This window comes from Pelodiscus sinensis, chromosome 1, assembly GCF_052426305.1.
Source record: "Pelodiscus sinensis isolate ZL-2025 chromosome 1, ASM5242630v1, whole genome shotgun sequence".
Taxonomy (NCBI): Eukaryota; Metazoa; Chordata; order Testudines; family Trionychidae; genus Pelodiscus; species Pelodiscus sinensis.
This window is the reverse complement of record NC_143052.1, coordinates 91636635-91780185: the sequence shown is the minus strand read 5'-3', so window position 1 is coordinate 91780185 and position 143551 is coordinate 91636635. Positions and strand designations below refer to the sequence as shown.

General features: G+C 45.5%; 3 protein-coding genes and 2 long non-coding RNA genes across 8 annotated transcripts in view; 1 reads left to right on the top strand and 4 right to left on the bottom strand.

Annotated features, from left to right (window-relative positions):
* SLC25A17 (solute carrier family 25 member 17) overlaps positions 1–54867 on the bottom strand; it is a 66858-nt gene extending 11991 nt beyond the window's left edge. Inside the window, exons 1-6 of one of the 2 annotated variants that reach the window (XM_075913586.2) lie at positions 54774–54867; positions 30314–30374; positions 26970–27036; positions 14478–14629; positions 13293–13409; positions 11227–11372 (exon numbers count right to left, since the gene is read on the bottom strand). In XM_075913586.2, the coding sequence (XP_075769701.1) occupies positions 11227–11372; positions 13293–13409; positions 14478–14629; positions 26970–27036; positions 30314–30368 (537 nt within the window). In that variant the 5' untranslated portion in view covers positions 30369–30374; positions 54774–54867. Of the gene's footprint in view, positions 1–11226; positions 11373–13292; positions 13410–14477; positions 14630–26969; positions 27037–30313; positions 30375–54507; positions 54716–54773 lie in introns of those variants that run through there. The other variant, XM_075913509.2, reaches the window with a different exon arrangement.
* Positions 54868–65545: 10678 nt separating this feature from the next.
* ST13 (ST13 Hsp70 interacting protein) lies at positions 65546–109051 on the bottom strand. The gene is made up of 12 exons (XM_075936355.2): positions 108792–109051; positions 101943–101997; positions 97121–97190; positions 96917–96987; positions 95904–95970; positions 93000–93084; positions 85701–85811; positions 82666–82768; positions 74238–74354; positions 70905–70956; positions 69344–69444; positions 65546–67366 (listed from the first exon to the last, which is right to left on the bottom strand). Exons 1-12 carry the CDS (start codon positions 108899–108901, stop codon positions 67238–67240), a joined length of 1071 nt encoding a protein of 356 aa, XP_075792470.2. The 5' UTR covers positions 108902–109051; the 3' UTR covers positions 65546–67237.
* Positions 109052–109266: 215 nt separating this feature from the next.
* On the top strand, positions 109267–139883 carry XPNPEP3 (X-prolyl aminopeptidase 3). 3 transcript variants are annotated; one of them, XM_006123949.4, is made up of 10 exons: positions 109267–109519; positions 115755–115871; positions 119598–120005; positions 124900–125102; positions 125882–125944; positions 128983–129096; positions 133392–133477; positions 134139–134316; positions 135513–135633; positions 136277–139883. In XM_006123949.4, the coding sequence occupies exons 1-10, from the start codon at positions 109459–109461 to the stop codon at positions 136441–136443; spliced, it is 1518 nt and encodes a 505-aa protein (XP_006124011.1). In that variant the 5' UTR covers positions 109267–109458; the 3' UTR covers positions 136444–139883. The 3 variants fall into 3 exon arrangements, with proteins under 3 accessions (XP_006124011.1, XP_075792466.1, XP_006124013.2); XM_006123951.5 differs by lacking the exon at positions 109267–109519 and adding an exon at positions 109853–109991 and having other exon boundaries at positions 115755–115891; XM_075936351.2 differs by lacking the exon at positions 125882–125944.
* Positions 109907–118110, bottom strand: LOC142830573 (uncharacterized). Its single transcript, XR_012905942.1, has 3 exons — positions 117977–118110; positions 115710–115922; positions 109907–110013 (listed from the first exon to the last, which is right to left on the bottom strand). It is a non-coding gene; the product is annotated as an uncharacterized LOC142830573 (long non-coding RNA).
* On the bottom strand, positions 123394–130286 carry LOC149525605 (uncharacterized). Its single transcript, XR_016350422.1, has 2 exons — positions 130180–130286; positions 123394–123558 (listed from the first exon to the last, which is right to left on the bottom strand). It is a non-coding gene; the product is annotated as an uncharacterized LOC149525605 (long non-coding RNA).
* Positions 139884–143551: the final 3668 nt, after the last annotated feature.

The following is a 143551-nucleotide window of genomic DNA, read 5'->3' as shown; positions in this document are numbered from 1 at the left end:
TGAGAGGGGCAGATGAAGTACCAGCATTTGACAGCCTCCTGGCCAAACCTATCAGGATCACCTGTCAAAGGCTCCAAGATTTAGCAGTAGATCTCTATCTACTGGTTGGTGAGCACTGATGTAGAACATACAAGCAGTGTTGTCTATGTATATTCTCACTGCCTTGCCCTGAATTAAGAGAAGAAAATGTTTGCAAGCTCTTCTTAATTCCTGGAGCTTGGGCACATTGATGTGTAGGTTTGCCTCCATTGGCAACCATCTTCCCTGCGTGCTGTGTCCATAGGTGTGTACCCTCAGCCCTCCAGGGAAGGCTATGTGAATAGACAGAGTTGGCTGTTGAAAAGGAACTCCTAAGCAGAGATTGTTGACCTGCAGCCACCTTATGAGGGATTGTAGTGGAAATGAAGACGACAATTGTGGTATCAGGAGATTAGGTGGTGTACAACAATCGTTCCCTTTTATGCCTGAATTTCCTTTTAGGCCTGAATGGTTTAGGCAGCTATTTATGCTGTTTCCTTCTCATTATTTTCTTATTCTCAAGGGGTGCATCTAGACTGGCAAGATTTTGCGCAAAAGTGGCCGCTTTTGTGCAAAAACTTGCCAGCTGTCTACACTGGCCACTTGAATTTGCACAAGAGCACTGACTTTGTAATGTACAAAATCAGTGCTTCTTGCGAAATACTTTCACACTCCCACTCGGGAAAAAGCCCTCTTGCGCAAGAATACTTGCTCAAGAAGGCCAATGTAGACAGGAAAGAATTGTTTTGCGCAAAAAAGCCCCAATGGCTAAAATGGCGATTGGGGCTTTCTTGCGCAAAATCGCGTCTAGACTGGCCACGGATGCTTTTGCGCAAAAGCATCCTTGCCAATCTAGACGCGCTTTTGCAGAAATACTTTTAATGGAAAAACTTTTCCGTTAAAAGTATTTCCGCAAAATCATGCCAGTCTAGACGCAGCCAAGGAGTTAACTGCTTGCTTACGGTGGTACAGCTTAGGAATGCACTGTTTACTGTTAACAAGCTCTGAGACCTGTTTCAAGGCTATCCACCTGGTCCAGGAGTATCTGGAAAGATCACAGATAGCTATCTATGTTGAATGTTTACCACTTGCTAAAGCTAATTATTTGGCCTAGGAAAATATTCAATGTACAGTAATTCCTCATTTAACATGTGCCCGCTTAACATGTTTTCACGATAGCACGATTTTTTTTTTAGGGAACGATTTTTGAATTACACGACCGTCCCCAGAATAACATGATTTCCCAGCCGGCCTGTTGCCGGCGGCTGTGCAGGGCTTTCCCCACCTCCCTGCAAAGTGACGGAGGGTTTGCCGCTGGCCGTGCCATTCCCCACTGACTCTTCCTCACCGGACACCTTGCCCGCTCTCCTCCACCCCCACTTGCAGGCTGGTGGCTGGGTTTCTCCAGCCAGCCCATTGCCGGCGGCTGCACGGGGCTTCCTCTACCGCTTTGCCGCTCGCCCCACCATTCCCCGGCAATCCCCCCTCGCCAGACACAGTGCGGGTCCCGGTAGACCCGTCACAGGAGCATACTCCCACCCCAATCCCCCTCTCCTCTCCTCTCCTTCCCTTTCCCAGAGCCAAACACCTCCCCTCCCTGCTGTAACCCAGACCCATTTTTCCCCCAACCTTATTTCCCGGTCCCAACAGACATCACCACTTGAAACGAAACCCCCACCTTTTCCATTATTTTCAGTGGGAAAGTTGACCCCGCATAACACGTATTCACTTAACATGATCATTTTCTGAAACATATCTATAGTGTTAAATGAGGAATTACTGTATTAACAATTCTGCCAGGTTCTCAAAACAATTGGTAAGAGTAATGTAGATCCAATAGCATATAAGTGCTGGGGATATTCCTAACATTGGAACCTCAGCGTAGACCAAGGCCGCAGAAGGTGCTATGCACCGGCCTTAGAGTCCATCCACTGTCCTTCTTCGGGGAGTTCCCGGCCGCAGAAGGGACGTAAGTATTGTATCCTATCCTAAGACTTTCTTAATAAGCACTGCATTTTATTTGGAGATTTGTTTAGGCTTAATAAGCATTGTACTTTACCTTGCTAGTTGCTTAGTAAAATCTTTAAACCTTCACCCAATTTGTGTGCTTATTGCCTCCGAATCCTTTAAGGAAAGAACCATTGCCTCTTGGCAACACAGGGATCCCCTAACCTTGTTTGTGGGACTCAGTCTCTTGTGTAAAAAGCCAAAAGCATGGGTGTAGCCATGCCTGCAGTCTTTGCATGTGTAGCCTGGCATGGGGAACTACAGATGTGGTTGCAGACATATGACCAAGGAGTTGTAGGCATTGTCTGGCAGACACTGTGGGGCTGTTCATAATGGTTCTGACTACTGTGGCCAATGTGCAGAACCTTTGCAGTGGCAATCGTGCCTGTAGATGTATGCAGTCCAGAGGGGCGCCTATGAACACCTGAGAGGGGGCGAGGTGTGACTTTTGGGTGTTTATTTGAAACCCCAGCATTGTGAGGAGTTGGATTGTGTCCATGGTGTTTTGCCTGGCCTGTTGCTCTGCTGGAGCCACTATCAGGCAATCGTCTAAGTAAGGGAAGATAGCTATTCCTGATTTTCTTATATGGGCAACTGCTATGGCAGAATCTTGGAGAAGACTCTGGATGCCGCAGATAGGCCAAAGGGTAAGACTCAATACTGGTAATATTGATCTTATAGGCTGAACCTCAGGAACTTTATATGAGATGATCATATTGCTATGTGAAAATATACATTTTGCAGGTTAAGGGATGAATTGGTTTCCTTTTTCCAGTGCAGGAATTATCTTTGCCAGCATTACCATGGTGAATTGGGTTTTTTCCAGAATTTGTTGAGTCTGTGCAGACTCAATATGGGTCCTGTCTTCCCAATTTTTTTGGCATGAGGAAGTATCTGGAGTAGAACCCCTTTCCCCTGTGATGTGTTAGTACAATCTCTATTGCCTCCATCTAGAGCAAAGTCTTCTTCATCTTCAGTACCGACACCGCAGAGCATTTGTCCTTAGCTGGCACTGCTCCTTGGGGATTGTCCATACCAGACTTTCACAGTGCCTGCGCATCCCCAGAAGCCCTTTGCCTGGAGGAGGGAGGCTTGTGCTGAGGGGATAGTCTTTTCAGTTACCTCTCCACTGGTGATGATGTAGGGATAACATATTAAAGTATTAAAAATGATTCCCCCAAGTGGAAGTGACTCCCCATAATTTGTTCCCCACAACTAAAAGTCTATAGTATAAGTTTAAGTAGAAAAAGCATATAAGTGTTTAGATTTATTCTTAAGATTGTTAAATGTTTAGATTTATAATTATTGCCCCTCTAGAATATAATTTGTTAGGAATGTAATATTAGGTCATGTAACTTAAAACTGTTAAAAATATAATACTATGTAGCCAGAAACAGCTCCCCTCTCTGTGTCCCAGGACACGCTCAAACTTTTGCAAGTGGCTGCTTGTCAAGCCACTAACACGCTGCTCTGGGAGCCAAGCCCTGTAATTGACTAAGGGCATTGTTACACAATTGACGCCTGTTCTCTTCAAAGCATTGTGAAGCAATTAACTCTAATTGCAAAGTGAAACATTGTAACTATAACAGTAACTAACTCAAACAAAATACAGGACTATGTAGCACTTTAAAGACTAACAAGATGGTTTATTAGATGATGAGCTTTCGTGGGCCAGACCCACTTCCTCAGATCAAGGGTCTGGCCCACGAAAGCTCATCATCTAATAAACCATCTTGTTAGTCTTTAAAGTGCTACATAGTCCTGTATTTTGTTTCAGCTACACCAGACTAACACGGCTACATGTCTATCACTAGTAACTACCTCAGCACTCAGAAAGAGAATATTTTAAGAAATGCCACCCAGAAACTTTCGTAACTACAACTCTTGTACATTTAAAATTATTATTATACAAAATACTGTATGTGAAACATTAATTAGGGAATGTGTGTAAGAGAGAGAGTGTGCTTGGACAATGAATGAATGGTTTGAGAGGTGCCAGCCTGAGAATGCAGCATTAAAGGGCTAAAGAAGACATCAGGTGCCAGTGCAACCAAAAGGTGTCAAGTGGAGAAAAACTGGAGACTGGAGGTCCACCCTATGAGATCACTGACAAGCACCTGGCAGCCACCCTGAAGATATGCAGCAATTCCCATAGACTGGCATAGGAAGAAATTCCTATAAAGATTGGACCAAAAGACTATGGAGTCAGTCCAAAATTCTGCTGCCAGCCCACCAGGAGCTTCAGATGCGTATCTGATCAGGACTTCGCTCCTCACTACCATCACTTGTGTACAGAATACCTGGCCAGTATTCTGTCATAAGCAACTTCCAGGCTGGTAACTATAACCTGAATGAATGGATGAATGATTGAATGAATGTTTTTATATTTATATATTATCATCTTTACAATAAATGTGGCTTTTTGCCTATCCCCCCTCATAAGATCCTGCTTGCTTTTATTGGTACAACAATGAGGAGTGCTTTCTCTTAGTTGTCTTCTTGGCAGACTCGTCTCTTGGGGTGCGTCTACACTGCAGGGCTTAACTCAAAATAAGCTATGTAAATTGAGCTACGTCAATTGCGTGGCTTATTTTGAAACAGCGTATTTTGAAATAGGGAGCTGTAGTGGGTTGAAGTGGTCACCCACTGACCCCAAAGGGAAGGCCCCTCCCCGCCCCCGAGCCTTGGTGGGCTGCACCTGGCCTTAATGATCCACCTGGCCAGAAGCCAGGGGGTTGGGTCAGCGAGATAAGAAGCCTGCCAGCAAGGCCAGTAAAAGCTCAGCCACTGAAGGAGCCAGAAGTCTCCCCTGCATACCAAGGAGACGAGCTAAGGCCCAGAGAGGTGGACAACTGGCGTGGACCACCGGGGTCCATGCTGAACAGCGACCTGGAGGGACTGTGGACCATCCTGGACTTCTCAGAGACCCTGCAAGCCGCTGAGGAGTGGCAGCAGGACCTGGACCCCTTTGACGGCCCTGAGACGCCTATCAGACATCCAGGTACGTACTGAGGGGGAGAAGGGAAGTGACCCAGAGAATAGCACAAACGCATAAACACCCGGGTCAGCATGTTTCGGGCTGGAGCCCCTACTGACCTGGCAGCAGTCTATACTGCTGTTTCTAGGGCCCTGAGCTGGGGTACAGTGGAGTGGGCAGGCCTGCACCTGCCCCCGCCACCCACCGCTCAGGTGGTAGTCTCTCCCTCTCCGCCATTGCGGGCAAACTGCCTGCAACACTCCTGAGCAAGGAGACCCCAAGGCTATGTCTACACTCGCAGTTTCTTGCGCAAGTATGGCCGTTCTTCGCAAGAATCCACAGAGCGTCTACACTGCCCGCCTGCTCTTGCGCAAGGAAATTTACAGTACGGCGTGGTAAGAGGGCTTCTTGCGCAAGAGCTACGCTTTTTAACAGGTGTAAGCCCTCTTGTGCAGGAGCTCTTGCGCAAGAGGGCAGTGTGGATGCTTAGCAGGGATTTCTTGTGCAAGAAAGCCCTACAGCTAAAATGGCCATCAGAGCTTTCTTGCGCAAGAAAGCATCCACACTGGCATGGGCGCTCTTGCGCAAAAGAACCCTTGCGCAAGATGTTCTTGCACAGGAAGTCATCAGTATAGACATAGCCCAATTGTGTAAATTGTTATAAACTGTTTTCCTGCTGCCCCGCCCTGACCAAGGGCTGGGTTTTTAAACTGTTGTCTGCTGCCCTGCCCTGACCTGACCAAGGGCTGGGCCTATAAACTGCTTTGCCTGCCGCCCACGGGCTGGGCTTACAAACTGCTTCCCTGATGCCTGCCCTGAGCTAGGGCCAGGCCTGTACAAACAGTGTGCCTGCCACATTGCCCTGACCAAAGGCCAGGCTCTGAACTATTTGCCTGCTGCCCTGCCCTGTACTGGGGTTGGGGCCTTTGAAGGCTGTTGCCTGCCACTCTGCCCTGACCAAGGACTGGGCTTTGAACTATTTGTTTGCCGCCCACCCTGAACTAAGGCCGAGCCTCTGACTGTCATTGGCTGGCCTACCCCCAAACCCAGGCCGCTTGTTATTGTTTATTTTGTCGCCCCGCCCTGAGGTAAGAGAAGGGGACTCCGGACTGGTTATTTGGATTACTAATTCCCCCCAGAGACTGATCCAAGTGTAGTGGGTTGGAGCAGCCACCCACTGACCCTGAAGGGGAGGCGCCCCTTCCAGAGCTGACCAGCTTACAGGAGCGTCTACACATCATTTATTTTGAAAGAGAGCACTCTTCCTCAGACTTCCCTTATTCCTAGTACAATGAGGGTTACAGGAGTCGGAGTAAGAAGTTCTCCATCTTGACAGTCTTTTGACACTATTTCGAAATAACTGCCTGCTGTGTAGATGCAGACTAAGTTATTTCAGAATAACACTAGTTATTTCGAAATAATGTTGCAATGTAGACGTACCCTCGGTGTGGATGGTCCCGACTGGAGATTGCTGTTGGTGAGGTACGGGGTGGAAATGTGCTTGATGCCAGTTCCAAGGCTGGTCTCTCTACCTTCTCCATGGTGAGGAGCTTTAACTGATGCTCCCTTGCCTTTGTGACGTCAACATTTCCTTTTATTCCTTAAGACATACTTAAATCTTTGGTTAAAAAATGCATTAAATGGGCACTGCAGCCAGATGTTATCAAGGAGAATCATTCCATTTTGTCTTCTAAATACTCTCTCATCTCTGCCTGTCTCATCTTTGAATGTGAAAAAACTGCATGTGACAGCTGAATTTTTGTTCACAGTTTATTACCACTTTCTCTGCCATTTCTTTTAACTATTCTGTGGTGTGGGCATTTCCCTTTTTTTTTTTTTTTTTGGTAAACGTGTAAACACTGAAATGTTTCCATGCGGGTGGGAGGGAAGGTGGATCCTCAGGAGTCAATGCTCGCAAGAAGCCTGTTTAAAAGCTGGATCCCCACAAGCACTGACTCCCACCTGCTTCCTCCCTGCTGCCTCCGATACAGAGGCAGATACAGATACAGAGGCAGTAGCATGGAGGGGGAAGGCTTGTGTGTAACTGTGAATGATAACCAATGAGTCCAGGCTCATGAGTTAACCATTTAAATGTGTATGTCGTCACATCCCTAAAAAAGCTCTATCACCTCTGGGCAAACATTTTTCATAAATCAGTCACTCCATATTTAACCTATCAGTCCTCGTCCTCAAAGAAGCCTGCACAACACCTTTAAAAGACAAGCACAGGAATTTAAATTCATAACTCTGCCAGGCACTAAAACTCCTAGTTTCAGCAGAGACTTGTTTTATAGCTCAGTACAATTTGTAATCTACTAACTCTCCTCTATTCTTTGACTGTAGAGGTGTTAATTGCCCACTTTGTTTTGTGTTTTCTTGCAACTTGTTAACCTCTTATACTTCATCTGTCCCATTTTATATTTTTCTGCGACAATCCTATCTTTTCCAGACCTAAAGAAGAGCCTTAGAAAGTTTAAATATTTGCAATTTATGTTAGTGAAAGAGACTCATATATGTGTCTTAACAATTCTGGTTTTTACTATAGTTTCAACCAATTTGCCTGATACTGAAGTTAGTCTCAGTAACCAGTAAATCTGCCTTTTTTTTTTAAAAGGCATTAACATTAGTTACCCAGTTCAGAGGCTGATTTAAGTGACAGGCTAGATATCACAGTTAGTAGTTCTGCAATTTCATATTTGAGTTCCTTCAGAACTTTTGGATGAATACAATCTGGTCCTGGTGACTTATTACTGTTTAATTTATCAATCTGTTCCAAAACCACCTCTACTGACATCTCAATAAGAGACAATTTCCTTAGATATGTCACCTAAAATGAATGGCTCAGGTGTGTGGACCTCTCCCACATCTTCTGGTGCAAAGACGGATGCAAAGATTTATTTAGTTTTTCCAAATAGCCTTCTCTTCCATGAGTGCTCCTTTATCTCCACAAACATCCATGGCCCTACTGACTGTCTGGCAGACTTTCTGCTTCTTAACAAAATTATTTGACAAAATTTTTGCTGTTAGTTTGTCTCATGAGCTAATTATTCTTCAAATTCTTTCTTGGCCTAGCTTATTATACTTTTTCATTTGATTGGTCAGAATTTGTGCTCTTCAAATTCCCTCAAAGGTGGATCCCTAGGAGTCGGTGCAAGCAAGAAGCCCGTTTAAAAGCTGGATCCCCACAAGCACTGACTCCCGCCTGCTTCCTCCCTGCTGCCTCCGATACAGAGGCAGATACAGATACAGAGGCAGGGGATTGGACTGGATTATCTCGAGGTCCCTTCCAGTTCTAGTATTCTATGATTCTATACTGTGGGTGACGCCCACTGCTAACACTTGAGGTACAATACCCGACAAGGCTGATGGCCATAATCTAGGACAGCGGTTGCCAACCTGTGGTGTCTGGACCCCAATGGTACTGTAGGGGGTCCGTGGAATGTCAGGACCTGAGAGGCTCCGTGCCAGCAGCCAGCAAGTCCCTCAGCCCATGCTGCTTTCTGAGCTGTGGGAAGCAACATGGAATGAAGCTGCTAGCACGGAGCCGCTCAGCTGAGGGATGAGGCTCGGGAAGCAGAGTGGGCTGAGGGACACGCAGGCTGCAGGCACAGCTATATTGTTGGGGGGAGGGGTCCGTAAAATTTTAATAGATTGAAAAAGGGTCCATATGCTATAAAAAGGTTGGGAGCCACTGATCCAGGACAATGGAATGTGAAACAGCTCCGCCTTATTGCGGATGCTCCAGACTGTCTCTGACTCATGGATGCTGTGATAGTACAGAGTCAGGTAACCTTCTCCACTGGGAAGTGCAGGAATCAAATAATTTCCATTTTATGGAAATCCTATACAAGGTGAGAGGGGAAAATAATCAGGGTCTTCAGTTAATTTCTCCTCTGCCTCCCCCGCAAAGAGACACTGAAAAACACCTGGAAATAAAGGAAACTGAAGGGATAGGAAGGACTGCCTAAATCACATTGGAAAGATATCTGGCCTGTGAAGGAATGTAACTAGGACAATATCTAAGATGAGGAATTACTATTTGTAACCAATTTCTTTAGTGAATCGAGCTTAGTTTGCATACTTTGTTGCTTAGTAGTCACGTAAAAGCCACCTTTTTTAGTTAATAAACGTATTTCTTGTGTATAATATAACCCAATTTCTGTAATTTCTAACTTGGAGGGAAGGGAGGGAGAAGTTGTGCATATCTTCCTCCACAGTGAGGGAGGGGGCAAATCTCTCATAATTTTGGGTTTGCACTTCAAGGGAATTGGGCACCCTGGTGCTGTTGCAAGTCCCTTAAGCTGTGCCTTTCCAGCACTCATCTCAGTGTCTATACTGTTGTTCCTCCCACTCTTTTTAACAGGGGTGGGGAAGAGGCGCCTCTAAGTCACTGGTAGCCCTCAGGGCATGCTGGCAACAGGCCAGACACCAAGTTCAGTCTCTTTCCTCCTCTTTGCCTATATACCTGTGAAGTTTCCCTCCTCATGTTTCAGCCAGCTCTTCAGTAGTGCATCTTCTTCCCACAGTTCCTAAAGCATCCCTATCTGCTGGAGGAGAGGCTTTAAATAGGTTCTAGCAGGCTCCTTTACTGGTCTCAAATGTCATAATTAACCTGGAGTAATCTTTGTTACATGGGGGAAAGGGACCTTCTTATCCTGGAGCTAATATACCTGTCTTCCACCACTTTCCTGTCTCCATCTGGCCTGACCGCATCACAACACACACAAACATACACAGACTATGTAAGAACTCATCCTTCTGAAGTTTCACCAGGAGGAAGGACCATTATCTATTGATTACCTGTTATACCTGAGGACAAAATCAGAGCCCCAAACTATATAAAGGAATGACTCAAATATACATGGGGATTCTTGGTCTGAACGAACAGCTGTTATGAATACATGTGATGAATGGAAGAGGTACAATCCTCTTCTGGACATCCAAGCCATTCAGTTAACTAAGCTGCCTATAAGAATTAATCCCAAACACAGTGGGTCCTTGAGAGTTTCCATGAAGTGTTGGCAGGGAGCCAGGAGAACCAATAAGAAGAGAGTGAGAGTTTTGAATTGCGGGATCCACAGTCTTTTGTGTGATCAGAACAAGAGCTGGAAGAGACGAGTTAAGCCAGGACAAGATACGGAATTTCCAGCGATAACCATAGCTAGGAAAGGTCTAAACCTTAGAACAACAGAGATTTAATTAGAACAGGGAGTATTTAGTTAGATGTGATCAGGTTATTTTCTTTATTTTGGGATTTGTGACCTACTCTGTGCTGAGTCCATGCACCCCTCCCCTGTACACTAACTTTTAAACTGAATCCCTGGAAGCAATTCTCTGTGGTTTTGATCTGTCTTTTTTTAGTTGCTCTGTAACACCTATCCACCAAGTATGCTTTATCGAGTCTGTCTTCTTTGTTTTGGTAATAAAATAATCTTTTAAGACTATAATCTGATTCTTGTGCCCTAGAAGGAAGGAGTTTCTGTGTGCACGTGCCTGAGACTGAAAGATCAGCTATTAAGAAATTACAAGTTGTTGTTTTCTTCAAGCACTCTCCTGAGGGAAAATTAAAGAGCTTAGGAGTACCCCACTGGAAGAAACCTCTCAGTGCTTCTTCCTGGGTTTTCAAAAGGGTTTTTGCATTTGGATGATGTCAATATACCACCCAAGGTCAGGAAATCTGTGACTTTGGAGGTTTTTAAAGCAGAAGCCCTTAATGGCAGGGTATTTTAAAGTCTCTTGCAGGCCCCCCACCTTCTGGTGATGGCTGGGGAGCTGGGACCTGAATAGAGGGTACCCTTGGTGGACCACAGAGGGGGAAATACAAGGTTCTTGCCCTGAAATGTGACAAAAGTAATAGGTGACTTGATTATGGTCTACAAGCACCCACGTACGGAAAATATTTCTAATAATAGACAGAACTTCAATCCAGCAGAGAAAGACATAAGATCACCAACTGGAAGCTAAAGCAAGACAATTTCAGACTACAAATAAGAAGCAATGTATTTTTTTAACTGAGGTAATGAATCACTAGAACAACTTCCTTAGGGACACAGTTGATTTTTCCACCATTTTAAATCAGGAATGAAGATCTTTCTAAAAGATCAAACAGAAGTTATGAGTTTCATCAGTAAGCTAGTAATTGAGGTTGTATGATCTGTTCTATGCAGGAGTTCACACTAGATAATCATAACAATTTTTTCTGATCTCAAATCTATTAATCTCACCTGCAGTCGAGTCTTCAAAAGCTTTCGTTTAAAACCTTCATAGAACATGAACTGTATGGCAGGATTGAAGACCAGAAGCAAGGAGGGGAAAGTACCATTCCATAAAGCCAAGACTCCTTCATCCCGTATTATCTGATGAAAGGCATCTGATGCGGAAAAGAGCAATAGGAATTCTTAACATACAGAGTTATAGCAGGGACGGATGAGAGTTTTGCGGGGCCCAGGGCAACACAATTTTGCGGGGCCCCTCTTTGGAGAAAAAATAGAAAAAAGGCATCAAATGCGCAAATTGAAGGCTATTTTCATAGTAAATGTGAATTGGGTAAATCTGATAAAAATTATTCAGCTAAATTAAGTTTAATTAATTATATTGTAAGTCATTCTTAAACAAAATTCTGCATTAACAATTAAAAATTTTCATGTGTATTTAAGTCTCCTCCCCCTCCTGTCTCACTCTCTCTTTCTTTTCTCCTTAGTCTTCCCCCTCCTGCCTTTCACTCGCAGAGCCCAAACGGCTGTTTGGGCCTCGCGCAGCGTCCCGGCTGAGTGGCGCAGAACCCAACCAAGCACCACGGCAGAAGGTAAAGGTGGGCAGGGCAATGATGTACACAGCCAGGGGGCGGGACCTGGAGCCTCTGTCATGCCCTTCACCTCCCACCGTGGCACTTGGCTGAGTTCTGCGCTGCTCAGCCAGGTGGGAGCAAGCGGCTCAAGCAGCCATTTGGGCGCCACGTGGTGGCTCGGTGTGGGGCCAATTGCAGCGCGAGCCAGCCACCCCGCTCGCCCTGCCCTATATCTGCCACTGCGTGATAAAGAGACTCTTTGCAATCAGACTAATTCTACATTTTTAATATCATCCTCCACTCTGTATCGTTGTCTCAGGAGGCTTGTCCCGCTGCTTATTTTGATATATTTATTTTGTCTTTTAAACTAATGATCAAATTCAGAGACTACGATTCACAGAATAGGGACACAGGTATTTTTTGATGAAACTGGGGCACCTCATGTATATGTTCCCCTCTGTTAGAGGCCCAATGTCACCATGAGATATCTAGCTAAAATGGCCCTATTCGGAGCTTTATTTGGTTGTGTTTCATTTTAGCAAAAAGCAGCATAGCTGTTAATCAAAAAGTTAACCTCCCTCTGCCTCAGTTCCTTTTAACTAGAAGCTGCCTTAGAATGTCATCTACCAGTCACCACTTACTAACACTAACATCAAAAGACTGAAGTGGAACTTGAACACCTTTTCTTTTTATTGGTTTGGTTTTCATAAACATGAGCCAATTTTCACTTACAAAAACAAGGTAAACAGCATCTAAATTAATACCCTATGTTTCAAATGGCTTAAGTTTGAAATGCCTGAAATAAAAAATTGTGTTTAGACAAATCAAAGTTTAAATATTTGACCATCTCTAACTTAAAAGCATGGATCGGGGCAATGAGATAAACATACTAGCTTCTCATGGAGACTTACTAGTCAGTCAGCACCACTGGGTCATGATCATACATCACTCTCTGGAGTTTTCAAGCAGCAAGGAAAAAAAAACCCAGGAATTAGGGAATGTATATCCTATCTCCAGCAACAGAAATTTACTATATAGGAGCTATACAGGAAGAGAGAACTAAGGCATATTTAAAAAAATTCAGACAGTATGGAATACTGGCTGGCTCCAGAGCTTAATGATGGTAAATAAAGTCTTATATTTCTAGATTTAAGTTCAAACTTTAGTTCAGTTCAGTGATGACTAGAAGCCCCTATTATCTCCTTGGTTGTTCAATAACTTATGTAAAATCAGTTTGCGGACACAGTAGAATAAGTGTCCACAGCCCTAACAGCTACAACCACAACTGCCAAAAAATGTCAACTGAATGGGTCAGGAAGACTGTATAGGCTTCCTCCCTTAGGTGGGGCCCTTTCCAGGATCAACTGTGAGCACTGTGCCCACATACAGGGAAGGTGACACACTTGTGCTATCATGGACACGGGATGTTGGTTTTCAGAGCCAATCCAATATCTTTCATCTACATGAAATTCACGAAGAAAAATGACTGTAGCAGGTGCTTACCCATAATGCCTTTGTAGTTGGTTGGTACAATGTCTTCGTTTCTAAACTTCGCTCCCTGCAGTTTCAGCCGTGTGTTCACCACCCAGAGTGGAGTGGTCAAGAGCACATTCACTACACCTAACACAAAAGTCCCCCACCCCCGCCCGAGAAGAAAATAAATCTTAAAATAAAACTCAAAAAATGCATAGTTCTACATTTTTTCCTCCTTTAATGTCAATGTACAAAATAATTATATAATAATTCACACAGTATATAAAGCTATACAGCAGGAATTTTAAAAAAGCCCAACACCCAGCAAGGATAACTACACAACTTCTAATTAAAATTATTTCTGTAGTTTTTCCAGTGAGGCCACAGAAGTTAAAACAATGAATTTTTCAACAGCCGATTAAAAGTTCCTTAGGTCAAGCAAATTCCCAGAGTCTTCAATGAAATTACTTCAGCGATTAATGTGGCACAACATGTTGAAAAGCATATCTATTAGTCACCACCCACATGGACTCAGTTATAGGAGAAGTCATGTTGTTCACTTTTGTTTGGGAATTTTTAAAAACCAGACAAGAAGTTCTGTTAAAATTCTTCCAATTTAGTTTTGTTGCCTGCAGAGGAAGGCAAAATTGGTGGGAAATAGAGCTCTGACCAATTAGATAACTGCTGGAAGTTCCACTCTGCATGATTCAATGACAGTTGTAAAAGCTACTGGTTCAACACCTACCTAGTTAAAGAAGATTTATTCATTCAAATTATCGCAAAGTTGCCAAAATCTTTCTTAATACAGACCCCTAATATCAGTAGGAACTCTATTCCCACTATGAATTATCCTGGAAGATAATGGCATTTATATACCATGGTAATGGGCACACTACATAGAGAAAACAGTTCAATATCTGTTACTTTTTGTCAGCAAAATCAAAAGAAATAATTTTATAAGTTTATACAGACACACAGACACAAATAATGGAGAGGTAGAAGATCTACAGTAAATACATAAGATAAATAAGAGACATAATATGAAGCAGTCCTCTATATTTATAAGATACAAAAAACAAAACAGTCAGCCAGCATGATCTCCAATGGGCTTCACAAAACAAGGTGGTCATTATGTAATATTTGGTTAAAAATCTCAGTTTCATAGAATCTCATGTTATAACATTCTATTTCATAATGCCTTATAGGTTCCATTACCTGCAACAAAACCGAGGACTAAATCTTTTCCTGTGGTTGAATGTTGGCCTTTGACCCAGAGGGCTTTGAGACTGTTAAACGTATAAAAATAAACAAAATTGGAGCAGCAGAGGCTGGAAATAACAGGGAACCACCCTCGATATGGTGCCAGGCTGAGGGGAAAAAAAAACAGGCAAAGTGAGGGTCAGAAAAGTACAATCATAAATTGAAAGCATCTCAGGTCTGATCCAAAGCCCACTGAAGAAATTTTCCATTGGTTTCAACATATTTTGGATCAGGCCTCTGAAGAAAAAAAAAATGCACTGGAAGCCAGATCCACAGAAAACACAGTTGTGGACCCAAGAAGGAATTATACTATGCCTTTCATCCAACAAGGATACTGAAGTATTTTTCAGATCCATCAACAGAGGAATCTTTCATATATTACTCGTAATACTGTACCTTTGGGATGGAAAACATCTATTCTTCAACAGGAACAACAAGCAAGCTTTAAAAATGGTGTTTATTGAATTTTCTTGTGTGTGGGGAGGAGGAGATTCACACAGCTCATACTATGTAGATACTGACTAAACTGTTTCAATATAATGGTAACAATCACACAATATAATTTAACTGTCACTGATTAAAATCACTCATTTGCTTATCCTAACAACAACACTCATGAATAACTCCATTGAAGTAAGTGGAGTTACAAAGGCAAGCATAAACAAAAGAAAATTATGTATTAACCCCATTTAGTTGGGAAAGCACAAAGTTAAATTTCTAAAGTTGTAGGTTTCCATGATTAAGTGTCAGTACAGTTACTGGTAGGAAGAAAGAAAGATGGAGCAAGAAACACCAATTCTTTCGCATGTTTCTGGTCCCTTCTATCTCAGGAAAAATATACATACACCTTAGATGAACCATTTACTCTATTTAAAAACAAAATAAACATGTAAAGACTTCATAAAAATCAGAGATACTTCTATTGATCTGTTTACAATATTGTTTCAGAAGAAACCTCCCAAAGTGCAAAACAGCAAAGATAAGAAAAATGTGTATTTTAGTGGCTCAGGTTACTAGTACCATCAATTAAATTTGTTCTGGTGATGGGAGTAAAGTACAAGTTATTGTCCTGAATTTTATCCAGGTGTTGAACTTGTCTAATATAATTCACATCAGGAAGATTAACTAAACCAGACCAGCAAAAAACTGTTTTCAACATTATTCAAGAAAGATGAGAATGAGGGGAAACGGATAAAGCAGGGAGGTTTTTTTTATAAGAACTGTCTGTTTTCCGTTGCAGACAAGGACCTAAGAAAAAAAATCTGTATTAGCTAAACCTGTTTTTAAAAAAGTCAGTTCACTACCACAAATATTTGTATAGTATGAAATGAGCCAACTAACACCCACTGTATGCTTGGGATCTTGCATTTTTTATTATTTTTCCAGGTGTCCAACCCACTTCTCCAAAACTAGGTTAGCTTTATCTAGGGCTCTTGTGTCCTGAGGGGAATCAATAGCTTTCCTGTTGCCAGGAAAAAAGAGTGGTGACTGTTGCTCGTCAACATGTGAAGCACACAGCTAGTCCACTTCAGGTGGTATATGCCAAAACCACAGCTCCCCCCTCCCCACAGCAGTACCCAGGAGAACAAAGTATCTGTCCTCCAGATGCTTGTGGTGCCAGCTAAAGGCAGAAAGGGCAGAACCCACCCCAACCCCCTTCACATCAGCAGCTCATATTTTTTACTTCAGCATGGGAGAAAAGGAGGCTGGGTCCCAGAATGGATATATGCAACCTCTCTCAAAGAATGGTTTACCAAACAGGTACATAATTTTTTCATCAAGTCTCTGCATGTGTCCATTCCATTTCAGGTAACTTATAAACAGTATAAGATTGAGGAAGGTGTCAAACTTTAGCAGAATAGGGAATGCAAAACAACTCACAAATTGAGCATCATCTTTTGAGGTTTTGGAGACAGCATTAAGGATTGGTGAAAATATAAACAGATGCTCTAGTCACAGCTCTGCAAATGTCACATAGCTAGAAAGCAGTTCATGCTGCTTGCACTCTTGTACAGTAGGCTGAAACTCCCTCAGGTGTAAAAACCTTAGCAGTATCATACCACAGCAGAATGCAGGAAAAAATCCAAAAGGAAATTATCAAAGGAGAAATGAGTTGACCCTTCATTCTGCCAGAAAAAAAAGATTTGAGGGGACAATCTAAACTGCTCAGTCTTGTTGGAAGAACAAGCTAATGTCCTGTGGATGTCCAAAAGATGGAGTTTGTCTTAATCTTTAAGAGTGAGTCTTTGAAAAAAAGGTTGATAAGTATATAGACTTATTTAGGTGAAAATCTGAAACCACGCGTGTTAGAAATGTAGAATGTGGATGTAAGCAGATCTTACCTTTATAGAAAACCATACAGGGGCTGGGAGATCAGCAACTAAAGTCTGAAATTCTACTATGCTATTAGCCAACCTAATACAGTAGGCTTCTGATAATCTGGCACCTTTTGGACCTAGGTGGTGCTGGATTATCAGATTTGCCAGAGAATTGGGAGGTCCAGTACAGCTGCACGGCTTAACAGCTGGCCAGGATACAATCTCCCTCCCTCTCCCCTCCCCTTTCCGTCTCCTCCCTGCTGTAACCTGATCCTCCTCTCCCTCCCCTCCCCTTTCCCCTTCCCTGAAGGGAAACACTCTTCTCCATACTGTAACACGATCCCACTCCCTCCCCCTTCCCCCACCTTATGGTCCCTCTGGTTACAGCCAGCAGTGTGCTGAGCGGCAGGCTTTTTAATCAGCTGGTCAGGAGCGCTTGGCATTTTGATGCCGGAGTATCAGGAGTGCCGAACAGTTGGATGCCGGACTATCAGAGTTTTACTGTAGCCACTAGGAACACTACGTACACGGAGAGATGAGAAAAAGAGCAACTAGTCATAAGGCTAAACAGGGATCCCAGTAAAGCTGACAAAACCAATTTTAGATCCCAGGATCTCTTACAGATGGGAAAAGCCTGTCCAACTCTTCCAAGAATCTAACAGTAGTAAGATTAGAAAAAACAGATCTTGTGGAAATAGCCATCAAGTGAACTCCCATGGAACCGAGAAGAGTTTTTGGCCTGGTCTACACTAGGAATGATAAAATGTGTTTAAGTAAACGTGTAACTGCTGACATTTCAGTGGTTACATGATTACGGGGGGGGGGGGGGGGCAGAGAAGTGCACCGGCTTTTAAGCCAACTCTTCATGCATACAGGAAGCATGTGTGTAACCATGAAGGATAACCAATGAGCCGAAGCTCATACTTTCACATCCTTACTCTACACTGGGCGTTTTCTCTTAGGTGAAGCAGATAAACCAGAAGAAAAATATATGGAATCCTGTAAGGTAGGCGTACTCTTCTTCATTTCACAAGCAGAGGCCTGTGAAAATTCCAACTTCATCCTAAATTGGACCAATACCACTATTTTTCCAACTGCAGAGATGTAGAAGTGGGCATCCATGAAAACCACTTGTGACTGATGTAGCTCACAGCACATTCTGGGTGGCAGCAGCACTGGCTATTGTGTAGCACATGAATCAGCCACCTCTGGCTCCACTTGTGGGAAGGTGGCTTCACTGCCACAGCAAGCCTCCTCCCTAGGAGCAGAGCCAGCAGCCCTTGCTTGCCCAGCTCACAGGGAGGAGGCTTCGCTGTCCTGCCACATTGAAGCCGCCTCCCTGAGCGCCGGCCGAGCGTAACCAACATCATTAACCAATAAGCCTCACCGTATTGGTTAAATGGTTAGTCAGTTACACTCTAACGCCCCTACTACTACACAGCGCAGCACAGCTTTTGGCTACCATCAGTATTGTCTGGAAGACAGAAGTTTGCTATGAATTTGGGAGAAGAGAGATAAAAGGGGAAGCAAGGAGAGTTACTTAGATTCAGAGGAAGGAGGTATCCAGATCCAGGATGGGAAAGGGCATCCCAGCAATTCCTACTTCCATTCCTATGGCAGTTTCTCTGTGGCTGGTACAAATACCCTTGCCCCTCTCTAGGCTGGGTATCTCTATTAGGACCCACAATGACTGGAAGGAAAGACTGGGCTGGATTAGGAAGTGGCATAAGTGACCATCTCTCACATCCAGCTCTGTGTGGCTCACCAACCATAAAAAAGGGGAGGAGAAGAAAGCTGTTGATACCTGATCACGAGAGGCAAATTTGACCCCATGCACCAACAAAACTACCCCAAGATCCTCCTCTAGGTACCACTCTGGCCTCTGCATGATAATGTGGGGGCGGAACACACTGAGAGGCCAGAAACATGCCTCAGCCTTTCAATATTTCTATTGTGTGGGTGTTAGCTCTTACTATCTCCCAATTCCACCACATGGTATCAAAAACTGCAGAGTCCCTCATTTGTCAAGGATGAAAGAGGTACTAAAACTTAAATTGCATAAATGGGCAGAGCTAGTACCTTCATGTCTTGCAGCAAAGATGAGTCTGGAACCAAGAAACAAAAGAGGTCTCTAGCTACCACGTATACCTCAGATATCATCTGCACCAAGGAGAGATGCCCCAAAGTGTTCACTGAAAATTAAGTCGATGCTGCAGAAGATCCTGATAATACAATTGGTCTCCATGGTGCCAAAGTTGGTGCTGTAGACAACAAAGCGAAGTTACTCACCTCTGGTGCAGTAACTCGTTCTTCGAGGTGCTGTCCCCGCAGGTGCTTCACTATGGGTGCTGGGCTTGCCCCAGCGCTGCAGACGGAAGCTTGTCATGAGCAGTGTTCGGCTGGCCCGCACATGTGCTGCGGGCTCGCGGCTTTCGCGCTCTTTTCTGTCTCGTGCGGTCCGGCCCCCCGCCAGTTCCTCGAGACCGCCTCGGAGTCTGTAAGAGACAAGAGCAGAGAGAGAGAGGACTCCTAAGCGGGGAGGAAGGCGGGTAGTGGAGCACCCGCGGGGACACCACCTTGAAGAAAGACAGTTACTGCACCGGTGGTGAGTAACTTTGCTTTCTTCTTCGGGGATGTCCTCGCGGGTGCTCCACTATGGGTGACTGCGTAGCAGTAATCGCCAAAACGGAACAAGGGCAAGGAGTCCCTATTTATCTGCTGTGGAGAGTACTGCAGTCGCCACTTCCCCATCTGGAAATCCTCTGGGAAGATAGACGTTGACCCTTTGACTTGTGTGCCAAGGAGACGAATAAGTGGTCCGTAAGCCTGAAAGGTTTAGTGCGATCTAGGTAGAATGCTAAGGCCCTGCGGGTGTCCAAGGAGTGTAGGGCTGCTTCTTGTGGTGAGGCATGGGGCTTCGGGAAAAAAAGTGGGCAGGATCACTGATTCGTTGACATGGAAATGAGAGACAATTTTGGGTATGAATCTTGGGTGTAGTCTCAAGACTACTCCATCTGAAAATTGTATATGGTGGTGTGGCCATCATGGCGGAAAGCTCGCTCACTCTGCGTGCTGATGTTATGGCAAGCAGGTAAACGGTTTTCAAAGTGAGGAAATGCAAGGATATAGTCGCTAGAGGCTCGAATGGCGGCCTCATTAGGGCATCAAGAACTACATCCAGGCTCCACACTGTTGGGACTGGGTCGTGCGGAGGGGCCATGTTGGTAAGGCCCTTGAAAAATCTCTTAGTAGTAGGATGGGCGAAAACAGAAACGCCATCTATCGGTGATGTGAATGCTGAAATTGCCGCGAGGTGCACCCTGATGGAGGCTAACGTGAGGCCTTTGTTCTTTAGGTGCAACGCATAGTCCAGGATGGAGGGAATCGATGGATGTATCGGATCGTGGTGGTTCGAGGTACACCAAGAGGAGTATCTGCGCCACTTGTGAAGGTAAGTTTTTCTCATGGTTTGTTGCCTACTGTTTACTAGGACGTATTGGACTGGAACGGAGCAGAGAGATTCGAATGGAGTCAGCCAGTTAGGAACCATGCTGTTAGGTTCAGCATTTGTATCTGGGGGTGTTTCAGGCGTCCTCGGTCTTGCGTGAGGAGATCGTGGAGAGGCAGAAGGTGGATCGGTGTCCGCACGGAGAGACGGTGCAGGAAGGGAAACCAGTGCTGGCGAGGCCAGTCCGGGGCTATGAGTATCAGCGCTGCCTTCAGCTTCTGAAGGACTTTGGGGATCAGAGGTATGGGGAGGAATGCATAGAAGAGGGGTCCGCGCCAAGTCGTAAGGAAGGCGTCCCCCAGGGATGCACGGCCTAGGCCCGCCCTGGTGTGGTACTTGCGGCATTTTGTATTGGCGGGAGTTGCAAAGTGGTCCACTCGGGGAGTATCCCAACGTTGGAAGATCTCGCATAGGACGCCATCGTGCATTTCCCATTCGTGCTTCACATGGAAGTGTCTGTTCAGGAAATCTGCCATCACGTTTGTGGTGCCAGGTAAGTAGGATGCCGTAGGTGTTATTCCGTGGCGAATGCACCAGTTCCAAAAGCGGATGGCTTCCGTGCATAGAGAACAGGAGCGAGCGCCACCTTGGCGATTCACGTAATACATGGCTGTGATGTTGTCCGTGAGTATCCTCACCGTGGTGTTTCGAATGTAGATGAGGAAGGATTGGCATGCATTGAAAATGGCATGTAGCTCTAGAAGGTTTGTGTGTAGCCATGCTTCTTGTGGGGACCATCGGCCTTGGACTGAGAGAGAACCCATGTGAGCCCCCCAGCCTAGTAGGGAGGCATTTGTTGTGATTTGGTGAAGTGGCTCCTGCCGATGGAAAGATATACCTGACAGTAGGTTTGTGTGGCTGGTCCACCATAGGAGTGATTGGAGAACGCCAGGTGGCGGCGTTACTGGCCTGTGGAGATCGTATCTGGTGTGATCATATACGAGAGACAGCCAGCACTGAAGGGCGCGCAGATGTAGTCTGGCGTATTTCACCACGTATGTTGTGGCTGCCATATGACCCATCAGTCTGAGGCATGTAATGAGTGGAACAGTAGGGCTGACAGTGATAGTGTGGATGGCTTGAAACCTTTGTAAGGGTAGGAACATTCTGCTGGCAAGTGAGTCCAGGCGGGCCCCAATGAACTCGATGTTCTGAGTGGGGCGCAAAATGGACTTTTGCTCATTGAGGAGGAGTCCGAGCGATTGAAAGACTTGCCTCGTGAGGTGAACCATCTGGGAGACCTCGTGTGCAGAAGGGCCCTTGAGTAGGCAATCATCCAGGTAAGGGAAGAAGAGTACCCCTTGACGTTGGAAGAAGGCCGTGACCACAGATAGAACTTTTGAAAACACCCTGGGGGCTGACGATAGCCTAAAGGGGAGGACCTTGTATTGAAAGTGGTCCTTTGCTACGACGAAGCGCAAGAACCTCCGGTGAGCTGGATGGATAGGAACGTGAAAATAGGCGTCCTGGAGGTCGAGGGCGGCAAACCAGTCCTGTGGATCTAACGCAGGGATTATGGCAGCTAAAGTCGTCATTTTGAATCATTGTTTTTTGAGATATTTGTTCAAACAGCGTAGACCTTTCTGCCCAGGAGGTCAAATCTTTTTATGTCCTTATCAGAGCCTTGTTGTTTGAGGTGTGGGGCTCTAGCCCTCTGTTGAGCTGTGTCGACTGCTAGGGAGTTAGGTTGTGGATGGGCAAAGAGGAATTCCATGCCCTTCAGTGGTATGAAATATTTCCTGTCGGCCCGTTTGTTGGTCGGAAGAGCCGATGCTGGAGCACGCCACACTTCATCAGCTAGTTCCAGAATGCCTTCGTCAAGAGGGATGGCCAGGCATGAGCTATGCTGTGGTTGGAGATTCCTGAAAAGCTTGTGTTGCTTGTCTTTGAATTCCTGTAGCAGGATCTCGTGTGATAGCCACCCGCTTAAACAACTCTTGGAACTAACGGAGGTCATCTGGTGGAGAGCTGTCGCCCGATGTGACTGCCTCATCTGGTGGGGATGAGTCTGGGATGGAAGACCCCAGTAGGTGGTCCCTGAAGGCAGTGAGATCCATCTCTGATGGAGGATGAGGTGGTGATGCTGAATCGTGCGGCGGGGTAAGAGGAGCTGGAGTTGGAGATCATCTGTGTGGTACATAATCGTAAGCAGAACATGTTTGATAGGAACAGCCACTGCGGGAGTCTCGAGAGTGGCGGTCGATGTGATGACCTTTGTCATGCCGCAGTGAGCAGTCGTGGTGATAGTTGGAATGGGAGTAACATCGGTATCGGTACAGAGAACAGGAACGGATGTCTGATGCCCTGGAAGAAGCAGGAGACAGAGAGCTGCCTGTAGTGGTGTCTGCGGTGGGAAGGTGTAGCAGCCAGGAATGGCGAAGGCAGTGTGGAGGAAGCATGGAGGGATCCATGCCAATGGCTATAGCGGCGTGGAGAGCGAGGTACCGGGAGAGGCGAGGACAGTGCCGGCGATAGAAGGTGTGAGCAAGAAGAGCTCCGGCGCAGGGAGATCAAAGGAGCAGGACTCGGAGCTCCTGACCTGCCGGCGTTTATTGCAGAGACAGTTGGCGCGGTGTTAATCGGTGCCAGGGGCTCAGAGGCAGCCGCAGCAGCCGGCGCCGTGCCAGCAGGGAGGCAGGTCGGCGCTGCATAGTCAGGCACTGCACAGAGGCTTGGAAGCGGTGCGGGTGCCGGTACCGTGATGGTCAGCTCCGGGTCTGCTCTCGAAGCCGACTCAGCTCTCTGCAAGGGAGGCAGAGGCGGTAGCTGAGGCAATGCTGCCTGGGGAGCCTGCACATGCAAAGGCTCCCGTGGTCGTTTCGGCTTTGGAGCTGTTGAGACAGAGGGACCTGGCTTAGCCGTGCCAGAAGTCCCCGGTCTTTCAGGCTGGCTTCCTTTGGTGTTCAGGGCAGCTGGTAAGGATCTTGTGGGAGAGATCCTGGGCTTTTTCTGAACGCCCGTAATCAGGGAAGAAGCCCTGTGCTTGTAAGGCTGTTGGTCCGGATCAATTTGCTGGGGCTGCAGGGCTCTATCAAAGAGAAGCATCCAGAGACATCTCTCTCTGTCCTTCCTGGCCCTGGAGGTAAGTCTGGTGCAGTGGGTACATTTTTGGGGGACATGGGATTCCCCCAGACACCGGATACATTCAGAATGACCATCGGAGGCTGGCATTGCCTCCCAGCAAGAGCTGCATTTCTTAAAGCCGGCAGCTGACATTTTGCCGGTTCCCCTGAGGTCCTCCTAGCTGAGTCTTATCTCTAGGTACAGATAATGTAGTGATAATGTCTCTATTATGTTGTCTTTATCTCCTGTTGCTTCTTTCTTTCTCTGTTTATGGTTTTTTTTTTTTTTTTTAAACTATGTACAAAGGAGCGGAAGGGAAAACAGCTGAGAAGCGGGAGATAAGAACAAGCAGCTTTTAATCTTACTCTGGTTCAGGTTTTGTTATTCTATGGTTTTTCTTTTTTTTTTTTTTTTTTTAAGAAATGATGGAAATAAAGGAGGAAGAGAAGTAAGGTATATATACAAGGGGAAAAAACTAGAAATAGTCTAATTTGGTGAAAAGCGCGGTTCCAAGCGTCTTCAGCCTGAGGCGGTGAAGAGGATCTGGCGGGGGGCCGGATCGCACGAGACAGAAAAGAGCGCGAAAACCACAAGCCCGCAGCACATGCGCAGTCCGGCCAAACACTGCTCATGACAAGCTTCCGTCTGCGGCTCCGGGGCAAGCCCAGCACCCATAGTGGAGCACCCGCGGGAACATCCCCAAAGAACTACTCTATATTGTTAGTCAAGTATGTGATAGGAGGGAGTTGCTCTAACTTCAGTGCCCACCTTTTTCCTGTGTGTTGTTGTTACGGTCCAAACCTTCTTGAACGAAGAGAGCTTCTTCTGGCTAGAAGAATGCATATGGTCAGATTTCTTCTGTCATTTGTGTGGTACCAGAGAAGAAGAGTGGCTTCTTTTCTCTGACTTCTTCTAGTGAGGGGATCCTGCCAATCTAGCAGTGCAGTCCTGGGTGGATTAAGTCTGAACCCCGTGTACTGCGTGGAAGCATAAAGCAGTTTCTATGAGGTGGTATTGAAATCTGAACCTCCCTAGATTTAAATCCCCTGCAGATAGGACATCTTTACTTAATATGTCTTCCCCTCAAACTCTAAAGAATGGGAGTAAGAATTGCTGACCAGCATAGACTTGTTATACCCAGAAAAGCACAAACACTGGGGACTTAGGCATGCCACAACACAGAACTTGAAAAGCTCCAAAAAAAAAAAAAAAAAAGCAAAGATTTGCCAAAGCAAGAACACTAACTAAAATTTTGAACAATAATTTATTTTGAAAACATGTAGTAAGAGAAAAAAAATGGTGAGTACACACACTCCAACTATCATGGTTAAAAGGAACAGAGAAGGATTGAGGCAGCTTTCTGCCCTTTGTACCTCAGGCTAACAGTGAAGCTTGCTGAGAGCACATGCACCACCCTGACAGGCAGCAAGATGGGAGGAAAAAAAAAAATACTACTTTGGGTGTACCAGTGCACACACTTGAAATGAAATGAATATGTGCAAGCACTCAAAGAAGAACTTGGATTTTCAATTCTGCTGTAAGAGTACAAAGTTTAATTTACAGTCTTTCAAATCCCACTATTACCTCTTCAAATCTCTCTCTTAGGGTATGTCTACACTACCACCCTAGTTCGAACTAGGGTGGTAATGTAGGCAACCGGAGTTGCAAATGAAGCCCGGGATTTGAATTTCCCGGGCTTTATTTGCATCTTGCCGGGCTCCGCCATTTTTAAATGTCCGCTAGTGCAGACTCCGTGCCGCGCGGCTACACGTGGCACGGACTAGGTAGTTCGGACTAGGCTTCCTATTCCAAACTACCGTTACTCCTCGTTTCACTCCTCGGAATAGGAAGCCTAGTCCGAACTACCTAGTCCGTGCTGCGTATAGCCGCGCGGCACGGTGTCCGCACTAGTGGACATTTAAAAATGGCGGCGCCCGGCAAGATGCAAATGAAGCCTGGGAAATTCAAATCCCAGGCTTCATTTGCAACTCCGGTTGCCTACATTACCACCCTAGTTCAAACTAGGGTGGTAGTGTAGACATACCCTTACAGTGGACTCCTTGATTTTTGTAGCCGTTTACACTTTCTATACATTCCTCAGAGTAGATAATGGAAATGCAGAACTGTGAATCAAAGATGGTATAGGTTGGACCTCTGGTCCAACATCCTTGGAACCTGAGTGATTCTGAAGGAGGGGATTTGATGGAACAGGGAGGCCAGGTCTTGGGCTATCCTGGGGCTCCCCTCTTAGCCACCGATCTGGCCAATTCACTGCTACTGTCAGGGCTCCACCCTGGGCTCTACTCCGGGTGGCAGGACTCCCTGACTCCAACCTCTGACAGCTCCACACCCCCAGCCACAGGGGTTCCTTGCTCCTGGCTGCTCCACACTCCCAGCAGCTCCCTGCCCCCCAGTGGCTCCTGCCTCTGGTGGCATCATGCCCCCAGCCACTAGCAGCTCCACATCCCCACCTGAGGGACTCCCAGCAGCCAGGGCTCCTTGCCTCCAGCCTGTGGGACTCATCTCCTAGCTAGCAGGGCTCCCAGCCGCCAAACTGGCTGAGCTCCCAGCCACTGGCAACTTCTGTGGCTAGGGCTCTCTGTTCCAACAACATCCATTGTTATGCTGGACTATGGATGTTGCCAGACCGGAGAGTCCCAGACCACATAGGTTCAACCTGTACTAACTAGTTTACAAGACGCACACACTCACTCATTTGTTGGCATTTGCTTTCCCAAAGCTTTACACACATTTTATTGATGATTCTGCATGATTTTCCATTCACAAAAATCATGACATCTATGTCAGTGGATTCCTCTTTCACACCTTGTCTATTTTTAGAGGAGAGAGGAAAATGTTTAACATAGGCCTGATCTACACTGTCAGGGATGTGAAAAATCCACACTTCTAAGCAGTGTAGACAGAGCAACGTATACAGAATTCTTCTATCAACCGAACTACTGCTTCTTAGGCAGATAGATAATCTATGTCGAAGGACATTTGAAGTGTAGATTAAATGCTTAGTTTCACCAATTGTAACTGCATGGGTAAAGTCTGAAAAAGGCAAAATGTTCTTAGGTGAACTGAAATTTGGCTAGGATGCTAGGATTGGCAATTCTACTTTAGTATTAAGAACCAGGAATTCTTGGAGGAAGAACTCCAAGAAAAGGTTACATACACACCTACTGCTCAGTCAATACTTTTCAACAAGGTTCAGTAGTCAGGCATTCACTTCTACAGCATAGCTCTGTGGAAGCAAGGCCAGCCTAATTCTTCATCCTGGGTCCAAACAGCCATTTGTGGGGTTCTCCAGGTAGTGGGGGAAAAGAAAGAATTAACTTTTGACTGGAAAGCCTATCCCAAAACAGACTGTTATTCAATGTGGCTAGATTACCTTAAAGAATACTACATTTGTATGATTAGAAACTGATGCCCAAAAAAAACCCAGAAAAATGAAGAGACTGGAATATCCAGATATATGGAAGCTCACTGGATGCACATACAAAGCACTTTGGGAGGTTTACTTTTATTAAGAGAACTGTGAATATCTGTACTTACAGGCCTTCTTCTTTGATTATCTCTAGTAGCACTGTGTGTGTTGTCTTGGACTTGCGTTTCTCATCAACTATAAGATAAAATACAGAGGTAGCCAACCATTAGTGGGGCTTTGTTACTCAAGAAGGGGAATGAACATAAGAGGTGATCTGGCTGGACAGCTGAGGCAGTAAAAACACATCAAAGAGTCTCAAAGGAGAAAGCCCTTGCTCAACAACAGGGCAAGATAGACTTAAAGATAGCAGAGCAGGGGATGAGAACTTAGCAAAGAGGCAAGGCTAACGGAACTAACAAGGGCACTGTGATATGTTCTGGTGAACATCTGATAACTGAGAAGATGTTCAGCCATTTTAGACTGTGATATGCTCAGAGGTCTGAAGACCTGCCCAGCAAACAGATGACCGTGCACAAGGAGCATAAAAACAGTGCAGAATCACACCCAGATGAAAGTGCACCCCATTTCAAGTCCCATGCAGCTACTCCCAAATGCAGCCTGATTTAAGGATAGTAAATATTATTAATTTGGATAATATGGGTTATAGGCTTGCCAATTGAACTAATCAGAAGATAATAAGGTTCTTGTCCCTGAATCAGGCTGAACTGAATATACCAGGGACCTTCGGGGGTTTAACAGGATTTTAACACGGAGACAAAATAACTTTAAACTTTATTAAAATGTATGGAATTTAATTCAAATAGCAATTTGAGCAGCAAAATAAAACAGGGTTACAAATTGAGTAACTAACAAGGGCATATCTTAGATATGTAATCTAAGATACATATGGTATTATTTCTGTAAGCGGTGGTTAATATACTCAGACCCAATCTTGATAACCTAGTGATAAAAGATGAAAGGTGAGCCTTGCCTCTGATACAGCAGTTCAAGTACAGGTTTCTCAATTCTCAGCTGAGAGGTGGCAAAGGCTAATGCTAAAAGCTGATTAAAGCTAACTTTATTTTTCTAACAGTCAGGAAAACTAAGTTTAAAGACAAAGTTTAGAGACTAATTTCAACTCCTAACTACTCCTGTCCTCCTCCTTTCTCTCTCTTTCTCCTTCTCCTAACAAAAACTCCGGGCACCCTGTTTTATAAGCGTAGCAGCCTGGGACCTCCTTCTCTGCCCAAATTTAAATTCCTCACCCACAAACTATTGAGATACACTTATTCCATAGGCTGGGCACATGTAACATGTCTGCACATAGTGATGACATGTACATACATATTCATGATTGTAGATCATTCTAATATAGAAATAATGTATGTTATTTTCATTCTTCTTATGGTATGCATGTTAAATTTGAGGGTATTCTTGGACACCCCATACCATGAAAAGTCATTCCATTTTATCACCATCTATCCAGGTGAAAGGTCCGGAACATAAGCAAATAGTCTTTTGCTGTCTTGGTGAAAGGTCCCAGACAAAAATACTAACTTGCTTTAGCTTAAGATACAGCATACAGCATGTAGTTTCTTGTGTTACATCCAAATTCCTTTGCTGTAAACCAAGGGTCAGCAACCTTTCCGAAGTGGCGTGCCAAGATTTAACTCTCCTCCCTGGGCCAGGCTGCTCTCCGGGGGAGGGGCTCTCTCCACCACGTGCTCTGTGGACCACTTGGATCAATGCAGACCTTTCTACAGACCACCAGTTTCTGATGAAAGCTCACCATTAATTACATAATTACGCCCAAGCCATTTTGCTAGTGCTTCAGCTGAGGAGAATGGTTTAATTTAAATTATTAAACAGATTAAACGTTTTAACTGTCTCATGTTAGTTTATCAAACTTCATTTTAAATAAAGTAAAATATAATGTCCAACAGAAAATGTTTCAATGTTTTCTTTATTTATGACAGGGATGGGGAACCTTTTTTGGGTCGGGGGTCCTGACCCACAGAAAAAAAATCTGTTGGGGACCACACAAGTGAGAAGCAAAAAAACTCTTCCCAAAACCCCCAACCCTCACTTATGTGGTCCCCAAACTGAGACACCTCACTTTTCTGGCACTCCAGCCCCCACAGGGCGAGGGGGAAGAGACAGGGAGGACTGATGTTCAGAGCTTCCTACAGGCCAGATTTACTTTTCTGGAATTCCAGAGTTGGTGGATTTTGTGGACCCCCTTAGGCTCTGGGGTGGGAACAAAAATGAGGAATTCAATGGGCGCGGACATGGCTGCCAGCGAGTGGGATAAGGATGCAGCATCTGGGGTGAAGGATGAAGTGAGGAGGGCAGAATCTGGAAGGGAGTTTGGTGGCAGGAAAGACTGTGGAGTGGGGATACAAGAGGGAGTTCAGGGGCAGGAGGGGGTTGGTGGAGTAATGCATGGTGGAGAGAATGAGAATGCAACCTAGCTAGATGGGGAAAGAAGCAAAGAAGTGGGGAGTAAAGGAAAGTGCAGCTTCTACGAAGTAAAATTGAATTCTCCCTCACATCTTCTCTCTGTTGCAGCCTAGCTCCCCTCAGCCCCATGATCCCCACCCCAGCCTGATCCCCTGCCCCTTCCCATCCTGCCCCGCATCCTCCTTCACCCACCCTCCTGCCTTCACATCCCTTGGGGAGCAGCACTGGGGCCAGGAGTGGGGGAGAGAGACAGTCTCTTCCCTTCCCAGCCCAGTCCTTTGCCTGCAGGCTGAGGCTCCCGGGCTGGGGCAGGCACAGCTTGAGGCTGTCCAGGCCTGGCTCCAGCTCAGATGGCACAACAGGGTGCTGGAGACTTGGTTCCCCATCCCCCCACACAGCCTGCAGGGAGCAGCATGGCGCAGCCCAGGTCCCAGCACACCACATGTGCGGGCCGCCCAGCCCCACCCCCTCCTGAAGCAGGAGACAGCACCAGGGACACCTGCGTGTACCTCTCCCTGGCTCCACAACAGGTAGCCAGAGCTGGTGCTCCAGCCTGTAGCTGCACGGCTGAGGCTCAAGCCACAGCATGGGCTCCGCACTGCGTGGGGGGGGAAGAGGCAGGGCTGAAATCGCGCTTTGTGTGCCAGTAAAAAAAAAAATCCGTTCCTATGCCAGGGACCAGTGTTCCTTCTAAAATGTGGGACAACACAGCTTCCCAGGTGATTAATCAGCCCCGCCCAGTCAGAAACTCAAGGCTCAGCGCAGGGAGCTGACTGACTTGGCAGAGTTGATTATTTACCTGGGAAGCTATAGTGCCACGCAGCTTAGAGGGAACACTGTTTCTAGCCCCTGCTATAAACTATAATAAAACAAATCATTAGACCATAAGAAAGTATATAGATGTCTATAGGCAAGCAAGCAAGCTTGCCCTATAGGCTACATAAAAGCCCCCAGGACATGGAATCAGAAAGACATGAGCCAGAGTCTAGGATGCTGGTGTTTAGACACTTACCCTGTAGTCGAAGTCTAGCTGTATCCAAAGGAAAAAACACTGTCATTGCAGTCATGCTGCCCTGAAAAATGTTAAACATTTAAAATTATTAGCAAATCTTCATATATCTGTCTGTAATGAGTTACATACACAATTACAAGTTTCTTAGAAAAAAAAATACTCCTCAGAATTAAGAATTCCACTATATACTTTGTTAAAATCTGCTTTCCAATCCCTGTTTGTTAACCCCTGTAAATTTGCACTCAACATCAAACATTTTCTGAATAAGGTAAAGAGTAATATGCACATAAAAATTAAACAGATATCAATGACAACTTGAAACTTTTGGTCACAGGATTAGAGAAAAGGCTTTCAAATGTGATTAAACAAACTGAAAATAAATTGAAATGATTGCAAAGCTCTCCTTTAGCATAAATCTTTAGAAGTCTGATATCATTAAGCAGATAGAAGAGCACTAGTTTGCTTTTCCATTCTCACTTCTACCCCAACTATATCAATCTAATAAAGGTTATGCTGGGAGAAAGGATGTCAGAATGACATGGCTTTCATCCCTCTAAATTAGAATCAGTATCGTGTCCTAGAGCACAATACAAAGGGGCATTGTATTATAGGAGTTGCTGCCTCCTAAGAGAGACAAAACAGAGACAGCAGCATGGGGTGGGGCAAATGGGAGCTTATACACATGGGAAGCCAGCTTTTAAGATGGCTCTCCACACATGCTGGCTCTGTAGAGCCACCTCCCCTTCCCTTTCAGCCTCCCACAGAGGCAGCATGGGAGGGAGGACAGGCAGGAGCTGGTATCTGGGGGGAGCCAGCTTAAAAGACAGCTCTCCACAAGTACCAGCTTCACAGAGCTGCGCTCTCCCCACCCCATTGCTGCCTCTGTATCAGAGATAGCAGTGCGGGGGCGGGAAGGGCAGGAGGGATGAGGGAGCATCGGGGAGCCCAAGCCCACTTCTGACAGGGGCTGCTGTTGCGAAGCAGTCTGTCTGCAACAGGCCCAAGCTCCCTGCTGTATGAGCCGATACATGTGAGGGGCCAGCTTGAAAGCTAGTTTTCTGCATGTACCGACTCCTGCCTATCCCACACCCTGTGCGGTGTGGAAGTGGGAAGAGGGTAGGCAGATGCAGTGCTTGTGAAGAACCAGCGTTTAAGTCAGCTCCTGATGGGCACAGGCTCCCACCTCCCCCCACTTGCTGCCTTTGATAAAGTGGCAGAGGGGATCGCGGTGGGGGGGGGGGGGGAGAAGCAGGGGAGAGAGTGCATGTAGTTAGGATTAGCCAATATACCCAGGTGTAAACAAGTCCGCCACAGTGCGCCACCAACACGGCCGATGGCCCCCCGGTTTATTAGACGTGCGGGCCAGTCCCGCCGTAACCGGTGCAAACCGCCACCGGAGGCCCGCCCTGTGTCTCTCTATTCCGTTCTCTTGAGTATGCACCCCGAGATGGATTCATTGGCCAGCGGAGTAGGGGGGTTCGGGCCCGCCCCCTCTCCGAACCCCGGCCCAGGGCCCTGAAGGCAGGGACTCACGGTCCCTCCCTAGCGGATGGGGGAAGTGCCCCAAAACACACCCGCTCACGGGCTCCACGACCCTGCCCTGGGCCTCTTCCTACTCCGCCAGACCTTAAAGGCTCGCCGCTGCCGCCATACCCGGCCTCACCTCTCCCTTCCCATTCCTCCCTGCCGCTCCGTTCTCCTCCCACTCTCTCGCCGTGCCGGCCCCAGGTTTAAATCCCCCGCTGGCTCCGCTCTCCCCGTGCGTCACTTCCCCCGCGTCGCCCTGGAGCCTCCCTTCCCCCATGACCTCATGGGCCGGCGCCCCCCTGACCCCTCCCTTCTGGGCCTTGTCTATCGGTGCCCTTTGCCTCCCAGCGCTCCCTGCGCCGGGTCCTGGCGCGTCAGCGCAGCCCGCCGTGTTGGGGCCATACGGGCTCCCCGCCACCCGGCGTGTCCGCCCAGCGTACCCCTGAGCATCCTGAGTGCGGGGCGGGAGCGCCCCGTCACACCAGGCTTACTGGTTAATTATTTACCCGACTATACACTAACATCCCTAGTAACTAACCTTGCCCATGGCAAGGTTATTTATTCCAGTCAGCTATCCTGCCCAAAAAAGGTTCTTGACATTTAGCTGACAGACTTCCATCAATGTTAAATTGTCTCTCAACTGCTAACCCAACTATGTAGTACAGATTATCTACGTCAGTGGTCAACAACCTTTTTTATACTGTAGAACAGCAAACCCATTCACAATCTTTTGGCAGACAGGTAACATTTTATTTGCATATTCATTATACAAATAACATATATGCAAATAAAATGTTAGTGGTCCGCCAAAATATGTACCCAAATCCCGGCCCCCAGAGCAGCCGCAAACAGTTGGCTTCAGCTGCAGTAACCACCCACCACTTGGTGGCATAGAGCCACTGTGAACAACCGGCTTGAGCTCCAGCAGCCGCCGGCCATGCACCCAGGGTATACACCAGCCCCATGTGCATGGCCTGGCAGCATGCTGTGACCCAGTAGCCAGCGGTTCATGTCCCAGCACTGGTCCGTGGACTGGTGGTTGGGAACCGCAAATCTACAGTCACCAGGATTGGTAGATATGCAGCTTTCCAGGGGAGGTCTACACAAGTGCTATAGCAACACAGCTGCAGCACTGCTGCTAAGCTGTAGTAATATAGACAGTTAATACAGCAACAGGAGGAATTTCTCTGTTACTATAGTAAATCCACCCCCTCAAGAGGCTGAAGAATTAGTCTGTCAACCTAACTGCATCCACAGTGGGAGTTATGTAAACCTAATTATGTTGCATTGGGCATGAATTATTTCACAGCCCTGAGCAACAAAGCTCGGTCAACTTACCTTTTAGGTGTAGGCCAAGCCTTACCCCTGGGCATAATGGCAAAAGTAGAGGCAAACTGTATTTTTAAGGGGTTCATTCTGTGAGCAAGGGGGCATATCACTGTCACATGTAATCTGGAGGTGCAAAGGGGAGGGAGAGAGAGAACAGGAGGGACTCGACCCAGCCCGAACACTAGCAGACCTCACATCTCAAAAAGGGTGAGATTAGACTAGGATGGGGGTGACTCAAGACTTTTGTTATATCATAAGTTTCTGTGACTATAATTTCTTAAGAATAAAGTAACTATGGTTAAGAAATTACACGATTAAAAGTCTGATTCCTCGCTTTCACACCATATTGTCCAAAAAGGGGTTAAACAAAAAGCTACAATTATTATGTCTTTGCACGTATAAGCATTTAGGGGTGAGAGATACTTATGAGGTCTGAGACCCTGATTTGGGAATTTAAAACAGCCAGTAGAGTGCAAGTTCCAAGGGAGCATTCAGATCTTGAGAGTGTAGCCTAGAAACCCAATGCTAGACTTTGTGACTAGATTCTACACAGATTCAGTTGGCTTAGAAGCACATGGGGCCCAGCAGGTGGGTCTACTAACAATAAACTGGTGACTGTGTAGAGAGGAACCACTGAGCCTGTTGCAACACTTTCCATCACAGCAACTGCAACATCTTGAGTAGCAAATCTGTTTCTGTAGATGAACAACTTGGTCAATTTAAGTTGCTTCCAGTCAGTTGCTGAGTTGAGTGCCTCCTGATGTGAGGAAGATTTTTTTTATTTGTGACAACAACAATTAAATAAGAACACAAGAACAGCCATACTGGGTCAGACCAAAGGCCCATTTAGCTCAGTATCCTGTCTGCTCACAGTGGCCAATGCCAGATGTCCCAGCAGGAGTGAACACAACAGGTAATCATCACATGATCCCTCTCCTATCATCCATTTCCAGACAAAGGCTAGGGATACCATTCCTACCATCAGAGTTAATAGCCATTGATGGACCTAACCTCCATGAATTCATTTAGCTCTTTTTTGAACCCTGCTAAAGTCCTAGTCTTTACCACGTCCTCGGGCAAGGAGTTCCACAGGTTGACTGAGCGCTGCATGAAGAAAAACTTCCTTTTGTTTGTTTTAAACCTGCTGCCCATTCATTTAATTTGGTGACCCCCCTAGTTTTTTATATTAGGGGAACAAGTAACTTTTCCTTATTCACTTTTTCCACACCAGTCATGATTTTACAGACCTCTATCCTATTCCCCCTTAGTCTCCTCTTTTCTAAGTTGAAAAGTCCCAGTCTTTTTAATCTCTATTCACACAGGACCCATTCCAAACCCCATATCATTTCTGTTGACCTTTTCTGAACCTTTTCCAATGCCAATATATCTTTTTTTGAGAGGAGGCGACCACATATGTACGCAGTTGAGTAAATTCAGTTGGAGTTGTTTAATTCCATGGAACAGAGTAGGTTATTAAAGGGGATAAATGCCGTACCTTCTCCATTCAAATTCCAGCTGATGTAACATGCCCTCTGTGGGTATGTCTACACTACAAAGGTATTTCTAATAAGTTATTTCAGAATAGTAACTGCTGAAATAACTATTTCAAAATAGCACATCCACAGTACCGAGAAGACTTGAAATTAGTCCAAGGCAGGTTCCCCTGATGAGTGGACATTCTACCTCAATTTAGAGCCCCAGGAAGCACTGGAGAGTAATTACTTTGAATGACACTGGGGAGGAACTATTTCAAAATAGCAACAATGGAGAGTCCATACTACAGATATTTCAAAATAACTATTTTGAAATAGGAGCTTCAGGGGGTAGCAGAGTTAGTCTGTTACAGAAAAAAAAATGGTCTGGTAGCACTTTATAGACTAACAAAACATGTAGATGGTATCATGAGCTTTTGTGGGCACAGCCCACTTCTTCAGATGACCGGAGTTATTAGTATGGGATATGAAAACTCGAAATAAGAGGGGAAGGGAAGGGGGGAGAAAAAGGGAAGGGGTGATAGAGAGAGCATCATTAAGTATCTGGAGAATGGGTACTTAAACCTAAGCAGATAAAAATCAAAGTCAACAGATTCCCAAGACAGGAAGGATACCGCTCAGAGAGCTGTTAGCACCTTCAGTGGTTAAGTAGGTAGTGTTCCAACCTATTTTGAAATAGGTGATATTCCTCATGAAATGACGGTTTATTATTCCAGAATAAGAAGCCTGTTGTTTCGAAATAATTTTGAAATAATGGGCTTGCTATGTGAACCACCTGAAGAGGTGAAAGAGGGCAGCTAGCAGAGAGATAACTTACTGTGGGGCAGTGGGCAGAACTGGGGAAGACCCAGCTGGTGACCCCCTACCATGCACTGGGTTCAGCTGCTAGTCTTGACTGGACTAGGAAGTATGGAACTTCCTCTTTCTCTGCATGGCATCTGGGGGGAAAGAGTTGGATCCACCCCCAGATTTCATCATTAGGTGCAGGAAGCTCTGCAAATTTTCCACACACGCCCCAACTTCTGCACCCATCAATTCTCAGCTGCTGGGGAAGGAGCCCTGTACAGGCAACTGCTCTCACATCCACCGAACTCCCATGTATCCAGACCCTCCACCAAGCCTCACCCATGCACATTCAGAATGCCCTCTAAGGAAGCCCACTTCCCCATATCATCCTGAGGAGTCACTCACACTCAGAACCCTACCTGACCAACCCCTAAGCAGCTCCTGAATCCACACCCCACATCTGGACTAGGGATGCCAATGTGTAGACTACTACTCAATTAGCCAAGATTATCATTTAATCCTGTCAACCTCGTGCATATCCCCCCACCTTGCTGCCTTTGTATCAAAGGCAGCGGGGGGGGGGGGGGTTGGCGGCAGCCAGTGCCCCTGGAGTACTGGATCTGCCGGCCGCCTCTGACAGAGGGTGAGGGAGGCAGGCAGGAGCCAATACATTCAAGGAGCCAGCTTTTAATGCAACTCTCTGCATTTTCCAGCTCTTTGGACCCAACTGTCCCCCCCTTGTTGCCTCCTATCAAAGGCAGCATCACGAGTGGGGGTAAAGGAGGCTGCTCCACGGCAGTAGCCCCTGTCCACTCGGGGGCCGAGCTCCCCACGGACAGGGGCTGCTGCCATCCCACACTGCTGCCTCTGTATCATAAAGCAGCGCAGGGCAGCAGGAGCTGATCTGTGTGGGGAGTCAACTGGCTCCCCTTGTGGACCAGTTAACCCTTGTTGATAGAGAGGCAACAATGCGGGGTGGCAGGAAGCTCCCTGGAGTGGGGCAGGTACAGGAGCAGGAGAGTGAGGGCCAGCCGGGTGCCCCAGCGGAGGAAGAGGACACCAGTGATACCGTCATCTTGTCCCTGGAGCGGATACCTGCCAGCTACGACATCTCCCAGGCCTCTTCAGAAGCCGGGGGAGGGATCCTCAGGTGAGTGGTGTTTTTCCTCACTCAGAGGGAGGGAGGGCTAGTTGCACAGGAGATGAGGGGGCAACTGTATACCATGTGTCATGCTTGCTGCTCTGGCTGGGCACCGCGCACATGCAACTTCGTGCCACATTACATGGAGGCAGCAGACAGCCCCTGAGCATGCCTGGGATCCTGCTGGACACACACATCATTCCGGGGGTGCGTGTGTATGAGCGCGCAGGCTGGGAGCAGGCTAGCCACAAGGGTGCAGGCCAGGGCCCACACTCCCAAAGGAGTGTCTCACACACTATGGGGCCATGCCTGCCAGTGCAAGACAGCAGCTGCGTCTGTACACATCGCTCTGAGCCATCAGAGAGTGCGGCCCCCAGGGGCCCCCGGCTGCTCCCAGCTCCTCTGCCACCCTTAAGGGAATCCCCGAGGCCACATTTCCCTGGGCTGCTTGGCTGTGGGTGGAGGGGGAGGAAGCAAGCAGCCCATTCCTCTGAGCCGCAGATTATTGGTCTCAGCTCACAGAAGAGGACACGGCCTCAGAGACAGTGTCTGCAGGGATGACTAACCGCCTCTCCCTCTTGCGTGTTCTCCACAACCGGGAGTGAGGGGCCAGTCAACCTGTGGTACAGGCTGGAGTTTCTGAAGATGTGGGTGTCATGTGCTCTGCCCGACCACCCCACAAAAACGTCTGTGAAGTGTCCATGGTGGTCGACTGGGGCCTGCAGCATGATGGAAAAGTAGCCTGAAAATAAGTAGAAGAATGGCTCTTGCGCAAGAGAGGGGTTTTGCATAAGAAGGAACAGTATAGACTGTTCCTTGCACAAAAGCCCTTTGCACAAAAATGACAGCTCATTAAGTATGCAAATGAGGTGTGGCGATATTCACCACGGCGCCTCATTTGCATATGTTCTTACATAAGAAAGCACAACGTAGACGTAGCCCCAGAACGATTTAAACCCAGGCAAGACTACCATGCCTCCAAGGAATTCAGGACATGGAAGTAGACTGAACCAAGAAGGGATGGTGAGTAAATAAAAGAAGAAAAGTGAATCTAGTCACAATCAGGGTATTTGTCTTTATTTTGTGGTTTAAACTTGTGTGAATCTATGCCTTCCTGACCCCATTTACTATCTAAGAATTGTTCCCAGAGATTCTTGGTTTTAATTTGTTTGCCTTAGTTGCTCTGTAACACCTAGCAATCAAGTATATCTTCTGTTTTGCAATTAAAAAAAAAAAATCACTTTAAGTGATTTGATTCTTGTGTCCTGAAAAGTAACAGGAGGTGTCTAGCTGGCTGGCTCAGACTACGAGGTCAGCTACCAGAGACTGTAGCTTCTCTTCCCTTTGCTGTCTCAAGTGGTCTTGTGGTAAAAGGCCTTGAGGGTACCCCTGGGGGAGAATTCAAGCATTCCCCCCTGATTTTAGGGATAAATCACTTGATAGGGACAGCTTTTATTTATTTCTCAGAGCCACTGTATCTGACTCTCAGGAGGTGGGTGTGTACTTTTTTTTTTTTTTTTAAAGCAAAGCCTCCTGGCCAAATTATGTAAGGTCTTTGCGGGCCCCCCACCTTCTTCATTCAGAGTGCCAGAGTGGGGATCAGTTCTGATAGGGTTAAGAGCCACTGACCAACAGAAAATCCATTGGGGACCACACATGAGATGCAACTCCCCCCCCCCCCCAAAAAAAAACCCCACACTTCTCCAAAAAAAAAAAAAAAACCCTCACTGATGTGGCCCTCAACTGAAACACACCTCACTCCTCTGGAGCCCCAGCACCATGGAGTAGGGGAAAAGGATAGGGAGGACTGAGTTTCAGGGCTTCCCGTAGACCATATTTACTTTTCCGGGGTTCCAGAATTACTGGATTATTGGATCCCCTTATGCTCTAGGGTGGGGACAAAAATGAGGGCTTCAGGATGTGGGAGAGGGCTGCCAGTGAGTGGGATGGGGTGCAGGATCTGGGAGGCAGGAGGGGTACAGAGGGGAGTTTGTGAGGTCTGGGTGGGAGGAAGAGTTCAGAAGCAGGCTGGGAGTAGGGCGTCTAGGCAGGGGGGAAGTGAAGGAGCAAGGGAAGGTGTCAGAGCAAGCTGGAGATATGGGGTCTTGGAGGAGGAAGGGAAGTGAGAGAGGGATTGGGGTGCAGGGATCTGGGCATGAGGGGGGAATACTTACCTGGCATTGTGCCCCCTTGCAGTGGGGAAAGCTTCCAGACAGTGTGTTGCCGCTGCCTCAGCAGGCTAGGAAGGGAGAGTGAGTTAACCCCCCCCCCCCCCCCACACACACACACACACACAGCAGGGAGACCACGCAGCCCTGAGGCTCCAGCTCCGGCTTCCTGCTTAGAGGGAGCAGGGGGAGGCGAAGAAAGCCCCGACCTTCCCCACCAGACCTGACTCTCAGAGAGCAGTAGAGCGCAGGGTGGGGGGTAGGGGGGAGAGAGCGTGGCACTGCACAGAGCGCGGCACTGCACAGAGCGCACCTGCCAAGCCTGAGCATGCCTATGCCCCACACTGCAGTGTCCCGCCAGGATCCATGAGGCCCCTGCCAGGGCTGAGGCAGAAGTTCTAAGATGCCAAGGTCCAGGAGCAGCTCCACCAGGTTTTTCCTCTGACCCACCTCACCCGCCATGCCTTCCACTGCCCCATCCTCAGCCCGTCTCCCAAAGGCCCATGACCCTGCTGCTCTTTGCAGTTTCCTCAGAGGGCCCAAGGGGGGGTGGAAACTCTGTCCCTTGCCCATGTTGCATAGGCCAGGGGTTGGAGCTCATTTCAAGCCAAGCCCCTGGTTTAGCTTCACTCCTTGGCTGCTGTTGGGGGGCTGCCCTTCTCAGCAGTGGCAACCACTGTGGCTAGCAGCCTGGAGATGGAGGCGGCAGTGGCGGCTAGACAGAGGCAGTCCCACAGGGGGAGAGAAGGGGCCATGCAGCACACACACTGGGGAGGGTACAGAGAGTGGCAGGCACTTGCCAGTGGCAGTGCACACAGCACTGGAACTCAAGGAATGCTGTAGCATGAGCCACAACCAGCATGGGGGCACCTCCGAGTACCCCATTGCTGTGCGCGCAGCCTAATCTGCTCTGCTAGGGAAGGGCGTCAGCCACTCACACACCATGAGAGCTTGGGCTCCCTCCATGTGAGGGAGGAAGGGGGACTGAGCAGAGCTCCCACCATGGCCTGTGCGTGCCACTCAAAATTGGCTCATGTGCCACTCATGGCACATGTGCTATATGTTGCCAACCCCTGGCTCTAGGCTATGAAACAAGACTCTCGAAAAGCACCAGCGGAAACTGAACTTTTACAGCTGTCATATTCCCGTGCAATGTTAATTTTCATTAAGACTTTTACTGACTATACTGCCTTTTAAATAGCTGAATTACACTACACATATGCAGGCCAGTGAGTTTTGTATTAGTAAATATGCATATGACAGAGCAAAGAGGCCCAAGGGGAATAGGGTCCCCTTGTAGAGGATAATGTAAAACAAAAAAGACTGTCATGGGAAGGGTCTAACCTAACCATGGCTAATTATAAATAATTTTGTTGAGTAGTCTATTACGGAATATTTTTAACCCATGAAGTTTACATGGATTAAGCCTATTTAATCCATATCAGTGTAAAGTACAGTAATTCCTCATTTAACACAGTAGATACATTTCAGAAAATGATTGCGTTAAGTGAAAACGTGTTATGCAGGGTCAATTTTCCCATTGAAAATAATGGAAAAGGTGGGGGTTGCATTTCAAGTGGTGGTGTCTAAGTCAATTTTCTGTTGGTGCTGAGTCATCAACATTAGACGATGTAGATAGAACAGGGCTATCTTGTTCATCAGATGATCTTTTTTAGGTTGAACATGAAAAAAAACCTTTTGATAGAGAGCTGCTTTGCTGCTTTTTGTTTTTCATTGTAAAGCTGCTGGTAGCAAGATATAGCACTTTCCACTACTTTTGAGCTCCATTCATGACCAGGATCAGTCTCAACAAAAATGTTTATTGCATCACTTATAAGCTTAAATGCTTCAGCCATAACTTTCATTGATAATGTTCAAATAACTGGCTCAGCATGTTCAGGCTCATTTTCCAACCACTGCTCATCTGGAAGCTTCAACTCGTCGATAGACAACTACTCTCCATGAGAGTTGAGCAACTCTTGCACATCAGTAGCATCCACCTCCTTTAATCCTGCTTCATGGGCTAGGGCTACAATCTGCATTTTAGCTTCAGCTATTTCAGTGTCAAACTACCTAAACTCATGAACACATGCAGGCCATATACAGCGCCAAACTACGTTAAGGCAACTCTATTTAACTTCTGCCCAAGCCTCTGCTATAATATCTATAGCATCTTTAATGTTAAATTTTCTCCAGAATTCCTTGATTGTAGGCTTATTCTTGCCATCTGTCCCCCTTATGAGCCTAGCAAACGTACGGCACAAGTAATAGGCCTTTAAAGCAGCCTATTACTTGATCCCTTCCTTGATCAAAAGGTTGAATTAACAAGGTTGTATTGGGGGTAAAAATAACACACAAATGTTTTCTGAGAGATCAGTAAAGCAAGAAGGATGCCCTGGTGCATTATCTAGAAGTAAAATTTTGAAAGCAACATTTTCTTGCAAACAATAGTCTTTCAACTCAGTCGATTGCAGGAGTATTCTGTGAAGATGCTTGCAGTTACCCATGCTTTCGCATTGGATCTCCAAACCACAGGAAGATGATCCTTTGAATACCCAGCTAAAGCTCTAGGGTTGGCAGAACGGTAAACTATCATCGGTTTGAGCTTGCAATCCCCGTTGGTATTGATACATAGCATCACAGTGATAAGATCCTTTGCAGCCTTAAAACCAGGTGCATAAGCCTTATTACGAGAGATATATGTGCGTGCTGGCATGCGCTTCCAGAAGAGTCCTGTTTTGTCCAGGTTAAACACCTATTTAGACAAATAGCCACCTTCCTTTATAATAGCTTCAAATATTGCTGGGAATGATTCAGCAGCCTCCGTGTCAGCAGCAGCAGCAGCCTTTCCTGTTATTTTTATATTATGTAAATTTGAACGCTTTTTAAAGCATTCAAACCAACCATAACTTGCATTAAATGGCTTGGCATCAGTTTCATTCAATTCTATTTTAACAGCATCATAGAAACCTTTGGCTTTTTCCTAAATAACAGCCAAACTCACTGGCATCTTTCGTTGTGTTTGGTCTTCAATCCACATAGACAATCGCCTCTCCATATTTTCCATTAGGTTAGATCGTGTACGAACAACCTTTTTCACACTTACTGGTGTTGCATTTTTGCAACTTTCCTTAATTTTCTCAGCTTGGGTACGGATTGTGTGCACGCTAGACTCATGCATATTCAAAGCGTGAGAGAGGTCACAATTGAGTTCACCTTTTTCAATTCACTTTTCACTTCAAGTTTCTCTTCTAATGTAAACTATTTTCTATGCTTCTTGCTTGCAGAAGCAGATGTATCACTTTCCTTACGCTTTCCACTCATAAGGGATACAGGAATATACAGCAAGATACAGTACAGTATCTAGTAATATACAGCAAGATACAGTACAGTATCTAACTATTCAGTACAAGAGTACAGCAGGAGACAGATATTCCTGTAAAAGTAGGAAAACAGAATTCAGTGTCCATCAACCCACCTTTCCCCCTCCCCTCTGTTTTCATTAAACCAATGCTTTCTATCAGTTGAAGAAAGATAATTTCTTCAGAGCTCATCAAAACTGCTTAGTTTTTAAAAAGTAAAAGGATAGCCTTAAACTTTATTGTGAAGGCCCAACAATGAAACTGAAAATTTTGTTTACTTTGAGCTGCAAAACAAATACTTGTTACTGTAGCCAGAGATAATTTGGCATTGGTGACTTAAATGATACATACCAAACACCCCCGCCCCCAGCCACACACACACATACACACACACACACGCACAAAATCCTTGGTGTTCCTCAAAAAAAATAGTTTGGTGTTCCTCGGTCTTAAAAGTTTAAGTAACACTGATCCAGGAGAAGGCTCAAACAATGTTTATATTTGGAGTACTTACAGGTATACTATACTAACAAAAGTACTCCTAGAGTAGATGCAGCCATACTGTCAAAACTGTGCTTTTTATCAGTACATTAAAAAGTGCAGTTTTGCTAGTACATAAGAGCCATACTGGATCAGACCAAAAGTACATCTATCCCAAACTCCTGTCTTCCCTTCCGACAGAGGCCAATGACAGGTGTCCAAAAGGGAATGAACAGTTAATCAAGTTATCGATCCTCTGTCACCCATTTCTAGCACCTGACAAACAGAGGTGAGGGACACCAATCCTGCCTGTCCTGGCAAATAACCATTGATAGATTTATATTCCAGGAATCTTATCTAGCTCTTTTTGGAACTCTGCTAAAGTTCTGGCCTTCACAATATCCTCTAGCAAAGAATTCCACAGATTGACTGTGTTGTGTGAAATAGTATTTCCTTTTGTTTCAAACATGCTACCTATTAATTTCATTTGGTGGCCCCCAGTTCTTGTGCTTTGGAAAGGAGTAAATAAAAGGGAATTACTCACTTTATGCAGTAACGTCTGTTCTTTGAGATGTGTATCCCTGTGGGTGCTCCACTGCTGGTGATGGGTTGTCCCAAAGCCACAAATCAGAGCCTTGCAAAACAGTTTGCCCATTGGGCTGCGCATGCACAAAAAGACGCCTCATGACATTCACGTGTTGCGTGCATAACCTTCCATTCCTCATCTACGCCCAAGAAGCTAAGACGCCAAGTAGAGGGGACGAAGGGTGAATTATGGAGCATCCAAGGGGGGACACATCTCGAAGAACAGTCATTGATGCACGAAGTAACTTTTTTCTTCAAGTGATGTCCTCGGGGGTACTCCACTGTTGGTGACTATCCAGTGGAAAATAGAGTCACTGTTTGGTGGTGGAGGACAAGACTGCTGTAGCCACTGCTGTGTCTGATTCTAGCTAAGGAAGAATTGCGGTGTCCAGCGAAAGTGTGGTCAGATGACCATGTGGCAGCACGGTAAATGTCTCTGAGGGGGACATTGTTTAAAAAGATTGTGGAAGCCATGGTAGTATAGGTGGAATGTGCTCATGGTGGATTCGGTAAGGGTCTGTTGCAAATAGCATGCCATTTCACTACGCAGGTAGATAACTGTCAGTCCCTGTAATACACGAGGTTCGAAGGGATGCCGGAAAGGATGAGACCACAACTGGGGGCTTTAAAAAGCACAAACTGATTTTATTTTGATGACGCCAGACAATCATCAGAACAAAAATTAAACACAAAACAATTCTCTGAGGCTTTTCTAAATCACAATAATTCCCAATAACTGCCCAGGGGTTAGGAACAGTTGAATTAACACTGGTATTGTCCATAGGGCTGATTATTTACACAACTTTATACAAGGAAACAGGAAAAACCCTAAACCACAACTATTTATAAACTAACTTAGTAACTTTTTAACCACTTTTTAATCAATTAGGATAGGGATGATGGCGGGGGGGGGTATACCAGTTCTGGAGACAGCAGGAACACAAGTACCGGTCGCATGCTCATAAACTGTCTCCACTCGGGTCGACCAACTCGGAGTACGCTCAGTAAGACTCGAGAGCGGAGGGGTGCAAGGCGTCTGGGTGATCAGGCCAGGCGTTCACTCGATGCGAATCCTCAGTGAGAGAGGGGCTGCCTGCCTGTTTTATTGCCTGTGAACTTATCACCCCATAGGTTGGTTTTTGCTGCAGTGGGTGGAGTAGCAGGCCTGAGCACAAGTCAGCCCATTGGCTGATCTTTCACTGCAATGGGTGGAGCGAGCAGGGGAAGATTATTAATTTACATGCCCTTATATGGAAAACACTCCACCTCACAGACAGAGCCCCCTATACCAGCCTTAGAGGTATTACAGGCTATGGCTCCCTGCGACGGGCAGCCATTGTTGTAGTTCTGATTCGGACAATAACCACTTAGAATGCACTGGGTTTAAATTGGCATACCCATGGAGCATTCTGCAATTGATATTAAAAGGCACTAAGATTTGCAGAAAGCTCTCATGTTCTCTCTAAGGCGGCGGCAAGTGCACATCAAATGTCCAACGTGTGCAGTATCACATCCCAGGGGAACGCATGGGGCTTCTGGTAGAAGGTAGGTAACACAAAGGGTTCATTAACATGAAACGAAGTACAAATCTTTGGCAGCAGGGAGAGATACAATCTCATAGTAACTGTCTTTGGTTAAGACTCTATGTTGGGGTCCACCATTAGGGCCCCAAGCTCACTGACTCTCCTAACTGAAGTGATAGCGATTAGAAAGGAGATCTTCATAAAAACGAAGGGAAATGAAACAGTGGCCATAGGTTCAAAGGGAAGTCTGATCACGCAGTCTAGAACCAGGTTCAAGCCCCACGACTGCAGTGGAACCCTACGAGGCAGATGAAGATTCTGTAAGTCTTCTGAAGCTTTTTGTGACCAGGTGTGAAAACTGAAAGTCCATCAATGAGATCATGAAATGCTGTTATTGCTAGTAAGTGGAATCTTCAAGAGGAAACAGTCAACCTGGTTGTCTTGAGCTCCAAAATATAGTCCAGGATGGTATGGAGTGGGGACATGTGAGGATCAATCCGTTCCCACTAACACATGACAGAAAAACATGTCCAATTTTTGTAGGCAGATCTTTCATGTGGAGAGTCTCCTGATGTGGAAGACATCCTTCACCTGCCCAGAACATCGGGCCTCTAGTCTCAGAACCAGATAGGAGCCATGCGTGGAGATGAAGAGTGTGCAGCTGAGGGTGCAGCAGCGCCCCACGATTCTGGGAGAGACGGTCATGCCGACATGGCAGTGGGTATGGAGACTATCGATAAGTGGTGAAGGTATGGAAATCAGGTTTGTCTTGATCAGGAAGGAGCTATTAGACTGATTCATGCATGGTCTGTACAGATCTTGTGGAGAACTCTAGGAATGAGATGAATCAAAGGAAATGCATAATGTATTGGGGCTCTCCACTGAATTGGGAAGATGTTTGATAGAGCCTTTGCAAGAACTGCTTGGGAGCAGATTTGGGGGCATTTGGCATTCTGGTGGGAGGCAAAGAGGTCTATGGAACGGGCAGCCTCATCGGGAGAAGACTGAAGCTAGGACTACTGAATGCAACTCCCACTCACGGTCCGTAGAAAATGTGTGACTCAGAGTCCTCAGTGGTATTGGTCACACTAGGTAAGTATGATGCTATGAGTGTCACCCAGTTGCAGATGTACCAATACCACAAGCGGATGGCTTCATTGTATAAGGAACGACAGCATTCCCTTGTTTGTTTATATAAACATTATTGAAAAATTGTCCATAAGTATTCTGACTCTGTCGTTGATAACTTTGAGAGCCAAGTATGCACTGGCGTTTCTCTCAGCTCTAAGCCCCAGGAGGCTGACATGCAATGAGGTGCCTCAGCCCAATAAAGATGCATCCATTGTGAGCCACACCATAGGCTGGGGTTGACAAAAGGAGACCCCCTATGAGGAGACTGTCAAGGGACGTCCACCAGCCTAGAGAGAGAACATCTGGAGGTACAGTAACTCTCTTGTGCAGCAGATGGTGCAACAGAGTTTAGACAGACGCCATCCAATGCTGTAGGAACCAGAAATGCAGTCAGGCATGTTGGACAACATAGTTAGCTGTGGCCACATGGCCCGTAAGCTGTAGACAGCTAAGTGTCATAGTGAAAGGGCTCATGGACAGAATAGCTATGAGATCATAATTGAGCACAAAATGCTGTTGAGGTAAGTAGACCCAGCCTGAAATTGAGTCTATGCGAGTGCCAATAAACTCTTTGTCCTTCATTGGTTCTAGGGTAGACTTTTGTTTGTTGATAAGACAACCAAGATGACTGAATAGGTGCTTGGTCTTCTGTATCATGGAGGTGGTTTCCTTTCGAGACCATCCTTCTATAAGGCAATTGTTGAGGTACAAAAAGATGACCACATGCTCATGTAGATACCCTGTCACTATGGCTAGAACCTTTGAGAAGATTTGAAGAGCAGAGGAAAGGGCGAAAGGCAGGACCTTGTATTGATAGTGGTCTGCTCCTAGTGCAAAATGGAGGTAATGCCTGTGTGCTGGGCATATGGCAATGTGGAAATACACAACTTGTAGGTTGAGGGCTGCAAACCAGTCCCCTTGGTCCAGTGCTGGAATAATTGTTTTTAGCGTGACTATCTTGAAGCACTGTTTGTGGAGAAATTTTTTTCAATTTGTGATCAAGGATCAGTTTCCAACCCCCTGTTCTTTTCTCAGTGAGAAAGTACTTTGGATGAACCCCCTTCCCTGGAATCATTCAGGTACCCTCTCTACTGCTCCCAACAGCATGAGTTGATCAATCTCCTGTCTTAACAGGCTCGCGTGGGAGGGATGCCTGAAGAGGAATGAGGTGGGGGAAGGGAAGTAAAGGGGGATGATGTATCCAGAACGATTATCTCCAGCACCCAGATGTTATGGACTCCCAGTGTTGTAAAAAGTGGGTAAAAAGATGGCATGGTTGTGAAGGCACTGGATTCTCGAGGAGGTTGTGCAGACCCTTGACCACTGTCTCAAACCTGTTGTTTTGTGGTCTAAGTAGCAGAAGAGTGTCCCTAGGTTGAATGTCTCTTCTGTAGTTGCTTTTGAGACTGGTTGTAGTCCTAAGATCTCTGTGGTGGGAGGTTGTACTGCCCCATCCCTGTTTCTACTGTACAGGGTGTACCGCTTGCAACAACAGGGAGGGGCATATATGCCAAGAGTACGAAGGGTGGTACACGAATCTTTGCTGCTATGTAACACCTCATCAGTTTTGGCAGTAAACAATGTCTGTTTGTCTAAAGGGAAATTTTCTACTTCAGACAAGCTCCCAGGGAAACCCAGAAGCCAGTAGCCAAGATGCTCTACACATGACTATGGCAGTAGCAGCCACTCTAGCAGCAGTGTCTGCAACATCTAGAGATGTCTGAAGGGCTGTGTGGGCGATAGTGTGGCCCTCATGAACTACGGCCTTTAGGATGGATCTTTCTGAATTGGGAAGATTTTCCATGAGCTCCCCCAATTTTGAGTAGTTATTGAAATCATGATTTGGTAAAAGGGCCAAATAATTAGCCACTCAGCTGTAATATGGAGAATGAGTATATTTTTCTGTCAGAAAGGTCCAACTTCCTGTGGTCTTTGTCATGATTTCCTGCTCTCTATTGTAGCAGCTTAGATCTGTTCTGCGCCGACTTCACAACTAAAGAATTTTCTGGGGATGCATGAATAAAAAGTCCATGTCCTTGGCAGAAATAAAGTACTTCCTGTCAGCCCTTTTACACATAGGTTGAATTGAAGCTAGAGTTTGCCACAGCTCATCTGATGTCTCCATAATTGCCCTGTCAATGGGCAGAGCAATTTTGCCATGCAGTGTGGGCTGTAAGTTTTTCAGGTGCTTTTTTTCTTGCACCTCTTGAAATGCAACCTCCTGGCTCGTTGTCCCCTTTTAAAATGTTCTTGGAATTAAGATCGTTACATGGGTATGTGTCGGATGGGATGACTGTTTCATCAGGCGATGAAGAAGAAGAATTGTCTGCTGGAAATGTGTCCAGGGCATGAGGGTCAGGATTCCTGTCATGGATCTGTCCCGCCTCCTCTTCCGAGTCTTCGGGTGGAGGGAGGGTACGAGTTGGGGATGTGCATTTTTTAACTGGTGTTGAAGATGCCGTTGATCAGTGTCTATGGGCCCCAGTGCTCCCAGGGTTGGCCACTGGGGTAGATAATGTGGTGGAGGGTATGACCAATGTGCATACCAGGAAGGATGATGAGGTCTGTCCTGATAGTAATATGTCCATGAGCTCATTGGGGAGGAGTCCTGCAATGAAAAACACACTCCTGTAGTCATCATCCTTTCAGGATACTACTGAGACAGCACCGGAGATCTAATAAAATTTGGAGAGCTGTGGGTTGAAGATGGTGCTGGGGATGAATCTCTGGTGGCAGGACGCAAATGGTAGCCTCTGCCATGACCTCCCAGTGTCAATGATGTTTGGTCAGGCGCTGGCTAGGCCGGGTGGTGAGATGGTTCCATCACCAGTGCAGTAGGGGGTGAAGGTGGTAGCATGGGGCTCGGTGCCACGCTCATCAGTACCGGTCGAGTTGACTTCGGTGGCGCCAGCTTAGTAGGTGGTGCTGAAGTTTTTGGTAGTGCCAGGTCACGGTGCGGTGCCGGAGCCGAAGACTGTCTGTGGACTCTTGATGGCATTGAAGAGGCACAGGTCTCTGCCAGGGCCAGTTCCAGCAGTGTGGGACCTGGACCAGAAGGTGCCACAGTACCGGACATACCCAGTCTATCTCCCCTGTTAACTATAGCGGAAGAGGAAGGAAGGAGAGAGCACGCTGGGGAAGATCTCTTAGCAGCCTTCCTAGGCAGTGGTCAGGCAGCTCTTTCCTCGGTGGACTCCTCCTGTGGCTGGGAGGTATGCTGGTCCTCAGCAGGCTGCATGGCCTTCTCAAATAGAATTATTCTAAGGCAAATCTCTCTATCTTTTCTAGCTCTCATGGTCAAACTACGGCAGTGCTCACACTTTTGTGGGATATGGACTTCTCCCAGGAGCAAACACACAGTGAATGTCCATCTGAGGCTGGTATGAGGTCATGACAGGCAACACATTTCTTAAAGCCCAGCAAGCCTGGCATGTTTCTCCATCTGCGGCTTTTCTCTCTCTCTCTCTTTTTTTTTTAAAGAAACAAAGTAAAAAGGAGGGGAGAACAGGGAGAAACAAGTTCTTGAAGCCTCCTGAGTGACTGGGGTTTCATCAAGCTTTCCTGAGGGGAAGAAATTTGCTATAAAAAAAAAATTAAGCAGAACGAAGGGAAAGTATTTACACAGATAATATCCACAACTAACTATAAAAACTAAGAACTAAGCACTGACATAAGTATGCCCGAGGTTGAAGCTCCATCTGTGACTGAGGAACTGAAAGGGGGTGTCATGGGCTGCGCGCGAGGAGCTAAGGCATGAATGCCACAAGGAGTCTTTTTGTGCATGCACAGCCTAACGAGGAAACTGCTTTGCAAGGCTCCAATCTGCAGCTCCAGGATGATCTATCAGCAACAATGGAGTACCCACGGGGACATCACTCAAAAAAGAACTCTTCCTTATTCACTTTTTCCACACCAATCATAAAAAGTCCCAAGTCTTAATCTCTCCTCAGGCCACAAACCACTGCTTTCCAGGCCATTGCACACTGCCAGGCCATACCTCCAGCTGCTAATTGAGCCATGCTCACTGGGGAGCAGAGTTCCCTGTAAAAGGTGTATGCCTGTTCATGCACAAACAATTCTCCACTTGCCCACTTCCTCGTGCAGCAGCACAGTGAGTGATGCAGCGTGCATCTGCCCCGGTGTACTAGAGCTGGAGCCGGGGCCATGATGAAGCTATTCCTAATGGGGCAGCCTTACCCTGGCCTTGGTGTTCCAGCTCCAGCAGAGCCGCGTGGAGGGCGGCTGCGGCAGAGAAGCTCCTAGGCTAGGCTCCCACCCCATTTCTCATGCAGGAAGTGAGACCAAGGAACCAGCTGCCCGCAAGCCTATTCTCCCACTGCACTGGCACTGTCGGACAGCTCCCTCTTCCCTTCCTACTCAGCAGGAGCCTCCCTCCGCCTCCAGCTATTCCCAGTGCAGCCGATATGCACACACAGGGACCTGCCGCCACCCAACTGTGCTGAGCCCTAGGGGCTGGCTCAAGGGTACCCCCTGGTGGGGCAGCTGAGGATAAACAGGGGCTGCCACTACCCAGGTGGCTGGGCTGGGGTGAGGGAACCAGGCGGGAGAAGCCATCTGAGCCAGAGTCAGCACCTTACTGCTTTCAGCCCAGCCTCTTCCCGGCTTGGTCCACTCTTTCACTCATACCTCTTGTCCCCTTCATCCCTTTTCCTTCCCTCTCCCCCCGCCCCCATCTATCCCCCAGTTCCCTTATGCGTGTGTACAGATGCAATGTAAAATAGCACATGACCATTTAAAATTAATTACCATAATGAACATGTAGATATGTGAATAAGTTACCATAATGCACATGCAAATATTTCTATACCAATCGGCCAAAAACTTTTGAATGAGTTTGCCCATCCATAGTATTAAAAAGGTTGGGAACCACTCACTACATGAGGACTGTCCCTCTTTTTCAATGACAGCTTACTGTAGAAGCTGTAGAAACCATTTTCATATTTAGCTAGAAGCCATCTTGTATATCAGAAACCATTTCAGCTTTTCTCTCAAGCACGTAGACCAGAGTGAATGTTCTGTCACCCCGTGAGAAGAGGCCTACAAGATGGGCTATTGGTATGTGTTAATTGGGCTGGTTGGGACAGGAGATGTACTCCCTCGTACCTGTCCACCATCTTGTTGATAAGGCTTTGTTTTTCCAAATTTAATTGAGGATTTCTGTAATTGGATGCCCTGACGTCAGACTGTTTGGCTAAGGGTATAAAGATACTAGGATTGATTGTATTAGCAGCCTTACTGGGCCCGGCTCTGCTGTGACCACGTTTGGCTCATGCTGTGCTTTATTAATTAATAAAGCTGTTTGTTAGCTGCCTAAACACAGAGGAGCGGAGGACTGTCCCTCTTTTTCAATGACAGCTTACTTTGCTTAAGAGCCTTCGGTAAGGGACATTGTCAAAAGCTTTCTGGAAATTTAAGTACATTATATCCATTGGATCCCTCTTGCCCGCAGGATTGTTGACCCCCTCAAAGAATTTTAATAGATTGGTAAACCATGATTTCTCTTTGCAAAACCATGTTTACTTCCTCCCAACCCCCAAGCAAATTTTATTTATATAAATAAATAAATAATTTTCTGCGGGATGACAGTTACATCATCATGTTGCGGCCTGCCTCTGTCACTGCCCTCAGCAACTTGCTGTGGCCAGTCTCAGCACCGTCCCTCTCCAGTAATATGCTGCTCCAGCTTCACACCCCAGAGGGCTGCACTACCAGGAAGGAGATACTGGGGCTAGGTCCTCTCGGTCATCTGAGCCTGCACCCTGATGCCGGGCCACATCAGGTCCCTTCCACCATCCAAGCCTGACCTTCCCCATATCCCCTCATCTCTTCCACTGAGACTCTACACCTCCAGCCAGCTCCTGCCCACCTCCCAGACACCTACTCCAAGAGACAGGGGGTTGGCAAGCATAGCAAGCAGGGGGTACAGCCCCCTCTATTTATCTGATCAGTCTGTTCTTTAGTGCCAACTGTCTATATCAGGAGTTTCTGCCAGTACTGCTGTGTTAGTCAAGGATTACATAACTTCACACACCTGAAGACACACTGTGCTGGAAGAAGCATGTAGTGGAGACAACCTTAGACCTTTTCCAAATCCCACAGAGTTTTACTATGGAAGTACTGATCCAATATAGTTTATTCTAGGTTGTGTGGGAGGAGGAGGAAAGCTAAGCTATATCAGTATAACAATGTCTTGTACCGCTAATTTAATCTACTCTAGACCTTCTGGCATAACTATGTTAGGGGGAAAAATAAACCTCTTACTGACAGTTATTACTAACACTTGTGAAGAGAAGGTGTCAGAGTTCTCTTTAAATAGCATGCATGACAACTCTTTCTAAACCGTGTTTAATATTTGTTGCAACAATTTTTCAGGAGAGATGTAAAAGGAAAGAGTTTGCCTCTAGTATATCCTAAATACACATCAGAAAATACTTACACTATGTAAGTCCCTCTCTACACTATTAATGTGAGAACTACTTTTAAAACTTATGAACACATTAGTCACTCTAGGGATGCATTAATTAGTCTATAAAATTTTACCAGAATGTAAGAGCAGAGTAGGTTACTAATACAGCTATTGCACATGTATGAGAATCTGGTTTTGCTCCCAGGGACTGACAGGTAACTCCCACACCTTGAGCAACTTCAAAGAAAACCTAAGGGGAACATTAACTTGCTTGAAATTGAGGAAGGCTCTTTCCCCAAAAGGGGAGGTTAATTGATAAGATGGTGCTGCAAGATGATTATGCTTACTCACAAAAGTTGTTTTCCACACAGGCCAAGCTACCAAATATTCAAGGGAATTTACACAAATTGTCATTACCTGCAACAAGGTTATATCAATTTTCTAGAAAACCTGATTTAGCTGCAGTACACTTGACTGATCAGAAAATATATCAAACAAATCATACAGTGGCTTTATCTTAATTCTTCCCACATAACTTAGAGTTTTACAGAATCTAAGGCGCATCTCAACTTAAAGCCCACATTTTCAGAAATTTCTTCTTATATTGGGTGTCCAAATCAAGACACTTATCCTTCATATAAGCCCAGGCTCATGCCCAAATCTGTACAGCATAGGTGGGGACCTAGACCCCGTAGGCCAGATATGGTCTGCAAGACTCACAGCTCCTCTGCAGCAGCAGAGCAAGCTGGCACTGGTGCTCTAACCATGAGGATGGACACCAAGACAGTTCTCCACTGCTGGGAAAGTGGGGGGGGGGGGTGCAAACCTCATGGATTGGATCAAGGCAAGCCATGGTCAGCATCTGGCCCATTCACCCTGCCTGCCAGGGGTAAGAAACTGCTCTGTGAGCTACTGTTCCTTCTTCCTCCCCTCCTCCCTCCAGCTGGGGAATGGCTGTGCAGGGAAGCTCCATCCTTGCACTGCATACAGGCTCCCTTTTCTCAGCCCACTCTTGCATCCTACCTCCCACTCAGATTCCACAACCACACCCTGAGCCTACTCCTGCACCCTGCCATCCACTCAGACCATACACCCCCACTCTTCTCCTCAGCAGCCTCCTTTCACACACTAAATCCCTAATTTTTGGCCCCACAAATATGGGCCCCCAAAAGAGTTAATAGGGCCCTGGGGTGTCCCTTTCCCCCCAGGCTCTATGGAGCTGGAGTGCGAGAGGACCCATGGCACTCTGAGTGAAGTGAGTGTCTTTCTGATAATCAATTGGGGGACACAGCCATGAGGTTGTGTTTTGTTTTCTACTTCTCACTTGCATGCCCTCCCTGAGTGATTTTTCCATGGGTCTGACCCAAAAAAAGGGTCCCTACCATTGCTGTAGAATAGAGGATAATTTTTTACAGGTTCTGAGAACCAGCAGCTCCCACTGACTCTAGTGGGAACATCAGGTGCTCAGTGTTGGAAGTCATCGTCTGGGTGCCAAGCTGGTCATTAAAAAACAGGCAAGCAAAACCAGTAGGCATTTTGAAAATTGGGTGCAGTTTGATTAGCTCTAAGGAATGAGTGACAGAACTGAGGTTCTTGACTCCAAGGCCTGTGCTCAGACCACAAAGATGCGGGTGCCCACATTACAGCACTAGTTTGACAACCAGCAACCTCTCACCAAATTCAGAGCAGGTAATACTCGATCTGACACCACAACGTGCAGCCATGAGAGCGTTACTGTCCTTACACACAGGTGAAAAAGTTGACAAATCAGGAAGGAGGGCAACGGAGAGAAGATGCCTTGTGTTTACCCCACACACTTTGCTGCTCCAGCAGGAAAGGAAAGGAACGAAATAGCCAGGCCCATCCCAAGCAAAAGCAGAGCATCACCTGGGCAGAAACGGCGCCCTAACTCGTTATGAGAGATACCAGGGCAGGCAGGGGTCTGACACCGGGGCCCCCTCAAGGGGTTTTGCTAGGGAAAGCCCCCCACAGCCAGGGGGGGACGCAGGTCCCAATCCTGGGCGTTTAACACCTCAGGATCGGGCCCACCGAACAACTTCTATCGGCCCTGGGAAGCAGCAGCCGGTCCCCACAGCACGTCGTGTCCTGCCAGGACCCCGCCTTCCGCCACGTCCTCGCCGCCCCCGGCCAGTCGCCGTGCGACAGCCTCCGGGCAGCGCCGCAAGACGGACCCCGCTTCCCTGCCCGCTCCCCACCCGACCTGGCCGCCTCCCGCACTCACCACGGCCCCGGCCACGGCATGGACCAAGCTCTCGTAGGAAAACGCCGCCGCCATGCCGGCCGCTCCTGCGGGCTCCGCTGCAAACTTCAGCGGCGCCCGAGCGCGAGGCGAGGCGGCGGGCGAAAAGGGGAACCTCGCTGCGGCCGCCGGGTCCTGCCGCTCCATGGCTTCCCCGGGGCACGTGATCTCCGAGCCGCCCACTCCAGGGGCCGGGCCCGCTGCCACCCACGCCCGCCCCCTCGATTGGGCCGCGACCCGCCAATCACCTCGCGCCGTTCGCTTTGCTCGCGGGCCCCCGGGCTCGAGCCGCTCTACCGGGCGCAAGGAGCCGCTGCCGCGTCGGTGTCGCCTTGCTCCCTCCGCCCCCCCCTCTCGCTTTTTCACTGGGCGGCAGCCGTTGGGCCCAACGGCTAGAGGGTGCGCAGGGACGGGCTGCCAACGTTCCCGACCGGGCGCCATTGCCGACAGTGGTATCCGATCCGGTCGGGAAGTTGGCAGCCTGCCATGGGTGGAGAAAGCAAAGCTCCCTAGGGCCTGGCTGGCAGCGGCCTCAGGTGCTCCTGGGCTGTGTCTGCACTGGCGGGTTCTTGTGCAAGAGCACGTCCACACTGCCCTGTGCTGTTGGGCAAGAACGTCCACAGTAGCATGGAGCTCTCTTGCTCAAGAAAGCTCTGATGGTCATTTTAGCTATAGAGGTTTCTTGCGCAAGAAACATCTGCCCCGCACACAGTGGCCATACTGCCCTTTTGTATAAGAGCTTCCCACGCCGTACTATAAATCTTCTTGCGCAAGAGGGCTTACACTTGTTAGAAAAGAGCGTAGCTCTTGTGCAAGAAGCCCTGTCTTCTGACACCATACTATAAATCTTCTTGTGCAAGAGCGAGTGGGCAGTGTGGACGTTCTGCAGGTTCTTGTGCAAGAACCCACCAGTGTAGACACAGCCCTAGAGACCTGCTCTCACGAGCCTCCAGGAGCTGGAATTCAGTCCAGGATCACCCTTTAACCAAAAACAGAAAAGAAAACCAAAATACACTCACAAAATGACAACTTCCTGAACCACGCAGCTCTACCGGCTATGTATCCAAAATAATCTTGCAGTTGCCTTCTGACAAGGTAGTTTAATCAGTCTACCAAGAGATCTCCTCTTGGCAGATTAACCCCATAATCCCAATCTTCCTTTTTCTAGGCTAGGAGAATAAAGAGAAAGCTCTACTCTATCCGCACCCAGTGGTCATTCCTAATTGGAAAAAAGTTGAACTCCTTCTTAGTCTTAAACATTTTATAACCTCCCTGCACAGGCAGTACAGTTGTTGGATTCAGCTTTTAGCCATCTAAGGCTATGTCTACACTCTCAGCTTCTTGTGTGAGAAATATGTGAATGAGGCTAAGCGTGGAATATTGCTGAGTCTCATTTGCATACCTAATGAGCTGCCATTTTTGCAGAAGAGGCTCTTGCGCCCGAAGGAGCTGTCTACACTGCCCCTTCTTGTGCAATAAAAACCCTCTTGCACAATGCTGTTACCCCGATTATTTTCAGGAATAATGGCATTGCGCAGGAGGGTTTTTCTTGCGCAAGAAGAGGCAGTGTAGACAGCGCCTTCTGGCACAAGAGCCCCTTCTGCAAAAATGGCAGCTCGTTAAGTATGAAAATGAGGCTTGGCGCTATCCCATGCTTAGCCTCATTTGCATATTTCTTGGGCAAGAAACCGCTAGTGTTGACATAGTCTAATAGGCCACAGGTGTCAGCTCCAATCTGATTCTGACTCTCCAGGCAGTCCCAATAAGAAGGGCTTTTCTCTGGCCAGTAAAGCAGTTTAAACCCTCTCAGGGTTAAGTTATAGATCAGAGGCCTCAAACTCCTGATCCACAAAATATTTTGAAAAAGTTATTTAATCAGGACCACATGGCTGTAGGCCTAGGGGTGGGAGCAGCAACATTCAGGGAATAATAATAGCAGCACCCAGGCCCGCTCCCCAGTGCCCACATAGTCTTGGCCACAGAGGGTGCCACTCAGTCTGGGAAGCTGTGCTGTCTCTGCTGTGATGTGAACTGCATTAGCCAGGGAGATGCCTGAGCTCTCACACTTCTGCAGCTAGTGGGGCAGGAGCAGTAGATTTTGCATTTGGTTACTCTGAGTGGGGATTCCCAGCATGAGGATGTGGGTGTTAGTTGGGGAGGAAGGCAGTATTACAGTGCAAGGGCATGGATATTAGCAGAGAGGGAGAGACAGAATTCTAGTGTAAGGGCATGGATGTTAGCGGGATGGGGGCATACCCCAGATCAGTTTCATGTCTTTTATAGGATCCTGGACTCTGTCTGGGTTCCTGGACATAGGGGGAGATATTATCAACTGGCACACACTGTATTGCCAATCCCAAGTGTTCAAGACCCATTAATCATCCCTCCCATTCCACCCTCCAAAAATAGAGTGGCTTCTTGAAATTACAGACAAAAAGAACACTTGCGGATCTTTCTATTTGACATGTGGTATTTCAGGTCTTTGGTTGAACTTGGGGTACATTTTCTAGCTTTTCTCTACAAACCATGAAACCTAAAATCTTCCTTTAAAAAAAGGAGGAAAAAAAGACCTTAATAGGTCATCAAATCCATTTCCCTGCACTCATGGCAGGACTAAGCACAATCTATTCCTGATAGGTATTTGTCTAACCTGCTCTTAAAAATCTTGAATGATGGAGATTCCATAAACGTCACTGATTTTTTATTTTATTTTCAGGAATAAGACTATTGCTTTTGGATTTCTTATGTGTCCAAACTAGTCGGTTTTGTGTCACAGAATGTTTAACATAAAGAGGCTAACACTTAAACTATTTGTAACAGCAACCAATTAGAAACGGGCTTCAACATAAATTTCCCTGGAATGAGTCCAGATACTCATAAGCTTGAGATAGGAGAAGGTGAAAAATAAATATTGTTTGGTTTGCTTTCTAAACAGAAAATAATTCTCAACCCAATTTAATGTAAAATCTGAAAAAGAGGAGGTAGACATTCAGAGTAAAGTACAAAGAAAACACCATGAGGTGCAAATAGCCAGAAAAGGGCGGAGACAGTATATTAGATGACAATGTCTCTTATTTTTTAAATTAAACAGGCTTTACGGAGAATTGACAGAAATCAGTGTTTTCCAGGATCACAGTTGTGTTTGAAATTTAATAATTTGATAGATTACAAAATATTCTTTAACATCAAGTTTTTTTCTTTAGCTTAGTAAGTTTTTGTTTTCTTCTATAAAATTCCCCTCCCAGGTAAAGAAATAGTCAGAGAAATAGTCAGTTTCTTTTTCCTTTCTCCCACCCCACTTTGACCTTTAGTCATAGGAATCCTTCTGAAAGACGTTCTCTTATACAGGCAGTCCCCGAGTTACGCTGATCCGACTTACGTCGGATCCGCAGTTACGAACGGGGTTTTTCTCGCCCCGGAGGATGGGAGCGGCAGGACGCCCAGATGCGCCGCGGTCCCGCCGCCCGCGTCCTCCTGGGTGAGAAAAGCTGCTCCGTGTCTCGCTGGTCTGCTGGGGAGGGGAAGCCCCCCACAGCAGACCAGGGAGACACTGAGCAAAGCCACGGAGCACGCGGGCAGCGGGACAGCCCAGAAGCGCCGCGGCTGTCTTTGCTCCCCGTCTCCCTGGTCTGCTGTCTCCAGCACACCAGGGAGATGGGGAGCAAAGCCTCGGAGGACGCCGGCAGCGGGACAGCCGCGGTGTGTCTAGGGTGTCCCGCTGCCCGCGTGCTCCGCAGCTTTGCTCCCCGTCTCCCTGGTCTACTAGTCTCCAGCAGACCAGGGAGATGCGGAGCAAAGCCACGGAGGACCCGGGCGGCGGGACCGCGGTGCGTCTCAGTCCTCCGCCCGCGTCTCCCTGGTCTGCTGGGGGGCGGGCTCAGCTAGTGCGTCCCCCCCCCCAGTAGACAAGGCTTTTCTCCAGATGCCTGTGGAAGAGCAGCTGGGGCGCTGCCAGTTGGTCCCACAGCGCCGCTCTGGGCGCTACTGGAGCAACCCGGCAGCACCCCAGCTGCTCTGCCCCAGGTCCTGATTCAACCGCTGCTGGTCAGTTTCAGCAGCGGCTGAATCCGGACGCCTGGGGCAGAGCAGCTTGGGTGCTGCTGGGTTGGTCCAGTAGCGCCGAGGAGCGGCGGGAGCAACCCAGCAGCACCCAAGCTGCTCTGCCCCAGGCGTCCCCAAGTCAGCCGCTGCTGAAACTGACCAGCGCTGACTACAGGAAGCCCGAGGCAGAGTTGCTCTGCCCCGGGCTTCCTGGAATCAGCCACTGATCAGTTTCAGCAGCAGCTGACTTGGGGACGCCTGGGATTCTTAAATTGAATCTGTATGTAAGTCAGAACTGGCGTCCAGAGTCAGCCTGTTGAAACTGATCAGCGGCTGATTCCAAGAAGCCCGGGGCAGAGCCACTCTGCCTCGGGCTTCCTGTAGTCAGCCACTGGTCAGTTTCAGCAGTGGCTGAATCTGGACGCCAGTTTCGACTTACATACAGATTCAATTTAAGAACAAACCTACAGTCCCTATCTTGTACCTAACCTGGGGACTGCCTGTACTATGTAAGAATCAATGAGTCAGATCAAGTTGGAATACCAAATATACATTTTGTTTAAAAAAGATGGGAAAATCTGATATTAATTCCATATTGCTCTCCAATCTCATGAATACAAGCATCTTTCAGGGAATATTTCCAACACTGCATAATCCAGATCTGTGTAAATCAGTTTTTCTTCTGCTTACAGTCCAGGGACTACCAAGCCCTCATGCTGAAACAATGCAGCAGTGAAAGAGTAGTAAAGCCAAGTCAACCTGCAGGCTATCAAACTGCTACACCCGAGCCACAATTGCTGAATTTAAAAGACCTTTTAATCATAATTAGATCTGCCTAGCTCTACTGATGCTTGTGAAGACATTTACCATTAATATTACCAGCAAAAATTAAAAACTTTTGCTGTCTCGGGGTTATGAACACAGGGCCCAACAGAACTCATGTTTTATTCTATGAGGGATGGTTTCCTTTCTAGAGAGGTGTAATTGGCTGTTGTGTCTGGTCTTATGAGATTTAGAGACAAGTTTTGTACACTGAACAATTCTGCTCAAGTTAATATGATCACCACGCCAGCAGGTTTCTCTGCAGAAGGGATATCCATTAATTGCTGCATTGGGGAATAGGCGAAGGCCAAATGAAGGCAATGGAAAGACTCCTTCCATTTATATCAGGGATCTTTGCATCACACCCAGGCTACATCTAAACTGGCATGATTTTCCACAAATGGTTTCACCGGAAAACTTTTCTGTTAAAAACATTTGCAGAAAAGAGCGTCCATGCCAATCTAGACACGCTTTTCCGCAAAAAAGCCCCGATCGCCATTTTCGCGATTGGGGCTTTTTTGTGCAAAACAAATCTGAGCTGTCTACACTGGCCCTTTTGTGCAAAAGCTTTGCACAAAAGGACTTTTGCCCGAACGGGAGCAGCATAGTATTTCCGCAAGAAGCACTGATTTCAGACAGTAGAAAGTCAGTGTTCTTGCGGAAATTCAAGCAGCCAGTGTAGACAGCTGGCAAGTTTTTCCACAAAAGCAGCTGCTTTTGTGGAAAAACTTGCCAGTCTAGACACAGCCCCAGAGTAAGAGACATTTTCTGCTTGAGATACACATACCACTTCCTCCAGTTACCCTCAAATCTGAGCAATTTGTGCGATTACCTCATCTATCCTCAGTATACCCCAGTGAGGCAGGCAAGATCCATTACCCCCATTTCACAGCCTGAGAACTGAGGTTCACCTATCGGAGCTGAGTGCTCAGGTTATTTAATCTAGATGCTACAATGCTTTGAGAACTTTGACCCTGTGTGACTTGTCCTGGTGTCACAGGAAATCTGGGGCAGAGCCTGGTACTGAGCCTGACCATGCATAGCCCCTAGTGAGCAACCTGCTCCCTGAATACTCCCTCCTCACTTCCTTGGCTCACTTTCTGATTCCCCAGGCAGGGAAACTGAACTCTTGAAGTGAGGAAGTTTTGTTTCATAAGTGGGGACATGCAAATAAAGTGCCTATTTAAATCTGTCTCCCTCTCTTAGACTGCATCAGGAGATACAATCTGTAACCCCCCTGAGAACTGTCCTCCAGCACCAGGGCAGGGAGCTCTGGACTCCCATGCCCTGTGGCTCTGCAGACCTGAGTGGGGTTTAAAGTGGTAGGAAGTTCCGGGGCTCATAAGAACATAAGAATGGTAAGACAAAAGATCCATTTTGTTCAGTAAGCTGTCTTCCTACAGTGGCCAATGTTAGGTGCCTGCAGAGGGAATGAACAGAACACCCAGGAGTGTCCTGAGGCTGGCTGCAGCAGCTGGCACCCCAGGTGGAACACACGATCGGCGCCCCCACCTGCACGGCCATCAATGGTCGTGATGTCATCATCGGGCGCCCCGGGCACCCCGTTGAAGGTGGCACGTTAGGCGACCACCGAGTCTGCCTATACTCACGGGCTGCCCCTGAGAATACCTAATCATCAAGTGATCCCATCCGTTGCCCATTCCCAGCTTCTGACAAATAGAGGCTAGGGGCACCAATCCTACCCATCCCAAAGATAGACCTATCGTCCATGAATTTATCTAGCTCTTTTTTGAACCCGGTTAAAATCCTGGCCTTTGCAACATCCTCTGGCAAAGAATTCCACAGGTTCTGTCTTGCATAAAGAAGTACTTAATTTTGTTTTAAATTTGCTACCTATTAATTTCATATGGTGACCACCTAGTTCTTATGTTATGGAAAGGAGTAAATAACTTTTCCTTATTCTCTTTCTCCACACCAGACATGAGTTTATAGACCTCTGTCATATCCCCTTGCCTCAGTCTCTTCTTTTAGAAGCTGAAAAGTCCCAGTCTTTTTAATCTCTCTGCATATGGCAGCCATTTCAAACACCTAATATTTTTTGTAGCCTTTTTCTGAATTTTTTCCAATGTAAGATATCTTTTTTGAGATAAGGTGACCACATCTGTTCACAGTATCCACACTACAGAAGCACAATTTAAAAGGATCTGGGCAGGGATACCACCATTTTAAGTCCACTGGGACTCAGGGTAATTGCCTCTTTTGTTGCTCACTCCATCAGTGGGCCTGCTCACCACAAGCCATGAAATGGACTAGTTGCCTAAAACAGTCTAAGTTTTGATTACCTCTAAAAATGCTATGTTGCTTGAGAAAAAGCATGGTTACATATGCACTCCACAACTATTCTTCTACCACTTCTGCAGCTCTTGGTTTGGAGTTCTGTAATAATCTGTTTTGCACACATCCAGCAGTACACATCACTATAAACCACCATTTGTGGGTTAAAAACATTTTCATTCCTGTTTAGATTCTGTCTTGGTCAGTATGGCCTGATCTATACTAGACCACGGAGATGGGCTCAAGGTATGCTGTGATTCGGCTTATCTTAAGTCAAGCCACCATGGCCTTCACACTATGGGAGGCTGATGAGCACGCACACTCTTGTTGGCTTCCCTTACTCTTTGCAGAATGAATACTGGATGCCAGCTGAGGGCTGCCCTCAGCATTTGATTTGGGATCTGCATTAGACCTAATAAATCAAACATTAGAAGATCAACCTCTGGAGGGTCAATCTTTCTCTGTAGTGTAGACATGCCCTATATGTGTCTGAGGGGAAGAGAGTAGGATAGGACATTTCTTTTGCTCTCAAGTGAAACATGTATCGATTAAAACCCCCAATCTCCAGCATGCAACATCTCCCACTCCAGCAAGATTGGTGGGAGATATACCCTTGTGTCATATTCCCCCATCTGTAACACTGAAGAGTTGATTTTACTCAGCTGAATTGATGTGGATTCTTCTGCTGTATCATCCCCCGCCTGAAGAGGACCTGGAGTAAGATCAGAGGCCAGATCTAGAAGTTGTGAGCATCTGCTCTACCCTCAGCTGAGATTGGCCTCAGCCCTTAGTCACCCATGCACATTGTCCAGTACCTTTGCAATACCAAAGCATATTCAGGAGCTCCAAGTCTGAAATACTGTTAACCTCCTGGTCCAGCTCCTCATAGAATGGGGGTGTTCTAGCAGAGTTACCAGAGCAAGACTTGTGGTCCTTTGTCAGTTGCACAGGTTCTTCACAGAGTTTCCTTCCTTGGCAGAGATCTAATGATGTGGATTCCAGTTAGCTTTCTGGCTGTGTCATCAAGATACATCCACCCCAGACCCACTTGCTATCCTCACACCACATGCTCACAAAAACTTAGTCTCAGGCCACTAACTCACCTATTGGGAAGTATGCTCTCCCAGAATATCAGTGTGGATTTTTTAAATCAAAGCAATTTAAAACACTGATTTTAATCATTATTTAAATCAGCAAACAGGAACCTGGATTTAAATATTTTATTTCAGTTTTGTTTTTGCATGTGTACTTTTAATTCCCTTAAGAAAAAATGATTTTCATTGGTTCAGTATCTATTAAAATCTGTTGTTTGCAACTAAGTATAACCTTCACACTAACTTTCGTGTTTCTTTTGAATAACCTACACATAAATATATAGAGACATGTCAAGTTAAATAGCTTAACATGCATTTCTCCAGATTCAGAGTTTATATTTAGTATGTCAGAAATACTGAATGATGAATTTTTATTTACTAGATTATTTTTCACTAAAAATGCATGTGTCAGGATGCAGCTGGATGAAAACAAATTAAAATGCAGTGTTGTAAAACAGTTTATTATATAAAAATTACTAAAAGGAAACAACTGTAATTAAGTACTTGAATTGTTTCTGGTTACCCTATCCTCCAAAGATTTTGGACCTAGTAGATCTCATCCTCTGCTTTTAGTCACAAGTTCAGAGAAAAACTTCCCTGCTTTTTCAACTCCCAACTGGCTTCTTAATGAAGAAAATAGCATCTGCAGAAGAGGCTACTGCTATAAAAAGTTATTTTAGGACTTCAAAAAATTCTGGGTCCAGGTGCTTACCACAGTGACTTTAATTAGTTTAGGAGTTTGAATTTCAAAAAAGATCAGAAGCTACAGATATTTATTACTAGTACAGAAAACTGCATGCATGCGAAGATGGGGCCTGAACACCAAAGCAGACTATTTATACTGTCTGGAAGTAACTTCCAATCCAATATCAGGGAGTATAAAATTAGACAAAGGGCCCAGGAACCTTTGGGAAGAGAGGTTGGGGGAGGGGAGATGGAGACTAATCAAGTGGACCTTTTGCATTCACGCTGCATAGTTTGATTATCAGCAACACCTGTGTTCAACCTATACTCCACTCCTTAAAAAAAAGCCAACAACTACTAATTGCGTGGTAGCACTTTATAGACTAACAAAACATGTAGATGGTATCATGAGCTTTTGTGGGCACAGCCCACTTCTTCAGATGACCAGAGTTTTGAGTTTAGGATGTGCAGACCCAAAATAAATAGGAGAGAAGGCGGGAGGGGAGAGGAAAAAAAAAAGAGGAGGTGGGAGATAGGGAACAGAGGGTATAGAAAACTCAGGAAGGTAGAGGAAATCAGTAAGTATCTGAAGATTGGGTAGTTAAAATGAAGCAGATAAGAATCTAAGTCAATTGATAATATCCTTCCTGGCATAGAAATCTACACAAAGAGCAGTTTGCACCTTCATTTACTGTTAGGTAGATAGTGTCCTAACCATCCTTCATCAAGATCGAGTCCATTAGCATGAGAATTGAATTTGCAGATTCATCACTGGAGCCAACAATATAAGCTACCAGATCAAAAGGTCATTTGACTGCACATCCAGTAATTTGATCTATGCCATCAAATGCCAGCAATGCCCCACTGCTATATATATATATTAGACAAACTGGACAGTCTCTGCAGGAAAGAATCAGTGGACACAAATCAGATATGCATTAAGGAAACATACAGAAACCTATTGGGGAACACTTTAATCTTCCTAATCACTGTTTAAAGATCTTCAAGTGGCTGTCTTGTCACAAACCAATTCTACTAGCCAGATACACAAAGCAGCATTAGAATTAGAATTCATCCGCAAATTCAATTCTCATGCTCATGGACTCAATCTTGATGAAGGATGGTTATGACAGTACCTACCTAACTGTCAATGAAGGTGCAAACAGCTCTTTGTGTAGATTCCTATGCCAGGAAGGATACTATCAATTGACTTTGATTCTTATCGGCTTCATTTTAACTGCCCAATCTTCAGATACTTACTGATTTCCTCTACCTTCCTGAATTTTCTATACCCTCTGCTCCCTGTCTTGCACCTCCTCTTTTTTCCTCCCCCCCTTCTCATATTTATTTTGGGTCTGCACATCCTAAACTCAAAACTCCGGTCATCTGAAGAAGTGGGCTGTGCCCACGAACGCTAATACCACCACTACATGTTTTGTTAGTCTATAAAGTGCTACCAGACCATTTGTTGTTTTTTTCTGTACAGACTAACTTGGCTACCCCATGAAGCTTCTATACTCCTTAGTTTGCTTGATTTAAAGCACCATCACATGCAAGCCAGGATTTTTTATATGTAGCTAAGAATTGGGCTAGGGCAACCCTATAGCTATACAGGCAGTCCCCGGGTTACGTACAAGATAGGGACTGTAGGTTTGTTCTTAAGTTGAATTTGTATGTAAGTCGGAACTGGTACATATTGTAGGGGAAACTCTAGCCAAACATTTCTCCAGAGCTCAGTTTTATTCTCCCACACCTCACTTCCCTCAGTCCTTTATTCTCAAGCTGAGGTGTCTGCTGAGAAAAGCCGCTCCGTGTCTCCCTGGTCTGCTGGGGGGGGCGCTAGCTTCGCGTCTCCCTGGTCTGCTGGGGGGAAGCAGCTAGTGCGGGGTTGCCTCACCCCGTTTGTAAGTAGGGATCCGATGTAAGTCGGATCCATGTAACCCGGGGACTGCCTGTAATTTGCAGAGAAGGCAAGCTTTTAGTCAAGCATTGTTACTGTAAGCTGTTTAATCATGAACTGTGCGCTTACATTAGGATTGCCACTTAATGCCCCCATTTTCAGTTACAAAGCCAAACCAAGCAACTTCATTTTTCAAAACCATACTTTATTTTAAAGGCAACTAAGTCTTTCAGAACTATATTTATTAAGCAAAAAAGAATTCACATCTCTTTCCATTTTGCAGGGTTATTAGTATGAGAAATAAAGCATTTGTGTGTGTGTCTGTGTTATTTTTACATCTGTTGTTGAGTTCCTAAACAAGTTCAGATTTAATTAAAAAGTGACATCCATTATGGCTTAAGATATAGAATTACAAGATCACAAGACAGAAAAACTTTCAGAAGACCCAAAAATGACCAGAAACTAGTTATGATAAACTTTCCAACATGAGCAGGAGGCAATGTTTAGTAAAGACAAAAAACAAATGGAAGCAGCAAGTGTCTGCACTGTGTTAGTTCCAAACCAATTGAACATACCAGCAAAGACACATTGTTCCAAGGATATCCATGCTGTAACTTCACAAAGTGTTAAAGATATGCACTTTTCTCCTACTTATCCCAAACCTGAAGAACCATGAATTGAACTCAAGTGTTAACTGGAATAGCATTAACTTTCTTCTTAATATCAAGATGGAAGACTGGGTGTCTGTGGTAGGAAAGGGCTCTACTGCTCTGACTGAACAGACAAGAGGACAGAGACGAAAGTTGAAGACTTTGGCCAGAGAGTTCATTTGTAAGCATATTAAGACTCAGACTCCCTCAGAGCCCAGAGTTGCTTTATTGTGGGGTTTATCCTGCCTTTAAAGGACGTAGCATTTCACTCCCTGTGTTCAGGATAGAGAGGCTGTGGTAGGGACAAGTTTCCTTCTATTTAACATTCAAACAGATGAAGCCTGGCAAAAGAGTTGTCTCATCAGAAAGAGTATGAGTAGTCTGGCCAATCAGGGAAGAAAAAGAAGTGCAGAGCTACAGACCGTAGTGTGCTCTCCCTTATCCACTTGGGCAGAGATAATAATACATAGTATTACATCAATAAGCTGGACAGGAATATAGCAAGTAAACTATCTAACCTCAGCTGTATTTGCAAGAAAATGTGTTTCATAACAGAATGAGTAAAGGATAGCCACAGAGTGGCAATTTTAAGTTTTAAACATTGTTGGCAGTACTGCCAGAAGTTCCAGTGTATAATTTGTTACAATAATGGTGACACTTACTGGTTTTGCTCTAACCACCATCTGAAGTCAGTGACTCATCAAAATGTAAAGTGAATATAAGGGTGTGTAAAAGTACCTGCAGACACCTCCTTCATTTAGTTAACACTTGAAAGTAATTGTCCCCACCTTAACTCCCTGTACAATTAGACCAATTTTCTTGTCTCATAAGGCTAATAACAGACCCTGCTATTATAATTCCTGTTTCTTTATTCATTGGGAAGTGAAAGCCAAGATGACAGTTTGCATTAAAAACCACTTTTTGCTAAATCAGACCATTTATTGAAAGAATACAATCTATTATAAGGCTTAATTCAAAGGAGTTAGCATTTAATTCCTGTAACAAATGGTTGCAACTCTTGGGTAGAGAGGAAGGATCGAAAGTGTACGTAACCAATCTTTGCAAAAAGTTTGATGCATGGGGGCAAGAGGCAGGCTCTCTTTAGAGCACCCCACTTCTCTTCATAAGAAGATCAGAGGTACAATGGTTTGTGTTATTGCAACATCTGCATCTATTAAGTAATCGATTCTTTTTTCCATACATGTATGATTTTATTAAAAGGAAATTTATGGTTGACTTCCAAATTTGGCTGACAGTTTGCTGATAAGATTCATGACCTTGGGGTTGTTCTGGTACTTGGACATATTTGCTGGGTTCTGGGCAACATCTTGGAATGCAACCATAACTTCTGGATCCTGAAAAAAAACGAAGAACAAATATAGTTTTACTCTAATACACAAAGCCTTAAAACATTTAAAGTAAATTTAGCACAAGACTGACAGCTCTAGAAATTAAAGCCAAAGGTGGTGTGACTCCCAAATTCAATCTAGTTGTGTCTCGTACGAGACGCCTCTAAAACAAATCCAGGTGACAGGACGTAGAACTGGCAATTCTTTAGGTAGGCATTTGAGTCACTACTGATCTAATGCCACAACAAGGTGGGAGTCGCCATATTTTGGATAAGAAGAAACAGAGCCTGATGAAGATATTACAGACACCATGTCATTTGACATGGTAAAGATGCCAAGTTTGACAGTATTTGAATTTTTGTGACTATGTTCTGCCTAAATGTTTACCCTGCAGTTTTATTTAGGTACAAGAAATCTCTCATGTTCTTTGCTAAGTTCTTCAAGAATGCTATTTGACAAAATAAAACTCTAAGAAGTGGGAAAAGCAAAACTCTTCTGTACATGTTAAGATCAGAAATACCACACTTGTACTAAACAAACTGATTACACTTTTTGATTGACTCAAAGATGAATTTTTTGGCAAAAAAAAATTTGACCTAAAAAATGTCTTCCAATATTACTCATGCATAGCCTGAAGCCTTTACTGAAGATCACATCAGTTCAGGTGAAGATTTGTTCCCAGATAGTGCTATAATTAAAATGAAAGACATCTGCATGGACCAGAGGCATTGTTAACATTTGTTTTGAATGTTTTAAGCTTGCCAATGATTTACTGGTTAGCATATTAGATTTCAAAACAGCCATGAAAAGCTGTTTTATCAGGTCAGTGTACTCAGGATACTAAGTATTTCACATTTGAAAGCCATCCAGATTAAAGCCCAATTTACTTGTTGATATTAAAAGAGAAGTAAGACCCCTTTTTACCTGCCCTATAGACTTGTCACACGCTCACTTTTGTTTCAGCCAAACCCATCATTTTCTTCAACAACTGCCAACAGACTTGCCCTAGGGCCAACTGGTGGACTGGTTCTCCTCGGAACTCCATAGTTAAACAGGGTATGGAATGTTCTTAGCACCAGAAAAATTTAATTTAATATATGGTAATATGGAATTTGCCAAATCAGTTAATCCAGCCAAGTGTTCCACCTTTCAACACGATTTATCCTTACACATTCAAGAGACAACAAGCCTTTCCATTCATAGTAGTCAGATCTTAAGTGTAATGATAGTCCCCTACAAAAACATGCAAAGAAGAGGGAGAAAATAGCTCAAAAAAGCTAGAGCACCTGCTGTTCTGCACAATTTTTGTTTTGTCAAGATTATCTTAGTACAGTGGAAGAATTAACCAACTGCACCAGGTAGACAAATAGTAGATAGGTTTTTCCAGAGTGGTGTTACCCATGCTGTTCAACAGTGAGGGGCAACCTAAACTAGTGAGGGGTCTGCATGAGTGACCCTTTAGTTCAGTGGAACACAAGATTATTTAAGCAAGACAGTCTCTCGGGATAGCGTTTTTGCTAACTTTGCCTGAATACCTAGAATTTGCAGCATGTGCTGTTTGAACCACAGAAGCGTTTTGATTGGATGCAAAGGGAATGGATGGCTCTCACAATGTTGTGTGCAATCAACACTCAACTTACTTCACGTATCCTTGCTTTAATCAGGTATCAGTTTTGTAATACTAGTAGGAAAAAACCAATGTGGACAAAACCCGGCAGAATCTGACATCCCCGTGCATGGGCAATGGTAAACAAAATGTCTTGTGGATCACATATAAAACCCCAATGGGTCACATGCAGTCCTCAGGCCACAGGTTGCCCACTACTGTGTTAGAAAGTGGGTTTCACTAACTGCTTGCCATTTGTCCTAAGGGGAAAAAAGCCTCTCAACTTGAATAAGAGAAAGATTTTTTTCCTCCCCTTGTAAGTGACAAGAGAACATATGTAGTGTTCTACTCTGCACATTTATGTTGTAAGTCCTCACCTGCATGGCTGCAAGAACTTCTGGATCGCTAAGAATTTCATTGAGACCGGGCATCCCTGCCATGCCTGGCATACCTCCAGGCATTCCTCCAGGAAACCCACCTACACACAGAAAAGAAAATACACAAAGGAAAAACTTCAGTCATTTATATATAATCGCATAGCCTAAGACAGACCCTGTCTCTTACTAGTCCCAGCCAGAAAGCTGAACAAGGCTACTGGTATTCCATCAGCTAGAGATTAGGGACTTGATAAAAAAATATGCATCTCACTTCATCCATATTTTTGGAATCTTAGGCAATAGAAGGCTCATAAAGGCTGCAGTTATTTTGGGTTAACTCACCAAACCAGGTGAACCCTATCAGCTCAAACCCAGTAACATAAAAAAAGGTTTAAGTGTCTGAGTCAGAAGTAACATGGGATAGGAAGTCAGAGAGGCATCTCATGAATAAAGCACTCAGGTCAAATATACACTGGTAAAATAACTGCACGTTAAATCAGCTCCCAGAGCTGTAGCTTTCAAGGTGTCCATATTCACAAAGCGCTTAGTATGCACTAGCTCCATAGTTACTGCACTCTAGGTAAACCACCTCAACAAGAAGCATAGAGCTAGCCATACTCTGGATACAGCATTAGGGTGCCAGTGTGGACACCGTGGTATAGTACTGCATTGTGACTGGCCTCCAGCACCCTTCCCATAATTCCTTCTCTGGCCTCTCCGGTCATCTTATTCAACTGTACTGCCCTACTCTCAGGAGACCTACCTAGACCTGCCCTTTGCGTTCTTTTTTAAAATCCCCTTCCTGTTTTCTTGGTGATGCGTGGTGTGTTCTCAGTGCATTTTTCCAGATGGTCATGACTGCTCCACACACCAGGAGATCCCCATCTTGGAGCCATGCTGAGGTGATGGACTTCATCAGTTTTTGGGGAGAGGAGGTAGTTCAGGTGCAGCTGCACCCCAGCCATAGGAATTATGATAGCTACAGGCATGACTGAAAGTGGCCAAGTGGTCATGACCAGGACACACTGCAGTGCAGGGTCAAAGTAAAGGAGCTGTGAAATGTCCACCACAAGGTGCGGGAAGCAAACTACTGCTCTGGTGCTGTGCTCACAACCTGTCAATTCTACAAACTGCTATGACATACTCGGGGGCGGCACCCCAACTCTGCTCCAAAGGTCTCCATGGATATTTCAGGGGCCATCTAAGAGTGAACCAAGCGAGGAGGAGGACATTGTAGACAAGTGTACACACTTAGCTAGCTAAGCAATACCTCATTTTAAATAGTCTTCTCATGCACAACTCACTTCAACCAAACAATCTTTACTTTTCAGATCTGAATCCCCTCACATTTATTTCTACACTCAGTAGAAGGTAGGAAGAGGCCTTTTCCTCTTCACCACCTGGCCCAAACTACAGCCTTCCAAACTTTTACAAGTTCCTGTTCTTACAGCCTTTTCTTTCACTGAAGGAGTAGTGAGAATGAATGCTATGATCCTGCTTCACATGGAGAAACATGTCATCTTCTTCTGTGCTTGATTATGATTACCAAAAAATAAGGTACCTGGAAAGCCACCAAACTGAGCTCCTCCTGCCTGTTGCCGGGATTCTTCCTCCTGCAAATGAAAGCACATCATAAGAACGGCCATACTGGATCATATCAAAGGCCCAGATAGCCCAGTATCCTGTCTTCTGACATGACAGGTACCCCACAGGGATTCAACAGAACAGGTAATCCTGAAGTGATCCCATCCCCTGTCACCAATTCCCAGCTTCTGAAAAACAGCGGCTAGAGATACCATTCCTTCAAGGGATATAAAATCCCATTTAATTAATTAACTGATTAAACATTAAGTTTAACACTCCGATGAAACACGGGCAGATGATGGGGCCAGCAGAGCCACTGCCACTTCTGGAGCCGCTTCACATGGGGTGGTCACTTCCAGGGCGAGGCAGGACAACTGGCGGGGCTGGAGCAATCCTCCGGGAAGTGGTTAGTCAGTAAAGTTACCCAGTAAAGCATCACCCATACTCGTTAATATCCCTAATTCCTACCCATCCTGGCTAAGTCACTGAAAGACCGATCCTCGATGAATGTATCTGGTTTTTGAACCCCGATAAAGTCCTGATCTTCACAACATCCTCTGGCGAGGAGTTCCATAGGTTGACTCTGTGTTGTGTCAAGTAGTACTTCCTTTTGTTTTAAACCTGCCACCTATTAATTTCATTTGATGACCTCTAGTTCTTGTGTTGTGAGAACAAGTAAATACTTTTCCCTTATTTACTTTCACCACACAGTCATGATTTTATAGACTTCTATCATATCCCTGCTTAGTGTCCTTTTTTCTAAGCTGAAAAGTCCCAGTTTTATTAACCTCTCCTCAGGGCAGTTATTCCAAACCTCTTATCATTTTTGTTGCCCTTATGTGCATGAAGTATTCAAGATGTTCGTGTATCACGGACTCATACAGAAGCATTAAGATATTTGGCTATTTTCTATCCCTTTAATGATTCCTAACATTCTGTTTGCTATTTTTGACTGCTGCTGAACATTGAGTGGATGTTTTCAGAGAACTATCCACAATAACCTCAAGATCTCTTAAGTGGTAATACCTAATTTAGTCCTCATGATTTTGTACATAGTTGGGTTATATTTTCCAATATGCATTACATAGCATTTATCAACAACATTAAAATTCGTCTGCCATTTTGTTGCCTAATCACCTCATTTTGTGAGATTCTTTGAAGCTCTTCATAGTCTACTTCAGACATAATTATCTTGAGCAGTTTAATATCATCGGTAAATTTTGCCACCTCACTATTTACCCCATCCTCCAGATCATTTATGAATATGTTGAATAGGACTAGTCCCCGGACAGAAACCTGCGGGACACCACTAGTTACCACTCTCCATTCTGAAAAATGACCATTTATTCCTACCCTTTATTTCCTTATCTTTTAACCAGTTATCAATCCATGCCCAGGTAGTGGCCCATGGTCACTGCGTGGAGAAATCCCTGTGATATTATACTTTGTATTAAGATCTTGTCCTTTTAGATATATCTGTAAGTGTTTTTCTAGAATCTCTGTAACATTTCTCCTATAACTTTGTATTAAGAAATATAGATCTTGTAAGAAAAAATGCCTTTTGAGCTCTCCCCTTTCCTTGATTGCCCTGTTGAAATGAATGAGGTATGAATGGAGAATGAAAGGGGAGCACCTCCAGCAGCAGTTGCAAGGGTGGAGAAGGTCTGGGAACCAGACCCAAGACAATACCTGCAAAGTGAGCTCACTAATAAGACTGGACATACAGACGCCTTGGGAATCAAGCAGCAAGTGCCTGCCCTCGGAAGAACTCTCTTTGAAGCAGCATTAGGAAAGGCGAGGCGATGACTAATTGGCTGCATGAGAGGGATAAATAGGAGGCATCTTGCAGAGGGACCCCAGGTTTTCATCTTGTCAACATGGGAGCATCGATCCGGATCGGCAGAAGCCTGGCTCCACCCCCTCCCCCATCTAACTCACCAGGCCAGTGCAGTTAGGGGGAGCAACTTTTGGTAACAACAAGATGGAGAGTGCTTGTGTGTGTGTGTGAGAGTGCATGAGTGTGATGTATCATAATTATTGATCACACATAGAATAATCAATACATGTGGCGTGTTGCCTCATCCCCCTGAAAAAGATCCCGAGCACTTCTGAAAAAGATCCCGAGCACAACTGGTGCTGAAGGTAGTGGTAGTGGCAGGACTTGGCAGGCTCCCTACCAGACTCCTCAGAAGAGGGGACATGTCCCTCCCTCAACTCCTAGCTCAGCTTCACACATTACCTCACCCCAAGTATTGGCTCTGCAGCTCCCATTAGCACGGAACAGAGCTTGGAACTGAGGAAAGGGAATATCACCAATTCTGGGGAGACCCCAGAGACCCCGCCAAGGTAAGCACCACCCAGAGCTCTCACCCCCCTCCCACATATCAAGCTCAGCCCCCTCACACAGCCAAACTTCTGCTGCTGCTGCTGGGGGAGGGAGGTACGGTGACCCAAGACTACCCCAGCAGCAGTTGGTGTAGCCCAAGGTGCTCAAGTGGCCTGAGGCAGCTGCAACAGAAGTCAAAGAGGTCCCAGAAAGCCATGGAATCTGTGGTTTCCATGACAAACTCATAGTCTCAGTGATTAGGGATGTAAAATCCCATTTACTCAGTTAACTGGTTAAACATTATGCTTAAATTGCTTAAACAGGAGGTGAGCTGGAGTGTCCCGTCCCCAGTGTGGCAAGCTGCCCCAACCGTGTTGGAGTGCCTGTTGTGGGCATGGACTGCTCCGGCCCAAGGTTAAGCCAGTTAACCATTCACATCCCTATTAGTGAAGGCCATCTAAGTACTGACAAACGACACAGTTGGGAAGAAAACCAGATGGTGAGGTAGAGAGGAGGGTACATGAGAAACTAGAAAAAAAAAAAAAAAAGGAAAGAGGGAGTGGGGGGAAATCAGAATCATGTTCAGCAAAAACCTTTGTGCTGAGATCCAACTTACTGCAGCTGAGCTGGGAATACAGGCATTTCATATGCTTGAAGTTACTGTTATAACTAACTTGACTTTTAAAGAAAACCGTTGCAGTTGTGTGGCCAGAAAGGAAGTAAAACGGGTAACTGAGTATTCCAGATTCAACAGAGCTCAGGATCCACCACCTGTTTCATCGCCTCAGTCAAGTAACCAAGATACACAGCACCAAGGGGACCTGGTCCATGAGTAAGATTCCTAGAAGCTATTGTAAAACAAACTATAATTCCGTTTAAAAAATATAATTGGAAGGGGTTGCATATAATAGAAAGATTAAACCTCTCACAATTCCTAAGATTATGGAGCACATTTTAGAAAAGGGCTCTGTATGACAAGCTCACCCTCTGTGCTCTCTCATGTTCCTCTCGGGCTTTCTTCACCCTCTCCAGCCTTTCCTTGATTTCTTTTTCTTCACGCTTGCGCTCATACTTCCTGCGATGTTCAACAATCTTCTGAGCCTGAGGCAGGAAGAATCAGTGAATAATCTTGTGCATTGTTTTCCTTTGATACACTACATAAATTTAACCACTGAGCTAGTTTCAATGAGTTTTCAAAAGAAGTGTTGGTGACTTCATCAAATAGCATTACCTGACTCTAGAGATTAGAAAAGTTTAAAAAACAGCACCTTAGAGACTAACTATTAGTTGTTAGACATCATGTAGCTGGTGGTATGAGCTTTGGTGGGCACAACCCACTTCTTCATTATGACTGGAGTATTAAAAGTCCAGATCCAAGAATAAATAAGGGAAGGCGAGTTACAGACTAACCTGGCTACCTCTCTGAAGCTTTAGAGATTAGGTTTACCACAAATCCCTCCCAAATGTGTCAGTGGTATTGGGGTCAAACAACATGATTGGTCCCTTAGTCAAAATATGCACTTCCCCAACATACCCCCTTTTCCACATGAAGCTCTGGGATTTACCATTCCCCCAATCCTATCATCCACATCATAGAACTACACAACCCCATACCTTTGGCAAGAACAGGCAGAGAAAAGCCTGGCCTTTTCCACAGATATTCAATATTATCTGTCTGCCATTCAAACAGATAGAAATGTTCTTTATACTGTTCTTGTGGAAGCTGTTGCTTTCAAAACCACCATGGTTGTGTACGCAAAATCTGATGATTAGGGCAAAAAGTCACTTTCCGATTCTACTTTGGGCTTTCTGTCTTCTAATGTAAAACACTTACATTCAAGTTCCTTGTTAAACCAGAGCATTCCTGAATGGATGTATGGAAAAAGTGGAAATGAAGTTGCTTCTCACAAGTGACTTGCTCTTCAAATGTACTGCCTCTACCAAGATTAGCTAGCAATGATCTCCTTAAGGATAGGAGGCAAGTAAGGAGGCTACAGGTGGAACAGTAATTGAAGCATTGCTCCCCTGAAACCAGGTTCTGCTGTCCATAAGATGTGAACTATTTTCCCAGCACTACATCACTGAACCCACCTTTCCCTCACTCTCCAAGCAGCAGCAGTGCCCAGAGTCCCCAAATTTAGTCATGGGTATTTTTAGTACAAGCCACGGGCTGTGAATTGTTATTTATTGCCCATGACTTAATAAAAATACCCATGACTAAATTGTAGCCTTCATCATAACCATGTTGCTTGTAGGAATTCACAGCTTGTAGGAATTCACAACAGTTACTGTAACAGAGTGGAACTCCCCTTTTGCGGCCAAGTGCATTTGCTTGCACTGCCTCTTTAAAAGCCTTTTGGCTACTCAGCCCTCCAGCTGAGTCACATTACTGTAGGATATTCAAATCCCTTCCAGGATACACACGTAACAGGGGCTCATCCCAGTGCCGTCTGCTGAGGTGTCCAATATCTGTCTCAGTTTCCCCTCAGTCTCTTTCCTCACTTAGAGTGTGGCACTTTCAGGGCTTCTCCTCCAGAAGGCAACTTGCTTGGTTAGCCTGGTAGTCTGCTCACCTCGAGCTCTGCCCCACACTGACTGCTGGTGAGCTTTGCAGCTCTTTTTGTTAGCCTCCCTGGCACCTGATAGGCCAGTTCCTCTAAAAAAGGAGAGGGGGAACCTTAGGCCCAAGGGCTGGATGCGGCCCTCAGCTTGTCTCGATCTGGCCCCCAACCCTCAGGGCCCCTTCAGCATTGTGGGGCTGGAGCACAGAAAATCTACTAACCTGGGCCCCCCAAGGCTCTGGTGAGGGAGGGGAATATGGGAAGTGTCTTTCTGCTTCTCACTTGTATGTTGTGTAACTCTGTGGGTTAGTGGCCTCTGAACCAAAAAAGGTTACCTACCTGTGCTTTAAATCCTCTCTAGCCTCTTGGAGGACTTGTCTAAGGCTCTTTCTGGGCAAGGGCCTTGTCCACCCTGTCACAATTACCCTTCAAACTCTGGAATAACAGATTTATGAAAGAGTCTGATGACTCCCAATTTGAGGAAGGGTCTGGGGAGTTTCAATCCTGAAGCTTTCACACGCTATTTTAAGTCTGAGGAGTGCTTTCAAGATCAATATGGAGATAAGATAATCATCTGATTAATCATCCAATTAAACACTTGAAGATACCCTTGGACAATATTTGCCCACAGCAGAGTACTGGACCTTCTAAAGTACAAACACTCATATCCACTCACAAACATCCCACTCTCCCTACCTTTAATATCATCAATTCACAGACACTTACCTTCCTTCCTCCCACTCCCCCCCCCCCGCATCCCCCTTCTGTTCTGCAATGTGATTTGTCCTTTTCATATTTGTTCATTTTTTTAATTGTATCCTTTGGTATATATGGTTGTGACTACTTTCTTCCACTATTTGATCTGAGGAAGTGGGTCTGGCCCACGAAAGCTCATCATCTAATAAACCATCTTGTTAGTCTTTAAAGTGCTACATTGTCCTGCATTTTGCTTCAACTACCCCAGACTAACACGGCTACATTTCTATCACTATATCCAGCTGTGAATGCTTGGTTTGTACGCTATTCAGCCACTGTTGCAAGGGTTGAGCAGCTGAAGCCTTGTAGAGCTGGCGAAAAAAGTGCATCAGTTTCAACACTCAATTTCTAATCTAGACTTTGCTACCTCCTCTATCTGGATGAGTTTTTGGACCATTTCTCTAGACAGTGAAGCTAGAGACCAAGAAGAATCTAAGAGGGTCATCTATGAAGACCAGCCCCAGAGCTGGAGCAGCAAGATACAGCAGAGTAATTCTTGTCTTGCAGGAAATCTCTCAGCATACAGTTACAGGGTGTCCCTGTTATACATCACCCAGATAAACACTGGTTCCAAACTAACATCATTGACGCTTGCAGGAATGGTTGTGTTTTAAGTCCTCCCATTCCCTGCTCTTATGCTGCACACAAAAAAAAGACCAATTTGTTCAAACGGAAGTTAGCCGCAGGAAAAAAAATTCTCTGCTTTACGTCATTTCACTATACATCCATGTATTCTGGATGTACAGTGAGGACACCCTGTATTTAGATAGGGATACACCTAAGGCACTCCCCCTCTCCCCATATAGATTAATTGTGACCAATGCACGGCATTTGGTGAATACCTAAGGGGTGCTGCCAGTCCAAAGAGTAGAACCTTATTTTAATTGTTGTCAAGTACAAACCTAAGATACTTCCTGTGCTTTTGCCTTATCAAGGCATGGACGTAGAAGTTTTCAGAGCTACGGTCCCATACCATTTCTGAAGATTAAGAGGATTATGCTTTCCAGAAGAGCCAGGTAGAATTTTGTTTTCCTGGGGTAATTTCTTCAATTTGCAGAAGTCTTGAACAGAGCCTTTCCCAAGAGGACTACCAAAACCTCCTTTTGCAGCAGTTTGAGAAGGATGTATGAAAAAGTAACGTGGTATGGCTTATGACTAGACAGAATACCTGTTCTATGGGATCTAGGATCTACTGATCCAGAGAAACATTTCACTATGCTTAAAAAATATGGGGACAAAATCCCCAAATGGAGAGATAGGAGAAGAGAAGAGGATTTGACTTTCTTGGAACTGATTCTGGATCCTGTACCACATCCTTGCTTTTGAAATGCAGGATAGGTTAAATAAGGTAATCGAGGGATAGAATAAATAAATAAGATCTTTGTCTTTCAACAGAGATAGGAAGATTCCTAGAACACCTGGGTCAGTACTGGAGACCGATACAGAAGCACACTGTTGAAATTCCTTTTCTAAGATCCTAGAAGACTACTTAGAGGAATTAACGCTGTATCAGTCTTAACATTAAAAAATGGTCACCTCCTTTCAAATAATACATCTGATATTTTGGTTGGAATCACTAAAGAGACCTGAACTTCTGAAGAGAGTGTCTTGAAAAACAGTTGTGGACAAAAGCCTGTCAATTGAGACCTCTTGGGATTCAAAAATCTAAACAAACACTTGCTTTTTGCCCTATGGGTTGATTTAGGCACATAAGGCCATCACGGGTATAAGTCAGGAGTAGAGAACCTTTTTTCCCTTATCAGAGACCACTGACCCATGGAAAAAAAGTTATGGGTGCCACACAGCCCCAGGCATGAGAGGGGAATAGATTCAGGGTTTCCTCTGCAGTGGGTGAGCCGGCACACACAGCTCCCGCCTCACAAGGGGAGGGGCACAGAAATGAGGGATTAGGGTGCAAGAGATTGGGGTGTGAAAAGGGATGAGGGCTCAGGATGGGTTTGCAGGCTCTAAGTGTGGCCTGAGATGCTGGAAGGGGCTCTGGGTTCGGGATGCGGGAGCTGGCTCACCACTAGGACAGAGGGTTTGACATGACAGGTCTGGGAAGGAATTAGGGTGCAGGAAGGGACTCCGACCTGGTACGGGTCTGAGGTGCAGAATCTGGGAGGGAATTTCAACTCTGAATGGATGACATTTATTGGAGGTGGCTCCCTGCCAGTGGTGCAGCAAAGCCAAGGCAGGCTCCCTACTTGCCTTGGTCTCCTGGCTGCACCCTGAAGCAGCCACCACGTTCAGGTTGTAGGCTGGTTCCTGGGCAATGGGAACTGCACAACTAGTGCTGGGAAGAGCATGCTGTTTACTTGATCTCTTCTGCACCTAGGAGCACACCAGGGCTTCTGGCTCACTGTGCAGAGATTTGCTGCGGGCCCAATGACATTAAGCGGTGGACTGGGAGCAGCCTACGGTTTCCCACCCCTGCTATAAGCTACGTCAGGCTACATGACCAGAGGCCCTGAGAGTCAAGGTGGAGAAGAAATTAGTCTTCATGCCAAATATGTCTTACCTTCTTGATTTTTTGTTCCTAGGATAAATTCTACTTTCAGCTTTTAATTTATCACTTTGGTACAACTAAACCTAAAATACAACTCAACTCCTTCCTCATGATATAAAAAGAGAACCTTATTTTCTGTAAAGTGAACCATCACAGGCAGGGTGGCTCTAGATCAGGAGTTGGCAACCTTTCCAAACCAAAGAGCCAAACTACATAAAAATTCAGAACAATTGGTCAACAAAGAGCCGTATAAGAATGCCTATTTGCATGACTGAAAATATACAACTTAATATTATTGATAATTGACACGATTAGTAATAGCACACATGAAACATACTCAGAAATTTAATTTTATTTAATAGGATTTCTGCTGCTGTATCTTTTTGCACATTTCTTTGAAGTTTACATCATAACTGGTCAAATCCAGCTTCATGCACGCATTCAGGCTGTCTTCTGTCAATCTTATGGCAGGGGGCTAGTGATGTGGGAGTGCAGGAGTCTGAATTAGGGTATATGAGGGGCTCAGGGCAGGAGACTGGGGTGTATGATGGACTCAAGGCACAAGGTTGGGGAGTGTGGGGGTACAGGCGTGTTATGGCAGGGAACTGGGGATGTGAGGGGTACAGCAATGTGAGGCTATGAAGGGCTCAGAGCAAGGGATTCAGCTGTATGATGGACTCAGGGTTGGTATGAGTGGGGGTGCATGAGTGTTATAATATGGCAGCCAGGCTTCATTTTTAAATAAAGTAAAATATTATATCCAACACAAAAGGTTTCAACATTGCCTTTATGGCAGGAGTGGGGAGCCCTTTTGAGCCAGGGGCCATTGACCCACAGAAAAAAAATCAGTTGGGGACCACAAAAGTGAGGAGCAAAAAAACCCCTTCCAAAACCCTCACTGATGTAACCCCCTCCTCCCCCAAACAAACACCTGATTCCCCTGGTGCTCCAGTCCCATAGTGTGGGTAGGGGCAGCGACAACTGAGGTTCAAGGCCTCAGGCCAGACTTACTCTTCTGGAGTTTCAGAGTTAGTGGATTTTGTGGGTCCCCCTAATGCTCTGGGTTGGGGCCAAAAATGAGGCATTAAGTGTGTAGGGCAGGACTATCAGTGAATGGGATAGAGATGAGAGTGCAGGATCTGGTGGGAGGTAGGGTGTAGGAGGGCGTCAGGTTTGGCCAGGGGGGCAGGCTGCCAGAGCAGGGGGCAAGAGCAGGCTGCCTGCTTGGCCAGAGGATGCGTGGCCAGAGGGCAGGAGAGGGATCTGGCCAGAGGGGGGATTCTGGTCAGGGGGCTAAGAGCAGAGGGGGATTCTGGCCAGAGGGCAATTTTGGCCAGGGGTTTGGGGGCAGGCTGGCTGGCTGGGAGGGGGGAGAGGGATACTTGTTTTTGCACCACACACTGTATAACACACCTCCTGCTGCTCCAATTCATCGGCAGGAAGCCTCCAGTAAGGGTTTGCAAGGAAGGCCTGCAGGGAGTGTGTTGGGGGGGGGACAGACAACAACAAAATAGCAGTCCCAGGAATCCATCTTTGGGAAGGAAAGCGCTGTTGCTCTGAGCAGTTTTTAGCCTGTTTGTTCCCTGCATGGGGCTTTCGTCCCCCCTCCCCCCGCCCACCTAGGAAGCCAGCACTGGTGTTCCAGTCTTGCGGGGGGTCATAAGGTTGTAGCACTGGCTCTGTGCTGCGGGGGGAGCTAGGAGGGGCTGAGTTGGGGCTCCAAAAGAGCCTATTTGGCTCCTTAGTGCGCTATATTTTGCGCTCAAGCTACTGATTGCCAACGCCTGCTCTAGACCTACCTGGTCAATTCTAATAGACATTTGGTAGTGATTGTGCCCTGGAAGCTACATGTGCTGAAATCGTTGGAAGACATTTTGGTATTTGTTCCTCTCTGAGGCATTTCACATTTGTCTGAAGCAAAGAACAGTAGGCAGAATCAAAAGAACTTCCCCAACAGTCTTCCTAGGTGACTCCATGATCTTGAGCAAGGCCCAAATCAATTAAAATGTTAATAAAAACACTGATCCTCTTCCATACCTATTTACAATGTGCACAAGAACTATTTATCCATTATATAATAACAAAGGAGAAAGGGACAGATTGGTTCTGTGGCCACTATCACAGGTGAATGAAAAGAAATGGAAAAACCATTACACAAGATAGACATTGCATAAAATGGAACTAACTTGGAAAGTATGTAATATTCCTCCAACTAGTAACTAATGGTCAGAAATGGCTCACTGATCACACAGCATGAGAAATCTGCAGTGATATTCTGCAGAGATAAATTCATAAAGAACGATAGCTGCTTTTAAGGAAAGAGTATGCTTCCCTCTAGTGGTAATATAATGCAATAAAGTATTTACTATATAAAACAGTAGTCTCCAACCTTTTTAATCACAAGATCACTTTTTGAACTTAAGTGCAATCCAAGATCTACCTCAAACACAAATACCCTTGTCCCGCCTCCTTCGTGCCCCTTCTCTGAGGCCCTACCCCTGTTCACTCTGTCCCCCATCTTTTTCCCTTTCACCAGAGAGGGGCAGATGGTTCGGGCATAGGCTCTGGTCTTGGGCTAAGGGATATGGAGTGTGAGAGGGGCTCTGAGCTCAGCCTGGGGCAGGGAGTTGGGGTAGAGGGGATTCAGGGTACAGGCTCTGAGGGCATTTGAGTCTAAGGAGCTTAGGACAAGGGCTTGAGGTGCAGGAGGGGTTCATGATTGGGGCAGGGGTTTAGGATTTTGGCTCCAGCTGGACACTGCTTACCTCAGGTGGCTCCTGGGTGGTGGTGCAGTGGGACTAAGGCAGGCTCACCCCTTTCCTGGCCCTGCACCACTCCCAAAAGCAGTCAGTAAACTCCCTCTATCCCAAGCCCTGTGCCCCCCTCTGTTCTGTGAAGACAGAATGCAGGGTGGGAAAGGGGCACACTGACATCAGTGCTCTCTCCTCTCCCTTCCGTGCTCTGCACAGCAAGCAGGAGGCTCCCAGGAGGGGGCGAGCAGCTCCAATGCAAAGGGCAGTAGACGCAAAGCAGTGGGAGAAGGTGCAGCTGAAGTGCTGTGCCTGATAGTGTCTTGGCCAAACCAGTCAGGATCACCTGTCAGACTTCAAGATCTACCAGAAGATCCCAATCTACTGGTTGGTGACCACTGATATAAACCATGGATTGAGAACACTGCATCTGCATATTCACATTCTTGAGAACTTTCTAGAAAGCAGTCCCCACTTCAGCTACTTAAATGTCCTCAATTCTGACTACTCGTGAGCTGGGATTGCACGTCCCAAATGTCTGAGCTCCTGCTATATTCAGATTACAACTCTGAAAAACAAGAGGGAAAGGGGCAGGCAACTGAATATGTAGAATTACCACACTCAATCCAGTTACCCACAACTGGAAATGGAAAGGAAATCAAAGCAATATGTACCACAGAGTTGTTTTATAATCTCATCTCTGATACTGCAAAGAGTACTTATAAAACTTCAAAGGAAAATGTTTGCGCCTTCAACAGCTTCCAGAAAGTCTCAAAAGCAAGAATAGGAAGAAGCCATCATGAAGCCAATGTATTCCATCATCCCATCCCACTTACTCTTGGCTGCACCTCCTTCAGCATGGCACTAGCTTCTTCATCATAATCCAGTTTACAAGCCAATGCAAGGTCATGTACCGCCTCCTCCCAGTGACCCAGGAGTCTGGAATTGAAAACACCAATATGAAGTTAGCAGAGGTCTTTTTCCCATCCTTGAATTTGCAACAGACAAGGTGGTAGTCAATATCCCTTTTAGATCCATGTGACCCTTTTGTAAGTGGACAAAAAAAAAAAAGTGCACCTCAATGGTCTCATAAAAATTCAATACTTACTGATAATTATTGCAAGTCATGGGGAAAAAAATCCCTAAGAGCATAAAGCCCTTCAGGAATACTTCCATGCTGCTTTATACCACTACAAAGTAACTACAACTTCTGCTGGAAGAGAAACCAAATGAGCGTTATGAAGCCAATTAGTGCCATTTCTCTTAACAACAGAAGAGGGTGTTATGAAAAGCAAGGTATTCCCTTGGCAAGGTGTATTATACTTCAATAACAGCTATTGTATAGCCTACAAAAATACTATTATTCAACTAAATATCTATTGCTAAAAAGTCTGCTGCTTCTGCAGGTTGAGCTGTACACCTTGCCAGGTCCTTGTCTACATCAGAAAACCAGAAAAGTTTGCTTTTCCAGTTTTCACCAAAATTAATATGGTTTTGACCAGAGCAGGAAGGGGGCTTAAAGGGTCCAGCTGGAGGTGCTTTCACTAGGCGGATTTCCACTAGGTGGATTTCCACTAAAAACAGGCTCAGAGAGTCCATTTAGTGATGCAGGCAGAAGCAGCTCTGTGCCACCCCAACTCCTACTCTAACCCTGAGGTCACTGCCTCACCACTGTATTGTGAGTAAGACTAAGTTTCTGAGACATATTTTTAGTAAAAGTCATGGACAAGTCATGAGCAAGAAACAAAAATTCACCCAAGCCATGACCCAGTCCCTGACTCTCACTAAAAGTATCCCTAACAAAAGGGGTAGCTAGGTAGCTGCAGGAGCTGCCATGGCTGGGCAGCTGCGGGGTACCTGACAAGGGTGAGGGCTGAGAGCTGCAAGTGCAGGCCTGTCTGGGAGCTTCAGCCTTGGGGCAGAAAATGTCATGAGGTCAATAAAAGTAACAGATTCTGTGAATTCCATAATATAATTGTAGTCTTAATCATGAGTAACCAAACAGTGATTTTAGTAAGAGTCAGACTTATTTCAATTTTCCCTCCAAATCACTACAGTTCTACTACCTGCTCAATAGAGAATTTCTTATAATTTTGGAATTGATCAGCTGCTGGTTTCAAAAGTTATCACATTACACACAGAAAAATAGAGAGAGATGCCACCAATTTGAGTGCAAAGTTTTGCTTCACTTGTTCAATTAGCGTTAAGCCTCATTTTGCTTGGACAATTATATTAAGGATAACACCACCAGACTCTTACACAGCATTTTTTGCTTACAGATCTTAAAATGACACACAAAGAAAGCAAATGTCCCCATTTTATGGATGATAAAAATGAAAGTAGAGATACAACAACTTAATCAGCAACCTAGTGGCACAGCCAGGAAAAAAAAATTAAAAACCACTGACATTCCACCGCTCTATCAGGCCCTCTACCACTACTTCAGAGTGTAGTAGATTCAACTGCACCAAAGATAGAAATCATACCAGAATGCTATTAAAACTAAGGGCAGTCTACATCAAAAAAATTAAAAATTCTGCACACACTTTAAAATTCTGCAAACGTTGTCAATAAATGTGGAGGTGAAGAGAAAGACCTGTCCTCCCCAGCCCAGCTGGTACTAGCAGCTGTGCCTGGCACAGGGTAGGAGCCAACAACCAGGTTCCTCAGTTCAGTCTCATTCCCTCCAGTGATTTACTTCTCTGCTGTCTTCTGTGGGCCCTCAAAACATAGTGCTGGGGAGAGTCACATGACCACTTTCTTTTGTAGCTTTCTTTTGCTTCCCCACCAGAAAATAATTTTTCTGCAGGAAAACAAAAATCTGTTGGGGACATAAATACTCTACATGTGCAGTGACTTGGACTTTTACCAGGAGTAAGAATCTGAACCTTCATTGACTTAAGTAGCTATCAGGTTATCACAGTTGGCAATTGTGATTTGAACTCTTTCCCAAGAGCAGAGTTTCTGATTAGTCATTAAATGAGAATGTACATTAGACATTTTCAAAGCCCTTTAGAAAACTCTGCTAGTGTTTCATCACCAGTTCTACAAACAGGACTGTTCTTCTAAAGGGGGGCTGCTATCTTAAGCAGATACCACCCACGAGGCACCCTGTTAAGTGATATATGCAGAATAAATTTGTGCAAAGGAAAGCAGCAAATGTTGAATTTTAATGTTAAGGAGCATTTTTAGTAATGGTCTATTTGCTGCTCCTTAACTGTTATACTCTTCCAAAACAAGTTTACAAACTTTAAGGATCATCATTCTTCAGATGCACAGGGAGAGGAGAGTAAGTTAACCAAGACAACACCATAGAAATTACAGACTTTGCTAAACACTTCTGAAAGGTCAATTTTCATTACTTTCATAGCAAAACTCAATCTTTATCCTATTTTCTTAAAAAGGCGCTCCCAAAACATTGACTCATTTTATTATTCCTCAATACAGTTAAATATTTAAATAATTTACAAAAATTATACTTCATTATAAGTTTCTGGACACTTTAGATAGGAACCTTCACTACTAGTCCTAAACAATTTATTTTTACTAGTATGAAGTATGTTTGGATTTTTTGGCATGCAAGACTAGCAATGAAGTTACATCAGTTCATGATTCCAAATCACAGAGATAACAATCATAGTGCTATAATTAAGACTATTCAATGTCTAACTGTAAGAGTTTGGTGATGGTTTATAAAAGGACATTTAATCCCAGAAACATTTACACTCATTAAAATCATATCCCTCCTTTCCACAAAACATTAGCTACACAAACAATTCAAACACAATAATGGATTAGAGTAGAAAAAACCAAAATTGCCTCCCATACTAATGAGGGAAGTGAGAGGTGAAATATGGCTGCAAATCATTACCTGTGAGCTTTCCCTCGCCATTTGTAGGTTTGTGCTGAATCTGGGTTTATTTGAATGGCTCTGTCACAGTCTCTAATGGCAGCATTTGGTTTCTGTAGTTTCACAAAGACACTGAAAAAAGGACAAGATTTATTGTACATATTTAAAAATTGCCTTCAATGTGTTCCATTGCCAACTCTCGCAGGCAAGAAAACTAAAACAAATGTTTTTAAAGAATTCTAAAGACAAAAGATTTTGTGCTGATGAGAGTTGATTGCAATGTTCAAGTTCTATAAGGTTTACTAGTCCAAAAAAGCATGACTCAGATGCATTATAAAATTGGGATCAGCAAGGGACCACTAAGATGGGGCAAACTTGCAGAAGAAGAGTTTCTCAGTTGGAGGCTTGGAGTTCCCCCTGCCAGCAGCAGGGTAAGCCGGCACTGCCACTCCAGCCACATAGCTAGTCTCTGAACCTCAGTGCCCACCTGTATGGCTGAAGCACCAGCTCCCCACCACAATGCGGAGGAGCCCCAAGCCTCACAGACCAGATTAAGGCAAGCCACAGGCCTCATCCAGCCCACAGGCTCTACCTGGGGGGGAGAAGAGGAGGTTCTGTCCCTATGCTCACTTGAAGGCTCCAACCTCATTGCCCAGGAATTATGGCCAATATGAACAGCAGGGTGGGTGGCGTCCGCAAGAGTAGGTGGGGTTCCAAACCTCCCTGTGCCCCCTGGAAGCTGTACCAGATAGGCTCCCCAAAACCCCTACGCCCTTCCACTCAGACTCCCAACCCTACTCCTGCCCCTTCCTCCCTGCCCAGATCCCACAGCCTCACCTGTACCTTACCTTCCACTCAGACCCTGCACTCCCTACTCCACTCCCTGTCACCCCCTCCTGCACAATGAGCCCCTCAATTTTGGCTCCATACCAGAGCCTGGGCCCCTTCATCCCAGAAGAGTTAATCCTGCCCTTGGGGGAAGGATGGGGGGAGGGAAAGAGGGGGAAGCCCTGAGCCTCAGCTCTCCCTCTTCTGAGGGGCTGGAGTGCTATGGGAGTGAGGTGAGTGTCTTTTTTCCTGCATCTCAGTTGGGGGCCACATCAATGAGGTTATTTTATTCTCCTGCTCAGTTGGGCCAGGTCAGGAAAAGGGGTTTTGTTTGTGTTTGGCTTCTCACTTGTGCATGGCCCCCAAATGGAGGCTGGTCTCCACCTCTGCTGTAGTCCATACATCATCTCCAGCTTTAACCTTTCTACTGCTCTAGCCACTGGCCCTCCTCATAATCCACCATCAAGAAATACACCAACTCTTGCTAGTCTAATGCTATGCTGTATACATACACATGAATTTTATATTATTTAAGTTTTGCTATCAAATTGGTCACTAATTAGCAAAGAAATAAGTTATATGGTTATGAGCCACAAGTGTTTCCACCCCTACGTCATCAAAAGTGTTCCATAAGATTTTTAAAGGTGTTGAAGAATTAAGTGCGTTTGAAGCTATAAAATTGTGACTTACTGCAAGACTCATCCATTTTTGAAAAGCTAGGTCGAAAACAACAGTGCAAGCAGGATGGAAAAGAGGGGTTGCATTTGAATGATCAAGATCTGGTCTCAAGCACCAAATTATGAAGATAACCTGGTAACTGCTTTATAGATAGAAGCTATACAGGCAGTCCCCGGGTTACGTACAAGATAGGGACTGTAGGTTTGTTCTTAAGTTGAATCTGTATGTAAGTCGGAACTGGCGTCCAGATTCAGCTGCTGCTGAAACTGATCAGTTTCAACAGCGGCTGAATCTGGAGCCAGTTCTGACTTACATACAGATTCAACTTAAGAACCCCAGGCATCTCCAAGTCAGCCGCTGCTGAAACTGATCAGCGGCTGATTCCAGGAAGCCCGGGGCAGGGGCTTCCTGTAGTCAGCCACTGGTCAGTTTCAGCAGCAGCTGACTTGGGGACGCCTGGGGCAGAGCAGCTGGGGTGCTGCTGGGTTGGTCCAGTAGCGCCACCGCTTCTCGGCACTACTGGACCAACCCAGCAGCACCCAAGCTGCTCTGCCCCAGGCGTCCTGATTCAGCTGCTGCTGAAATTGACCAGCAGTGGCTGAATCAGGACACCTGGGGCAGAGCAGCTGGGGTGCTGCCGGGTTGGTCCAGTAGTGCCCAGAGCGGCGCTACGGGACCAACCGGCAGCGCCCCAGCTGCTGGACCACAGGCGTCCGAAGCAAAGCCGCGGAGCACGGGGGCAGCGGGACAGCCCAGACACGCCGTGGCTGTCCTGCTGCCCTCGGGCTCCGCGGCTTTGCTCTGCTTTGCTCCCCCTCTCCCTGGTCTGCTGGAGACCAGGGAGACGGGCCCCGTTCGTAACTGCGGATCCAACGTAAGTCGGATCCGCGTAACTCAGGGACTGCCTGTACTCTAAAGTAGGACAATTTTTTAAAATTTCTCCAGAAGTAGGTGGCCAAGAAGTGTTAAGTTTGACGCCCTTCTAAGTAATGCTTTCTGTGTACTTTCTTGTCTTGTTTCTCTCTCAGTTATAATAGGAATCTGGACTCTCGTTAAAATGTTTGTCCTTCTTACTTTTCACTGTTGTCCAATCTAGACAAGGGAGAGAGATATCCTGAAGAGATTTAGTGCAGCAGGTAGCTTAAAAAAACCCCAAATGTTGTATTTGGGGTCATCTTAGCAGTTAGCGGTGTTAAACCAAGTAAGAAAACACAACCTAGATGGAGCTACCATAAGGTGGGTACATAAATGGTTTGATAACCATTCCCAGAGTAGTTATCAAAGGTTCACATTCATGCCAGAAGGGCACAATGAGCGGGATTCTGCAGGGATCAGTTCTGGGACCGATTCTGTAGGTATCTTCATCAATGATTTAGATAATGACTGAGAGTATGTCTATATAGCAACATTATTTCAAAATTACTAGTCTTATTTCAAAATAACTTAGTCCATGTCTACACAGCAGGCAGATATAGTGAAATAATGCTGAAATGCTGTCAAGCTGGAGGATTTCTTTCTTAGACTCCTGTAACCCTCATTGTGTGATCAGTAAGCGAAGTTGGAGGAAGAGTGCTCTATTTCAAAATAAGTGCTGTGTAGACGCTCCCAATTTTGAAATAAGCTACGCAATTGACATAGCCAGGCAAGCGGGCAGGCTGGCTGGGAAACATTTTAAGCTCTGCAAGTAGGCAGGCTGGTTTGTGTGCTGATTGGTAAGTCTCCTGGCCACAGCCTGTCTCTGACACCTCAACCCCTCTCTGCCCCAACCCTCTGCCCCCCCCCCCGCCCTCAACATACCCAAACCCTGTGTCTCCCTCTTGCACCCATATGCCCTCCCAGATCTGGCATCCTAATCTCCTGGCCCATATGACAATCCCCTTATGTCCTAAGCCACATCCCAAATCCCCGCACTCAAGTTCCTTAGGGTATGTCTACACTACCCTCCTAGTTCGAACTAGGAGGGTAATGTAGGCATACCGCACTTGCAAATGAAGCCCGGGATTTGAATTTCCCGGGCTTCATTTGCATAAGCGGGGAGCCGCCATTTTTAAAACCCCGCTGGTTCGAACCCCGTGCAGCGCGGCTACACGGGGCACGAACTAGGTAGTTCGAACTAGGCTTCCTACCTAGTTCGTGCCCCGTGTAGCCGCGCTGCACGGGGTTCGAACCAGTGGGGTTTTAAAAATGGCGGTTCCCCGCTTATGCAAATGAAGCCCGGGAAATTCAAATTCCGGGCTTCATTTGCAAGTGCGGTATGCCTACATTACCCCGCTAGTTCGAACTAGCGGGGTAGCGTAGACATACCCTTGCCCTAAGTCCCAACCATCTCCTTCACCCAAACTCCCTCCCATACTCCAGTCTCCCTCCTGCACCCCAATCCTTTACGCCAAGCTCCCCTCTGCACCCAACCTACATCCCAAACTCCACATCTCCTCCATTAATATTATGCAAAAGTGCAGCCCTCAACCACTTCCCAAAATCTTGGAATGACCCCCCCCACTCAAAAATTATTGCACACCCCTGCTCTAGCTAGACTGAGCTCGTTTTGTGCCTTTGCTTCTCTAATCTTGCCCCAGCATACCTGCATCGTTTGCTTATATTCATCCTTTATAATTTGACCTACTTTCCACTTTTTATATGACTTTTCTGATTTTTATATCATAAGATTGGTGTTCTCTTGCCATACTTTCGATGTTCAAAATTTCCTGTCAGGGTGGCTAAGTACTGGAATAAATTGCTTAGGAAGATTATGGAATCTCCATCACTGGAGATCTTTAAACAAGTGGGACAAACCTGTCAGAGATGGTCTAGATCGGGGTGGAAATAAAAATAAGGGGCCACTCCAAGCTTTTGCAAAGTGGTCAAAGGCTGCATTTTTCTATGGAGGGAGCACAGGCTGAGTGCAGAAGGGAGCCCATGGTAGGGGCAAGAGGTGCAGGACAGTGTTCCCTCCATGCACGGAGCCATGAGCCTTTGAGTGGGCGGGGCTGATTAGTCACTTGTGAAGCTGTGCTCCTGTGCAGCTTAGAGAGAAAGGAGGGGATTGTGACCTGGGGCAGGAGCTTGAGGTGCAGGGTTCAGGAGGGATTATGGGTGCAGAGCATTCTGGCCTGGGGGAGGAATAATGTAATAGCACAGGGTACGTCTAAACTACATGGTTCCGTCGACGGAGGCATGTAGATTAGCCAGATCGGCAAAGGGAAATGAAGCCGCGATTAAAATAATCGCGGCCTCATTTAAATTTAAATGGCTGCCCTGCTCTGCCGATCAGCTGTTTGTCGGCAGATCGGGGCAGTCTGGACGCGCCGCATCGACAAAGAAACCTTTCTTGATCAGCACAGGTATGCCTCATGAAACCAGGTTTACCTGTGCCGATCAAGAAAGGCTTCTTTGTCGACGCGGCGCGTCCAGACTGCCCCGATCTGCCGACAAACAGCTGATCGGCAGAGCGGGGCAGCCATTTAAATTTAAATAAAGCCGCGATTATTTTAATCGCGTCTTCATTTCCCTCTGCCGATCTGGCTAATCTACATGCCTCCGTCGACGGAGGCATGTAGTCTAGACACACCCGTACAGTCTATCACATCTACCTTACAGTTTAATGACTAGGGACCTACCAAATTCAGTCATGCAGAACACGTCACAGACCGTGAAATCTGGTCTCCTCCCATGAAATCTGGCCTTGTGTGTGCTTTTACCCAACACTATGCAGATTTCATGGGGGAGACCAGATTAAATAGAGATCCTGACACAAAAGGGAGTTGTAGGGGGAGCTCAAGATTATTTTTGGAGGGTCAAGGTATTGCCACCTTTACTTTTGCACTGCCTTCAAAGCTGAGCAACTGGAGAGTGGTGGTTATAATGTTGGCCAGGCAGCCAGCTCTGAAAGCAGCACCCCACCAGCAGCAGTGCAGAAGTAAGAGTAGAGCAGCAATACAATACCATGCCATCCTTACTTCTGCACAGTTGCTAGCGGTAGTTCTGCCTTCCAAGCTCAACTGCAGGCCAGCAGCCGCCACTCTCCATCTGCCCAGCTCTGCAATGCTGATGCCAGCAGCTGCACAGAAAAAATAGTTACTAACATCTTGTTCTTAGAGATGTGTTGGGCACTTACATTCCAATTCAGGTGTGTCCCCGTCGTATGCTCAAATATTAGAATGTTTTCCGCTTGCAGCCTCCGTATGGTCAGGCAGGGAGGGAGCCCCCTGGAGAGGCACTGATATATGGTGTGATATTACAACCCTGCTGACCTGCACCTCCCTTGGTTCTTTTTTGCCAGCTACTCTGACAGAGGAAAAGGAGGGTGGGTTTTGGAATGGACACGAACACCGTATTTCAAAGAACAACAATTATGAGAGATTAGTAACCATTTTCTCTTTTCTGAGTGCTTGTTCTTGTCAATTCCAATTCAGATGACTCCCAAGCTACTACAAAGGAGGTGGGGTTGGCGTTAGTTCAGTATAGATTATAAGACTGCCTTACCTACAGCAGCATCATTGTGGGTCTGTTGATCAATGACATAATGCCATGAACATATAAATAGAGGACCAGGTAGCTGCCCTGTATATGTCCTGAATATGTCCCTGTATATGTCCTAAGAAAGTCACAAAAGAGGCCAAGGCAGTAATCACTGGCACAGGGACATTGGCTAGCTTGTAGCATTTACGGATACAATCCATGATCGACAAGGAGATACTCTGAGAGGAGGAAGACTTTTTATGAGGTCTGCAACAGTCACAAAAAGCTGCGATAACTTTCTGAAACGTTTGGTGCACTTGATTTAAAAACTGAGTGCTCTACACTCATCCAGTGAGTGTAGCAACTATTGCCTTGCACTAATATATGGCTTTGGATACAGAACTGGAAAGAAAATTTCTTGACCTAGTGAAACTGACACCACAGCACCACTCTGAGCTGTACCTTATCCCTGGGGAAAATTGTATAAGATGCTCATAAGTGAGAGCCCTTAGTTCCAAAACCTTCCTGGTGGATGAAACTGCCATCAGGAAGGACACCTTCCACGAGAAGTAGAGGAGTGAGTAGCCACTAGCTTGAAGGGTCAGTGCATGAACCTAAAAAGGATCAAGTTGAGATCCCATATAAGGAGCTGCTGTATTACTTGAAAAAAAAAGATCTAACACCTTTAGGAAATGAACCACCAAAGGATTTATAAAAACTGAGTGGGCCCTTTCCTCAGCATGAAATGCTGAAATGGCCGCTATATGAACTCTCATAGAAGACAAGATTAACCCATTCCCTTTCAGGTGGAACAGGTAGTCCAGAATGAAGGGGATAGAGACTTGAGTCATGGACACCTGGTGTTCAGCACACCAGCACAAGAACCTCTTCCACTTAGCAAGGTAAATGGCCTAGTGGATAGCTTTCTAATACCTAAAAGAATCTGCTTAACTTGGAGACAGCATTGGACCTCTGGAATATCTAGCCATGGAATTTCCATGCCATGAGGGGCAATGACTGACAGTCTGGGTGCAGAAGGCGCTAGTTGTTTTGTGTGATCAGGTCCAGGTAAAGAGGGAGCTCTCTGGGTGAGTCCACCAACAGCTCCAGGAGTGTCATATATCAGTGTTGGTGTGGCCAAGCCTGCACCAGCAAGATCACTTTGGTCCTGTGCCCGCAGGTCTTCAGGATAACCTTGTGGATCAGGGCAAACAGGGAAAAGGCATACATTAGCTTCCTCCAAGACAGCATGATTTTACAGAGATCTGTGAGCTGGATTCTCAATTTTCTAGTCCACTATGGCCCCTTGAAAGGTACGTATAGGAAAACAAATCACCTGGTTTATACATCACTCACCTGGCTCGCTTAGCATACAAGATGGCCAAATGAGGATTCAACTTGATTGCTTCAGTGAACAAGTCAATAGCTTTCTGAAGTTCACCTGAAAGGCATGTACCAGTAAAGCTTCGATTACCCCACAGTGAAAGAAAATCCAGATTTCCAGAATCTACTAGGTATTGTGTATCATCAACGTAAGAAGAAAGTCACATGTCTGTCTTATAGTTTATTAGTATTGTTGACAACAAACACCACCCGAAATCACCCTAAGATAAATGATCTATTTCAATATATTTTGCACAGACATTTTTTGACCAGCAATGTATGCACTTTCCCCTTTTCTTTGTGGAGGTCTGCCTTGCAGCAAAAGGGAAAGAAAAAACATTTTAAATGAAAGTGCACTGGTAAAACACAAATACATGCACAAAACTCATGGAATATGTTCATTTACCAATTCCCTATGGAAAACTTAATGACAAGTATTTTGGACAAAAAACAGTAATCCCTAGAAAAACAGCCCAAACTTAATTTTAGCTACTATTGAAATGGAAAATTTTAAATTTGACGTGTTTTTGGTAAGAAAACTCACCTCCTAAAATAAATGTATTTCTCTTCAAAGGGTCCCTTTAAATAATACTAATTTTCATGTAAGGCAACACTGAGTTAGCAACAAAATCATTTCACAACAGCAAAAGGCAGCAAAGCAAGGAAATCATGAAGACATCAGATTTAGAACAAAAGCACACAGACTACCTAGGACGCAACCAGTGATGTTCCATCCTTGGGTGGGTTGAATTTTCTTATGTGCAATACCAATACTGAAGTAGTGTGTGGATGTGTACATACCAGTACAAACAGAAACTGAAGCTACAAATATATATTTTAAATAATCCATAGGTGTAGAAGAAAATATATTAAAACAAGGGATAATTAACAAGGAGCACCACTTATGATTATTTAACATGAAATCAAATACAAAGAAAATTAGCGCTACCCTTGGCTGAAGAAGCGGGCTGTGTCCATGAAAGCTGATGATACTATTTATATATTTGGTAGTCTAAGATGCTACAGGACCATTGTTTTTTTAGTTGCATACTAACAACCCTCTGAGACCTTTGAGTACATGTATCATCATCATCCTTTCAAACATCTTGCAAATAAGGTTTCATCCTACTAACGGGTAGCATTACACCTAATACTTGCTTCTTCTGACTCATAACAGCCAGAACTCTACCAGATAGCAAAGATCTCGCCTTAATGCAATACAGTTTACCATGTATTAATTAGTAACACGGGATTTTAAAAAAAATCATTAAGATCAGAGTTTTAGATATCCGCAACACTCAAACATATTTTGTTAAAAGAATCGGGTTTTTTCTTATCTTTAGCTATTAACACAGGGGTGAGCAATAATTTTTTGACAGGGGCCACTCCAAGAATTTAAGTGGTTGAGGGCTGCATCCTTCTATTATATTAATGAAAGAGGTACAGGGGTTTGGGATGGAGGCTGGGTGCAGAAAGGAGCTTGGGGTAAGGGACTGGGGTGTGGGATTTGGGAGGGAGTTTAGTGAAGTAGGGTTCGTGACTTAGGGCACCAGACTGGGGTGAGGAAGGGGTGAAGGGCCTGGGAGGGGGTTGTGACCTGGGGCAGGTGTGCAGGAGGGGCTGCAGTGTCTGGGAAGGTGTATGGGGGCTGGAGCAGGGGTGCAGAAGGTTTGGGTTACATGGGATGGGAGGGCAAAAGGTTAGGAGAGGGAGGGGCTGGGGTGCCAGAGATAGGCTCTGGCTGGGAGACCTTACCTGGCTCGCAGACAGCAGCCCAGCAAGTTCCTTAACCAGGGTCCCTACCTTCCAGACCTGTACATAGTCAGGGGAGTGCAGGAGCCATGTTAATTGCTCTGAACTGAATTGAATGCTGTGAGTCTGGGGCACATGGGAGACAGGACACTTCACATGCTGCCTCTCCTACAGACATTGCTATTGGTCGAAACTGGCCAATGGGAGCTTCCAGAAGCAGGGAAATCATGAGAAGCTGGTTTCCCCTCCCTCGAAGGTCCCAGTGTTCAGAAACACATACGTGGTCCTGCAACTGGCTTTCCTGAGCGCTGAGGAAGTACGGGGCAGGCAGGGAGCCAGCTGAGGTTCTCGTAGCTGCATCTGGCCCGCAGACCATCTTTTGCCCAGGCCTGGAGTAGAAGCTGGAGGCAGCTACTCCATGTATAACAGGCAGCAGCATCATCATCAGCTGCTGCTGCTCCTCTGAGAGGGTGAGTGCCCCGCCCTCCCTATCAGCTGAGCTCTCTTCCTGCACGGGGAGTTCTGAACCTCCGCACGGGGTTCAAAAAAGGGCTGCGCACCCGCATGGATGCGTAACATACAGGGAACCCTGGATACAACACATGCTGTGTTAAAACTAAATTAGGCAACATGGATGCGTGTTTTTTAAACTGGACATTCCACAAAGCCACATCAGGTTCCCCATCAGTAAACAGCCAAGACGCACAAATACAGTGCTGTACTCATCCATTTGAGTAGTAGCAATCTTATCAATAGTTTGAGAGCTTGATTCTCTGCTGCTTTCTCCCTCCCAAACCTCCTTTTCCTGGGGCATACATTTATTTAACTAAAGTGTTTCAGAATACAATTTACACTGAATCTTGGATGTGTATACCAAGATTTCCCCATTGAATTTCAGCCAGAAGCATGGCAATGCTATCTCAAACTCACTATAAGGAATTAATTCCACCAGAAGCTTTTAAACACTCCTTGCTAGGACAACACTCCTTCCTGCAAACTGGAAGGATTCCAGAATGCTTTAGATCAGATTTTAATGAACTTGTCAGTGAAAGAGCTGTCCACAAGAAAGGATGATAATAACAGCGACCCCATCCAAAGTATGCGCAAAGGTACAGAACCCCTCACCTTCACCTAGGGCATGGATACCCTCTATCTTCTTCTCATCAGCCTGGTCCATCATCTCTTCAGTTACCTATGAAAAAAGGAAAAAGTCAAAACCAAAAGCAACAAGCTTAGATGAGGATCAGGAAAGGGAACTAATCTCTAACTCGAGGGTGTTCAGCCTAATTTGTATTAAAGACTCAGTTAAACAAGCAGAGACCCCTTTAAGTTTAATTTCAGAATGGTAGGCAGGGAGGAAAGCACACTGTTCATAAGGAATAGGAAGACATTTTTCATCTGATAGGCTATGTCTAAACTACATTCCTCTTCCGAAAGAGCAATGTAAATGAGCCCGATCAAAAATGCAAATGAAGTGAGGATTTACAAATATCGTGCTTCATTTGCATAATCGCACAAGAGCGCTTTTTCGAAAAAGAAACCGCAGTCTAGGCAGGGTTCTTTCGAAAAACACCTCCTTTTTTCCCCAGGAGTATGGGTTCTTTCGAAAAAGGGTTTTTTTCCCCGAAAGAACCCCATCTAGACTCCAGTTTCTTTTTTGAAAAAGCGCTCTTGTGCAATTATGCAAATGAAGTGCAAGATTTGTAAATCTGCGCATTTGCATTTTCGATCAGGCTCATTTACATTCCTCTTTCGGAAGAGTAATGTAGTTTAGATGTGCCCTTAGTATGGAATGTCTATATTTATTTATTTTTCAATCACACATTTAAAAAAAGTTAGTGGCTCATTTTTATCTCCAGTCATGATTCTGAAAGCTAATGAGAGTTTTGCTACTGTCTCTAATGGAATGCCTTTAATTAGGAGAGATTTTAACTTTCAATTTGTGAGCTTCCTGCTCAGGAGAAGGGAAGAGATGGAAAGAGGAAGAACTGAAGGCATTACAAGCAATGACTGGCTGTCTAACCCATATAGGTTTCCTTAGAGTTTAATTTTCACTCAACTGTCCCCCTCCTGCAAAAAAACAAAAACAAAAGCAGCAAGCCCCCCAATGCAATGAAAATTGAAGATGTTATGTTTACCTCCACATTTTCATCTCCCATTTCTTGGGGATCATCCTTGTCTGGTTCAATCACCCCCTCGTTGTCAATTTCTGCAAGGAGAAAAGTTAAGGTTTTGAATACTAATGAGGAAAATTAAATTATTTCACCTACAAATGCAATAGATAGTATTACATTCATGTTCGAATTGATGCGCAGTTGCAGCAACAACAGTTTCTTCCTCACCTAAGTCACTCTCCTCACTCTCGGGCTCTGGCGACTTAACTGGCTCCTCTGGCTGCTTCTCTGTTTTGTCCTAATAAAGGTAGGACAGAAGTCTGTTGGTATGTGTCATCTATGGTCAAGTATTTCAAAACTCCACTATAAAATCTTAAGCAACTAAGGAACATCCCACATACAGCTAAATAATTTTGAGTTTTAAAAGTATCAAAACACCTCTTCTCACTTTCCTGCACTAACGTCAACTTCTGATCCATAAATAGCTGTCAAGCACTTTCCTTCCGTTTGTTTTATTAACTCAGAAGAATGTTGGCCCACATCATATATATATATATCAACGATATCACAAGAGCCAACCTTGCAACAAACACAAATCTGCCCCTTACTTCCAGTCTTAGTGGAAGAACCAAGGTTTGAAAGGACCACGGAACCTGTATTTCTTTGCCCACACATGTTGACTCATGGTCAGACAACATTTCCGATCCCTCCAAATAGTTAAATCCAGCTTCCATCTCAATTACTATAGCATCCTTTTCTATGGCTTTGACAATGTAATTGTGCTCCATTCAGAAAGCTGATGCAGAGATCATTTTCTTAGGCCACGTCTCCACTACGAGATGAAGTCAAATCTATCATGGTCGATTTCTGGTCACCTGATTTTCCAAAGTCAAAGGTCCATGTTCCCATTGCTGGGAAGAACTCAATCTAGACTGGAGTAGCGCATCCCCATTAGGGAACCTACTGTCGACTATGAGAGCGATGCAGCTATCCCACAGTGCCTGTGCCACTTTGCATTCTGGATTACGCTTCTGGCACAGGCTGAGACCAAAACTATGCAGCAGGTGGTTATGGGTTCATGTCGTCAGCGTCCCATAATGCACTCATCTAGATCTCAGGCAAGGATGGGAGGGACAATGGTAAACAGTCTTTGTGTGTCCTGTTTGGTCCTGATTGCTTGTGCAGATGCCATATCAGCACAAGCATAGAACCCATTTTGAATCATCCATTGTGATGTTGATGTCTACTTTGATGCACGTAATGGTTCAGTAAGCTGAGAGCCTAAGCATGTAACTCTGCCAGGAAGAGGACAAATCTCATGATTCCATGGACTCATCCTGAAAAGCATTTGTGCTGATGGAAATGTGGTTGGCATTTGATCCTTTGGACACAGGGGAACACCAGTTTTAATGCCATGAGACAAGCAGACTGGTGGGACCACATAATGCTGCAGGTATGGGGCAATCAGCAGTGGCTGCAAAACTTCCAAATGCATAAGGCCACTTTCTTGGAACTTTGTGAATGGCTTTCCTTTGCCCTAAAGCACAAGAATACCAAAATGAAACCTGCTCTGACTGTGGAAAAGTGTGTGGCAATTGCCCTGTAGAAGCTTACAATGCCAGACAGCTACCAATCAGTTGGGAATCAGTTCAGAGTGAGGAAATCTGCAGTGGGGGCTGCTGTTATACAAATAGCCAAGGCAATCAATATCATTCTGCTACAGAAAGTTGTGACTCTGGGAAATGAGGATGCTACAGTGGATGCCTTTGCTGCGATGGGGTTCCATAACCATCTTGGCCCTTGACCATCTTGCCAAGGAGTACATAAACCACAAGGGGTACTTCTCCATGATGCTGCAGATGCTGGTGGATCACAAAGGTTGTTTCACCAACATCAACGTTGGATAGTTGGGAAAGCACTCCTGCCTCCTCAGAAAAATGCATACTGGAACTTTCATCCACTCAGTGTGCAGCGGCAGTCAAAAAAGCAAACAGAATGTTAGGTCATTAAAAAAGGGATAGAGAATAAGAAAATATCGTATTGCCTCTATATAAAAACATGGTACACCCACATCTTGAATATAGAGTACAGATGTGGTCACCTCATCTCAAAAAAGATATATTAACATTGGAAAAGGTTCTGAAAAGGGAAACAAAAATGATTAGGGGTTTGGAACAGGTCCCATATGAAGAGATATTAAAAAGACTAGGACTTCTCATCTTAGAAAAGAGGAGAATAAGGGAGATATGATAGAAGTCTATAAATCATGATTGGTGTGGAAAAAGTGAATAAATTATGTACTTATTCCCACAATATAAGAACTAGGGGTCACCAAATGAAATGAATAGGCAGCAGGTTTAAAACAAACAAAAGGAAGTTTTTCTTCACTCAGTGCACAGTCAACCTGTGGAACTCCTCGCCAGAGGATGTGGTGCAGGCTAGAACTTTAACAGGGTTCAAAAAAGAGCTAGCGAGATTCATGGAGGTTAGGTCCATCGATGGCTATTAGCCAAGATGGGTAGGAATGGTATCCCCAGCCTCTGTTTCCCTGTCACCTACTTCCAGAGAAGGGATCATGTGAGAATTACCTGTTGTGATCCCTCTCCCTGGGGCATCTGGTATTGGACACTGTTGGCAGACAGAATACTAAGCTAGACGGACCTTTGGTCTGACCAAGCATGGCCGTTCTTACGTTATATTCTTCTCAGACCAGAAAATCAGAAGCAGAAATGACAATAGTGATCCTTAGCAACCCATCCTACCCCTTATTCCCATGGTTCAGGAAGCCGTACACAGGCAGCCTGGATTGCAGTAAGGAGCAGTTCAACTACATGCTGAGCTAGTGCAGAATGGTGGTGAAATGTTCTTTTGGGTATTTAAAGGGAAGGGTTAGGAGTCTCCTGACTAGACTGGACCTAAGTGAACACAGCATTCCCCTTGTGGTGGCAGCCTGCTATATGCTTCATAATCTTTGCGAGAGCAAGGGGAAAAATTATTTGGCAGGGTAATGGACTGATGCAGAGCACCTAGCTAGAGACTATGAGCAGCCAGACACTAGGGGTGCATCTAGACTGGCAAGATTTTGCGCAAAAACGGACGCTTTTGCGCAAAAACTTGCCGCGTGTCTACACTGGCCGTGAGAATTTGCACAAGAACACTGACTTTGTAATGTACAAAATCAGTGCTTCTTGCACAAATACTTTGATGCTCCTGCTCAGGCATAAGCCCTCTTGCCCAAGAATACTTGCGCAAGAGGGCCAGTGTAGACAGGAATGTTAATTTCTTGCGCAAGAAAGCCTGATGGCTAAAACGGTCATCGGAGTTTTCTTGCGCAAGACAGCATCTACACCGGCACGGATGCTTTTGCGCAAAAGCAAATCTTTTGCACAAAGGCACATGCCAGCAAAGATGCTCTCTTGTGCAAATACTTTTAACTGGAAAACTTTTCTGTTAAAAGTATTTATGCAAAATCATGCCAGTCTAGACACAGCCCTTGGCAATAAGGAGAGCACAGCACAGGGCAGTGCAACCAGAGAGGCTTTGAAAGAACGTTTTATCAATGGCCAGTTTTGAGACACATGCACATTGCTCTCAACAAGGTTCCCCTACATTCAGTGTGCTTGCCTGTAATCCCCACCCCACTGCTGCAATACAAGCAATGAAAAGACTGTTGTTCACAGATGATGCATTTTTATATATGGAAGATAGCAGGGAAAGAGATGAAGTCCATGGTGGGAACCCAAAGGGAGGAAGGGGCTCAGAAATGCAAAAAGAACAGCCTTTTGCCTCCCAAGGCCATGAAGGTTGAGTGTGAGGCTGTCCTTGAGTCCTTCCTTCCCACCCCGTACCCTGGAAAAAAAATTGTGAACTCACCAGAAATGTCCTCTCCGGGATCAGTGCATGGCTGGGAGTCATTCTGGAAGGAGAGGACTGACTAACATTATAAAAAGTTCTTCGCTCCTGCCGATTGCCAGCTGGCCACTTGCCACCTCCTCCACTTAGCTGCCAGGAGCGTCTTTGCAGGACTCCATGATCAGGCTTGGGAAACTGGTTGGGTTCCCCCGACGAATTGCATGCAATTGTTCATGAAAACTGTATGTTTGCTGTGATGTACCAGATCATCCATTCACCTCCTTTATTTTGTGGGAGGACTGCCTCAGCTCATTTATTTTAACTCTGCACTGCTGGGCATCTCTGGAATACCCTTTTATCATGAGGCAGTTTGTGATCTTCACGTAAATGTCAACGTTTCTTTTGCTGGTTTGGAGTTCAGAAAGAATGGATTCCTCTTCCCATGCCTCACTGAAGATCAAGATCTCCTGCACACTCAATGCTGGCCATCTTTTGTGCCCCTGGGAACTGAAGCTTATGGGACTTGAAGTCATGGCCATGTGTGCTTCCAACACAGGCCACACAGGAAATGAAACTCAAATTTTCCTGGGGCTTTTACCTGTTCACCTGAAGAGCAGTAGAGGTGCAAATTCTGTCCACAGTGGAACACTGTGGAATGTCTCCCGGAGGTGAATAACCTTGACTTTCATCAACGGTGCATCTACACTGCAGTAAATTCATCAAGTAACGCTGGAATTGCAATACTCCTTGCAAAAAGTAGGAGTACCCAACACCAACTTCAGCGGCCCTTAAGGTCAACGGGACCAAGCTTGGTAGCATGGATTCACTGTTTAGAAAAATCGACCATATGCAGCTAAATTTGGTGTAAACTCCTACTGTAGACAAGGCCTTAGTCTGTTGCTTAGACTACCCCTTTTAAAGTCCCTCCACTGACTTCCCCCAACTCTCAGCTGTCAACATTTGTCATTGCGTCTTTACATTTCTGATTGTACCCAATCTGTTGCCTCTTCTCTTATACTTAGATTATACTTTTTGAGACAGGGACCATCTTCTTGTTTGTTTGTACTGCAGCTAGCACTCTGAAATTGCCACAAGCTAGCATCAAATATACAAGATTCCTTGATGCTCCAATCACCTTCTTTGGAAATTTAAAACAAACCCACTTGTCCCATTCTTTTATAAGCATCCCATATCTCACCTTCACTGTCTCTGCAGAGGCATTATCCGGAGCAGGTGGTATAGTACCTCCCATGCTTGAAAAATGAAAAAAAAGGGGGGAGAGGGGGAATAAAGTTATTGAAGTGCAGCCTTTTCAGCAGAGTTTTGGTTAAAAAGACTTAGAAAGTACTGTTCAAGAAAAGCTAAAATGGAACCATCCCACCAATTAACATTTGTCAAAGAGAAAGCACCAAACAGTAAAAAACGGATACACACTGATCTTTTTCTTTAATCTGGCTTAATGCAGAAATAGTACTGATTCGGTTGTACCCTGCATTTTAAGCACTCTATCGTAAAAGAAATGCTGCCTTTTTTAAAGCATAAATTAGTTGTGGTTCTTGAGACCAACAGAAATGCTATGGAGAAAATGGGATACAAATTTTTAAAAATATTTTTCAATCTTTAGAAAATGCAGCATTTAAAAAAAAAAACACTATAGGTTGAATCTCTGTAGTCTGGCACAGTTGTAGTTAGCTGGATGCCCACTGATCATGGGTGTGGCCAAGTTTCCCGTGGTCCCATAAAGTCGTCCCCGTCCCCCCCCCCCATCAGTCCCTCTGGCTTTCAGTTTTCTGTGCTGTTATTTAGCTCTAATTTATCCCAAATGCCTTCTAAGAACCCAGTAAGCAATGGAAGTGTTGGTAATGCTGCTAGACAACACTGACATCCCATGGTTTGACAAATTCTCTGGTTCAGCAGTGGTCAGGTCCTGAGGGTGCCAGACCATAGAGATTCAATCTGTAGCAATTTCTATTCACTAAGAACACAGACTTTCTAATGGAAGGAACCACATAATGAAAAATTAGGCATTTGAAAATGATGTACTATACCCATTCATGTTTTCCTGTTTATAAAAACCTCAAAAAAAATCTTATGTAAAATGTTCACACAAATAAAAGGCAAACTAACTATACAATGGATATACTGAGTCTGCCAAACACAAAATACTCTAAAATCTATCTAGTGTTTAATTTGCCTGTGTGTTAGAATACTCAAGTGTTACTTTAACACTAGTAAATTAGTAGTATTTACTCTGACTCTCTCTACTTTGGATGAGCAGCAGGGAAGGAGAATTACTGTTTGAATTAAGGATGTCAGCGTACAAGTCGACTATACAATTAACTGATAAGCCTAGGCTTATCAGTTAATCTTGTCGACTATACACATTGCCCCCTCTTGCTGCCTCTGTATCAGAGGCAGTGGGAGGGGGGAGCAGGAGCTGGTGAGAGTCAGCTTAAAAACTGGGTCCCCCCCAGCTTCACGGTGCTGCCTGCTCCCCTGCCCTGCCACTGCCTCTGTCAGAGGCAGAAGTGGGGAGGAGGGGGAGAGGAGGCTGGCATGAAGCAGCAGTCTCTGCTACAACGGGCCCAGGCTCGTCACAGCCAGAAACTGCTCCACAGCTAGGGATGTAAGTGACTAGTCGACGACTACCTGATAAGCATGCTTATTGGGTAGAGTAGGAACTCGACTAGTTGCTTCCCGCCCTCCCCCCCCCCCACTGCTGCCTCTAGCAGAGAGAGGCAGCAATGGGGGTGGAGCACAAGCTGGTGCTGCGGGGAGCTGAGTTAAAAGCCAGTTCCCCAGAGCACCATCTTCACAGTGGGCAGGGGAGGCGGAGGGCAATGGGGAAATGACATGAGCGGGGAATGAAACAGTCCTGCTACCCCTAGTCCTGACTGCTGCCCCACTCCCTATGAAATGTACAAGAGCTGCCTGCAGCTATTGTACATTTCCAAGGAAGAGGCACTGAGGGGAACCTGCGCCAGTGGGGACTGCTTCTGTACCAGATGCGTCTCTCCCTTTGAAATATGCAAGAGCCACGGGTGGCTCCTGTACATTTCAAAGGGAGAGAGGCAGCAGGATAGGGAGTGCCCTCCTTATCAACTAATCGAGTAGTTGATGGAAATTCCATTGAGTACTCAATTAGCTGATTAATCAAAATTTAACATCCCTATCCACAGCTTCTGTCCACGGAGAGCCTGGGCCTGCCACATGCAGAGGCTGCTTCCTGGCAGCAGCCACTGTACATGGGATGCTGAGTGCCCCGCAGACAGAGGATGCTTCACAGGATGCAGAGCAACCGCTGTCCACGGGGAGCTCGGACCCTCCCCACAGAGGGGGCCACCCCACTCTGCTGCCTCTGCATCAGAGGCAGTAGTGTGGGATTCCAAAGGGCTCCCCAGGAATGGGGCCAGGAATGCACTGGCTGCCAGCCCAGTCCCCAGGGACGATTGAATAGTTGTGTAACCACAAAGGTTTCATGTGGTTACATGACTATTCAATTCCCCAATATCTAACAGTCCTAGTTTGAATGACCAAACCCAGTGTTTCTCAACCTTTTCGTGCTGACAAGCCCTTTGGACTTAACCTCCTTCTCCTGAAAAAAATTGCAGCTAAAACGCTTACTGGTTAACCACTAAGCATCACCTGTACCAGGTGACATTTGCTGGTAACTGGTTAACTGGCAGCACCAGCTGGGCTGGAACAGCTCCCCTGACCTGGGCTTGGCACATCACCAGCTGGGAGCACTAGCCCAGCCAGAGCAGTGCCCCCATCCACAGCATCCCAGCTAAGCAGTTAACATAGCATTTTACATGCCTAATTGCAGCTCCCTTCCTTAAATTCAAGGCATAGAACTTAGCCCAGGGCAGGGCTGGAACATGTAAATTAGCTTTGCAGGGTCTTCTTATGTGGGGACCCAGGCAACTACTCATTCCTACCCTCTAATACTGGCCTTGGTTGTGACCCCTCCAAATCCTTCCCACAATCACTGCTGGGGTTACAACCGCTAGCTTGAGAAACACTGATCTAAGCGCAACCAGTAGTAAGAAGCCCACAGCCACCACCACGTCTCCCTCCCCCCTGCCCAGAGAACCTCAATTTAAAACTCTGGCATCTGCCATGTAGGCCCTGGGCCAAGCGTGCTGGGGAGAGGGGGACCGCGGGGCTTGGCGCAGCTGGGGAGAGGAGGCCAGGGCTGGAGCAACCGGGGGAGGCACGAGACCTTCCCCTTCACGAGGCGTGGGGGACAGCCAAGGCTGGAGCAGCGAGGGAAGGGGGAGCTGCAATCCATTAGACCTCCCCACTCACAGGAGGGCCAGAGCCATGAGGTTTCCTGGCTTATGGTGAGGGGAGCCATGAGTCCTCCCCCCTTGCAGCTAGAGGGAGAGCGCTAGGCCTACCATGGCCTCGGCCCAGCCCAACCCCCCAGAAACCGGAGGGAGAGAGCTAGGGCAGGCCAAGGCTGCTTTGCCTCAGCATGGCCATCTCCAGCAGCCAGGTGGGGAGGGAGAGGAAGAGCCAGGGCTGCCTACCCCCAGAGAAGGGGGTTGGTGAGCATACTGAGCAGGGGGCACCACCCCCTAGTAGTCTATAACTAAAATACAGTACAGCATATACCCTTAGTGCAATTGCTTTGCTTATTTTATGTGATGGACATGGCAACTATACCTTCTAACCTTTTGCCCTTATCAGGCTTTCATATCGCAGGTGCAATTTTTCTTCTAAGCATTTCTTTAAGCCAACCCAGAGAGATTTCACCAGAATTCCCCAACAGCCAGCGTTCAGCAAAAGTGAGCAACACTAATGACTAGCTTAGGCTACACTACATGTTCCGACAGCCCACAGGGACCCTTGCTCTTCTGCACAAATCATGAAAGAAAGCCATTACTTGCGTTGTAAGTAGCTTGAATATTTAATCATTACAGTGCCAACACAGACCCTATCAAAAATTAAGATCCATATGCATCCATCTACTGCTTTTCATAATGCCTCTATAAAGCTTAATGAGTAAAGGGAAAGTGTTAGAAACATTTTCAAAGACTAGTTCATTTACTCAACATATAGCTAAGAGGAAGGGGGGGAGAATGACCACATTTTTTTTTAAACTGCCCTTTTTTCGAAAAAACTTAACCTGCGTCCACACTGCAATCGCGTCCTTTCAAAATTAAATCGAAAGAATGCAGGGGGTTTTTCAACATTGGTAAACCTGAAATTACAAGGAAGAACACCTTTTTTGAAAGAGCTCTTTCAAAAAAAGGCATGTGTGAAGGCAGAACAGGGACATTTTTCGAAAGAAGAGGCAAGCGAAAAAAAGCACAGGTGCCCCAAGAGAGCGTCCATGCAGTCTGGATGCCCTCTTCCGAAAAAGCAGATAGCTTTTGTGATCCGGCTTTGAGGTGTGGATGCTCTCTTTCGAAAGAAGCTTGCAATCTAGACATACCCTAGGTTTTGAATTGATTAACTCAAAGGTGACAACAAATACTGGGACAGAAACTTGTATTATTCAGACATCTGTAACTAATACCTCTAAACAAGTGCTAAATCAAAGCTGTTCAGAAGGATGAGTTTTAAGATCTGATGCTTCAAACCATCTCAACCTGAAATAAATTCAATATATCATATTATTGATGGTTTATGGAATTTATTTCTAGTCCTTGTGACTCAAAGTTCTGGACCCTAAAATACAGGTAAAATGTATGATACCTGAATTGATAGAAAAGCTGTACAACTACCAACACTTCAACACACTCTCAATACATAAATAGGGATTTGATATTCAACTCAAAAGATTCCTCTTCTCTCTCACACATGCAGTTGAAAGGCACATTCAACCTGAAATCATCAGATGGGAAAAATAATACAGGTTGAACCTCTCTAGACAAGCACTCCTGGGACCTAACCACTGCCGAACTATGGGAGGTCAATATTGCCTAACAGCATTACCAACACTTCCACTGCTTACTGGAAGACATTTAGGAGTAAATTGGAGCTGAACAATAGCACAGAACATTGAGAGCCAGGATTGGCGGCTGTAAACAAACTTTATTGGACCATGGAAAACTTAGCCACACCCATGATCAGTGGACATCCAGCTAACTAAAATCATGCCTGACCACAGCTGTTGCTGGACCACTGAGTGCCCGAGTAGAGAGGTTCAACCTGTAGTTTTAGGAACTGCATGTACCCGAGGCCTGTAAGTTTTTGTCTTGTGACATTGGCAGGGACTTCATTTTTTTCAATTCTTCTCTCCCATTTGAGACATCCAAATAGGGGAACTCTGTGAAAAGCTTTAAATTTTTCATTTTGTCAAGAATTCTTTCCTCCTCCTTTCTGATGAAAATATCAGGAAGGATCCATTTCTTTGTGTCCAAGTTTTTCTGGGGAAGAATGAACTATTGGAACTAAATGGATGCAATCCATGGACACTAGGCTTTCCTTACATTTCTTGTCTTCTGTTTCCAAATAATCAGTACTGGTATTTTTACTGTGAGAAGCACCTGCTAAGATCAGTGTTATTTCCAGTAACAGTGCGCACATACTGCAAGTGCCTAACTATGTGCAACCTGGATTAATGGCTGCAGAGAAATAAATTTACATCTCACAAGAGATACTGTAGGTACTTTGTATTGTAAACTACCACCAGGGTGGGATTAAGAAAAGGGCTGCAGCCCCTAATACCCCGTGTTCCTGGCCAGCCCTTACTGGCAGGCTGGGAGGAGGTGGATTGGCATGCTGCCTCTCCCCCACACCTCTAGAAGCTCTATCTCATGCTGCCCATTGGCCAGGGATTGCAGTCAACCAGAGCTGCAGGAGGCAGTACCTTCAGGCTAGCCATCTGTCCCGACCACCCCAAACTAGGAATGTTAAAAAAAATTAGTTAAAAATGTAACTGTTAAAAATCCTAGCCGTTACATGTGCTGCAGACTGCAATAAAATGCAACACAGCCAGCTCTCCAGGAGTGGGGCCACTAGCTTGGAGTAGGTGAATGTCAGGAACCCGTTTATAAGCAGGGTGATAGCCTGCTCCCTGGGTGTGGGGCTGGTAGCAAGTACACACTGGGAGCTGATTTGTTGCAGGCTCTAGTCTAGAGTACAACTTTATACTGCAGAGCCTGCAGCGAGGGGTGACTGCTGGCTCCTGGGGAAGCCAGTGTATAACCATAACAGAAACAGATAAGCTGATGCTTATGGATACACCTTGTACATCCATACCCCATCAGGAGCTGCCAAAGGTAAGTGCCCCCACTCTCCTATCCCCTGCCCCAGGCCTGAGCCCTCTTTCACACTCTAATTCCCAAACAGGCTCTGCAACCCAACCCAGACCTGAGCCTGCTCCAGCACTCTATCCCTCACCCAGTCCCCTGCAACCTCCTGTCCTGAGCCTGTTCCCCCACTCCAAACTCCTAGGCCCCAGCCTGAGGCCTTGCCCTGCACCCTAAATGCCTCATCCCCAGTCTCACCTCAGAACCTACATACTTTCTTGGAGCCCTTGACCCCTCTGGCTCTCAACCTACAACCCCCTCCCATAAATCTGAACCCCTCATTTTTTGGCCCCACTCTGGACCCAAAAAGCAAAAATCTAATAGCCCTGCCCAAAGATTTAATCCAGCCCTGGCCACCACAAGACACTCCTGAGGACTGGAAAGTCTTATCACTTGGGCTTCCTGAGGCTGGCCTGGTTTGGGGGGGGAGGGGGGCAAGTAAAGTTCCAGCAGCAGGTGGTGGTTTGAAGGCATTTTAGCATGTGATCTATGGCGGATGCCCCTCGCTGCGAGTTACTTTCCGAAGTCGCTCTGAAGTAGCACCGCGGGCAGATGAGGAACAGGGGCAACTGCTGCAGCTACGCGGGTCATTCCACCGCCGGGTTCAGGCCCTGAACTGAGCGCCCCGAGCCTGGCGCTGCCTCCTCTGCTCGGGGCCGCACGCCGGGCTACGAAGCGCCCGATACTAGCTACCGCCGGAGGCGCGGACACAGCCAGGGCCGCGCCGCGCCCCGCCCCACCGACACAGCTCCGCACCCCGCCCCAGGCACGCGGCGCGGACTCACCTCTCCAGCCACTCGCGCAGGAAGTGCAGCTCCTCGCTGTGCAGCACGCCCGGGTTCTGCTTGCAGAGCTTGACGAAGGCCCGCAGCTCGCTCACCTTGCGCGGATCCATGGCCGGCCGCGCCGCAACTTCCCAGCCCTCGCCCCCGAGTCCCGCGCAGCTCCGCCTCCGGGCTCCCGCCCCCTGCCGACGCTGCGCTACTCCGCGCGCAAGGCCTGGCCGGGGCCTCCCGGCTCCGCCTCCAGGGTCCGCAACCCCTCGGCCCCGCCACTGCGCGGCTACCGGAACCTTCTAGAAGGGGATGCGTGACTGTCCGTTACGCGCCCCCCCCCGCCCTCCGTTACGTCATCACTCGCGTCCTTTAGTCACTCCAGCCCCTGCTTGGCTGTGGCCGGGCAGTGTTCGGCTGAGGCGCCTCCCTTTGCAGAGCTGCGGCGATTGGCGCGGACAGCTAAGGCTGGGAGCACGCGGGGCAAGAGGCACTTGCGGATGACGTAGTTAGTCAGGGCCGTCTGCTCGGAAGGCCCCCGCAATGTGCGAGCGGGGGCGGGGAGCCTGCAGGTGGCTGGCAGCGCGGCCGCGGATGGCAGCTGCAGGGGCGCGGGGCGCTGGTTTCCCTAAGGACCACGGCACCCGGCAGTAGCGTGGTGTCTGCGCGGGGCGCAGCCATGCCAGGGCTCCCAGCTCAGAGGCTTATCCCGGCTGCGAAGGGCTTGTGCATCATTTCAGGTCAGAGACTCCAGTTCCTGTTAATGGCAAACCTCTCCCGGGGGCCTGGCCCGCTCTGCGGCGCGGTGCCCCCCTCCTCGATATAGGGCCTGTGTCTTTCTGCAGCCGCCACCTCTTTGTCTCCATGCGTGCAAGGGCCCAGCGAGTGTTTGGCACCTCCTCTGCTTCTTTCATCATCCAGTTCAACTCCTTTGATTGTCACGAAAAGTGTAAAATAGACCCTTGTGGAGGAATCTAGCTGCAATTTACCTGTAAGGTTTTTGAGGCAGTGATCCTGTGTATTTGTGATGTTATGTAGAAAGAATTATCGGGAGGTGTACTGACACACATGTTCAAGATGCCATTAATGCTCGTGTTAATTCCCTTTTTTTGACACGTGAGTCAAATATTTGCTTTTTATCTTTATTGATACATTTGATGTTACAAAGAATACATGGACAGCGCTTCTGCTTTCGAAGCTGAAAATTCCAAGGTTTGTAAAGCTAGGGTGTGCTCTGCAATGCAAAACAAAGTATTCCATGAATGCTTTTTAGAAATGTTTTATTGCTCATTTTAAAAGGTTAAAATCAATGTCAGTATTTAGAAATCCCACTCTGCAGTTTTTTTAATAATTATACTGAAATTGTAGGCCTCAATCCTGTAAGAGCTCTTTGAAGGATCAGGGCCTTATACAGCACATGCATAAAAGGTGTTAAAACACTAAACAAGCAAGCAATAAAAGGCTGCTGGCAGGGCAAAGAACCTTAAATTAATAAAACTAAAAGATTTTAAAAGTCAATTTTTGTGTCCACCCTTTATACTTTATGTACATTTAGGTCCAGATTCTCAGAAGTGTTTAGGAGCCAAACTCCCATAGATACCTTTGAGGATCTGGACAATTGTAATTAGCTTGGAGAATGAAAAGAGACAAGCTTTGCTTCCTGGTTCTCACACTTTCACTATGAAGCTGTATTTGTAATAGATATGTAGCCGTATTAGTCTGGTCTAGCTGAAACAAAAAACAGGACTATGTAGCACTTTAAAGACTAACAACATGATTTATTAGGTGATGAGCTTTCGTGGGCCAGACTCACTTCCTCAGATCAAATTGTGGAAGAAAATTGGCACGACCATATATACCAAAGGATACAACCAAAAAAAAATGAACACATATGGAAAGGACAATGAAAAGGAAATTTCAGAACAGAAGGGAGATGGGGGGGGGGGGAGGAAATGTCTGAGCTAATGATATTAGAGGTGATAATTGGGGAAGCTATCTTTGTAATGGAAGCTATCTTTGTAAGCTGTATTTGGTTTGCAAAGAATGAAGAAATAAGATCAATTAAGAAATCAAAAGCTTTTCTGTTAATTAACATGCATACGTTCTTTCTATGAATTCTATGCCCTCTAAAGTTATTGTATTAAACCTAGATTCTTGGGCCAAAATTAATCTGATGGTATATTTTAATTTAAGTCCCACAAGTCTCCATGAGATGTATAATAGCGACGTTAAAATTTGTATAATTCGATAACCATGTAACTGCTGACAATTTCAGTGGTTACACAGTTACACCTAGAGCAGGAGCCGATTTGCACGAGGAGCCAGATTTTAAGCCTGCTCCCCACACATATCGGCTCCTACCTGTTGTCCTGTGCTGCTGCCTCTATATTGTAAGCAGCAGCGTGGGATGGCAGGCAGCTTCCTGGGAGCCAGACCGTGAGCCATGTGTAGCTGTTTGGGTAACCGATAAGCATACTTTCTGGTTACTCATTGAAATGGCTACACTCTTACATCCCTAATGTATGCATTATATTTGTTTTCCATGTGGATGGTGAGACAAGGAGATCAAACTACTTGTCATTGCTTACACAATGAATCCAAGACATAGCTGTGAATATCACTCAGAAGCTTGGACTCCCAGATCTTAGCTCAAATTACTGAACAAAATCCTTCTAATTTAAAAACAGAGCACTTGTGTTATTTTTATCCTACGTCATTACTGATGACACTGGACCTTTAAAATGAGTGACCACTAGTAAAGGCTCCCTTTTAGTTCACTTGATCTATTTCTCATGCATCCTACTGTGTGGTTCTATCTGAGGCTCAAGCCTGGTCTATACTTGAAAAATTAAGTCTGAAAAGTTATTGCAGTCAGACCTAACCCCAGGTGTAGACAGGGATAAGTTGATGAAAGAAAGATCTATGCTGAGGCTTGATCTAAACTGTATTGGCATTGCCATGTCAATCATAAGTATGAATAAACAACAAATTACGAAAAAGGGATTTTCGAAAATAAAACCCTTGTTCAAAAGATATTGTACTCCTCAAAAATGAGGTTTACAGGATCTTTCGAAAAAGGGTTTATTTTCAAAAGATCCCCATCTAAACTGACAGGGTGTGTGTAGTTTCCCCCCCCCCCAAAAAGCCCCATTTCGAAAAAAGCGGTGGCCGCCATTATGCAAATGAAGCATGGGAAATTCAAATTCTGGCTTCATTTGCAATATCAACATGCCTAATTTACATCCCTTTATCGAAATAGGGATGTAGTCTAGAGCAGTGGTCTCCATCCTTTTTACACCCGAGATCGCTTTTTAAGTCTCAGAACATGTGAAGATCTACTGCTCCGCCCCTTCTTTGAAGCCGCGCCTACATTACATGAGGAAATCTAATGTAAATGTACTGCGCAGGTGCGCAGTTCAGAGAGGGCTCAAGAGCTACTCTTGGAGCCCCTGAGATCTACCAGTAGATCACGATCTACTGGTTGGTGACCGCGGGTCTAGAGCCACCCTTAGTCTGTAATGTAGACATAGACCAGGTCTATGTTATGAGGAGTATGGTAGACAATCTACAGTGAGAGAAGGGGTTAATCCATTGCTTTATGGACACACACATACACTCTTCCCAGAAGTGGTAGTTAGGTTGATGGAAGCATTCTTCAGCTACATCTACAGACTCAATTAGGTAAACTCGGATGCAATTAGGTGAACATAGGTATGGTGCTGGATGTGGATTTTTCAGGCCCTGAGTGCTGTAGTTTTGTGAACTTATATTTTAGGCGTGGACTAGGCCATATTCTAAGGTTCATTTATAATGCTCTGAACAACATAAAAGGACCTTGTAATGGTGCACTGCTTGAGGGCAAGTCTACACTAGAAACTTACATCCACCTGTGTGATGTCAACTAACAACCACCAGTCATTACTGCAATGGATCGTGTCCACACTACCCTTCTGTCAGTGGTGTGTATCCCCACCAAAAATGCTTCCTTTACGGCAGAGGGGCATCTGCTCTCCACATCCCCTCAGGTGCTCGGCTCACCACTTCCAGGATTTTGACTGCAACCGGAGTCCAGATGGCACTCAGGCTCTCTGCAGGAAGTCTCTGAGTAGGAGCCAGGAAGGGAGTTGGAAGCGGGGTGGGTGCAACCTGTCTGGGAGTGGAGTGTCTGGAGATAGCTGGTCTCTAACAGGGTGACAGCACAGCTTTCTTGTCAATTTGACTGCTCCATGGAGTCATACAATTGACCAGAATGACAGCCCACAGTCAGTGTAAGTAATCTGCAGTAGGGTTGTCAAAGTGTAGGCAGCTACGCGACACGGGGGTGGGGACAGATGGGAGCCGGTACACGCAGGGAGCTGGCTTTCAAGCTGGCTGTTGCATGTATCAGCTCCTGTGGAACTGACTGCCCCCCCACCCCCATATATTGCTGCCTCTCTATTATAGGCGGCAGCATGGGGGGGGAGGGGTGGCTTTTAAGCTGGCTCTCCATGCATGCCAGCTCTGTGGAGCTACCTGCCTCCCCCCTTGCTGCCTTCCATAGAGGCAGTGGAGGAGGAGGGAGAGGCAGAAGCCAGTTTTCAGGGGGAGCCAGCTGAAAAGCCATGAGGCAGCAGCGTAGGGTGGTGGGGGAATACAGAGGAGGCTGCCATGGAGCAGCCTCTGTCAGCAGCGGACCTGGGCTCAGACTTCCAAGGACAGGGGCTGCTGCTGCCCCTCTATCAGACAGTTTTAAAACCAGCTCCCCTCTCAGACTGGCTCCCGCTTTCCATCCTGCACTGTTGCCTCTGATGGAGAGGCAACAGCACGGAGAGGCAGGGGACTCCCCAGGAGTGGGGCCAAGAGTGCACTGCCTGCTGGGTCCATCCCTAGGGACTATTGGATAGTCGAGTAACCACTAAGATTTGATGTGGTTACACAACTATTCAGTTACATGTTATCTAATATCTCTCATCTGAAGTGTCTGCATAGTGCTAACTGCACTGACCTAAGCCCTGCACCTCTCATGGATATAGTTATGTCTGCATAACAGTACACTTACATCAGTAGGAGCAAGGTTATGGTATATACATTGATGTAATTAGGTCAACATAAAATGCCTTACATTCTAGACCTAATTCTTAGTGTAGATCTAGCTTGAGTGTAGATCTAGCTTGAGTGATGTAAAGGAGAAATAAGGTCAAAGGTTCTAATTGCTAGGTGCAGGAAGTGGCTATGATGGACAGCTCTCTTATTTAGTTAAGACCCTACTGTCATTTAGCAGTCTTATAGCCAGGCACCCAGTAATTATCAGCAGTGCAGACTTGCAAAAATAATTAAAAGTCCAAATCTAGAAAGTTGTTTTGAGGATAAATAGATGAGGGATATTCAATTATATAAAAGTTATGTTCATGTTTCTCTTCCTATGCAATTCCCCAACCTCTCTGCACACTGCTAGGTCTTACTGTTGTTGCCTGTTTTGCAGTGTGACTGCCTTCTGTGATTGGGAATATATTACGGAGACTTTTACTTCTGAATGAGTGGCTGGTTCCAATCCAGTTTAGGCTGATAGCTAAGTTATTTACTAAGTACTAATGGGATTCTGAGGCAGCCTCCATATGAATGTGTGTATCATAACAAATATTACAGTGACATTCAATGGCCCTTTTGTTGGCAGTTGTACAAAGATTGATTGCAAAGGCCATAAAAACTGAGCTACTCTTTTTACCCACAAGGTGGGCCTTTGAGGACATGATCAAAGCATATTGGCCGTATGATAGGGTGGAGAAGGTAGATCAACAGTGCTGGAGCTAGTGTAATTTTTTTTCTTTTTGTAGGAAAATTCAACATTTCATTTTCCCTGCGTGCCCATCATGCACAGATAGAGGAGATTAATCACACACAAACCAGCACAACTTTGCTCTTTCAAGCATGTGGTTGCTGGTTTGTCAATTTCAACGTACCTTTACTTTACATAATTTAGTCATCCTACTCCCTATTTATAATTCTGCTATATTTATTTGTCCTGCAAATCCGTCATTATTTGAGTTTTTATTTTAATGGGTCTATACAGGCAGTCCCTGGGTTACGTACAAGATAGGGACTATAGGTTTGTTCTTAAGTTGAATTTGTATGTAAGTCGGAACTGGCTCCAGATTTAGCTGCTGCCACTGAAACTGACCAGGGGCTGACTACAGGAAGCTGGAGGCAGAGTTGCTTTGCCCCCAGCTTCCTGGAATCAGCCTGATCAGTTTCAACAGCTGCTGAATCTGGAGCCTGGGACAGAACAGCTGGGGCGCTGCCCGGTAGGTTCCCACAGGACCAACCCGGCAGCACCCCAGCTACTCTACCCGAGGCGTCCTGCAACAAAAGCCTGGTCTGCTGGGGGGGGACGCACTAGCTGCGCCCCCTCCCCCCCCAGCAGACCAGGGAGACCTGAGCAAAGCCGCCCAGGCGGCGGGACCCCCGCCGCCTGGGTGGCTTTGCTCCTGTCCCCCTGGTCTGCTGTGGGGGTTCAGCAAAGCCGCTGGACCCCCCCAGCAGACCAGGGGGACAGGAGCAAAGCCGACCAGGCGGCAGGGGTCCCGCTGCCTGGGCGGCTTTGCTCCCGGGCAAATGAGCAAAGCCACCCAGGCGGTGGCTTTGCTCGGGTGTCCCTGGTCTGCTGGGGGGGGTCCAGCGGCTTTGCTGGACCCCCCCAGCAGACCAGGGAGACCGGGAGAAGCTTTTCTCGCTCCGGGGGACACGGTGGCGACCCGCCGCCCGTGAGCTCCGGGGCGAGAAAAGCCCAGTTCGTAAGTGCGGATCCGACATAAGTCGGATCCGCGTAAGTCGGGGACTGCCTGTAGTCAACTGTGCAAATAACAAGTTTAAGTAAAGGAGAGTTATCATTGCGAGAAAAGTGGGATAAACAGTGCTAATCTTTAGTAGGTATGTAAATGTGCTGTATGATACCTGGAAAGTCTTTCATCTTCATACTGTACATTTCTTTTCCTTTAGGATGCAAGTCCTGTTTCCTTCGGAGATTTTCCATCCAGCCTGCCCAGCAGAGAAAGATTCCAAACCGGTACCTGGGCCAGCCCAGCTCCTTCACACATCCACATCTTCTCAAACCAGGTTAAGGATCATGAGCCATGGTAGTTCGCCAGTAGCACCCATCCTATGTTTCTGTGAGGAAGTACCTTAGTTAGCTGCATCATATAAAGGGAACTGTAGCTTGGCCTTATCATTTATATTTACTTTTATTCCAGTAATTTTATTCCTTTTGGAATCTCTGTTCTGAAACAAACATCCGATTCCAAAGAGAGGTTAGGTTCCAATATCTTAACTGGTAAAGTCAGATTATGACTAGACTACAGGATTTTTTTCAAAAAAAAAGGGGGGGGGGGCCTTTTTTCGAAAAAACTTCACCTGTGTCTAAACCAGTATTTCTCAATCTTCTTTTTATAAAGTACTCCTTTAAAAAAAAAAAAAAAAAAAAAAAGGTAAGTACCCTCAGTACTACAGTTTTCAGATACACACATTTTTTTTCTACCATTGCAACACATTTGTTTAAACAACTTAATTGTAGCAGGCGGGCGGTGAATTTTGGGGTGTAAAAAGTATAAAAAAAATAAAGTAAAGTAAAACTTAAAACAAAAATTCAGTTTTCTTCAAGTTTCAGTTGTGTTGATGGACCCCCCAGACTTCTCTCAAGTACCCCTAAGGGTATTCGTACCACTGGTTGAGAAACACTGCTCTAGATTGCCTCCGTGTTCTTTTAAAATTAAATCAAAAGAACGCAGAGAGTTTTTTTCGACCGTGGTAAATCTCATTTTACAAGGAAGAACACCTTTTTTCGAAAGAGCTCTTTCAAAAAAAGGCGTTCTTGACCACAAACAGGGCTTTTTCGAAAGAGCTCATCCAGATTGCCTGGGTGCTCTCTTTCAAAAAAGTGGCTTGCTTTTTCGAAAAAGTTGTGGATGTATAGAGATGATCTCTTTCGAAAGAAGCTTTTTCAAAAGATTCTTTCGAAAGAAGCGTGTAGTGTAGACCTACCCTAAGTGGCGCTTCCTTTGTTGGCTATCCTGTCAATATAATCTCATTCTTTTTTAGCATCCCTTGCACACTCTGAATCACAAAAATGTTTCATAGACAATACTCTATGACTCAAAGAGAAAAGGGAGGTTTTAAGAAGTGAGATATAAAGAGGAGGATGTAGCTCAGGAGAAGTTAGAAGGCAGAATTCAAATAAACACGACAGCACACATCTAAAGAGCGCTTCCCTCCTTTACCCCAACTACAAAGGGGTATGTAGTGTCCTTTTAAATTAGAGGGATACAGTAGGGATCAAGAGAGCAGATGGAGTTGTTGCACCATTGTGAGATCAGAAAGGTAGACTGGAGATCAGTGAAAAAGTGTAAAAATTATATATAACGCTAATAATTCTGTAATTGGTTAACAGTTCCCACATAATCAAGGCTGGTATTGGAAAAAGTAAATTTACTGAAAAGTTACAAATTCAAAAACGTAAAATACCTAGTCTTGTAAATGGGTATTGATTTATATAAAATAATAATTGAACATTTGCTGTCATTTTGAAAGCCTAAAATAGCATAGTTAAGGTTAAACAAATTTACAAATTCTGTTGGTATAAGCATAATGCAGTGAAACTTCCAAATTGCACCAGCCTTAAACTTCACCAGACCTGCAGTGTTTTGTATGAAGTCCATTGGAATGAGATGGAGCATTCAGAATTTCAAAATTCCGTGGTGGATAACTCGTGAATTCAGTATCTGGCATAACAGAAATATATCTGTTTCCACTTCTAGGGTTATATGCTAAAATAAATATGAGGTTTCTTAGATCGAACATGTTTTGAGATGTTTGTATTTTTTTAAAAAGTTTAGAATTAAACACCCATTTTTTCAAAGCCCCTTCCCCAGAAAAATAATTTCCCCCCAAATTCTCCTCTGGCTAAAAATAAAAAGTGCAATTTTTTTGAAAGCAGTTGTTGAAGGAGGCTGAGGAGTGAGGTTATATTTCAAAACATGTTGCAATTTTAATCATGGAGTCATTATTACATAGTCTAGTAAATACAAAAAGAACTAGAAATTAGAATATGAAATATGTATCAAAATAGAGATGACATCAGCTAAAATACCCCTTAAAACTTGCATAATGTTAGTTTGTCATAGTTAAATTAGTCACTAGTATTCTTAAAATACTTAGGCTGTTCTTACGTCTTCCCTCTGGTTTCAGTGAGAGTCTCTTGTTCTTTGTAATTTTTACCTGCTAGTGAAGGATGACGAAATATGAAGTCCTGAAAGAGAACTTGTTTCCCTAGAGTTACTGGAAGTGTAGCTTTTCATGTTCAACAGAGCCCACCTTATTAATCACTGGGAGAAATTATGGAAGAGGTTCTTTGCTCAGTCAAATATTCTGACATCATCCTGGAAGGCCTGACTTGTTTCTAAATTGAGTCCCTTGATTGGTTAAATGTTCAAGGACAATCTCTCTCTCTCTCTCTCTCTTTCTCTGATCTCATGTGACTCCTGTAAAACTGACATGGCCTTTTACACTTTAGAACTAACATATGTATAACTTGACATGGCACCAGAATGTCTCTCAAAATACAGCCTTATCTGATGAAATTAAAACTAGACTTAGCACCATAGTCTTCTGTTCAATGTCCAGGTGCCATAAAAGTTGACAACTTCCAAACAGGGTTAAAGTTTAGCTTGCTTTCCAGCGCTTGGGTGGGGAAGGCACAAAGTAGTCCTTCTCTGGCTTTAGTTTGCTCTCAGAATGCTTTTGGGGTTTCGTCTAAGGCTGAGTCTTTTTCCCTACACCATGTAGGAACAGTATGAACTGAAGACACAACTATCTGAGGTCGTAGATATGAAATGGAGAGCAGAGGAAAGTGGATGCTGAGTAGGGATGTTATGTAGTGAGTAAAATAATAGTAGACTAACTGCATGAATTTTTAGCAGTTAGTTAACAATTCCATAGTCCCCAGGGGCTGTAACAGAGGCAGCAGCACGCAGTGCCAAGCGGGAGCTGGTCCACGAGGGGCCAGTTTAAAAACCAGCTCCCCTTATGGACCAGCTGCTTGTCACCCTGTGCTGCTATCTCTGTATCAGCAGTAGCAGTGCCGGGTGGCAGCAGCCCCTGTCTGTGGAGGGGTCCGAGCTCCCCACAGACAGAGCGTGGTGGGGAAGGAGTAGGGGAGGCTACTGCGAAGCAACCTCTGGCCGTGGTAGTCCAGGCTGGCCGCGGACAGGGGACTGCTGCTGGGGACCAGCCTCTGTTTGCAGTGGGACCAAGTTCACCGTGGACAGAGGCTGCTCCGTGCGATGTGGAGCAGCCTCTGCCCACGGGGAGCTCAGACCTCAGCCCCCCTATGGACAGGCGCTGCTGCCACAAAGCAATCTCCCCTGCTTCCCTTCCCCCACTCTGCTGCCTCTAATAGAGGCAGCAGCATGGGGCCAGGTGCAGCTGGCTCCACTGTGCATGGGGAACTGGCTTTTAAGCTGGTTCCCCCCAGCACTGCCTCATGTTTCCCCTCCGCCCACGCTTTCCGCCTCTGATACAGAGGCAGAAACGGGGGGAATGTGAGTGGTTAACTAGATTAACTGATGAGCGTAGGCATATCGGTTAATTGTCTAGTCAACTACTTGTTGACATCCCTAGTTCTGAGGTCAGGAGGTACCATGGAGCTCAGAGAATGGGGAGAGCAGTGACGAGGGAGGTACGAGATTAGTGAGACAGCATGAAGTTTTAAGGTGTGCTGAGTAGGGTAAGAAGGTGATTATGACTGAGATCAGAGCAGTGTTTCATCTATTTATTTTTTTTCATTCATAGGAGAGGTAACACCAGGATTGTCACAGGTGGAATACGCTTTGCGCCGACACAAGCTGATGACTTTGATCAAGAAAGAGGCACAAAAGTGTAGTGGGATGGACCACACAGTGATTCTGCTATCCAACCCTACCTACTACATGAGCAACGACATCCCATATACTTTCCACCAGGACACAAATTTCCTATATTTGTGTGGGTTCCAGGAACCTGACAGCATCCTGGTGCTGCAGAGTTTGCCTGGCGAGGCGCTGCCGTCCCACAAGGCCATGCTCTTTGTACCACGGCGAGATCCAAGCCGAGAGCTATGGGATGGGCCACGATCAGGCACAGATGGGGCAGTAGCTTTGACAGGAGTGGATGAAGCTTACCCCATAGAGGAGATTAGATACCTGGTGACCAAGCTGAAAGGTAATGGGAAGAAGATGAGATGCAACGCAGATTAGAGGGACTGGATGACATAAGATTGGGAAGTGCTTTCTGTCACTTTTTTCAACCATACCCCATATTGAGTAGCACATGATGACACTGGGAATGGGAATTGGAGAGTTTCACGTCTAAGTTTCTGGTTGCAATTTGGCCCCATTTTGGTCTGACAGACAAAAAAACCCATGTACAGTAAAGCTCCAGTGGTCTGGCATCGAATGGTCTGGCACCATCTGGAACCTGGAAGTGCTCCGGGCAGCTGGACAGTGGAGCTGCTCTGCCCCTGGCTTCCCCAATTCAGCCGCTGGTCAGTTTCAGCATCGGCTGACTTGGGGACGCCTGGGGCAGAGCAGCTGGGATGCTGCTGGGTTGGTGTCTCCCCTCCCCCACTCCACCCTAGACACTCCACCATAACCCCCCCTTCCGATAGTCCGGCATATCTGATAATCCGGCACCCCCTGGGTCCTAAAGGTGCCAGATTATCGGAAGTGTACTGTGTATAGCTCTTAAATGGCTTTTGTGGGTTAGTGGTCTGTATCCAGGCACTACTGAACAGATGTCACTGGAAACACAAGTGCCACTAATTGAAACTTTGTTGTCAGTGTCAAGAGAAATTAAGTAATCGTAGGACCACAGAGACTGACTTTCCTCGTTGCCCTTAAATGTGGCCATTCAGTGTTACAGGGGAAGTACATTAGCACTGACGTTGCGTGTGGGAAGCTTGCAGTACTCATACTATAATGGTATTTTACAAGGGGACTTGTCTCTAAAGGCTCTCAGCCAGCATCATTGACCTGCATTTAATTCACTTTAAAAACCATATGTGGTGATAACAAACAACATCTTCACAACTCTTCATTTCCTAGATTGTATGTTGTATATTTGCTGTATCTTACCAGATTGTATTACACAAGCTACGTCTACACAGCAACATTATTTCGAAATAACTAGCGTTATTTTGAAATAGCATTGTCTGCGTCTGCACAGCTGGCAGTTATTTTGACATAATGTCGAAATATTGTCAATCTGGAAGACTTCTTACTCCAACTTCTGTAACCCTCATTGTACGAGAAGTAATGGAAGTCAGAGGAAGAGGGCTCTAGTTCGAAATAAGTGCTGTGTAGACAGCACCAAAACTTGAAATAAGCTATTTTGAAATAAGCTGCACAATTGACATAGTTCAATTTGCATAGCTTATTTTGAGCTAAGCCCAGGTGTGTAGATGTGCCCACAGCGATGTTTGTAAAAGGTCACTTATTAGAAAACTTCCTGTCTTAACCATCCCAGAATGTGCCCAAATATATTAAATACAGTTCTTTTCCACCTTTATCAGAGCATTGGTTCTCAACTGGGGGGGGGCGTGATCTGTGACTGTTGAAAGCTTTCATGGGGACCCTGGAGTTCTACAGCTAAAACTCAGTGTCCCAATCCCTAGTGCCTCCTCCACAGGGCTGAAGCCCCAAGCCCTGGTGTCAACCCCTCATCCGTATCTGATGAAAGCCAGGAGTGGTGGGACTGAAGCTGAGTACCCCAAATCGACCCTGGAGCTGAATCCCTGAGCTCCCCCTGCCCTAATGGTAGCTGGGAGCAGCAGGCCAGAAGCCCTGATGTAGGAAGAAGCCCTGAGCTCATGGGCAGAGTTAGGGGAGCACAAGGGTGTTGTTCTCCCAAATTGCAGTGTCTTATCTAGAGAGGCAGCAGCTCCGTCCTCCACCTCATTCTCTACGGGTACGTCTAGACTACATGCCTCTGGCGACAGAGGCATGTAGATTAGGCTACCCGACAGAGTAAAATGAAGCGGCGATTTAAATAATCGCCGCTTCATTTAAATTTACATGGCTGCCGCGTTGAGCCGACAAACAGCTGATGAGGAGGCATACCTGGGTTGTCGACAACTCCCTTTGATGTCGGCAGGGGAGCGTCCAGACTATCGCGCTGAGCCGACAAACAGCTGATCAGCTGTTTGTCGGCTCAACGCGGCAGCCATGTAAATTTAAATGAAGCGGCGATTATTTAAATCGCCGCTTCATTTTACTCTGTCGGGTAGCCTAATCTACATGCCTCTGTCGCCAGAGGCATGTAGTCTAGACGTACCCTTAGTCAGCCCTCCTCAGGCACTGCCTTCTGGCCAGGTTATAGGTGGAAAGCTGGAGCCAGGCAGTGCAGAACAGCTGCTCCTTTGGCTCATGGTGCCGTGGAGCAGGCAGCGGTGGCATTCCCTCATCTGCTGCAAGTGCAGGGAGACATGGCTGCTCAGAGCTGCTGGGGTGGCAAGATTTGGCTCTGGGGCAGGCACAGCCTTTGGAGAGAGCAGCCAGTATAGGCAGAGCCCTACTGGAACCCAGCCACTTGATAATCCTTTTGCTGTAACTGTGTTACCCCTCTGCCTGTGCCAGTTACTAGCTACCCCCTCCCCCTGCCTGCACGTAGCCCCTAGCTACCCCCTCCCTGCACTTTGAGCTGCCTCTAAATAGGCCCTCGCTGCTTCCTCTAAGAATGTTAAGGACTAGTAAACTAGTCGATTCCTCCCTCCCCCCTTGCTGCCTCGATCAGATACATGCAGCAAGGGGGGGGGAGGAAAGGGTACTTCAAAGCGGCAGTTCTGCACAGCTGGGCTGAGCTGTATGGCACTGCCACTTTGAAACCGTGGCTCAGCTTTGCGGAGCTGCCCCTTTGAACGCCCAAGCGCTGTGGTACTTGGGATCAGCTGGGGACTTCCCAGCTGACCCTGGGATCCAAGCAGCATTTCTCCAGACCCCAGGCTCCATGGCTTTGAAATGCACAAAAGCCCCTGCTGCGGACTCTTGTACATTTCAAAGCAGGCACACCTGCGTGTGGCCCGGAATCAGCAGGACTTCCCACTGTCCCAGGCTGCACAAGGAGTTCTGCATTCCTCCTTTGAAATGTACAAGAGACTCAGCCAGGGCTCATGTACATTTCAAGGAAGGAATGCAGAAGTGCCTATGGACTAGTTGATGGCAATTCCATCGACTACTCGCCTAGTCAATTAACTGCAATTTAACATCCTTAGCTTTCTCCCTGCACCCTGAACTGCACACCACAGTGCACACAGCCCCTGCCTGAACTCTGAGCAGTTTTCAGACTTAAAGGGGAAACTCAACTCAAGAGTTAAATTTTTTGGTCCCCTGGCACAACTCAGGCAGGTTAAGTAGTCTGCTGAAATGCATTAAGGGGTGGAGGTGGTGCTCCTTCCCTGGAGCTGGCCCAAGAGCTGCCAGCCCTTGCTCCTCCAAAATACAAATCAAACTGTGCCTAGGCTCAAGCATCCCACCCATGGCCTGCAGCCCCAATCACTCCCCGTACCTGTTGGGCTTTGGAGTTTTTAAAGAATGCTGAGTACAGCCTCAAAAAGGAAACGGCTGAAAACCACTGTATTATAGGACTGTCTCTGTTAAGCAAATAGTATTTGTTAGTGTTTTGTGGGATTTCCACAGAAGTGTTTTGATGAAGGGATGTTCCACTTCTGTCTTTGCCTCTCCTCTTTCTTTCTCTGTGTATAACTTCTGTTTTTAAAAACCTGAAAGAACAAGAGAAGAAAAATGGAACCCAGCAGTCAGACTAGTTGCCAATCTAGTGTCTCATAGCAGCCAGTACCTGATGCTGCAGAGGGAGGTTGCAAGATACCTCTTAGGCTATGTCTACACAGCAACATTCTTCCAGAGTAACATAGTGCGCGTCTAAACAGCAAGTCTGTTATTTCAAAATAAATTCCTTCTTGCTCTGACTCCTGTAATCCTCAGGTTATGTCTATACTACAGGCTTCTTGCACAAGAAGCTTTTTGCAGAAGAGATCTTTATTATAGAATACATTGCATAGAGGGAAAATGTATTGGTAGATCTCCCTTATGCCCCAAAGCACGAGGGTTTCTCCCCTGTGTATTTTTTATCTTATCTAGTATAACTGGATGGTTTCATTATCCATAATTGCTAGCTCTGTTAAGGGAGAACTTTTAAAAACTATTTACTAACTTACATTGACAGAAAACTTACTTTAAAATGACATTCATGGATGCAAATGTGAGGCTCTGACCTCATCAAGTACAAAAAAAATCACATTTCATGAATAGGATCAGTGTTCCCTCTAAGCTGTGGGGCAGCACATCTTCACAAGTGATTAATCAGCCCCGCTCAGTCAGTGGGCTCTGTGCACTGAGCCCCAAGCCTCTGACTGGGTGGGGCTGATGAATCACCTGTGAAGCTGTGCTGCTGCACAACTTGAGGGAACACTGAATATGGGTGCTGCTGATCCCAAAGTTCTAGGCAGATTTCACTGTGAGTAATTACATTCTTCCTGAGGAACTCCAGTGGAATGCCTGAGACGGCATTTCCAAACAATTCACCCCAAACATAATTTCTATTGCCACCTGCACCAGATGGTGATGAACAAGAGGTTGATTTGTATTATGGGATCTCCGTTGGGATCAAACAGGGCATCTAAGCTCGGGAATCTAAATTTTTATTCAGTCATACAAGTTATGTTTTTGTCATGAAACATTTCCCCTCAGTTTACTTTATCCCACTTTCTGAGAAGGAAATGTATGGGGGGGGGGATAATATTTGTAGAAATTTGTATTTATTTACTGAGTGTATACTTTTCAATTCAAAAACTAATTTTAAATCTACAAAACACAGATAGACTTGTTTACCTGCATGTTACTAACCTTTTAAGATCTAAAAAGATCATTAAACTAGTAACACTGAGGTCACGTGTCAGGTATAAGATCATATTACAAATCTAGAGGAAGTTACCTTTCAAATGACATGTCACACCTTCAGCTTTTTCTAGTCTTAAGTATTCACTCATACCGTGACTTCCAAACATCTTTAGTTTGCATCTGTTTTGTTTTGTGTGTCTCAGGTGACTCAGACATGGTTTGGTATGATTCTGCAAAACCAGTGCACACGCAGCTCCACTCTGACTACCTGCAGTCTCTGGCCGAGATCAAAGCTAGGAGCAAAAACCATATCCAAGGTATTAATCATCTAGTGCAACAACTCCGGATGATCAAATCCCCTGCAGAGATCGAGAGGATGAAGGTTGCTGGAAGGGTGACATCACAGGTATGGAACATGAACCCATCAAGTAAATACAGGCAGTCATTTCTTGAGTGAGGGGTAGCCCCATGGACCAGTACACTCAAGCAAAAAGAAATTGGATTGAATTCAGATGGGCTGGAGTGGTAACTTTAGACTTTCCTGAACTCTCTTCATAGACACACAATTTCTTGAATTCTCTCTTAGCCATGCTCTACTTCCATCCCCCATATCATTCTGGGTATGAGGCCTGCTGTTTGAACTGCTAGGGTGTGTCTAGACTACACGGCTCTGTCGACAGAGCCATGTAAACTAGTTTACCTGACATAGTCAATGAAGCGGGGATTTAAATAATCCCTGCTCCATTAAAATAAAATGGCCGCCGCACTGTGCCAACAATCAGCATCATTGACTATGTCGGGTAAACTAGTTTACATGGCTCTGTTGACAGAGCCGTGTAGTCTAGACACACCCCTAGAGTGCTCAACCTTAGCATAATTCCAGTCAAGACAACCAGAGAGTTGTTATATATTTGACATCCTTTAAAAATGGTATCCTATTCGGAACAAGGATATCCTCTTGTGCTTCCACCTTCTCCCTTACTTCCTCATGACATTTTCCTCCCTTCTTTTGCTGCTTTCCTCTCATTCTTATATTACAGACCGAGGTGAGAAAAAGGGACTGTCCAGTTTTCTTCACATCTTTCATAATCTTGAATATTTTTGTCAAGGAAAGTGAAGTTAAAGGAGACTCTTCCCTAGCTTCCAACCCCCTGCTAATGAGAGGACTGTATTGTTGTTTGGCAGGCTTTCATAGAGACGATGTTTGCCAGTAAATCACCAGTGGATGAAGCATTTCTGTATGCTAAGGTCAGTACTTTGTTGGGTGATGGATGATTCTGGGGAAGTAGTAAGGGCAGTGTATTGTTTATTTCTCCAGGAAGAGTAAAAGGATCTGAGAGCGACCTATGTAGAGTTGTGAGTGGAATCCAAGTCCTTTCTCACCCAACTTTTCTGGTTCTTTTGACATGCATGTGACATCCCCCAGAAGCTGCAGCTCTATCAATCTTACTCCATTGAATGATGGCAGCAGAACATTTTGAAGTGTTCCATGGGTTATCTGTAGCCTTTCAACTCATGATTCTTGATGCTAAAAGCTGGAATTTTTTACACCTTAAGCTAAAGGAGTAACTCCCTTAGCTGGTGCTATACTAAACTCTTAACCTCTTATGTGGACTAATCGCCAGAAAGTGACTGACGCTGCCAGTGTGCATTATTCATCTTTCAGAGAAAACTCTCTGTTTCAGTGGCTTTGCTTCAGAAGAGCAAGATGAGTGGAACTGAAGCTTCTGGATTGCTGAGGGTGCAATCCATCCCTCATCCAATAAGGGCCCCACACCTTCTCTGATCACCCTATTATTGCTGACATGCCTGTAGAAAACTTTCTTGTTATCCTTCACATCCCTTGCTAGCTGCAATTCCAGTTGTGCTTTCACCTTCCTGATAACTCCCCTGCATTCTCGAGCAATATATTTATACTCCTCCCTAGTCATCCATCCAAATTTCCACTTCTTGTAAGCTTCTTTTTTGTGTTTAAGCTCACCAAGGATGTCCCCTGTAAGCCAATCTGGTCGCCTAACACATTTGCTTTTCTTGCTATGCACACGGGACCCCTCATTTTTGGCCCCATCCCAGAGCCTAGGGGGCCCCACAAAATCCACTAACCCTGGAACCCCTGAAGAGTTAATCTGGCCTGAGGCCTTGAACCGTAGTCCAGTCTATCCTCCTTGTGGGGCTGGAGTGCCAGAGGAGTGAGGTGTCTCAGTTGGGACCACCTCAGTGAGGGTTGGTTTTTTTTGGAGCGGTTGGTTTTTTGCATTTCACTTGTGTGGTTCCCAACTGATTTTTCAGTGGATCAGTGCCCCCAGACCCAAAACAGATTCCCCACCCTTCCTGTAAATAAAGACAATGTTGAAACATTTTGTATTGGACATAATATTTTATTTAAAAATGAAGCCTGGCCCACAAGCCCCCAATTGGGGCCAAGCCCCCATCTGGCTGCAGCATTGTAATACCCTTGGACTCCTTACACATCTCAACCCTGAGCCCATCATAAACCTGAACCTTCTGCTCTGAGTCCCCCACATCCCAAACTCCTGCACCATCCACACAGCACAAACCTGTGCCTTGAGCCCCTTATACACCTCAGCCCAAACTCCTGCATCCCGATATCCACAAGTCTTCAGCTTGCTCAGCACCCTGACCCTCCACCTGATCCCAACATTCTCCAGACTGAAGCCCCCTTCCCTAGCCAGAATTCCCTTCTTTACCTCCTCTTGCATCCAAATTCCCTCGCAGAGCTTGCACCTCTCACCCTTTCCCACACCCAAATCCCACATTCCCACCCCAGAGCCTGCACGTCCTGTCTCAACCCAGTGACAGTGAGTAAGGGCTGAGGACAGCAAGTGATGGAGAGGAGGGGAATGGAGTGGACAGGGCCTCAAGGAAGGGGTGGGGTCTTGAGGAAGGAATGGGTTAGATCTTGGCGTGCCCTCACATTTAAAATGTGATCTTGGGTGTAAAAAGGTTGGAGACCACTGATCGAAATAATGTGAGACTGGAGGAAAGCTAACGTAAGTGGAGTATTGTTGATACTGCTTAGGGATTTTCGCAGGATTCTCTCTTTGAGCAAGACAAGTGGGATGTGACCTTTGATGTCAGAGTTGAGAGGGGTCTGTGTTGATGGTGCAGGTTTCTAGGGAAACTGATTTAATTTAAGATTTAATTAAAAAGAAATTCTCCATCCTATCTTTGTACTATAGAGTCCACAACCCCAAGAATTTAGATTGTGGGTATCATGGAGCATTTTATCCAACACACCTTGGCAAAATTTACAAGTTGTTTGTTAAGGGTACTTTGTATAGCTTTGCTGTCTGAGGACATTAGCTAATCCATCCTCACTGAGGGTATGTCTACACTACCCCACTAGTTCGAACTAGCGGGGTAATGTATGCATACCGAACGTGCAAATGAAGCCTGGGATTTGAATTTCCCGGGCTTCATTTGCATAAGCGGGGAGCCGCCATTTTTAAATCCCCGCTGGTTCGAACCCCGTGTAGCACAGCTACACGGGGCTCGAACTAGGTAGTTCGGACTAGGTTCCTATTCCGAACTACCTAGTTCGAGCCCCGTGTAGCCGCGCTACACGGGGTTCGAACCAGCGGGGATTTAAAAATGGCGGCTCCCTGCTTATGCAAATGAAGCCCGGGAAATTCAAATCCCGGGCTTCATTTGCACGTTCGGTATGCATACATTACCCCGCTAGTTCGAACTAGCGGGGTAGTGTAGACATACCCTTATCTACTTCAACATTAGAGAAAGGTCAGGGGCAGGGATTTCTTTCATCATTGTGGCACAACCATTGTACATAGCCTGTCTGAATCTGTTGATGCCTTTTGCTCTGACACAAGATAGGGCATTCTCTTAATTAGGTAGTGAGGCAGGGTCACAAAATTAGATATTGATCTAAGCATTAGCTGGTATTTTTTAATTAAAATATACCTCCCAAAACTAGATATAGAAGAGCTACAGAAATGTGCAAAGTTGTATAGGAAGTGAGAACAATGCTTTAAAAACATAGAAATCACCAAAACATTGTGGGAATGCAGTGTAACTTTTAGTGTCGCTCTTCTATGCCAACAACTGGGCTCTAGACACTTCTGTGAAAAATGACCATCCTGCCTCATCTTCTGCCGTTCTGTGGAATGCTCTTCTCAGTTTCCTTTTTTTCTGTGTTACTTCCCTCTGCATGGACAGAAAGAATGGCAGTAGGGGTAGCGCTATGCTTCCCCAGAACAATTGGTTACTGTGCCAGAACTAATGGGCTTCTTCTCTCTGAATTGATCCAGTTTGAATTTGAATGCCGGGCTCGAGGGGCAGACATCTTGGCTTACCCTCCTGTGGTCGCTGGTGGCAACCGGTCCAACACCTTGCACTATGTAAAAAACAACCAGCTTATCAAGGTAAACCAATGTCTTTCGTGTGTTTAAACTCCAGTAATAATAGTGCGTCCACAGGTGCTACTCGCCCATCTATCAGCCCCTGACCATTGGTTACACGAGGCACACCTTGGTGCCTCTCTTGTGATGATAAGTGCTGAAACAAACTGAGTGGAATGAAAGAATATTTACGCAGCAGTGGGAGAGGGGAAGCTAATATAGTGATCTGTTGTTGTCAGTAAGGCCAACTTCAAATCTTTCCTTCCCTTTTTGCTATCTTTTAATGCATCAATTGCCATATTTTCTAAAGGATGCAGAGCTTCTCTCATAGGTTGCAGATGTTGCTCAGTGACCATTCTGCTCCTGTACCACACATTTATGAAGTTCTTGTGCAGCAGTCTAGTATGCAGGACGCGTCTTGGATGTTGTAAAAGTCAGAGAATAGCACCAGTCACACTGAAGATAAAATTGTGATAAAAAGGATGGTAGGGCCCCACGTCTCTCTCCTGAATTCTTCTGTCTTGCTTTACTTTTACTATTTACTTTACTAGTAAATAGTGATAGCAAACTTCTACTCTTTTTATGACAGAAAGAAGTCCAATTAAATCACTTTAGTGAAGCTGAGAATGGAAGAAAATGTTTTTGGGTCTTTTTGACTTGCTGTTGGTGAATCTGTCTGTCTTGTTTTCAGGGCTCCGGACCATTGAATCTTTCTCCAGCAATTATGACAAAACAGTTTTAGCTTTATACGAGTCTCTGGAAGAGGTTACTACATTACTGTACTATGTCTATGACTCACTCTTCAGTACAGCCTGTTATCTTGCCAATCTATTAATGCAGGAGTGAGTTTCTCTCCTGGCTTACTCTTTTGTTAAAGAGAGAGTGCCAGTTGGGTCCTTGAAATATTCTTTACACGCACCTGTGATAAGGTGGCAAAAAAGGGCATCCATTGTTACACTGCTAGTAAAGGTCAGGCTTGTGAGCATAACTCAGGTGGTGTCTGATAAAGTCAGTTCAGAGTGTTTTTAATAGTGTTATGAGGAACAAATAATCATGAGGATACAATCATTAGCAAGACATTTGCTTTGTTTTTCCTCTGAGGCTTACCTTTCTGCCAGCTGGCACAACAGTGTGTCTCACTTGGAAGACGTCACCCAAGAAAACCCCAGTTCCTCTTGATGCTGCCTTCTGGGGAGCTTGCCTTTTCCTAAGTAGAAATGTGATTGAGTTACTCTGGAATTAAGTCACCCATCTTACCTACACTTTTGGAGAAGGTTCCCCCTCACAGTGGAGGAAGAAGAAGGAAGCAGTTTCAGGGAGCGTTGTTAATGCTTTGACACCTACCTGAGCAAAGCATGCCATTTCCATCAGTTCAAATGAACTCGAACATGTCCACTAATCATGTTAAAGTTGGGTGGCTGCTCTCATGCTAGACTCCATAATGGCCTCTTGTTCCAGAGAAACTTCCTTTCCCATAGAATGAAAATTAGCAAGGCCATTAAATGACCTTATCATCTCAGACTGCTAGGTTCTCTTCATAGTGTCTTGGAGTTACTTCACAAATTAATTAAGTAGTGTTGTCATTGTTTCAGTCCCTAGAATACAGGAACTGGGAGTTTGACATGAGACTGTTAGAGGACTCCCACACCTTGAGCACCCTCCAGCAGCCATGTGGACACACCTGCCTCACTGTCCCTCCTTTAGAATTCCCACTATCTCTGCCATGAATCTATTGCCTAATAATACTCCTCCTTGGAGCTGGCTTATTACAAAAATAGTGCAAATAGTTGAAAACAAAAGTCCCAAAACATAGTGCATTTTGCACACTGAGTGTATTTCATCCTTCAAATCCCAAGTTCTTCAATCTTCTCCTCTCCTTTTAGCAGGACAGCAACCCGCTCTTACCAGTGGGAATCCCCGCAGCCTCTCTGCTAGGAGTTCATCCTCACCAGAGGAACATCCTTGACTCTCTGATTCCAGCTGTTCAGTGCTTCCCAGTCTTCAGCTGTCTCTGTCCCTCTTCTCCTTCTCTCCAGGTTAGAAGTCAGGAGACAATCCCTCTGTTATCTTTTGCCCTTCACCCGATGTCCCTGACTCTGTGATGGGGAGATCAGCTGCTGCCTTCAGCCTTCCCCAAGCACTTTCCTACAGCAGGGCTAGGCAAAATACGGCCTGTGGGCTGGATTCAGCCCACCAGACATTTGAATCTGGTCCTCCATGGTTCTTTGGACCCCCAGACAGGCTCTTTGCCTGCTGTGGCCCCACAAGCCACTCAAAGCAATTGGCTGCTTGTGACAGCATGTGCATCTCTGCGCAGCGCACTCCTTGGGACCAACTGCCTCCCAGACTCTGCACCATCTCTTACACCTTTCCCCTAAGTCAGAATCCTTTCCTGCACCCAAACCCCTTCCTGGATCCCAATCCCAGGTCACAACGCCCTCCTACACCGAGCTACCTTCCAGAGTCCACACCCCAATCCCCAAACAAATTCATGGAGTGGCTCCCCATCAAAAATTACTACCTACCCCCTGTTGAGGTTCCTCCAAGGACCCCTTGGTCTCTCACCTTCCAAGCTCTCACTCCCAAGCAGTTCTCACCTTTGTTTCCTGGCTGGTTCTTCCACCCTTTCAGTTATTCCCTTCTCTTAATCCCAACTGGGAAGCAGCGGATGAGTCACAGCCTCTTCCTTTCTAAAGGACCATTGTCACTCTTAGACAGTGACACTTACAAAATATGCAAACCAGGGTCCTGAGAATCTTCAGTTGAGAAATTCCCCAGAATTTACTCAGTTTATTTTGTTATTCCCAAGAGAACTAGGAGGGATCATCCCACTTTGAACTAATATAATTGAACCACTTGTTCCCAAGAGGTTTAAAATGGAGTCCAAATGGAAAGTCAAACTAGCAGTGAGTCCAAACTACCAATATCAATGTTCATAATATTTACCTATGTATACTGATAGCAGTTAAACACCAGGGCTGTGTCTAAACTACATGGCTCCGTCAACGGAGCCATGTAGATTAGGGTTATAGGCAAAGGGAAATGAAGCAGCGATTTAAATAATCACCGCTTCATTTAAATGTACATGGCTGCCGCGCTGAGCCGACAAACAGCTGATCAGCTGTTTGTCCACTCAGCGCGCTAGTCTGGACGCTCCCCTGCCGACATCAAAGCCCTTTGTCGGCAGCCCCGTTATTCCTCGTGTTTGTCAGCTCAGCGCAGCAGCCATGTAAATTTAAATGAAGCGGCAATTATTTAAATCACCACTTCATTTCCCTTTGCCAAAACAACAAATCTACATGGCTCCGTCGACGGAGCCATTTAGTTTAGATGTACCCCAGGAAAAGCTGAGGTTCTGCTTCACCAGTGTAAAGAACTGCACCCTCCCATTACCTCTGAGTTTGGTGGTAAGGGGCCAAAGTCTGTGCTGACTGCCATGCTGCAGAATGTCTGCAAAAGCATTGGGATAACATTTGACACAGAATTTGACCCAGACTTTTTACAGAACTGACTGTACTGTTGGCAGCTCACTTAAGGAAGGAGGGCCTGGCAGTTACCCCATGTTTGGACCCTGTTCTTGCACATGGTATTTCTCATCTCCTCTGAAAAACCCTTTCAGTCCTGATAATTAATACAGAATCCTTGTTAAACGGGATCTCTGTATTGGAGACTGGTTTAAAGTGATGACTACAAATGTCAGTCTGTCTGGATAAAGGTGACTGCTTTAGGGTGCAGAATAGTTCAGGAGAAATGTCCTCTTTCAAAGAAAAGATTTAACATCAGTATACTGGCACTCAGGCTTTCTAGGTATTGACAACCTTCAGGAAATACCTGGCAAGGTAACTGAATAAGTCATAGTTGCTTACGAGTACGTCTACACAGCAGTGTTATTTTGGAATAACTGGCATTATTCTGAAATAACAGTGTGTGTCTATACACTGCAAGCCTTTATTTCGAAATAATGTGAAGCTTAAGGACTTCTTACTCTGACTCCCATAACCCTCATTTCATGAGGAGTAAGGGAAGTCAAAATAAGAGTGTTCTTCAACTTCCTGCTGCATAGACAGCACCAAAAGCCGAATTAAACTATTTCAACTTCAGCTACGTGATTGACATAGTTGAAGTTGTGTAGCTTAATTCAACTTTAGCCCTGCTGTGTAAATATGCCGTTTCTGAACTGACTGTAAGAGGAATCCAGTCTCCTGCATCTTTGGAGAAAAGTGTCTCCTTGTTCCAGAAGTGAGCCCCTCCAGAGAAAATCCCTTTCACAGGGGAATATAGCAGATGGCCCGAATCATGGTATATTTCTTCTTCTCCAGGATGGAGAAATGGTCTTGCTGGATGGGGGGTGTGAGTTTTCCTGCTACGTAAGTGACATCACTCGGACCTGGCCCATCAATGGCAGGTAGGATGCCCACAGGTGGAAATGAGCCATGCAATACCTTTGTGAGAGCGTGAGGAATGTGGTTGATTGTGGGCATTGATTTGTGATTAGCCATTAACGTTTGTGTTTATGCACACCCACATTATCTATCTATGTAAATAATTTTAATGTATCCTTCACTGTTGTATCTCAGAGTAACCAAAATTACATAAAAACTGGGTGAGGACCTGTATTGCTCAGTGTTTTCTTATCCGTGACTGTAAGAAGGTTACAGTGCTGGTTTTTGCCTTTCCTTGTTCTTGTGCTGACTCTGGGCATGTGTGTGCAGCATAAGAGAACAGATGTTTAGTCCATGTGTGAGTGGCTGCCTGTCTCAGATCAGGAAGGTTCCAGCAAAGTGTCCCTTTGGTGGGGTTGGTTCTAGTGTCTCTTTGCTCTTGTCCTTCCCTTCAAACTGCAGCTTTGCCCTGCTCTGCTCCAGACCAAGGAGTCCATCCAAGGTGCCTCTCCACAGCAGGGAAGGAGGTGACCTCAGCAGTTGCTTGTGTGCCCTTCCATACTGGCAGGCGGTGTGTTTTCTCCTCACTGCTTCAGCACTGAGCTGTCCCTGACTCCGAACTGCAGGTGACCTGGGAGCTTCCCATTTGAGACATGACCTCCTTTGCTTTTCTCTGGCTTTCAGGTTCACTGATCCTCAAGCAGAGCTGTACCAGGCTGTCCTGGAGATCCAGAAATCCTGCCTGAGCCTCTGCTCTCCAGGAGTTAGCTTGGAGAACATCTACAGCCTCATGTTGAGCCTTATGGGACAGAAGCTGAAAGAGCTCGGGATTCTAAAGAAAAGCACTACTGAGAACTTCAAGGTACTTTAACTCTCTCCACCCCAGCATCCCCAAACCGGGTCTGCTCCTAGCAGGAACTGTTTTGTGTCTGGGAATCCAGGCACAAGCCGTGGAGACCAGGGTTCAAAGCTTACTGCAGAATATGGCATGCTCATGTTGTTACAGCTGTAACAGGAAACGTGTCCTATAAAAGAGTGAACCAAGGGGAGGCAAGGCCTGTTTCTCTCAGCAGGTGGCAGCACCACCAGATCAAACTATACCAGCAATTTAGTCCTCAAGAAATGTGAAGGAGATAGGGTCCGGAACAGAAGATGGTTTGATTCCTTTTTAAAATGGATCCTTAAGTGGGGGTGGGGATTAGAGTGATGCACGGGGGTTAAGCATTGTAGCAGTGGGGTAAGTGAAACCTGTCCTGCATTCTAAGCCTAGTTCTTAGACATGTTTTAGCCACATCACAACATCACTTTTGCTGCAAATTGGCAGGCTCCATTGATGAGTGGGACTGGAGTATCCAAGGGATGCAGAAGGCAGAGTGGAACTATATTGGCAGGGCTCTTTGGGGCATCTAAGACTGAAGTATGTGATGTGTACAGGCCGGGAGTGAAGAGAATTGGCTACTTTATTGAGAACAGCAAAGAAGCTGTCTGCCGTAGGCACAGGTCAAGCCAATGATCATCATTTGTTCCTGAGCATCCAATTCCCCCCCAATTTCACCCGAAATTCAGGAAAGCCCCCAGTGATCTTTTAGGAATGAGATTGATGAGCACAGTCCCTATGACAAACACAAGCCATCCTGTTCCTGCACATCCCTCCCCTCTTCCCTCTTTCTTCTTCATGATCAGAGTCTTCAGATATGTAAAAGATTGTGATAAAGAGGAAGGTAGTAAATCCTACAACTTAGCCACTGAGGACAAGAAGTCCTTAAATTGAAGCAAGGGAGATTCAAGTTCGACATTAAGAAACCTTCCGAACTGTAAGGACAGCTAACCACTGGTTGTGGAATTTCTGTCACTGGAGTTTTTAAAGAATAGGTTAGAAAAATGCATGTGTGGGATGGTCTAGAATAGAAAATACTTACTCCTGCTCAGCAGAGGGGACTGGAATAGCTGACTGACTAAAGTCCCTACCAGTCCTATATTTCTATGATTCACTGTTGGGATGAAGGTTCAGGGGCCAGGTTCAGTGGCTGTATTAATCGGTGTTTTCCTTCCTGCTAGGCTGTTCGGAAGTACTGCCCACATCATGTGGGCCATTACCTGGGTATGGATGTTCATGACACCCCAGACATGTCCCGATCACTCCCACTGCAGCCAGGCATGGTGATAACCATTGAGCCAGGTAAAAGGACACATTCAACCCTGATTGAGTAACAAGTCACATTGATGATGATGCTACCATGATGACATAATATAATTTTACATAGCTCTCTGCACATTCAAACCAAAAAAGCCTACTCACAGTATTAGAAAAGCACAGTGAATTGTTTCCCTCCCAGCATATAACCATAAATAACTCCTTGCAAGGACTTGCAACTCAAAGTGTATTCCTTATAAAGCGCTCTCCTGAGACACTTTCCTTGAGATCATTCCAGTCAGGCTTGCACATAGAAATTGATCTTTGACACCGACTTTCTTTTCTCTTCCCTTTTCCCCTATTACTCAGACCACTGTCAGCATTGATTCTCATATTGGCAGCACTAACATCAAGAAATGCAGAAAGGCCAAATGAGTGAGGGTTTATATTGCTATACCAGGGATCTGTGTGCATTGGGGAAGTGCTCTTTTCCCCTCCTTCCTCCAGAAGCTGACCCAAACAAAGGCGAACAAGGGAAACTTTTCTTTACAAAGCTCTCCAGTTTGACCCCCTCCAATATCACTGAGAACTCAGCCTCATCACCATATGAACCAGTGAAGGGGGGGCATTCTGTAGTGTCTTCTCATCCTGCTCTTCTGAGGGGTTTTATTGCCTCTTTTTCCCTCAGGCATCTACATCCCCCAGGATGACATGGCTGCCCCAGAGAGGTTACGTGGCCTGGGTGTGCGCATCGAGGATGATGTGGTGGTGACAGAGGATGCACCCCTGATCCTGTCTGCAGACTGTCCCAAGGAGATCTATCATGTTGAACACATCTGTGGCCGCAGCCTGTGATCTGTCTTATGCACCCTGCTGGGTTCCTCAGGAAATGTGCTTCCGTGCACATGTGCAGTGATGTGAATTTCTGTGAATGGACCTGGTTGCAGGGCAGTGAGGAGGGGCAAAAGGGGGACGGTTGTTGATGTTTGGGACTTTGTAGGTAGGACAGGGAATTGACTTGTGAATGGCTCAGATAACATTGCTGTTATAAGCAGGAAACCTTTTATTTACAGAGTTAACCTATGTAATGACTGCTTAGTGCTGATTTAAAGATCCAGAACACATCCCTTCCCTTGCCACATGGATCCCTCTATTCCTGCACTTGTATGCACAATCTTGTTCAGTGCAGTCTGTGGGACATTAGTCCCTGTGCCTCATTCTTCCTCATGGCTTCTTGAATAAGATGCAGCCACTGAGACCAGGTGCCATGATCTGACCTTTGTGGGAATTTTCATACCAGGCCAATCAGAAACCAATTTAAGTGAAAACCTTCAAAAGTTTGTCTGGGAGAGGGAGCATGTGGGTGGTTTTTGGCTTATGCAGAGCAGTGACACAAGGGGCGTTGGGAGACTGGAAGATGGGGTTGGATTGTGGGTAGTTTGTAGCAATGCAGAAAGATTTTAGCATCTAGGTATAAGAATATATTACACTATCTTTCTAGGAGGTCTGAGAGAGACTGGCAATAGGACGAAGGGTCATCAGAAGACATATGGTAGGGTTTGATAGTTGGGGGAAGAGAATGACTGGGTTCAGTGCATAGGTGCGTCTTTGGACTGCCCATTCATCTGGCCTTCCAGTCTCTTCCCCTGACCAATTATCAGCTCCAGACTTCCACTCTACCCCCCCCACCCCATTTTTCTGAGATCAGCTTCACAGTGCTGGTTCACACATATGCGTTGCTGTCTCTCTAGTTCAAGTATTTGTACATTGGTATATAACTGGGACGATCAAAATCCCATCTAATGCTTGAATGGCAAGTACAAGCAACCACAACAATGGCCCTTAAGCAGCCCAGAACTTATGTCAAGAAGAAAGAAAACTCTTCCATGGGGGGCTCAAGGGAGCTCTCCTTTGAAAGTTTTTTGAGCATACAAGGCACCTGCCTTTTGGTGCAGTCAAAGTTTTTTAAAAAAAAAAAAAGGAGGGGAGGAGGTTCTTGGAAGATAGATCTTAAGCCAGGTATAAATGTGATCTCTTGCCTTCAAGAGTAGGTGGATGAGTTGCCAGGTTCTAGAGAAGAGGATGAATCCTAGTTCTCTATTCCCTTACAATATTCAGTCCTTTTCAGACAGTGGTAAATGGATCTATAATAGAAATATAATCAGTGTTTGGTTATTTATTGGTCATATTTTGTCAATTAGCTTTCTATTTAATACCGGTGGGAAAAGTCACTATAGTGAATATCTCTTGTTTTATGTATATATTCTTTCTTTCCTCTTCCAAGGTTTCCCTGTATATTCTTCTCTGTTGTTTTCAGTATACTGTATATTAGTTCTTATTTCATTCTCTCCTTTCTCTATGCTTCCTTGCTGTCTTTCTTTCTTCCAAAATTTAACTGTTAGTCCCATGCTTCTCTTTCTAATCTGTCCATCAGTCTCTTCACCCACTTAGTCTCAGTGACTCTAGCAATTAATATATATGACTGAGAGTCAGGAACTCCTGAATTCTGTTTCTGGCTCTGCTGCTGATTTTGTGTGATCTTGGCAAAACCGTACCCCTCTTGGCTTCATTTTCCTTTTACTCAAAATCCGCTTACCTCTTTTAGTTGGATGTTGCAAGACTGGCTTAATAAGGGCCACGTTATGCACCCTAGAGGACATGTGCATCTCTCATTGTCTTCAAGGGGAGATGGGTACATGCATTCAAGGGATGACTCTTTAAAGGCAACTAAAGAACCTGACCTGTTTTGTTTTGTTTTTTATAAAAAGTGGGTAGGAAAACAAGTTGAGGCTTTTAATGAGTTTTGGAAATCAATCTATGCCTATTTAAAAGAATCTATTATATTTTTATTGTGATAATTTTGTTACATCACAGATACTGCAGTAACAAGTACAATATAAATTATTAAAAAGAAGTCTCACCAAAGATATATATGGAGATGCATAACATTGCTGCTAATGTGCTAATTGATAATCATTTAGCCTGCACCCTAAATCTGTTACACATAACATTGTTACTCCAAACATGCCTTTGGTGCTGTGCCAGCCAATACCTACAGGTAGTAACTGTGGACTTTGAATCTACATGACAAGCTGCGAATAACATTCACATATACAGCTATATTTGCCTATGTATCTAACTGTAGAATTGATGATTGTGTATCTACCTGTAAATAAAACTTGGCAATGAAAAGTTATTTTTGAAAAAAGGATCATTTGTAGGACATCATTTCTCTGAGCATAAAGTTACATAGATATAAGAACTTCCCGTAAGAACTTTCTTTTTCAGGGGAGAAAGGGTGTGGGCCACCTGTAAATTAACCCAGGAATTTCTTTAGGAGCCATAGCACAATACTGCATTTGTATGTGGCTGCAATTAGTTTTTTGAATAAATATTGCTTGTTCTTAATGATGAAAGAGGGTATATCCCCTAGAACAGTGGTTTCAATCAGGGATTCCCAGAGGTGTTCTAGGGGATATATCAATTCCTCTAGATATCTGTCCAGTTTTACAACAGGCTACATAAAAAGCACTAGGAAAGTCAGTAGTACAAACTAAAATTTCATACTGACAATTACTTGTTTATACTGCTCTATATACTTTATACTGAAATATAAGTACAATATCTATATTCCTATTGATTTATATTATGGTAAAAATGAGTCAGCAATTTGTCAGTAATAATGTGGTGGTGACAATTTGTATTTGTTTTCTGATTTTATATGCATGTAGTTTTTAAGTGAGGTGAAATCTGGGAGACACAAGACAAATCAGACTTCTGAAGGGATACAGTCATCTGGAACGGTTGACAGCCACTGACCCAGAAAATAGTAAATTTAGTTCTTATCAAACTGAATGTAGAAGGCTTTTTCTAAGTCATTGTATATGAATAACTAGAATGCATGATCTGAGACCTAAATAATAATTAATAATGTCCTTACAAATGAGGAGTCTTAATGTATTTATTAAAGGCTCCTAGTCATCTGAGACAAGGCAGTGGGGGAAGTTTAAAACCAATTGTCATTTTAAATTGCTCTCGTCATGGAACACTACAGACTCCCTTCTCCACATGATGACATGGCCAATGGTCAGTGAAAATCATTTAATCAGCAGTCTTATATACCTGGGTTTATGATCTGTGTATGGTGTTGAAGGTAGGGATGTGGCAATACATTTGGTGAACAGAAATAGGTTTGAACTTTTATATAACTATTTTGCATAAATCCTTGGAATCTTCAGTTTGTAAAGCAATGTTGTATCTGCTTGCTTGGCAGCATTAAATGGAGAGAGATTGCCTATTCTTTCCTCCACTATACCCTTCCTCCACTGTGCTGGCTTCCAGATGTAATTGAAGATGTTGACTTTGATCTATAAAACCCAATATTTTTCATTTCAGTTTTCACAAAAAAGTTTAGCAGTGACTAGCATGGTGAACATCAGAGTAAATGGGGTAGGATCTGAGGCCATAGTAGGGAAAGAACAAGTTGAGAATTAGTTAGACAAGTTAGGGTGGTTCTCTTATTACAAGAGGTAATTTCCCATTCAGGTACTCTTGTCTTCTCACTGCTGTTGGAAATGAGCCGAATTCATTCTGATTTAATTAGCACTGATCTCACACTCCCAACTCTATATCCTTTTTTTTCCCTTCTGTTTTTTTTTCTGCATTTGAGGAAGTGAGTTGTAGCTCATGAAAGCTATGCTCTACCCTAATAAATGTGTTAGTCTTTAAAGTGCCACCAGACTCCTTGTTTTTGCTGAAACAGATTAACATGGCTTCTGCTCTGAAATTAGACAAGTTAGCTATCTTCAAGTCTGCAGAACCTGATGAAATACATCCTAAAATGCTTACGGAAGTAGCTGAAGAAATCTGTGGGCCATTAGTGATAATCTTTAAGAAATTGTGAAGTAAAAGAGAGGCTCCAAAGGACTGGAAAAAGCAAATAGAATGCCTAGTTATAAAAACAGAGAATGAGGACAACCCAAGGAATTATAGCCCAATCGTCTTAATTTTTGTACCTGGAAAGATAATGAAGAAAATAATGAAAGATCAATTTGTAAGTACCTAGAAGATACTTACAATTTTATTAACAGTCTACATTAATTTGTCAAGAACAAATCATTTCAAACCAAGTCAGTATCTGTCTTCGACAGGGTAACAAGCCTTCTGGATAGGGAGAAGCAGTAGATGTGATATCTGGACTCTAATATGGCTTTTGTTATTGTCTCACATGCCCTTCTTATAAGTAAACTAAGGAAATATAGTCTTGATGAACCTGCTATATGATGGGTGCACAACTGATTGGAGAACCATACTGAGGCTATGTCTACACTGGTGGATTCTTGCGCAAGAACCCACAGAGCGTCCACACTGCCCGCCCACTCTTGCGCAAGAAGATTTACAGTACGGCGTTGGAAGACAGGGCTTCTTGCACAAGAGCTATGCTCTTTTCTAACAAGTTTAAGCCCTCTTGCACAAGAGGGCAGTGTGGACGCACAGCAGGGGTTTCTTGTGCAAGAGAGTGTCCACACTGCCATGGATGCTCTTGCGCAAAAGCACATGCCAGTGTGGACGTGTTCTTGCACAAGAGCCCTTGTGCATATCATGTGAGATCCTGCAGGGATCTCTCTTAGGTCTTGTTCTGTTCAATATCTTCATCGATGATTAGAATAACAGCATAGAGAATAACAAAGTTTGCTGACAATACCAAGTTTGGAGAGATTGCAAGTGCTTTGGAGGACAGGATTAGAATTCAAAATGATCCGTACAAACCAGAGGAATGGTCTGAAGTAAATAGGATGAAATTCAATAAAGACAAATGCAAAGTACTCCACTTAGGAAACAATAATAATCCATTGCACAAATACAAAATGAGAAATGAACACAGAGGGAGGAATATTGCAGAAAAGGATTTGGTGGTTATAGTTGATTACAAATTAAATGTAAGCCAACAATATAATACTGTTGCAAAAAAAGTGAACATTCTGGGATTTAACAACAGGAGTGTTACAAGCAAGACATGAGAAGTAATTCTTCCACTCTGCTGACTAGGGCTCCACTAAAATACTTTGTCCAGTTCTGGACACCACATTTTGGGAAAGATGTCGAAAATTGCAGAAAGACTAGCAGAGAGCAGCAAAAACTATTACAGTTCTAGAAAGCATGACATATGAGGAAATACAGGAACAACTGGGTTTGTTTAGTCTGAAGAGAAGGAAACTGAGGAAGGACATAACAGTCTTCATGTAAATAAAAGGTGGTTATAAAGAGAAGGGTGATAAATTATTCTTATCTCCTGATGATAGAACAAGAAGCAATGGGTTTAAATTGCAGTAAGGGAGGTTTTGTCGCGAGAATCACAGGTCCGATAATGAATACCCAAGGGGGGAAGGACAGAACCAGGTGGACAGTTTTATCAAATAAAAAATATTTATTTATGACAGTGGTGAATTTATAGTATTTATTCTAAGATTTTTAATAGACCGTGTTAATAATGAATTTACAGTATTTATTATATTTATTCTATGGCTTCTAGTAAAACGTGTCAGAGATATAAGGATGGGAATGGCAAGGGGAATAGTCTCTAATCTTAAACTATCCAGCTACAGTAATTAAATAACAGTGATAACTACAAACTCTTATGTACTACCCAAAAACAACTACAACACTAAGCTTATACAACAGGAAAAAATCAAATCATACATACCAACTTACACAGCACACGGAACATTTCACAGATATCGGTTCGGTTGCGAAGGCCTTGGTTACGCCCGAGAGTCGGGGGAGGTGGCTGGTCAGTTGATCAGGCCGGCAGCGCTTTGAAGTGTACGAGAAGGCACACGCACGGTGGTATGTGTGTTGCAAAGACCTCCTAGAGCGAACTGTGCGATGGGTATTTATCCCCAAATCTGCACATCGCTTTCCCGCGCTTGCATATTACCATATATGGCCCAATGGTCACCAAGTGGGGGTTGGGCCGAAACTGCAGGTTTCATGCGACCAGGTAAGCCCCGCAGTTCTCACGCCAAGGTGACGGGTGGGAGAGTCTCAGGCTATTTTCCCCTTTTCACACCTTCCCTTTTTCTAAAGGCAATGGTATGCAGGAAGAGTGGGGCCAGTTTCTCTCAAGGAGTACTGCAGAACAAGAGCTGCCTGGCCAAACTTTTTCACTGGGGGGGGGGGCAGTTTCTTTTCTCTAACAGTTTAGGTGGGACATTTGGAAAAACTTCCTATCAGGGTGGTTAAACACTGGAATAAATTGCCTAGAGAGGTTGTGGAATCTTCCCCCATTGCAGGTTTTTAAGAGCAGATTAGACAACACTTGTCAGCAATCATCGAGAACAGGGGATGGCAACCCCCAGCACGCATGCCACAAGTGGGATGCTCAGCCCCTTCCTTCCCATCTGTTTAGTGGAGAGCCCATGCTGTGGCTCCAGACTCAGCTGCAGGCTGGAGCAACAGCTCCAACTTCCTGCTGGGGTGGGAGAGGTGCACGAGGCACACACGCATCCCTGGGGCTGCCCCTGCTTAGCCTGGGTGTGCAGCTCATGGGAGCTAAAGGGTTAAGTGCCTCCACTTCCCAGCTACAGGCTTCCTACTTGGGGGGGGGGAGAGGTGGAGAACAGGGCTGGGCCTGCTCTGCAGAGCCAGGCCTGTGGGTGATGAGCACGTGTGGAGTGCTGGAGCCCTGGCTACTCCTCACAGTCTGTGTACAGGGTGGGGTTGAGGAGCCCCTTCCCCAGCACCTCTCTGCACCTAGCTGGGCTGGAACCAGTCCTGGGCAGTCCCTGGCTCTACCTGCCCCAACTAGGGATGTAATAGTGTAGTCAATTAACCGATTAACTGATAAGCAAAAGTTTATAGGTGAATGCTGTAGACTACACACATTTTCCCCAACCCCACCTGCCAGTAAATTTTTTAGCAGGCTGGTCAGCAGCCCGGCTCAGTCCTGGCTTGCAATGGGTCT

Excerpts from the sequence above, each read along its gene's own strand:
- ST13 (XM_075936355.2), bottom strand. The coding sequence starts at position 108,901 with ATGGATCCGCGCAAGGTGAGCGAGCTGCGGGCCTTCGTCAAGCTCTGC. Across the intron at positions 101,998-108,791 it reads CTGCGCGAGTGGCTGGAGAG|CATGGGAGGTACTATACCAC; the intron begins GTGAGTCCGCGC and ends TCATTTTTCAAG. Across the intron at positions 96,988-97,120 it reads GAGTGAGGAGAGTGACTTAG|AAATTGACAACGAGGGGGTG; the intron begins GTGAGGAAGAAA and ends TTCTCCTTGCAG.
- XPNPEP3 (XM_006123949.4), top strand. The coding sequence starts at position 109,459 with ATGCCAGGGCTCCCAGCTCAGAGGCTTATCCCGGCTGCGAAGGGCTTG. Across the intron at positions 125,103-125,881 it reads CTGGAAGGGTGACATCACAG|GCTTTCATAGAGACGATGTT; the intron begins GTATGGAACATG and ends GTTGTTTGGCAG. Across the intron at positions 125,945-128,982 it reads AAGCATTTCTGTATGCTAAG|TTTGAATTTGAATGCCGGGC; the intron begins GTCAGTACTTTG and ends GAATTGATCCAG.